At 39.7% G+C, this 144,179-nt stretch overlaps 2 protein-coding genes across 5 annotated transcripts; one reads left to right on the forward strand and one right to left on the reverse strand.

Moving 5' to 3' along the window:
- Positions 1-17,783: 17,783 nt before the first annotated feature.
- LOC143269240 (uncharacterized) lies at positions 17,784-102,252 on the reverse strand. 4 transcript variants are annotated; one of them, XM_076554304.1, is made up of 21 exons: positions 101,862-102,251; positions 99,685-99,799; positions 99,353-99,526; positions 95,173-95,279; positions 94,204-94,341; positions 92,158-92,216; positions 81,002-81,032; positions 78,830-78,902; positions 72,288-72,375; positions 70,247-70,329; positions 68,265-68,322; positions 66,191-66,219; positions 66,047-66,107; positions 62,929-62,957; positions 62,778-62,838; positions 58,221-58,317; positions 54,032-54,093; positions 49,160-49,342; positions 25,659-25,814; positions 18,986-19,036; positions 17,802-18,343 (listed from the first exon to the last, which is right to left on the reverse strand). In XM_076554304.1, the coding sequence occupies exons 1-16, from the start codon at positions 102,110-102,112 to the stop codon at positions 58,277-58,279; spliced, it is 1,398 nt and encodes a 465-aa protein (XP_076410419.1). In that variant the 5' UTR covers positions 102,113-102,251; the 3' UTR covers positions 17,802-18,343; positions 18,986-19,036; positions 25,659-25,814; positions 49,160-49,342; positions 54,032-54,093; positions 58,221-58,276. The 4 variants fall into 4 exon arrangements, with proteins under 4 accessions (XP_076410417.1, XP_076410419.1, XP_076410418.1 ...); XM_076554302.1 differs by lacking the exon at positions 54,032-54,093 and having other exon boundaries at positions 17,784-18,343; positions 18,986-19,088; XM_076554303.1 differs by lacking the exons at positions 17,802-18,343; positions 54,032-54,093.
- On the forward strand, positions 20,186-30,404 carry LOC143269274 (disks large homolog 5-like). The gene is made up of 4 exons (XM_076554387.1): positions 20,186-20,399; positions 22,391-22,553; positions 24,025-24,156; positions 25,226-30,404. Exons 2-4 carry the CDS (start codon positions 22,483-22,485, stop codon positions 25,416-25,418), a joined length of 396 nt encoding a protein of 131 aa, XP_076410502.1. The 5' UTR covers positions 20,186-20,399; positions 22,391-22,482; the 3' UTR covers positions 25,419-30,404.
- Positions 102,253-144,179: the final 41,927 nt, after the last annotated feature.

Raw genomic sequence — 144,179 nt, forward strand, 5'->3', positions numbered from 1 at the left:
CCAATGACAGAGAAATGGATGATATACATGAGCAAAGTGGACATGGGGTGGTAATGAAGGGCAAGGGTCGGGGGAAAGAGAGTGTAGGGGAGTGGGAGATACCAGCAGGATCAAGAACAGAGAGGCAGAACAAAGAAAGAGACCATGACAAATGAAGATCCAATGGGAATAGGAAGAAGCAAAGTGCTAGAATGATCCCCAGAAATCCATAAAGATACCTCCACAATAGACTACTGGCAATGGTCGAGAGAAAGCCCGAACTGACCTACTCTGGTGATCGGATGGCCAAACACCCTATCTGTCATGGTAGAACTCTCATCCATTGACTGATGAAGCAGATGCAGAGATCCACGGCCAAACCCCAGGTGGAGCTCTGGGAGTCCAATCAGCGAGAAAGAGGAGGGGTTGTATGAGCGAGAGATGTTAAGACCATGGTTGGAAAAAGCACAGGGACAAATAGCTAAACTAGGGGAAACACATGAACTATGAACCAATAGCTGAGGAGACCCCAACTGGATCAGGCCCTCTGGACAAGTGAGACAGTCAATTAGCTTGAACTGTTTGGGAGGCATCCAGGCGGTGGGACCTGGATCTGTCCTTAGTGCATGAGCTGGCTTTTTGTAGCCTGGGGCCTATGCTGGGACACTTTGCTCAGCCTGGGTAAAGGGAGGAGGGGAATGAACCTTTCTTGACTGAATCTACCAGGCTGAGCTGAATCCCCAGGGGAGTCCTTCCCCTGGAGGAGATGGGAATGGGGGGGTGAATTGGAGGGAGGGTGGGTCAGGGGGCAGGAGGGAGGACAGGGCAATCCATAGCTGATATGTAAAATTAAATTAAATTATAAAATAAAGAAGATAAAAGTTTGTATTAGATTTTTAATGCTATTGAGCTGCAAACTTTTAAATAATACAGTTTTAAAATTCTTTGAGAATTTCATCTATGCATACAGTGTATTTTGATATCACCCCACATTCCTCTCAAATGGTTCCTGATCCACTCTGCTACCCCAACATTACTAAATTCATGCCTTTTGTTTTCTTTTAAATCATCTACCTAGGGCAACACTGCATGCCCATATGCTCATGTGTTAGAGCCATCGCTGAGTTTGTTCAAACTACCTGGCACCAGCACCCTAAAGTAAACTGACTCTTCCTCCTCCAAAAGCCACCAACTGCCACCAGCCTCTCAGTTAGGGGTGGGGGCAGTGAGCCTCTTTCTCTTCCATACTAGAATGTTAATGGCTTGACCTTGGAGTTCATGAGTGCAGTAGTCCTGTCATGCCCAGAAGATACTATTTTATTTCAATTGTTGTAATATGCTACAAACATTTCAGAGATATCAAGTTTTATATAAAATATGATTATGTGTTGGGAGGAATTGTGAAGAAAATGTTAGTGTTCTTATTTGACTGATTATATTCCCATGTGAGTTATAATTAAATTAATCAAGGCAGTACTGTGCCATGAATCTGACTGTTGCTTTTTATACATGAAAATTACTGATGTAATTTGCTGCAGGCCACAGGGATATCATAAGAACTCAGCTGGTTATGGCAAAGTCACTACCTGGAGGAATCAGGGAATTCCTCCAGAGGAAGCCAAATCCCAAGGAGTTTTTGGTGTTAGTTGGCTTGTTATATATCAGCTGTATTCTGTTATGAAAATCATATGTGCCTTCATAGATTTCCCAATTAACTTTTCCCTAAGAAAGGCTAACAATATGGACTGATCACTCTCTGGACATACACATTCCAGGTATTTGGAGAACAGCCTCAGGAAAGGCTTTCTCTGAAATCAGATCTCTCCCCTAGCCACTTTCAAGGGCTAAAGGAGACATCACCCAGGTGGTCACCCAATTTCCAACAACCCACAGGTAAATTCCACAAGGAGACACCACCTAGGTCAGGTAGACGTTAAGTAATAGCTTTACACAATTTAGCTCAGACCCCTCCTTTCTTACAGCCTTACTAACTTTATAGACCTCTAACTACTTACCTAACCACTTCTAGGAATATTTAGATAACATTCTGCGCTAACAGCTATGCTCAGCCAGAACTCCAGTTCAAGCCTCCCTATAATTATCATCATTGGCAGCATCCAGCCAGGTCCATCCCCAGACGGAGGAAGTATCTTATCAGAGATACCTCTGTACTCTCAAAGAACAAACTTAAGCATCCAGGCTACCTGTTTGAGAAGGCCTGGTGGATGTGCTAATTAAGCTTAACTTCCTCCTTTCCCAAATCTTACCTCCAGTTCCAGATCTCTCTTTAACTATCACCATAGGCATCTACCTGTACACAGGTTGCCTAGAGACTGAGCACACTTTCCCCCACCCTGCAGAAAAACGGCAGACAGCTTGGACAGATAGGAGCCACAGGGAAAAAAGACAGTTTTATTTTCTCCCATTTACCTAGCAACTTATAGATTTTTAACATCTTTTACCAAACACATTTAAGATTATAGTTGTGCGCATAAGATCCCTCCTCTTAGATTTTACCAGCATTTAGCCTTTAGTTAATTCATTAGTCACTTCCCCTTTGGGTCACAAATGGTAATTAACAACTAGTGCCCCTCTTTGTAATTCTTATTTGATCCTGATAGCGGACAATCACTGCCTGAGGAAGTTCAGGCTGAGTGTCCTGGGTGGAGGGAAGGATTGTGATTTGGGGGAGATATATAATGGTAAAGCAGAGGACAGAGAAAAGAGAAAGGAGAATGGAAGAACTAGATGGGTAAGAACTTGAGAGGAACAAACTGAGATGGAAAAGAAGTAGATTGAAGGGCTACAAGAGAGTACTAGAGAAATGAGATGGAAGATGAGGAAGAACCAGATGGGGAAGAACAAGATGAGGTAGAAATAGAAGAGGAGAGAGGAGACGGGAGAGGAGATGATATGGGAAGGAACAAGATGGATGAGAGCCTAGAAGGGGCAGAACTAGATGAAGGAATTAAGATAGAACCTAGAGGGGATTGCAGACAAGTGTAGAGAGAAATCAGACTAACAATGACCTAAATATGAGAGCAGAATATAAGCTTATAACTGTCACAGAATAATAAAGTATATGGACTAAGGAGTTTCGTGTACATAGATTCATTTCTTCTCATCAAAGATTAATTATCAGCTGGTTGTAGATTCTTCCCCGACCCTGGGAGGGGACTATCGAGGGGCTGGACCCCCATAGTCCTCGATAGTAATTTCTTCTGTCTACATAATTTCTAAAACGCAGAGCCCAGAAGCCTGATGGTGACAAAAGACCACTGGAAACTGCACTGAGGCTATATTCATACTCTTGATATTTCAGATAACCATGATTTGCATTTGGTGCTTGAAAGCTGGTCTGCCTGCTATTTGGGACATGACTGTCAGTTTGCCTCAGTTCTTCTCTTGCACATTAACATAGAGAATTACAGTAGGTTTGGTGATGTAAACAGTGTGTTCACTCCAAGGCTGAATGCTGCCATCTACAGCTCAATGAATAAGGGTAGAATGGGAGCCCTGAGGTCATCCTCACCAGAAGAGCATTGTCCTTGTTGACAGCCTGAATTTAGAATTAAGTGGATAGTGTAGGCATCAAGATAATTGTGTCTATCAATATTCAGACCCTATTGGACTCCTGTCTGGATTGTTTTACTTATTTTCTTTCTCATGATTTTGTATGTCATATATATGTTTAACATATTTCCAACCAAAATCTGCTTCTCTATTTCTTTTTCCAGAAACATGGTCCATGATGTGCCATTTTTTCTTTCAAGATTTCAGAGACTTGAACTTAATATACTATATCATATCAAATGTGGACATGTTTTCTCAAAGAAGGATCCCATTGTACTATTTTTATACTCCGAGGATGATGTATAATACCAATCACCAAGCAATAGCAAATAAAGACTTTTCCCACACATTGTCAGACTTCTTCCTATATTTAATTTTCCTTATTCTGACTTTTCTTGATTAACATTCTTGAGTGACCCATCTTATCCTGACCTTTCAACTGCAGGCACTTCTACATTTCATTTCATCAACTTGCTGCATCTCCACTTTACTTAAAGGATTCCAGACTAGTCATTGAGTGGGGAGTCCTTGTGCTGCTGAGCTCAATGCTAGGAACCCCCCTACTAAGTGTGTTGTCTTTATAAATATAACATCCCCAAAAACAAACATGATCAGTCCATCACATTCTGTTTCACATCTTGAGATGGCATCAGACATTGGTAGTCTTAAATCCTCCATTTCCTTCTGACTTTTCTCTAAAATATGTCCTTAAAAATTTGGCAATGGGAAACACATGAACTATGAACAAATGGCTGAGGCACCCCCAACTGGATCAGGCCCTCTGAATGGGTGAGACAGTCGATGGCTTGATCTGTTTGGGAGGCATCCAGGCAGTGGGACCAGGTCCTGTGCTCATTGCATGACTTGGCTGTTTGAAACCTGGGGCTTATGCGTGGTCCCTTGGCTCGGCCTGGGAGGAGGGGACTAGACCTGCCACGACGGAGTCGACCAGGTTGATCTCAGTCCTTGGGGAGGCTTTGCCGTGGGGGAGGTGAGCATAGGGGGTAGCCTGGGGGGAAGGGGAGGAGGGCAGGAGGAGGGAGAACAAGGGAATCCATGGCTGATATGTAGAACTGAATTATATTGTAAAATAAAATAAAATAAAATTAAAAATAATTGGCAATGGGGATTTAGCTCAGTGGTAGAGTGCTTGCCTAGCAAGCACAAGGCTTTGGGTTTGGTCCTCATCTCTGAGAAAAAAGTAATCTAAATGTAATCTTCAGAGTATCTAGCCTGTTAATATTTCTGGACCAGAAACTCTTGCCTCTCCATTATAATAATCCATATCACCATTCTAGAACCCAATCTGTTTTTTCTCAACTTCTCTGTATCATCTGCTGCAACAAGGATTCCTTATTCCTTGTCTAGAGTTCTATACAAAACCTGGAGCATTCATTTAGAAAGATTCTTGGGGGCCTAGAATGCCTGGATAACTAGTATTTGTCCCACCTCACCTTGTAGATGTAACCAACTGTCTTATTAAATAAGAAACACAGAACCAATGTGAAGAAGAAAGCCAAGAGGCCAGAGCTAAGAGCTAAAACCTTACCCTTCCTCCTGCGGTGGTCCTACCTCTCTGAACCAGAGCTACTTCCTGTGTGTCTGTCTTTTTATAGTGTTTCTGTTCTGCCTTCTCATTGGTTGTAAGCCCAACCACATGACCACCTCGTCACGGCCTGTCTGTATAGACCTCCAGGTTTTCTATGATTGGTGTTGAGCTTAAAAGCATGTGTATCCAATACTGGCTGTATCACTGAACACACAGAGACTTACCTAGCTCTGCCTACCAAGCGCTGGGATCACAAGAATACTTCAGCACTGCCCTGCTTTACTATGGCTTGAAAATAGCTCTGACCCCCGGGCAACTTTATTTATTAACATACAAATAACATTTTAATACAAATAAAATATCACCATATTTCCCCCTATCTATTTTAGTAAAAAGAAAAAAGGAAAAAGCTTATAACTAACATAAGAAAAACGATATACAAAAGTACAATAACTATATACAATATATACAAATAATAAATACCTAAACAATGTCTAGTTCATTTGTATTTGACAAATTCAGAGAAAATAATTCCATTATCTAACCTATTGTATCTAATTCACTTTCTATTCTAATTAATCGTCAACTATAACTAACTAATCTTCAACTCCCTCAGAGACCCAAGAAGGAAATAATATTAGCTAACAAAAATAAAAACAGGAAGTATAAGCAAGCAACTTCCAAAAAATTGTGAGTTAACAGAAACAGCCAACTGCTTGGACAGTCATCTGAGGTTTCTCCACAGTGTTCGGGCATCATCTTCAGCCTATAGGCTTAGCTTATCTGACAGACTCATTTGTGAAGTAGGATGTACACAAGGTCAACAGTTCAACCTCACATTGGGTAAGAGCAGTCTATATACCAGAAACACCTGAATTCCACTAGTGTCATGTCATGATTCAGGATTTTAAATTCTGGATATTGTTGATGTTTTTTGAATTCAGCTGTCCATTCTTCTTGGCTATGTGTGTATGGGGCTTCATCTCAACATCGCCTTCTTCTCCACATCCCTCTATTAAATGCCAGTCTACTATTGAGAGGCGTGAGCTTAATTACTCTTCAAGAATAACTGTTTCAGCTGCTGTTCCATTCCACAACAGAAGCCATCGGCCCACTGCCAGTTCAGGTGCCTTCAAAGAAAAGGGCACTGTACCTTTTCCAGATTGTGAAGACCACTTTAGGGATGGTGCCATATTGTCCTGGCCTCAGAAGATGCCTTTTGATAAAGCCATAACCACACTTGTTTTGGCAAGAATCAGCAGTCCTTTGTTTCGTGTCCTGTCTGTCCTGTTTGTCAGCAGTTGATTTGAGGATACTTTGTTGTCCAGTGGCTAACTTTTGCCACAATGAAAGTTAACTCCAATTGCAGTTTTTTCAATGCCCATATTTTCTCTGAAGTAGATTGGTACTGCCAGGAGCCAACATGTCTCATAGTCATGACAAAAAAGAAAAAATTTCTAAGTTATTAAAATATTTTAAATGCCATATTCTGCAGATCTCGGAAGGGTTTAAAGATAACCTGTCTATCTAAAATATATCTTCTCAATCATGAAAACATAACTAATATGACTACAAGTTTATTATAATGTGTAACTACTAACTTTCATTTCTTTATATCCTAATAGTTGGTAATAACAACATTCAAGGATCAGAAAATTGCATTACAATGTTAAATAAATGGTATAAATACAATTAGAAATATACATATAGCATTTTCTAACAATATCAATTTCAATATATATATATAATTTATATACAATATAAAACAATACAACCCAATGTAAAATATTCACATTTTTCTTTCTTTTTTTTTAAACAAGAACCTTAAATCTAATCTCCTTTGCTTAGCCCTTTTCCTAACCTTTGACAACTACTTGTAAACATCCCCCCTAATCCATGAAAATTATCCCAGACCCAAAACCCATTAAAAGACCAAAAAAAAAAAAAAACACCTTCCCCACACCACCTCTTTGGGAATGTGGGCGTTGTATTCTTGAAATTGCTTCCTGCTGGGTATGGCCAGACTAACCATGAGCTACTTGCTTAAAGCCGGTGCTACAAACAACTCAGCCTGCCCTGCTGAACAGGGCCCCTGCCTGTGAAGCCAACACATGTGGTCAGAGCTTAAGGAAGCCAGAGCCAAGCCCTGACCTGGCTCAAGAGGGAACACATGGCTGGATTTAAGCTTTAGCCAGCTACGCTTTCTTGCTCTCTCTCTCTCTCTCTCTCTCTCTCTCTCTCTCTCTCTCTCTCTCCACACCTCAGACACTAGGTGGCTGTTTTGAAATTCACTCGGATTTCTACTATTGTACACAGATTTGTTAAGTCATAACATCAGATATTTTAAAGGAAACTATTTAAAAGAGAAATTTTTCCACATTGAAAAAAGGGGTTTTATGTGTACATTGGAAGAAAATTGGGTTTTGTTTGAAATTTTAGGCAGTCTGACAATGGAACAACTATATGAGAAGATCACTATTGTTGGAATTATGCAGTTTATCACTATGCTTATCCTCATTTTACCTTTTAAAAAGATAGTCAATTTAAGTGCCAGGATGACAAGCTTTAGAAAAATTTGTTAAACCTGTAAAAATTCAGACAGAAGAAATTAACAGTGAAGTTGGTTCAAGTTTGGATCATAAGGTTACAGAAAGAAAGCCTGTTTTCACACAGTCACCCTTAATTTATCCTGTAACCATACAGCAGTTGCCTGATCAAATGACTACACAAAATATTTGGGCTCCAATTGAAATGTTGGCTTTACGAAGGTTTAAGGAGGCAATAGTATCTTATGGCATGCATTCCCCATATGTAAAGCAAATGTTAAACTCTTGGTCAACATATGATAAGATTGTACCACAGAACTGGTGGGAGCTGGCACAAGCTGTTCTGGAACCCAGTCAGAGGTTACAGTGGCTAACGTGGTTCAAGGATGAAGATAAAAACATAGAAAAACAATGGAGGGTCAAAGGAATACAAGTTTGCCAGGATCAGCTTATTGGAGAAGGCTACAGTACCAACACAATGTTTATATGATGTCCAAACCCTAATTTTATATCAAATGGCAGCCTTGAATGCATGGAACAGAGTTGAGGAACCAGGAAAAAAACTGAGTAATTTACAAAGGTTATGCAAGGCCCAAAAGAATCTTTCACAGATTTTTTACAGAGACTGGCTTCAGCTGTAAAGAGAATGGTCTCGGATTCAGAAGCTAGTAAGATAGTAATTGAATCTCAGGCCTTTGAGAATGTGAATGCAGCATGCAAAAGAATAATCAGGCCGTTCAAGGCAAGAACTGCACCTTTGGAAGATTGGATTAGAGGCACAGTTAATGTTGAGGCTCATGAGCATGATGATATGTGGGTAGGAGAAGCAATTTCAAAAGGTTTGAGGAATGTTAGATGTTTTGGATGTGGAAAGCAAGGACATTTGAAAAGGGACTGTAAACAGGTCATTCCTAGAAACAATGTTTCTTCAAGGAACAATGGCAACAGAATGCCCATTCCTTCAGGAGTATGCAGAAGGTATAGTAAGGGAAAACACTGGACCAATGTAGATCAACAAAGGACAGACAGGGTAATCCTTTGCCTCAGTCTTTGGGAAACTCCCAGAGGGGCCTCAAGAAGGCCCCCATAGCAAATCCAGTTCAAACCTTTCCTGCAACTGTAGAGGAAACCCCTGCTCAGAGCAATTAAATAACCAAATGCCTATTGGAATAAATCATGCGGGTCAGAATGATGAAACAGAGAGAAGAGAAAATTCAGGAGAAAAACATAAGAAAATTATTTGGCAAACTTCTATTAATGAACAAAGACCAAAATTAACGATAAAAATAAATGGTGTTTTGTTGTCAGGTCTGGTAGACACAGGTGCGGACGTTACCATAATTGCACCAGAATTTTGTCATACAACTTGAGTACAGTTGAGGTAAACATTCAACTGTTAGGAATTGGGACATTATCTCAGGTGAAACAGAGTGTAAGATGGCTCAAATGTATAGGTCCAGAAGGACAGAGAGGAAAATTAAAACCATATGTGGCTAACATAGCTATGAACCTGTGGGGCCGAGACTTGTTCCAACAATGGAATACTCAGATTAACATCCCCCCAATCTCAGAAACAAATCATAAACTAGCCCATGTTTCTGAGAGAAATATTAGAAGATATTGCTCTAATGAGTGGTCACCAGCCATCCATATTATACAAGAACAGGGCACAACAGCTGATAATCTTCCAAAGACACCAAGAGCTCTACCTTTAAAATGGTTAATAGACAAGCCTGTATGGGTCCAGCAATGGCCTTTAACAACAGAGAAACTCCAGGCTTTAGAAGAGCTGGTAGAAGAACAGTTAAATGCTCAGCATATTGAAGAATCAACCAGCCCTTGGAATTCTCCTGTATTTGTTATTAAAAAGAAATCTGGTAAATGGAGAATGGTGAGAGACGTTAGAGCAATTAACAAACTAATTCAGCCTATGGGCTCTCTACAATCTGGGATGCCTTTGCCTACTCTGTTACCAAAAGGATTGCCTCTTATAGTTATTGATTTAAAAGACTGTTTCTTGAATAAGTATGGGGAGAGTGGACAGCCTTGCCTCGTTCCTGATTTTAGTGGAATTGCTTTGAGTTTCTCTCCATTTAATTTGATGTTGGCTGTTGGTTTGCTATATATTGCCTTTATTATGTTTAGGTAAGTTCCCTGTATTCCTGATCGCTCCAAGACTTTTATCATGAAGGGGTGTTGGATTTTGTCAAATGCCTTTTCTGCATCTAGTGAGATGATCATGTGGTTTTTTTCTTTGAGTTTGTTTATATGGTGTATTACATTGATGGACTTTCGCATGTTAAACCACCCTTGCATCCCTGGGATGAAGCCTACTTGATCATGGTGGACAATTGTTCTGATGTGTTCTTGGAGTCTGTTTGCCAGTATTTTATTGAGTATTTTTGCATCAATGTTCATGAGGGAGATCGGTCTGTAGTTCTCTTTCATTGTTGCATCCTTGTTTGGTTTAGGAATCAGGGTAATTGTAGCCTCATAGAAGGAGCTTGGTAATGTTCCTTCTGTTCTATTATGTGGAACAATTTAGAGAGTATTGGTATTAACTCTTCTTTGAAGATCTGGTAGAATTCTGTGCTGAAACCATCTGGACCTGGACTTTTTTTGGTTGGGAGACTTTTAATGACTGTTTCTATTTCCTTAGGGGTTATTGGACTATTTAAATAGTTTATCTGGTCTTGATTTAACTTAGGTATGTGGTACCTATCCAGAAAAATGTCCATTTCTTTTAGGTTTTCCAGTTTTGTGGAGTAGAGGTTTTTGAATTATGACCTTATAATTCTCTCGATTTCCTCAATGTCTGTTGTTATGTCCCCCATTTCATTTCTGATTTTGTTGATTTGGATTCTCTCTCTCTGTCTTTTGGTTAGTTTGGATAAGGGCTTGTCTATATTGTTGATTTTCTCAAAGAACCAACTCTTTGTTTCATTTATTTTTTGTATTATTCTCTTAGTTTCTAATTTATTAATTTCACCTCTCACTTTGATAATTTCCTGGCGTCTATTCTTCCTGGGAGACTTTGCTTCTTCTTGTTCTAGAGCTTTCAGATGTGCTGTTATGTCACAAAAGCAATTTACAGATTCAATGCAATCCCCATCAAAATACCAACACAATTCTTCACAGACCTGGAAAGAATAATACTCAACTTCATATGGAAAAACAAAAAACCCAGGATAGCTAAAAGAAACCTGTACAATAAAACAACTTCTGGAGGCATCACAATCCCTGACTTCAAGCTCTACTATAGAGCTACAGTAATAAAAACAGCTTGGTATTGGCATAAAAACCAACATGTGGACCAATGGAATCGAATTGAAGACCCTGACATTAACCCACACACCTATGGACATATAATTTTTGACAAAGAAGCCAAAAGTGTACAATGGAAAAAAGAAAGCATCTTCAACAAATGGTGCTGGCATAACTGGATATCAATGTGTAGAAGGCTGCAAATAGATCCATATCTGTCACCGTGCACAAAACTTAAGTCCAAGTGGATCAAAGACCTCAACATAAATCCAGCTACTCTGAACCTGCTAGAAGAGAAAGTAGGAAGTAGTCTTGAACGCATTGGCATAGGAGATCACTTCCTAAATATAACAGCAGTAGCGCAGACACTGAGAGAAACAATCAATCAATGGGACCTCTTGAAACTGAGAAGCTTTTGTAGAGCAAAGGATATGGTCAACAAGGCAAAGCAACAGCCTACAGAATGGTAAAAGATCTTCACCAACCCCACATGTGATAGAGGACTGATATCCAGAATATATAAGGAACTCAAGAAATTAGACATCAAAACAACCAACAGTCCAACTGAGAAATGGGCTTTAGAATTAAACAGAGAATTCTCAACAGAGGAAACCCAAATGGCTGAAAGACACTTAAGGAATTGCTCAACATCCCTAATCATCAGGGAAATGCAAATCAAAACAACTCTGAGATACCACCTTACGCCTGTCAGAGTGGCTAAGTTCAAAAACACTGAAGACACTTTATGCTGGAGATGATGTGGAACTAGGGGAACTCTCCTCCATTGCTGGTGGGAATGCAAGCTTGTACAACCACTTTGGAAATCAATATGGCACTTTCTTAGAAAATTGGGAATCAATCTCCCCCAAGATCCAGCTATACCACTCTTGGGCATATACCCAAGAAATGCTCAATCATACCACAAGAGCACTTGCTCAGCTATGTTCATATCAGCATTGCTTGTAATAGCCAAAACCTGGAAACAACCTAGATGCCCTTCAACTGAAGAATGTATAAATATATTGTGGCACATATACACAATGGAATACTACTCAGCAGAGAAAAACGTTATCATACGGTTTGCAGGCAAATGGATGGATCTAGAAAAAATCATCCTGAGTGAGGTAACCCAGACTCAGAAAGACAAATATGGTATGTACTCACTCATTGGAAGATGCTAGATGTGGAACAAGGATGACTGGACTGCTACTCACATCACCAGTGAGGCTACCTGGAAAACAGGACCCCAAAAAAAGACACGGAGAAATGGACGAGATCTACATGAACAGCCTGGTCATGAGTGGGAACAATGAAGGGCGAAGGTCGAGGGAAAGAGAGTGGGAGATCCCAGCTGGATCAAGAAAAGAGAGGGAGAACAAGGAATAGGAGACCAAGGTAAATGAAGACCATATGATAAGGGGAGGAAGCAGAGAGCTAGGGAGGCCCAGGGAGATCCACAAAGATACCCCCACAAAAGACTGCTGGCAATGGTCGAGAGACGGCAGGAACTGACCTACTCTGGTGATGCGATGGCCAGACACCCTGATAGTTGTGCCATAAACCCCATCCAAGGACTGAGGAATCTGGATGCAGACATCCACGGCTGGGCCCCTGGTGGAGCACTGGGAGTCTAATTAGTGAGAAAGAAGAGGGTTTATATGAGCGAGAATTGTTGAAGCCAAGGTTGAATAAAGCACAGGGACAAATAACCAAATGAATGGAAGCACAGGATCTGTGAACCAAAGGCTGAGGGGCCCCCAACTGGATCAGGCCCTCTGAATGGGTGAGACAGTCATTTGGCTTGATCAGTTTGGGAGGCAGCTGTGCGTTGGTGCCTGGTCCTGGGCTCGTTGCATGAGTTGGCAGTTTGAATCCTGGGACTTATGCAGGGACACTTGGCTCGGTCTGGGAGCGAGGGAATGGACATGCCTGGACTGAGTCTACCAGGTCGATCCCGGTCCTCGGGGGAGACCATGATCTGGAGGAGGTGGGAATGGGGTGTGGGCTGGGGGGAGGGGGAGGAGGGCGAGAAGGGGAGAACAGGGGAATCTGTGGCTATTAGGTTGAACTGAATGGTGTTGTAAAATAAAAAAAAATAAAAATAAAAATAAAAATAATTTTACAGACATTAAAAAAAGACTGTTTCTTTTTAATATCCTTACAAGAAAAAGACAGAGAAAGATTTGCTTTCACAGTGCCTACTTATAATAATTCTCAACCGGTTAAAAGATTTCAATGGAGGGTCCTCCCACAGGGAATGTTGAATAGCCCAACTCTGTGCCAATATTTTTGTACAACAGCCATTGTAAGTGATACGTAAAAAATTTCCTAAATCTATAATTTATCATTATATGGGTGATATTTTACTAGCTGACTCAAATGCAGTTACTTTAGAAAGAATGTTTGAAGAAGTAAAGAAAATTTTGCCTTGCTGGGGATTACAAATTGTTCCTGAAAAAATACAAAGAGGAGATTCTATTAATTATTTAGGATATAAAATAGAGCTACAAAAAATTAGACCCCAAAAGGTGCAAATTAGGAGAGATAGACTACAGACTCTTAATGAATTTCAAAGATTATTTGGAGATATTTCTTGTCTATGAACTATTGTTGGGGTAAAAAAATGATGAACTGAATAATTTGTTCAAAACCTTAGAAGGTGACAAGAATTTAAATAGTCCAAGAGAATTATCACCTGAAGCTGAGAAAGAATTGGCCTTGGTAGAAAAGAAAGTACATGAAGGGAACGTGGATCATATTGATCCAAAGCTGGATTGCATTTTGCTTATTTTACCTTCTAGGCACTCTCCTACTGGAATATTAATGCAGAGGGAAGATATTATATTGGAACGTATTTTTTTTACCAAATAAACCAAATAAAAAATTAAAAACTTATGTGGAAAAGTCTCTGACTTGATTTGGAAAAAAAAATTGAGACTTCGTCAATTAAAAGGAATAGACCCAGTAGAAATCGTTGTACCTTTAACTAAGGAGGACATTGAAAAATTATGGACAGAAAGTGAAACTTGGCAAAGAGCTTGCAGTAATTTTTTGGGAGAAATTAACAGCAAATATCCCAAAAGCAATAGAATTGATCTTATAAAGAGAGCTGATTGGATCTTGCCTCGAATTGTATGGCAAAAACCCATATCTGGAGTTCGTACATTTTATACAGATGCCAACAAAGAAGGAACGGCAGGTTACAAATCAGAAAATTTAAGTAAAGTGGTTCAAAGTCCATATAATTCAGTTCAAAAATCAGAATTGTATGCTATTCTGTAGGTATTAATGGATTTTTCAGAACCTCTCAACATAGTAACTGACTCTCAGTATGCTGAAAGAGTGGTATTACATATTGAGACTGCAGAATTTATCCCTGATGCTTCAGAATTAACTTCACTATGTACTCAATTACAAGATACAATGAGGAAAAGGAGTCATCCTTTATATATAACTCACATCCGATCCCATACTGGTCTGCCAGGCCCTCTAGCACAAGGCAATGATGAGATTGATAAATTATTGATAGAAAATGTGCTGGAGGCCTCAGAATTTCATAAAAAACATCATGTCAATAGTAAAGGTTTAAAAACGGATTTTTCTATAACCTGGCAACAAGCCAAAGGAATAGTAAAGAAATGTCCTACTTGTTCCTTCTGCAATCAAATGCCATTACCCGCAGGATGTAACCCAAAGGATACTCAGAGGAAAGAAATCTGGGAGATGGACATGTTTCACTTTGTAGAATTTGGAAAATTGAAATATGTACACCACACCATTGATACTTATTCAGGATTTCAACGGGCTACTGCTTTGAGTTCTGAAAAAGCTGATTCTGTAATCACTCATTTGCTAGAAGTTATGGCCATCATGGGTATACCTGCAGAAATCAAAACTGACAATGCTCCATCATATGTCTCTGTTAAAATGAAAGGTTTTTGCTTATTATAATATAAAGCATATTACAGGTATACCCCATAATCCTACAGGTCAAGCAGTTATAGAAAGATCAAACAGGACTATGAAGGATATGCTAAATAAACAGAAAGGGGTAACAAAAACCCCCAGAAATAGACTGCATAATGCTCTATTAACTTTGAGTTTTCTCAGTGCCAATGAGAAAGGAACAACAGCTGCAGAGAGACATTGGATAATAGAAACAACTACAGAATTATATCAGCCTATATACTTTAAGGATGTGCTGACCTCAAAATGGAAACCAGGGTATGTATTACGTTGGGGATGAGGTTTTGCTTTTGTTTCTACAGGAGAAGATAAGCTGTGGGTACTGTCAAAATTGATAAAGGTTCGATTTTAACAAGAGAGACCTCTTAGAGGAATGATAGTTCATCAACCAGCATGAACATCCAATTTAAACTAACTTGTACCAGTAACACATGCCTTTTCATTTAATCAGATAATAACTTGTCAAAAGGAAAATGGATAATGAAGGATAAAGTTACCGTTCCTGGAATTTGAGAATTAACCTAAAATTTTTCTTTCAGGATAAAGATAACTTCGCCCATACACAGCAGGAAGCAATTTTAAGACTACGACGCCCACATTCCCAAAGAGGTGGTGTGGGGTGGGTGGTTTTTTTGGTCCTTTTAATGGGTTTTGGGTCTGGGATAATTTTCATTGTTTAGGGGGGTTGGTTACAAGTTGTTGTCAAGGGTTAGGAAAAAGGCTAAGCAAAGGAGATTAGATTTAAGGTTCTTGTTTAAAAAGAAAACAAAAAGACAGTTACTAGTTTTAAATACTTTACATTAGATTGGACTGTTTTATATTGTATACAAATTTAAAATTGATATTGTTAGAAAATGCTATATTTATATTTCTAATTGTATTTATACCATTTATTTAACATTGTAATGCAATTTTCTTATTTTGAACGTTATTATTACCAAGTATTAGGATAAAAAGAAATGAAAGTTAGTAGCTAGACATTACAATAGAACTTGTAGTCATATTAGATATGTTTTAAAAATTGAGCAGATATATTTTAGACAAGTCATTTTCAAACCCTTCAGTGATCTACAGAATATGGCATTTAAAATGTTTGATAACTTAGAAATTTTTCTTTTTTGAGACATGTTGGCTCCTGTCAGTACCAATCTACTTCAGAGAAAATATGGGCATTGATGAAACTGTATATGCAGTTAATTTTCATTGTGGCAAAAGTTGGCCACTGGACAACAAAGTATCCTCGAATCAACAGGACAAAATGGACAGACAGAACATGAAACAAAGGACTACTGATTCTTGCTAAAACAAGTGTGGTTATGGCTTTATCAAAAGGCATCTTCTGAGGCCAGGACAATATGGCACCATCCTTGAAGTGATCTTCACAATCTGGAAAAAGTACAGTGCCCTTTTCTTTGAAGGCAGCTGAACAGGCAGTGGGCCGATGGCTTCTGTTGTGGAATGGAACAGCAGCTGAAACAGTTATTCTTGAAGAGTAATTAAGCTCATGCCTCTCAATAGTAGACTGGCATTTAATAGAGGGATGTGGAGAAGAAGGGGATGCTGAGATGAAGCCATATATACACAGCCAAGAAGAATGGACAGGTGAATTCAAAAAACATCAACAATATCCAGAATTTAAAATCCTGAATCATGACATGACACTAGTGGAATTCAGGTGTTTTTGGTACATGGACTGCTCTCACCCAATGTGAGGTTGAACTGTTGACCTTGTGTACATCCTACTTCACAAATGAGTCTGTCAGATAAGCTAATCCTATAGGCTGAAGATGATGCCCCAACACTGTGGAGAAACCTCAGGTGACCATTCAGGCAGCTGGCTGTTTCTGTCAAGTCACAATTTTTTTGGAAGTTGCTTGCATGCACTTCCTGTTTTTATTTTTGTTAGCTAATATTATTTCCTTCTTGGGTCTCTGAGGGAGTTGAAGATTAGTTAGTTATAGTTGAAGATTAGTTAGTTATAGTTGAAGATTAATTAGGATAGAAAGTGAATTAGATACATTTGGACTTACCAAAATAGGATAGAAAATGGAATTATTTTCTCTGATTTGTCGAATAAAAATGGACTAGATATTGTTTAGGTATTTATTACTTGTATATATTGTATATAGTTACTGTACTTTTGTATATAGTTTTTCTTTTGTTAGTTATAACCTTTTGCTTTTTTCTTTTTATTAAAATAGAAAAGGGGAAATATGGTGGTATTTTATTTGTACTGAAATGTGATTTTATTTGTATGTTAATAAATAAAGTTGCCCCAGGATCAGAGCTATTAGAGCCATAGCAAGATCGTGGCCGTGGTGGTGCACACCTTAAATCCCAGCGCTTGGTAGACAGAGCTAGGTAGATCTCTGGGTGTTCAGGGATACAGCCAGCATTGGAGACATACGCCTTTAAGACCTGGAGGACAGTACTTACAGTGATGAGGCAGTCATGCATTTGGGTTTACAATCAATGAGAAGGCAGAACAGAAAGACTATGTAAAGACATACACACAGGAAGTAGCTCTCTTTCAGAGAAGTAGAGCACCGCAGGAGGAAGGGTAAGATTTTAGGTCTGAGCTCTGACCTCTTCGCTTTATCTTTTATATTGGTTCTGTGTTTCTTATTTAATAAGACAGTTGGTTACATCTACACTGAAGAAATGAGACCCTCTGTCTCGTTCAGCTGCAAACAAGTCATGCAGATACATGCAGAATTCTAGTCTTCATGAGTCACCATTATAATGTAAGACTTTGTGATGCCACATATTAGAGTTATTCATATTACTATAAATAATCCCATACCTATACTCCTATATTAACTTCAATAAACTCATTAATTTGAGGGAATAGGAATTACACAGTCTTCCCTGGGAGGCACACAGATAAAGGGGAGCTGATAAGTAATACAAATGGCCAACTTCTGGCTTCCTTTTTATTTTCTGTACTGAGACAAAAGCTTAGTAGGCTGTATCTTCAACCAGCAGGCTGCCTCTTCCAGCTGTCTCGCTCAGGACAGATAGGTATGTTCATAGTCAGTCCTGAACATGGTCACCTGAAGCTGCAGGTGATCACCCAGACTGTCACCCACAGTCAGAGTACCTAGTTTGGTCCTGTGCTTGTTCCAGCCAGAGTCCAAGAGTTTCCAGCTTGGGTAAGCTATCTCTGTGGTTTTCCCCATCATGATCTTGACCTCACTCTGGTTGTTTCTGGATGTTTCAACATTTAGAAATAGAAAAAAGGAGCTTGGAATAGTGATGCATGCCTTGATCTCAACCAATTGGGAAATGAGGAGGAGAATTGAAGACTGACTGCAGGGCAAGTTCCAGGAGGGCCTGTGTCTCAAAAAAAGTCATGTTGACTGTGCCACTATTCTCATGGCTGCTGAGGCCAGATTTGGGGAGTCTGAAGCCAGGCTGTATCCTGTTCAGCTGTGAATAAGCTTGAGGAGGCTGTCTGTTGGGTCACCTGAACCATGTAAAAAGGAGAAGAAACCATCAGACCCCTGAGACATTTCCCTGCCTGTAGAAGACAGGAAAGTTGACATTCACAGAAGGGGAGTCTCAAGCCTGAACTTTGACAACCGTCTAGGCAAAGTCTTATCCCCCAGTTCATTTCCTGAACATGATCCAACTACCAAGAGTGGACTGAGATGAATATTTTAGAAGGCAGATACTGTCCCCTGTCAGCTTGATCTCAGGGCATTTGGAAGAACATGAACCCTCCTCTGGATGGGACATCAGTGAGATAAGAAGCAGGACCATGCAGAAGGGATTTCTGTCTTTGCTGGGTAAATAACAATATATCCTGGGCAGGGTATCTATTCATGGAAGTGTGATGTTCCACAACTGATTGTTAGAAAGACCAAGCTGTCTGAGGTCTCAACTATACAGCTGACTCCAGGCCTCTTTCCAATTACTGGAATTTGCAGGCAATCCTTTATACTTTTCCATCTAGATCTACTGCCTCATCTCTGGATTCGTGTGAGCAATCACATTCTCTGAGTATCTTCCCACTGTCTCTATACCACCTCTCTCCTCTGATTTCTTTACCCCCAATACTGTCATCTATGTTCTTAAAATAGTTTATACATCAGCTTAGGGGACATACCTTGCTCCCAAATTCCAGTATATCCACAACGTTTTTGGTCTTCACAAGATTCTATTTAGAAATAAAGTTGACAATCACATTTATTTGCTTAAAGCTTCAAAATCTGAAATGACACAGAACACCTAAAAGTTTCATCAGTCCTAGGTTGCAAGGATCATGCTTAGGTCCAGAGATTTGGTTGGAGAACATGCATTCCATGCTGACCATGTGACCTGGATTCTCTTTATAGCAATATCATGATAAGAAATATAATGTTTTGATATAACAAAGCTGTATGATGCAACAACTCTTGAGTCTCTCCCCTTGCCTGTCATGTCCTCCTAATGGATCTTGTACCCAAAGCTAGCAGTGCCACCTCTTTAAGAGCATGTGGATTGGAACAGGTGGCTCCAAAACTAGGCGTTTGGCTTTTGTTTACTGGTTGAAGCTCCATAGCAGTGATCTACATCATGTTCTACTCCATGATTGTATGCCTGGTTTGTGTGTATGTGTGAGTGTGTGTGTGTGTGTGTGTGTGTGTGTGTGTGTGTGTTTGTTTCATTCATGATGCCTCTCCATACCAATATTGAACTCTGACTTGCCACTACATTTTCCTCAGTCTATGTTTCAAGGATTGGGTCATCATACTCTTTCCATGAATTGTTTGCTTTCAATATCTGAGAGCTTACCTGGTCTTAGTGGCTCCAACCAGACCTGTCCAGAGCTAGGCACATCTTCACTAACAACCTCATAGCTTGAGTTAGCTCTACTGCCACTCTGGGGGAATCTTCATAACTAACTATGTGACTTTTCTTAGAGCCCACCAATGTCTACAACTCTGAGGATTTCCCTTGGGGATTGTTCACTTTAGAGGTCTCATCCCTACTACTCCCCATTGTCCTAACCTCATTTCTAAGCATTCTTTCTTTCTCAAATTATTGATTATGAATTTTAAGGAGGGGAAATTCCAACCCTGGATAGTGCATGCAAAGTGAGCTTTCAACTTCATTTAGATAAAGTTTCTAATGAAGCAGAGGCCTAGATTTCTGGCTTTGGAAGGAGGATTATTACAAATGGCTTCCATTGTGAACCCAGAGGCTCCTGAAAATGGCAACTTGGATTCAAGTCAGTTTTGGGTAAGGTATGTAGAAGGGATGAAATAGGTATACCAGTTGACATCAGCACATGGACATTCTACTGTATCCTGGAGAGCCCTGACATTCCATGTGATGTCACCAGTGTTGTGGCAACACCAACTGTCATTGGGGCATTTGTGCAGTGTCTCGTGTTTCACCTACAGACATGCTGCCTAGACTGAACAGGATTGTTGGGAGACAGGATGGAGAGCACAGGGAGACCAAAGGGAAGCAGAAGGAAGATGGCCTTCAGTTTCCATGTCACACATCAAGAAACAAATAGTTCTGGGGAAAGCGCAGTGAGTCCTGGGAAAGGGATGGGGAGCTTCCTGAAGGAGGAAGGCTTGAGCTGATCCTTCCAGGAGTGGGGCTAAGCAGGTGAAAATTTCTGAGAAGCAATGGGCCTATTTTAGTCCTCAGAGTTCTTCAAGAGCAGAACAAAGTTGAGGATTTTCAAGGTTAGTTTGGCAGAGAGCCAGGGATGGTCAAGGCTGCAGCTGTTCTGTTGAGGGCCCTCTGCTTTCACTCTGAGTGGGAAGGAAGCCCAGAGGGACTAAAGAGGTTTCAGTACCAGCCCAGCAACTCACCCACACTGGATGTCTTTTGGTGTGTGTCACTAATAACAGAGAGAGTAAAGTCCCCTGGCCAGAGCTAGAGGCTCTCACATTTTAAATAACAACCACTAGCAGGGCAGGAACCACCAAGTATTGCTGCATGTCAGTGACCCGTAAGGTTTCTGAGTTCCTTTCCTCTCACTAGCCAGTCATCTTCCTTCTACCTTGAGTGCAAAATGGGACATCACTCTTCCTGTAAGTATTTATTCTTCGTGTCAGAGGGCTCACCTGTGGATGCCCAGTCCTTAGGTATTTTCAGTCATACCTTTCAATAGTTGATAACACCTTTGCTAACATCATGATAGTTAGAATGTATTCTGCTGAAGCTTTTGGCAAAAGTTTCATCATTACCTATATGACTTATCATTTTTTCTGACAGGACCCACATAATCCTCCACCATCCTCATACATTGTAACTGCCTCATGGATCTTCTCTAATGCGTTTGTTCACCTTGTGGAACTGATCTTCCTTCCCCATTATCCTGAGCTAATTTCTTAGCATCCTTTATTTCTCATCTTATTAGTTAGCATTCTTCAGGATGAGAAGAGCCATTCCTGGGCAGTGTTTGGAAATTGAGTCATACCCTCCACACACGATGAACTATTGAATTAGAATAAACTAGATTCTAATGAATCAGTGAGATCTCTGGATTGGAATGATGAGGTACCGAAGGCCCTGCTCTGTCCCAGGGAAGGCTGCTGGAAAGGGCAGCTTGGCTTTTGGTGAATTGGAGAAGAGTTTGTTATCAGATAGGTGATGACATTAGCAGTGACCCTAACAGTCTCTTCTCTGGAAATTCTATTGCATCCTGGTGAGTCATTGGCATCTTTTGTGAAATCACCAGTGTTGTGGCAATGCTGACTGCCCTTGAGGCATTCATTAAGTACTTACAGGGTTCTCCAATTGACATGTTGGCAAAACTGAGCACACTGATTGGCATCGAAAGCCCTGGTTTTCTAAGCAGGAGTTGATGCCAGAATTGGTCCTTCTCTTAATGGGGTTCAGTAGCTGTGATCATCTGAAGCAATGGGCCTATGCAGCTTATCTGGGTTCCAAAAGAGCAGATCCAAAGTGGAGGATTTCTGAGGGCAGAGGGCCAGGAAATGTCAGGGATGCAGCTGCTGTGGTGGGACTTTTTCAGTTCATTATGATAGGCAAAGAATGCTAAAGGAGGCCCAGAAACAATAATGAGGTATCAGGGTAGGATGTTGCTGCACTTTATTTTCAGTGGATTTCTGTAGGTTTCATGGATATCTGATATAAATACCAGGAAGGGAAACTTTCCATCCATGTACTTAGGTCTGAGACATTCAGTTGCTTTAAGTCCTGCACACAGGTTATCAGGGAAGAGCTGCAAAGCACCAGGCAGTCCAGGACTTTCTTGCATCACATCAGGTATCGGCTGACAATTCCAAACCAACATGGCTAGCCTTACTTACGCCTTTCAGGGACAGTGGGGCTGCAGTAGGGCCTGAGGCATATATCTATCCTCAGAGATTGGAGACAGACACATCGCTTATGGACCCCAGTTTAAGGATATCTGTTCTGATATTTGAGGGCTTCACTGGGTGCCATGCATTTCCTCTCCCTTAGGCCTCCTCTTGGGACTCCACATGATCTCTCTTGGCCCTATGCCATTCATCTGTACAAATTCACTGTGTTTATGTACCTACAGGGACTACTAGGAAGGCATCATCCACACCCTTCTTCCTCACTGCGCAGGAGCAGCAGCTGAACCAGGTGGATAAACTGACCCTTCAGCTACAGATGATGACCAATGAGAGGAATGAACTGCTGGAACTCCTGGCCCTTTATAACAACAATGAGTTGAACAACAGGTATTCATCATGCCCTTTTCTCTGGTGACTGTCTTGACCCTACTGTGTCCTGAGTGCATTTGAGAGGCAGAACTGAAGCCTGTAGGAGTGAGATAGGACATAGGCTGTTCTGATTCCTCCAAATGAAAACCAGAGCCTGTGGCCTGAATCACAATCTACAGAGTAGGGCATTAGGGAGTAAGATCACAACATGCATTTCAAGAGGCCTTGACAGACATTGGCTTTTAGGAGATGCTCAGTGCTCTGAATTGATATTTAGTTTTGCTTTTTGCTATGGGAGCAGCTTGAAGAGCCTGGTGGGCCTACTCAGTCCTTGTGTGTGTGTGACCAGAAGGCCTGGAATTCATCTCTGCTCCTCTCAGCTTGTTCCTTACACTATGAGACAATGCCACCTACCTGCATTTCTCTGACATCCTAACTGTGTGTGGGTTCATGTGTGTGAAGTGCTCTCTAAGGGGTCCAAATGTTGCAAACATGGCAGTGGCAGGTCTTGCCCTTTTCACTTCCCTCTCCCTTGATAAGCCATTATATTACATTCCTAAATTTAGTCCCCAAAGTCCATTCCCTTTAGGGGACACTGACTCATTCTTGAAACTAAGCACCAAAGTCCAATAATCAAAATTTATTACTTGGCTACACTGAGATCCAATCAAATCTCAACAACTCACCCTAGCACAGATTAACCTTTTCTACCTAAAAACCCACTGCTGTGCTGCTTGCTGTCTGCCTTTTCGTGATCCAGAGACAGGCTCCCAACGCCATGCTTACCCTGCTGGGGTAATAAATCTCCTTGTGCTGAGGATTGTGTGTCTGAGTGTGTTGTGTACTGTCTAAGAGGCTCCCTTACAGTGTGTGTGTGTGTGTGTGTGTGTGTGTGTGTGTGTGTGTGTGTCCTTTCAGATCCTGAGAGTCAGAGATTGATAGTAGGTCTGAATATTCACATGTCTCAAAGATTTCTGGTGATGTAAGTGCTGAGGCCAGGGAGCCCCACATTGAACATCACTGCTCTCAGCCTTTGTGCTCATCCTGGTCCCTCATTGGAATCCCCTTGGGTGTTTATAAAGCCATCTGAATGTAGTGCCTCCCCCATGGCAATACAGATCATGAGTTCTGGGTATCCTTGTAAGGAGAAAGAATCTCTGTTCTCAAGACAGTGGGAATGTCGTTGCAGATTTCAGATACACCCCCATCTGTAGCACAAACTTCTCAGACCTTCTTAGCCAAATAGTCTGCTCCTAGAGGTCTACTGAGGGAGCTCATGTAGCCCTGTCTCCTTCCCTATTGACACCCAACCTTTCCTGGCCCTGGGACAGTAAGGCATAGTCTAATACACATCAGGAGGTCCAGTATATAGAATTCAGGGTGTGACATCCAGTGGACTAGGGTAGTATAAAACAGAACCTTAATGCATGTGGTCCCTGCCGCCTGTTTTCATGGGGTTCTTTGCTCCTGGGGCCATGCCCTACCACAGGCTGAAATCTGAGCTGGAGATGCTGAAAACACAGCATAAGAAGGAGATATCAGATGTAAAGAAATTCCCCAAGGAGATTTATGAGGCTTCGTACAAGTGCAAGGAGCTGAGTGAGCAGACCAACTCCTACCGGTGAGTGCCTAATTTAGATGGGACCCCTGAAATTGTTAAGGACTGCTTCTGGTAGTCTGAAGTTTTTCTAGACCTGCCTGACCCAGCTGTCAGGAGGAATCTGTCCCACCTACCTCCTGAAGCCAAATGGTCCCAAAGACATACACAGAGGCTTATAGTACTTATAAACTATATGGCCAATGGCTTAAGTTTCTGGCTAGCTAGCTCTATCATCTTAAATTAACCCACTTCTATTAATGTATGTTTGCCACATGGCTGCTGCATAGCCAGGCTGCTGGCATGTTGCTCCTTGGGTGGCAGCTGGCACCTCCTCTATCTCTGACTTTCTTCTCTGTCTCTCCTGGATTTTTCTGCCTGTCTCCGTACTGCCTTGCCATAGGCCAAAGCAGCTTACTTATTAACCAATGGGAGCAACACATATTCACAGCATACAGAAGACATCCCACAGCATCTTCTTCCCTTCTTCACCTTTGAACAAAGTTGGGCTGTGGTTCTAGACTGTTTACCTCTTAGCGGGAGCCTGCCTTATTGCTCTTAGACTTGTGCCTCCTAAACTGAGTTCTCCTAAGAGTAAAGAGTCTGAGAGCCCCTCCCAACATTTTCCTGTCAACTTCTGGAGCTTCTAGAGAGAAAACATGGTTTGCACCATGAATGTTTTCTGTGGCTCTGGCAGGAGCTTACAGAGCTGGTTTCTATGGGAAACATGGATGGAATGTATTCCCATTGGGTCCTCTGTCGCCCTTAGGGCATGGTTTTCCTCTACCTGCTCATGTTTCCCCAATATGGTGAACAGTTAAGCACTAGGGTGTGTGTGGAGGAAGTGGGGGATCCAGTTTTCATAGGTACATGGATGCCTTTTGCTGGCAGAGTATTCAGAAGTAGTTTGAATCTTTCTGTAATTTGCCTATTCTCTGGCTTTGGCCTGCACCTGAGTGATGCTGCCATGGCTAATGCCGGTTCCTGCCCAGGGTTTATGGGGATGGGGACATGGGACCTTGGAGGAAGGATGGTATTAGGAGGCAGGAGGGGCAGATGGAGGTAGAGCTCATCATTTTTGGTGACATTTCAGCACCCTCTACAGTCAGCTCCTGAGAGAATGGACTCAGCTCAAGGAAAAAGTGAGCATGTTGAAAAAGAACAACAGAAAGCTGCATGGGGAGCAGATTTCACTACAAGAGTCCTGCAAGGAGGCCAGGAGGCTCTGTGAGGAGGCCCATGAGAATATCTATGACCTCTGCACAAAGCAGCAGCAGGTAGGTTGAAGCAGCAGGGCCAAGATGCCCACCTGTCTAACCATACACACACATACACACACCCATGTAACCCTCTACTCACTTATCCAAGTGACCCATCCCATCCAATAGTTCATTTCTGTGATCATTCACAAGTCTTTTTGAGGAGTTAGCCTCTTGGAAGGCTCTGCATGACTCCCAAGGAAACCCTGTTGCTCTGCTAGAAGCTGCAGTCCATTGAGGGAGATGGGTCAATCACATGTCACTCACCTATGTGTCAGTATGGTGGGAACGGTGTTATGATGGGAGTCCCTTAGGGAGTAGCACAGCAATCCAAGTGAGTGAGGTCAAGGGTCTGGGTCTCATTTGCTTGGCAGGGGTCATATGAGATCAGAGGCAGGAACAGCATGGAAGGAGGAACGTCCCCTACAAAAATCAAGCAATGGATCTATTTTAAATTTAATAAGTAAAATTCTTTTCTTTCACGGCATAGAAGTAACTTCCCAGGAAATGTCTGGTTTGTCTTACTGGCCTCACACATGGAACCTGACATTTTGATGCTCACTCTATCATATTTATAGCTGTGTCTTAGGAAAGACTCCTCCTAATAGTTGTATAGAATATTGCATTTCAGGAAAGTGCTATGGGTGACCTAAGTAGCCTCCTACTGACTTAACTGGGGCGGTTTTCACATCATATGCACTATAATCCAGTCAAAAGTTGTTGGGTAATGACAATGCTGATTTCCATTCTCAAGTGCAATCAATGTCTTTTGTGTCAGAATCTGGGCAGGTTTAGTGAGGAGACTATGATGGGTCAACTTGGATCTATCAGGAGGCTTCATGTCCAGCCCTCTTCCATGAGCACTTGGTCTTGTGTGGTCAAACTCAGTTGTGCAGCGGTTGTTATTTCTCTGTACAATCAGTGAGTCTGCTATAAAAACTTCCCTAGTAGGGGAAACAAGTTCAGGCCAGGGCAGAAAAGCCTGGCTGTGTCTAAGAAGCTTGTAGACAACAGGGAGGACCCACTACCTCTCCCTGTAGTACAAAAGGAGTTGCAACATTCCAGCCTCCTCCCTTCCCATTCTGGGTTCAAGAGAGGTGTGTGTGTGTGTGTGTGTGTGTGTGTGTGTGTGTGTGTGTGTGTGTTTTCTTATGTGTAATTTTGTGGGTATGAAAATATGTGTTTGAGCCTCTATGTGTATGTTCACTCACTCACGGAACAATGGAACATCTTTAAGAATGGTGGAGACAGATTTGAATGAGAAAGTACTGTGCCTAATCTGGTTAGTACCACTTTGCATCAGTCAAAGAACAGATGGTGTTGTCCATTATTCTGCATGTCTACACAGCTAACTGCAACAAAACACAGAAAACTGATGAAGGCTAAAACTTTTCAGGTATTTTTAGGTTTTTCAGGAAGAGGCAGAATTATTTATCTGCAAAGAAATCCTCTCGAGAAAAACAATAGGGTCCATAAAGGTGAGAAAGAAGCTACTGAGAAGAGGAAAGGCTGCCTGAGGGTTTGTATCCTTCTCTGCTCTGGGCGAATGGTGGCTGACCACTGATGACTTCCCTGCATCCTGTTTTGTTCCTCTCCTCATTGTCTGCTGCCATTTTCCTTTCACCTTTGCCTCACTTGGTTTCAGCTAACCTTGTCCTTGGAACTTGGCCTGGATTTTATTCTCTGAGGAATTCTGAACTGCAGAGGTGCTTGTGGCTGCATCTCAGCCCAGCAAAACTCGCACAGCTATGCTGAGGTGTGAGAAGAGGCTGTCTCAGTGCACCCCTTAGGCTCATCACACTCTAAAGCACCCACTCAATGTTGTCTCTGCAGCACTCAGAAACTGCTTTTACTCCAAACTTCTTCATACTGAGTTAAAATCGGCCTGATGGAAGGTTGGAAGAAATGAGAAATATCAGATATTGGTAAGAGTATAAGATGTTGTAGGCCTGTGAGAAGCTCTTTAAAATTATTCAGAATGTTGAATGCAGACTCCAAGTGGACCATTGATTCCAGAGTGGAAAGTAGGTGTCCACAGAGAAGAGATGACAACAGGGTTACAGGAGGACTCATCAAAATACTCCCAACTAGAAACTACTCAGATGCCCATCCTTGATGAGTGCAAACATACAATGTGGTCCATGGAATATAGTTAAACATGGAATAATACATGCAATCCTTTCGCTGAGTTAGTCAACCTTCTGTTACTCAAAGAAATCCCTGACACAGTCATCTTACTTGGAGGAAAGGTTAATATAGACTCCTGAGTTTAGAGATTTTCTAGTTTCTGAGCATGTTGCTTTGGGCCTAAATTGAGGCAACCTGTGCTTTAGAGAGCTTCTTTAGGAGGAAGCTGCCCTCCCTGGAGGCACTGGGAAGCGTTGAGTGAGAGCGAGGGGCTGGCCCATTGCCATCCAGTGGTCCTGTGCTGGGGAACTAAGCCTTCAATTCACAGACTGGAGAACTTGCTAGGAGAGCTTGGGTTACTGGTAAATGATCCCTGGGGTTCACCTGTCTGTGTACAGGTTTACAAGGCAAGCATTACATTGACTGATCTGCACACTGAATTCTTCTCCCAGATCACCAGGCATGCATGTGTTATACAGACACACAGGCAGGCAACACCTGCACATATAAAGTAAAAATAAAATGAAAAATTATCTAAACAAAGTAAAAGTACACAATCTTCTCCACATCACTGTGTTCAGAGCATCTTGCGTTTTCCTTTCTCTCTACTGGAATATGGGTAGAGAGGCTGTGGGTTAATGAGAGGTCACTTTATTCTTCATAGTATCCCAGGTGATCTCATATTACATCAGTGTTATCTGGTAAAGCAAACATGGAGACAATGTAGTGTGCTTGTATGTGTGCATCCATGTACATGTGTGTGTTCAACTGTGTGTGTGTGTGTGTGTGTGTGTGTGTGTGTGTGTGTGTGTGTGCATGCTTCTATATGTACAGGGGTGCAGACAATCCTCTCCTAAAAACACAATGTTCTAATGAACAGGAACATCAAAGACTTGAGGAAGATCTTCAGTCCCTGATGAAGCAGAAGGAGCTGCTCACCAGGCAAAGGGACTTGGCAGCAAAGCTGCAGCATCACTTCACTGTGTCCCAGATGAGTAGGAGCCCAGGATTCCAGAAGCAGGTGGATCAAGTGGGTCCACTGTACCTGGATCTGTGTCCTCTTTGAGTTTCTGTTCAATTGGCAAAGCTTCCAGCCACAGCCAGGAAGAGAACACCTCAGAGTGTCATTGCTGTCTCAGTCAACAGGAACTTCCGGCTAGGAAGCAATATGCTTCCTCCTTGGTCTTATGGGGATTGTGTCCCCTTCTTCCCGTCTGAGAACTCTAGTATGCTCCGAGTATCTCAAATCTAACATTAGATCTCCCAAATATTCCCATGGCATCCAGAAACCTAGAAGGGGAATCATCAATCATGAAGGAAAGTGTGTCCTCCTGCAACTTTATTTTCCATCAGGAACATCACATTTAGAGATAAGTGTCTACCCTTTGGCAGATTTGAATACAGCACACTTCTGCTGATTGCAAGCTCTCTGCAGTGTTTATCAGTTTCTCATGAGAAGATTTACTCTGGTCATGAGTAGGAGTTGACAAGCTAATCCCATGCAGGGGTATGGGCTGTAGGATTAATCAGAGCCTTCTCTGCATTGCTGTGTAGGCTCCACTAGAGGGCAGGCATAGAATTTTCCAGGAGGTTCTCATTCACCTGCTATCTAATCAAGGCCAGCAACATTTGTCCTGACCTATCCCTCAGACCTTCTCATACTGATATTTCTCCAAAATAATGTCTTTGAACAGTTGGAGAAATATGCTGTTTCTTCTAAACCAGCACAGTGTGTATTTTCCAGTTCAACTTCTAGCAGTTTTTGAAAGTTGAGTTGACCCTTTTCCCTTGGGGAAGCAGGGAATGAGCTCAGCTGAGAGGTAATGCTCGATTGTCTAACTGAGTAGATCTGGTGGGGGCTCAAAAGCTGACATGGCAGGTCCTCACCAGGCTTGTGTCCCAGCTGCCTTTCTTCCCTAGGTTTGAAAACCTCCAGCAGGAACTGGAGCAGACCACAGCCCAGGATGAGAGCCTCCTGCAGATGGAGCTGCTGAAGCAGAAACACTATGTCTCAGGCAAGTCAGCCAACATTGAGCCCCATCCCCAGCAGCCAGGGTGTTCATGGGGTGTGTTTCCTTCCTTAACTTTTGTTTACTAGGGATGAATAGGCCCTGATTTTCTTGCCATGTGCACAGCAAAACTGTTTCTGAATCATATTTTCTTTTCTGATTTTCCCTGACAGTACCTGTTAAGGAGACTGGGAAGGCTGGAAGAAGCCAAAGACACCTTGAAGGCATGACATTCTACACTCCAGGTTCAAGGCCTCCTCAGAAAATGCCACCTCTTTTCAGCTTTGAACTCACTCGTGAGGCAAATATCAACCTACCATGAGGCGGTCCAGCCATAATCGGATCCACATCTGTTGGCTCACTATCCCCAGATAAAAGTTTGTGTAAAAACAAGTCTAATATACAGAGAACACAACACAAATTACTAAGAACCCTGACTCCATATGTGATGGAAATCTGACAAGGAATACTGTGTTAATGTCACACCGCCATCCAGACAGACCACACCAAAAGCATAAGATTCTCTCTGGTACAATCTTCAAGCTGATGCCATGTCATGGGCAAGTGTTGCTGAAGATAATTCACTACAGAGAATATGCCAGTTCCTCACCTCTTTTGCTCTTCCATAATGAAATTCCAAAGGAAACTGAAATTTCCTGGTTTTTTTTTTGGTTTATATCTTAGGATATTTATGCTTTGGTTTTTGGTTTTCTTCATTTTTGTTTAAGGTTGTGTTAATTTTTGTTATACTTTTATTCTTGTCATTGGTTTAATAGTTTGCTAAGGCTATATACTATGTATAATGACTCCTGTTTTGAAAACTCTCATTGAGTAAAATGAATGTATTTTATGAATAAAATAAATTTCAAACTTTTCACTCTAAGACTCTTCTATAGTCAGATGAGGTTTCACACGCCTGCAAACCCAGAAATCACAGGCTTGGATGTATCTCAGTAAGTTCCAGGAAACTTGGGCTGCACACAGATTTCCCAGCCATGGGCCTCAGGGCTACACAGGGGGATGGCGACTTGGATGTTGGTGTATAGCCTACCTCATGGATACCCACTGCATAATAGAAAAATTAGACATATTGTATCCTTGAGGTCATATATTTAGCTATTAGTAAAATGTTGTACACTGTACACACATGTTCACGGAACTTCATGTAGACCAAATTAAAGGGAAACACAAGTATATTGTTCCAGGCCTCTCAGGAAATGAGAACGCTCATTAAACTTGTATAAAGGAAATCAGGAAGTAAAAAGAAATCTTCCTCTGGTTTTCTTGAAATATATCATAAGTGATAAGTGAACAGCAGCGCTGATTTCCTGCAAGACAATTTAGGATATTTTGTGGCGCTTTTGTTTATACTTATGGGTGTTTTGCCACCACATACATGCAATTCCCACAAAGGCCAGGTGAGGGCAGATTCCACCTGCATTTTAAGTTAAAAAGGTTTGTTAGCTGTCTGTCCTGTGATTCTTCTGAGACAGGAATAAATGTTCTTAATGGATGAGCCATCTCCACAGTCCTGTAATAGACCCTTGTCCTTCCAGCCCTGTGTGCTGTATTCGGTGGATTGGATCACTCCCAACCAAAGACTGAAGTTTATTGAAAACTGTAGGGACAGGCATGCTAATTGTCTTAGGCTGCCACACATCCATTCAGGGCTCTCATAGGTTCAGGATCCTGCCCCAGTCACTGACTGTCAGATTGGAACAGATTTGCTAGATCTCTTCTAGGCTGACAACACCTATTAAGCCCGTCTGATGTAATAAAAATTGAGAAGACCCTCCTGGGGGTGGAGGTAGGATGAGGAATCCCTCTTGATGGTCTTGATAAGCAATGTTGGGAGGAACCTCATGACTAGGTGGAGTGGATGGAGTCTGCATCAGGGGCCACATGTCTCTGGTGCAGAGTGATTCTGTGCAAAACTAAAAAAGGAGAGAAGTGGTTGAAGTTGCTCTTTTACCACAGCAGATCTCAGATTCTATTGAGAAAGTTCTTCCAGAGACTGATTTACTCTGGTGAAGCTCCTCTGGAATAGATCTGAATCCTGAGACTGACAGTGAGGCAGAGATTTAATGTGTAAAGAAAGTTATCCCCTGGGTCTCCAGACTGGAGCTCTCACATCAAGGGTAAAAAGAACCTACTGTCCTCTGATCTTCCTGTGTGTGGGGGAGGGGGTGCCAGGTCTTAACCACTGAAGCTAAGATATCTGGTTTTTAATTCCTCACTTAAGCTAGAATCTCTCCATCTCATATAATTACTCATTTAATTAGATTACTGTGTGTTCCGTTTGAGAAATTTCAGACTTGTGTTATTTTACTTTCTTGCCCAGAAGGTATAGAAACCTATTAGGCCAGCATGAAATCATCACCTAAAACACAGGTTAAGGGAATGTGACCATGTGGATTTATAACTGAGATAAGGCCGTTGTGAGACCCAAACTACTCTAAAAGTTCTCTACCTGGCTGGTTCATTGGTCATGGTTCCATTGGGATAACAACTTATTGAATAAATTTCTATATATACAGAGGCTATTTTTTAGAATGACTTAGAGGCTGTGCTCCAGTTATTTGAACATTGGCTGGCTATGATGACAAAGTCCAAGAATCCAGCAGTTTCTCAGTCCACTACACTTGATGTCTCTCCCATCAGTAGTATAGTCTGGAATCCCAAAGAAGTTGGCTCCAATGCCAGTGACGGAATGAACTTGCTAGCAAGGTGAGACCAAGCAGCTAAAGAGCAAAAACTCCCTTCTTCCATTTCTTTATATGGGCTTCCAGCACAAGGCCTGGCTGATTACAGGTGGGGTTTTTGGGCTTTAAAACATCTGAGGTAAAGATGTTTCTTTCTCCATCAATATCTAGATTAAGGGAATGTCTTCCTTATGAAAAGATCTGATTACATGTATATCTTCTGTCTTCAAATTAAGCAAGAATACCTCAAACGTGTGCCCCTTCATATTTGGGTTTTGCTTAATTGCAGATGTAGTAAATTTCACAACCAAAAGGAGCCATCACAACTTCACCCCATGTCAACTTGACACACAATTATATCTTTTTATGTCATGATTAATTTCCAAATGGAAAATAACCAGGTCATAATAATGCCTAAACATGATATCATTATTCCAAGTACAAGGCAAATACATTATGTAATAGACCAGCTCAAAATTATGCCTAGCATGATTTAACTATCGCTGTACAACTGCAAGCACATTATAAAGTTAGAGTAAGTGGCAATGTCCCTTGAGGGACAATTTTTAGTATCTCAAATTTGAATATGATAAACATCAATATTCTTCCTTCTTTTGTAATGAATGTTTTTATTTATTTAGTTTTGTTTTTACATCCTAACCAAAATTTCACCTCCATCCTCTCCTCTCAACCCTCCACCCACCTCCACTCTTCCCGATCCACACCCATTCCTCCTTCTCTTTCTTCTCTTCAGACATGGGCAGGACTCCTGTGAATATCTGTCTGCCATGTTATATCAAGTTGTGATGGGACTAGGCATGACCTCTTCTATTAAGGCTGGATGTAGCAATTCAGTAGGAGAAATGGGGTCCAAAAGCAGGAATTAGAGACAAGCCTTGCTCTCACTGTTAGGAGTCTCACCAGAAGACCAAGTTATACACCTGTAAAATATCTGCAGAGTGCCTAGGTCAGTCCCATGCAAGCTACCTGGTTGGTGGTTCACTATGAGCCTAGGTTAGTTAGTTCTGTGGGATGCTTCTGGGGCTCCTGACACCACTATCAAATACAAAAATTTAATTGTTTATTCACTAATTTACATGCATTGGTATTTTTCCTTCATGTATGTGTGAGGGTGTCGATTCCTCTAGAACTGGAGTTACAAACATTTGTGAGCTGCATAGATTTTTTTCATTATTTTAAAAATTAATTATTTCATATGACGGGTGTATAGAAATCTACCGATCAAATTTAAAATAGTAAAATATATCCATTTACTTATTTTGAGAGGGGGAAATACATACATACATATGACAGAGAATGAACATACACAACACATCATGCCATTTTGACATTCTGTTCACATGGAGGTCAATGAACAAATTAGGAGAAGTAAGCTCTTTCCTTCCACCCAACTAGGCATCTCAGTGGCCCTTCCCTGGTACTTTCCATGATCAATTCATGGATTTCTGCCTTAGAGGGTTTTCTTGTGGTTCTAAAAATTAGAAAATATTATTATTAAAGTGCATTGTGAAAAATTTGAGGTGAATTTTGTTTCAAATGAATGACATTCTTAATAAAAGCTCACTGTAGTGGGAAGAATTCTTGATGGGGTTAGGGTTGCTGTGTGTCTAGCTTGAAGAAACTGCTGATTCAGAGTAATTCATGGGAAAAGCCAAAGTGAAGTTACTCTGCCATGCAGGTGAATGAGTTCACTGGAAATAACCAGTGAAAAAGCACCAAGGAAGGTTCCAGGGTGAGTCATTGAAATGCCATGTTCCTTCTTGGCATTGTGCCTTTGAGAGTCTATCCTATGTGCCCTGTGAACTTCCCTGGTCTAAGGCTATTGGTCATTTGTGCTCTGAGACTACTGTGGACAGTTCAGGTTTCAGCATTTAACCAGTTTCCGCAATCATCACATACTTCTCTCAATACAACATTCCTACATGGATCAAAATTTGCAAGGCACTTCAGAACTTAAATAGTCTTTGTGGTTACTGCATGTTTTAGAATACTAATGTCTCAAAGACTTAGTGAAAAACATTCCACTTAGATGAAGTACCTTGTACATTTCAATCTCTAGATACATTTAAAACAAGAATCACTGAAAAGTTGATGCAAAATGACATGCACAGAACATGATATACTGAGATGCATCTTTAAATTTATATAAATGTTATACTTCAGTATCAAATATGAGCACAGTCATTAATTATACCCAGACTTTTGCTTTATTTCATACTTGTTGGTATTCAGAATATGCTATATCAAAACATGGGGTTTGACATAGGAAGTTCTTTGAGTGGATGAATGAATGTGAGGAAGGACTCATATCTTCCCCTGAAACTGCTCATAAAACCTAGAAAGGACTTCCTGACAATTTCCTGAAGCCGGTCAGAAGCACCACATGTCTCTCCATGGAGGAAAGGTGCAGCTTCACATCTGAAGACTGATGAAGGCACACAGAGAGGACATGATCCAAAAGCCCTCACTATTTGCCATTCATCTGCTTGACTCCTATTGCTTTCATTTTGACACGCGTTTCATTACATTCCACTTTCCAATAACTCTAGAATAAACTCTCAGGTCTACTACATGCTCTAAGAGGCACAGTGCTGGCCTTGAGAAATGGTGAATGCCCATGGCTCAATGTCATGCCACATGGGTGAAATGACTGGGACCACCAGGAGTTGAGTATCAGGAAAGGCCTCCGAGGTGAGAAGGGTAAGGGTATTGGGAAACATGGGAGATACATAAAGGCATCATTTTTGTGGTATGGAAGGAACTCTAGTGAACATGAAGGCTGTAGCCCACTCCAAGGACCATAATAAAATCTACAGTAAGGGCCCATAATTTTGGGGCCATGGGCACCTCTGTTCCTACACATTGAAGAATTTGGGGACAGAAGCCTAATATGAGACCAGATGAGTGTTTGGAAGACTCCCTTTCTTTGGTAGCCTTGTTCAGGTCTCTAGCTGGACTGATGCCCGTTCACCATCTCCATGTTCTCCATGGGTCATTCTGACCTGTGCCTGGGATGGCACCCCACACTAAACTAAGGAGTGTTCTGGGGTAGGTGGGTGTCACTTGGGACAGTTTTTGGCAGGAGTTTGTGAAGCTTGTGGTGACTGCCATTTGAATGAGGCATGGGGACTCTTGGAGATGGATTAATCCTGTTTGCTTGCTCTTCCTGTTGAGACTTTAGGCACAAGTGAGATGTTGGTGTAGAAGGCTTTGTTCTTGTCTTTCACACTTGGAAGCCTGACTAGGGGTGGCATAGACCAGAGAATGAGACCTGTTCAAAGACAGTGCTTTGCTCACTCAATTGCTGGGCATCAATACTATGTGCTTTTATATTTAATTAATTTGATAATGATTAAGTGAAGTCAAAATGTTGCTATTAATGTACATTTAAAGTACCTGACTCTTTAAGTTGTAAATTAGAATATTCACTTTATATTATGTGAAAATATGCACATTTAAAGATTACTTCTTAAGCACAGGATATTCTATGTAATGACAATTAATTCTGGATAAAAGCAATCTTAAAAAAAGTTATTATATGTCTAAGCAATTTTTGGGTTTTTTTCTACCTTAGGAAGACTAATCACTTGTCACTTACTGATATGTTAGCATGGAAGGAGCGGTGTTATGATGGGAGCCACATAGGGAGTAGCACAGAGATCTGATTGACTGAGTTCAAGAATCAGGATCTCATTTGCTTGCAGAGGTCATATGAGATCAGAGGCAGAAACAGTATTGAAGGAGGAACGTCCCCTACAAACGCCAAATGACTGGGTCTTGTGGACATCTTTTTGGGTGTCATATGGCATTTTACCCTCTTGTTCCCAGACTGCCATGGCGTTCTCTTTACCTGGTTAACCTCTTGGTTCACAATGTCAGAAACTAAGTAACAGCTTGTCAATACTGTTTCCTGTGACTGGCATTGGCCAGTTCTCCCATCCTGGATCTTACACTCAGAAGCTCACTGGATGACCAGGGATGTGGCCAGGGCTTATGACAGGCAGGGGTGAGGGTGGCAGATTTGAGATTTTAAGAGAATAATTTCTCCAACTACACCAACATAGCCTGCAGAAGCACAGCATGTTTCCCCAGGCATGTTTAGTCTCAAAATGATGGAAAGCAGAACTGTGGGTCTCACTTGAAACAGCTAGTGTGAGGAGTCTAAATTCAACTGGTAATGCCATCCTCGTTCAGTTGATGTCCTCCTCATTGCATTCTGTTCTCTTATGATTTGAGGTGTGTGTGTGTGTGTGTGTGTGTGTGTGTGTGTGTGTGTGTGGTGTATGCATGCGTGAGGGTGCACACATTTGTTTGTTTGTTGGAAGGCCACATCAAGTGACCTCTGTTGCTTTCTCCCTTATTCCCTTTAGCCCAGGTCTCTCACTGAACCTGAAATTTTCTCTTCTGGCTAAGCTGGACAGCCACAGATCTTTGGATCTTTCAACTCCTCACAGTAGAGCTTCCTGTCTTTTTCTGTCTCATCTCATTACTAAATGATACATTTGGTCAGAAAAAGAACTGACTTACTGGTTTCTCTTAATTTTTACACACTTTTATTACTTTGGAATTAATTCATTTTGTAATAAATAGCAAAAATCAAACAATGGAGCTATTTTAAAAATCAACATCGACTTTTCTTTCACAGCATAGAGGTAACATCCCAGGATATTTCTAGTTTGTCTTACTGGCTACACAATACGGAACCTGACATTTTGATGCTCACTCTATCATGCATATGACTGTGTCTTAAGACAGATTCCTCCTCATAGTTGTATAAAGTGCGCATTTCAGAAAAGTGCTGTAGGTGACCTAAGTAGCCTCCTAGTGACTTCCTTGGGGCTGTTTTCATATAATATGCACTGTAATCTGGTCAAAAGTTATTGGGTAATGACAATGGGTGACTTCCATTCTCTGGTCTATCACTGTCTTCTGTGGAAAAGTCTGGGCAGGTTTAGTGAGGAGTCTATGATGGGTCAACTTGGATCTGTCGGGAGGCTTCATGTCCAGCCCTCTTCCATGGGCACTTGGTCTTGTGTAGTCAAACTCAGTTGTGCAGAGATTGTTACTTTTCTGTACAATCAGTGAGTCTGGTGATAAAAACTTTCCTAGGAGGGGAAATAATTTCAGGCCAGGGCAGAAGAGCCTGGATGGGTCTGAGTCTTTTAGATAGCGGGGAGGACCCACTACCTCACCCTAGAGTAGAAAAGGTGCTACAACATTCTAGTCTTCTGCCTTGCTCTCCTGGGTACAAGAAAGGTGTGTGTGTGTGTGTGTGTGTGTGTGTGTGTGTGTGTGTGTGTGTGTCTGTGTGTGTGTATCTGTGTGTGTCTGTGTGTGTGTGTGTTGTATGTGTGTGTCTGTGAGTTGTCTTTAAGTGCATCTTTGTGTGTATGGGAATATGTGTTTGAGCCTCTATGTGTATCTTCACTCACTCACGGAGCAATGGAACATTTTTAAGAATGATGGAGACAGACTTCAATGAGAAAGTACTATGCCTAACCTGGTTAGTACCACTTTGCATCAGTCAAAGAACTGATGGAGCTGCCCATAATTCTGCATGTCCATAAAGCTAACAACAACAAAAGACAGAAAATTGATGCAAGGTAAAAGTTTTTCAGGTATTTGTAGAGGCAGAATTATTTATCTGCAAAGAAATCCTTGGGAGAAAAACAAAGTAGTGGGGTCAATGAAGGTGAGAAAGAGGCTACTGAGAGGCAGGAAAGGTGCCTGAGAGTTTGTGTCCTCTGTTCTGGGTGAATGGTGGCTGACTACTGATGACTTCCCTGCATCCTGTTTTGTTTTTCTCCTCATTGTCTGCTGCCATTTTCCTTGCACCTTTCCCTAACCTTGGTTCAGCTAACATTGTCCTTGGAGCTTGGCCTAGATTTTATTCTCTGAGAAATTCTGAACTGCAGAGGGTCTTGTGGCTGCATCTCAGCCCAGCAGAAGTCCCACAGCTATGCTGAGGTGTGAGAAGAGGCTGTCTCAGTGCACCCCTTAGGCTCATCACACTCTAAAGCACCCACTCCATGTTGTGTCTGCAGCACTCAAAAACTGCTTTTATTTTGAACTTCTTCATACTGAGTTAAAATTCATCCTGATGGAGGTTTCGCAGAAATGAGAATTCTCAGATATTGATAGTAGTGTAAAATGGTGCAGCCCTGTGAGAAGCTATGTACAATTATTCAGAAAGTTGAACTGCAGACTCTAGGTGGACTATTGATTCTAGAATGTAAAGTAGGTATCCTAGAGAATAGGGGACAATAGGGGTACAGCAGGACTCATCACAGCACTCCCAACTAGAAACTATTCAGATGCCCATCACTGATGAGTGAAAACATGCAATCTGGTACACGGAATATTGTGAACCTTGAAATAATACATGCAATCATTTGGCTGAGTTAGTCAACCTTCTGTTACTCAAAGAAATCCCTGACACAATCATGTTACTTGGAGGAAAGGTTAATATAAACTCCTGATTTTAGAAGTTTTCTAGTTTTCTGAGCTCATTGCTTTGGGCCTAAGGGAACCTGTGGTTTAGAGAGCTTCTTTGGGAGAAAGATGCCCTTGAGGAAGCATTGTGTGAGAGCAAGTGGCTGGTCCACTGCCATCCAGTGGTCTTGTGCTGGGGAACTAACCCTTCAGTGCACAGACTGGGAACTTGCTAGGAGAGCTTGGATTACCGGTCAAAAAACCCTGGGGTTCACCTGTCTGTGTTCAGGTTTATAAAGTAAGTACTACACTGACTGATCTGTCCACTGAGTTCTTCTCCCAGGTCACCAGGCATGCATGTGTTATACAGACACACAGGCAGACAGAACACCTGCACATATAAAGTAAAATGAAATGAAAAAATATCAAAACAGAGTAAAAGTACACAATCTTCTCCCCATCTCTGTGTTCAGAGCATCCTCTGTTTTCCTGCCTCTGGGATGGAGGATGGGTAGAGAGGGTGTGGGTTAATGAAAGGTAACTTTCTTCTCCATGCTATCACAGGTGATCTCTTCTTACAATAGTGTTATCTGGGAAACTAATCATGGATGCAATGTAGTGTGCTTGTATGTGTGCATCCATTCACATGTTCAAGAGTGTATACGTGCATGCATGCATGTGTGCGTGCGTGTGTGTGTATGTGTGTGTGTGTGCGTGCTTGCACGTGTGTGTATTTAAATGGAGCACACAATCCTCTCCTAAAAACACAATCTTCTAATGAACAGGAACATCAAAGACTTGAGGAAGATCTTCAGCACCTGTTGAAGCAGGAGCTGCTCACCCGGCAAAGGGACTTGGCAGCAAAGCTGCAGCATCACTTCACTGTGTCCCAGATGAGGTAGGAGCCCAGGATTCCAGAAGCAGATGGATACAAGTGGGTCCGCTGTACCTGGATTTCTGTCCTCCTTGAGTTTGTATTCAATTGGCAAAGCTCCCAGCCACAGCCAGGGAAAGAACATCTCAGAGTGTCATTGCTGACTCAGTCAATAGGAACTTCTGTCCAGGAAGCAATATGCTTTCTCCTTGGTCTTATGGAGATTGTGTCCTCTTCTTCCCTTCTGAGACCTCTAATATGCACTGAGTATCTCATCTCTTAGATTAGATCTCCCCACAAATATGCCCGTATTAGCCAGGAACCTAGAGGGGATAATCAATCATGAGGAAAGTGTGTCGTTCTGCAACTTTTTTTTCCATCAGGAATAAGACGTTTAGAGATAAGTGTCTACCCTTTGGCAGATTTGTATCCAGCAGTCTCCTGCTGATTGCAGGCTCTCTGCACTATTTATCAGTTTCTCATGAGAAGATTTACTCTGGTCATAAACAGAGTAGGAGTTGACAAGTTAAGCCCATGCAGGGTTCTGAGCTGTAGGAATAAGCAAGGCCTTCTCTGCATTGCTGTGTAGGCTCCACTAGAGGGCAGGCATAGAGTTTTCCAGGAGGTTCACATTCACCTGGTATCTAATCAAGGCCAGGTACATCTTCCCTGACCTGTGCCTCAGACCTTTGTCATAATGATATTTCTCCAAAATGATATCTTTGGACTGTTGGAGAAATGTGCTGTTTTTTCTAATCCAGCACAGTGTGTATTTTCCAGTTCAAGTCTACTAGTTTTTAAAAGATGAGAAAAAAAATCCTGCCCAGTAGCTCTCTGACCATTTTCCCTTCGGGAAGCAGGGAATGAGCTCAGCTGAGAGGTAATGCTCGATTGTCTAGCTGAGTAGATCTGGTGGGGTCTCAAAAGCTGACATGGCACGTCTTCACCAGGCTTGTGCCCCAGCTGTCTTCCTCCCCTAGGTTTGAAAACCTCCAGCAGAAACTAGAGCCGACCACAGCCCAGGATGAGAGCCTCCTGCAGATGGAGCTGCTGAAGCAGAAACACTATGTCTCAGGCAAGTAAGCCACCATTGAGCCCCATCCCCAGCAGCCAGGGTGTTCATGGGGTGTGTTTCCTTCCTTAACTTTTGTTTACTAGGGATGAACAGGCCCTGATCTTTCATGCCAGTGGCACAGCAAAACTGTTTCTAAATCATATTTTCTTTACTGATTTTTCCCTGACAGCACCTGATAAGAAAACTGAGAAGGCTGGAAGAAGCCAGAGACACCTTAAGGCATGATATTCTACACTTCAGGTTCAAGGCCTCCTCAGAAAATGCTACCTCTTTTCAGCTTTGAACTCAACAGTGAGGCAAACATCAACCTACCATCAGGCGATCCAGCCACAATATCATCTACATCTTTTGGCTCACTATCCCCAGAGAAAAGTTTGTGTCAGAAATGAGTCTAAGATACAGAGAACACACAACAAATTACTAAAAGCCCTGACTCCATATGTGATGGGAAATCTGACAAGGAAGGCTGTGTTTATGTCACACTGCCATCCAGACAGACCACACCAAAAGCACAAGAGTCTCTCTACTGCAGCGCTGAAGCTGACGCCATGTCACAGGCAAGTGTAGCTGAAGATAATTCACTACAGAGAATAAGCCAGTTCCTCACCTCATTTGTGCTTTCATAGTGAAATTACAAAGAAAACTGTAATTTCCTTAATATTTTTGTTTTATATCTTGGGATATTTATGCATTGGTTTTTGGTTTTCTTCATTTTCATTTAAGATTTTGTTAATTTTTGTTATTACTCTTATTTTTGTCATTGTTTTAATAGTTTGCTAAGGCTATACACCGTATATAATGATACTGTTTTGAAGGCCTCATTGAGTGAAATGAATGTATTTTATGAATAAAATACAATTTCAAACTTTTTATTCTGAGACTCTTCTTTAGTCAGGTGAGGTTTCACACTCCTGTAAACCTAAAACTCACAGGCTTGGATGTATCTCAGTAAGATCCAGGAAGCTCGGGCTGCACAAGGATTTTCCATTCATGGCTCTCAGGGCTACACAGGGGGGTGGCACCTTGGATATGGATGGCATAGCCCACTCCATGGATACCAACTACATAAGAAAAGAACTAGACATATTCTATCTTTGAGGTCATATATTTAGCTACCAGTAAAATGTGGTACACTGTACACACATGTTCACAAAATCATCATTTAGTCGAAATTAAGGGAAACAAAAATATATTGCTCCAGGCCTCTCAGGAAAAAAATGTTCATTAAAATTGTATAAAAGAAATCAGGAAATGAAAAGTAATATGCCTCTGGTTTTCTTGAAATATATCATGACTGATAACAGATCAGTAGAGATAATTTCCTGCAAGACATGTTGGGATATTTTGTGGTGTTTTCTTTATACTTAGGGGTGTTTTACTACCACATACATGCAATTCCCACAGAGGCCAGGTGAGGGCAGAGTCCCCGTAGAATTTAAGTTAAAAGGTTTTTAAGCTGTCCTGTGGGTCTTCTGAGACAGCAATAAATGCTCTTAATGGATGAGCCATCTCCCCAGTCCCTGCATTGACTCTTGTCCTCCTAGCCATGTGTGCTTTATTATGTGGATTGGATCACTCCCAACCAAAGACTGAAGTTTACTGAAAACTGTAGGGACAGGCATGCTAATTGTCTTAGACTGCCACACATCCATTCAGGGCTCTCATAGGTTCAGGATCCTGCCCAAGTCTCACTGACTGTGAGAATGGAACAGATTTGGTAGATCTCTTCTAGGTTGACAACACCTATTAAGCCTGTCTGATGAAATGCAGAATTGAGAAAACCCTCCTGGGGGTGGAGGTAGGATGAGGAATCCCTCTTGATGGTCCAGAAAAGCAATGATGGGAGGGAACCTCATGACTAGAGGGAGTGGATAGAGTTTGCGTCAGGGCCACATGTCTCTGGTGCAGAGTGATTCTGGGCAAAACTAAAAAAGGAGAGAAGTGGTTGAAGCTGCTCTTTTACTACAGCAGATCACGATTATATCGAGAAAATTCTTCAAGATGACTGATTTACTCTTGTGAAGCTACTCTGGGATAGATCTGACTTCTGAGACTAGAGTGAGGGAGAGATTTAATGTGTAAAGGAAGTAATTCCGTATGCCTGCAAGCTAGAACTATCATAATCAAGAGCAAAAAGTACCTACTGTCTACTGATCTTAATGTGTGCAGGTGTGTGTGTGTGTGTGTGTGTGTGTGTGTTGCCATGTCTTGGCCCACTTAAGCTTGGCCCACTTAAGCTCGAATCTCTCCATCTCATATAATTACTCATTTAATTAGATTAGTGTGTGTTCCATTGGAGAAATTTCAGACTTGTGTTATTTTACTTTCTTGCCCAGTGATTCTATACAATTCATAACTGACATAATGCTGCTGTGAGGACCAAACTACTCTAAAAGTTTTATCCCTGTCTGGTGTATTGGTCAGGGTTCTATGGGGTAACAACTTATAGAATGCATTTCTATATATACAAAAGCCTATTTTTAGAATGACTTAGAGGCTGTGGTCCAGCTAATTGAACATTGGCTGGCTATGATGGCAAAGTCCAAGAATCCAGTAGTTGCTCAGTCCACAATGCTTGATATCTCAGCCCATCAGTAGCATAGTCTGGAATCCCAAAGAAGTTGGCTCCAATGCCAGTGAAGGAATGGACTTGCTAGCAAGGTGAGACCAAGCACCTAAAGAGCAAAAGCTCCCTTCCTCCATTTCTGTATATGGGCTACCAGCACAAGGCCTGGCTAAGGTTACAGATGAGGTTTTGGCTCAAAACATCTGAGTAAAAGTTGTTACTTTCCTCATTAACATCCAGATTAATGTCTTCCAACCACAAAGAGCAGGATTCTGTGTGGATCTTCTGTCTTCAAATTAAGCAAATATACTCACAGGTGTGCCCCTCCATATTGAGGTCTTAGTTAATCCAGATGTAATAAAATTGACATCTAAAAATAGCTATCACAACTTCACCCCATGTCAATTTGGCACACAATTGTATCTTTTTATATCATGATTAATTTCTAAATGTAAAACAATAACCAGGTCCTAATAATGCCTAAACATGATATAATTATTCCAAGTACAAAGCAAACACATTACGTATTAGACCAGCTCAAAATTATGCCTAGCATTATTTAACTATCCCTGTACAACTACAAACACAATAAAAAGTTAGAATAAGTGGTAATGTCACTTGAGGGACATTTTTTAGTATCCCAAATTTAAATATGATAAACATCAATATTCTCCCTTCTTTTAGAATGAATGATTTTATTTATTTATTTTTGTTTTTACATCCTAACCAAAATTTCACCTCCATCCTCTCTTCTCAACCCTCCACCCACCTCCACTCTTCCTGATCCACATCCATTCCTCCTTCTCTTTCTTCTGTTCAGAAATGTGCAGGCCTCCTATGGATATCTGCCTGCCATGTCATATCAAGTTGTGGTAGGACTAGGCATGACTTCTTCTATTAAGGCTGGATATAGCAATTCAGAAGGAGGATGGGTCCCAAAAGCAGTCAATAGAGACAAGCCCTGCTCCCACTGTTAGGAGTCTCACAAGAAGACCAAGTTATACAACTGAAAAATATCTGCAGAGTGCCTAGGTCAGTCCCATGATGCTCCCTGGTTGGTGGTTCAGGCTCTGAGTCACTATGAACCTAGGTTATTTAGTTCTGTGGCATGCTAGTGGGGCTCCTGAACCCACTAGCTCTTACAAAAATTTAATTTTTTATTCACTAATTTAAATGCACTGGTGTTTTGGTTTCAAGTATGTCTGTGTGAGGGTGTCAAATCCTCTGGAACTGGAGTTACAAACAGTTGTGAGCTGCATTGATTTTTTTCATTATTTTAAAAATTATTTCATATGAATAGTGTATGGAAATCTGATCAGAATTTAAAATAACATGTATCTATTTACTTATTTACAATAAGGGAAACACTTATATACATACATATGATAGAGAGAGAATGAACACACAACACACACCATGCCATTTTGACATTCTGTTCATATGGAGGTCAATGAACAAATTAGGAGGAGTAAGCTCTTTCCTTCCACCCAACTAGGCATCTCAGTGGCCCTTCCCTGGTACTTTTCATGATCAACTTGTGGCTTTCTGCCTTAGAGGATTTTCTTGTGGTTCTGAAACTTAGAGAATATTTTAATATTAATGGGCATTGGGAAAATTTGTGCAGAATTTTGTTTCAAATGAATGATACTCTTAATAAAAGCTCATGCTACGGGTAAGAATTCTTGATGTGAAGAGAGTTGCTGTGTGTCTAGCTTGAAGAAACTGCTGATTCAGAGTAATTCATGGGAAAAGGCAAAAGTGACATTACTCTGCCATGCAGGTAAGGGAGTTCACTGGAAATAACCAGTGAAAAATCACCAAGGAAGGTTCCAGGGTGAGTCATTGAAATGCCATGATCATTCCTGGCATTTTGCCTTTGAGAGTCTGTCCTATGTGCCCCATGCACTTCTCAGGTCTAAGGCTATTAGTCATTAGTGCTCTGCAGGCTCCTGTGGACAGTTCAGGTTTCAGCATTTAACCAGTTACAGCAATCATCACATATTTCTCCCAATATAACATTCTTACAAGGATCAAAATTTCTAAGATACTTCAGAACTTAAATAGCCTTTGTGGTTGCTGCATGTTTTAGAATACTAATGTCTCAAAGACTTAGTGAAAAACATTCCACTTAAATGGAGTACCTTGTACATTTCAATCTCTAGATACCTTTAAAACAAGAATCACTGAAAAGTTGATGCAAAATGACATGCACAGAATGTGATATACTGAGATGCATCTTTAAATTTATATATATGTTACACTTCAGTATCAAATATGAGCACAGTCATTAATTATACCCAGACTTTTTCTTTATTTCATACTTGTTGGCATTCAGAATATGCTATATCAAAACATGGGGCTTGGCATAGGAAGTTCTTTGAGTGGATGAATGAATGTGAGGAAGGACTCATATCTTCCCCTGAAACTGCTCATAAAACCTAGAAAGGTCTTCCTGACAATTTCGTGAAGCAGGTCAGAAGCACCACATGTCTCTCCATGGAGGAAAGGTGCAGCATCACATCTGAAGACTGATGAAGGCACACAGAGAGGACATGACCCAAAATCCCTCACTATTTGCCATTCATCTGATTGACTCCTATTGCTTTCATTTTGACACACGTTTCATTACATTCCACTTTCCATCAACTCTAGAATAAACTCTCTGGTCTACTACATGCTCTAAGAGGCACAGTGCTGGCCCTGAGACATTGTGCACATTGTGGCCCTGAGTCCACGGCTCAATGTCATGCGGCATGGGTGAAATGACTGGGCCCACCAGGAGTTGAGTATCAGGAAAGGCCTCCAAGGTGAGAAGGGTACGGGTATTGGGAAACATGGGAGATACATAAAGGCTTCATTCTGTGGTATGGAAGGAACTCTGGTGAACATGAAGGCTGTAGGCCACTCCAAGGATCAGAACCATAAAAATATCTACAGTAAGGGCCGATAATTCTGGGGCCATGGGCACCTCTGTCCCTACACGTTGGAGAATTTGGGGACAGAAGCCTAATATGAGACCAGATGAGTGTTTGGAAGACTCCCTTTCTTTGGTAGCCTTGTTCATGTCTCTAGCTGCCTGCAGGGTTAGTAATTCCTCTTGAGATGATCTCCACAGCAGGACTGATGCCCTTTCACCATCTCCATGTTCTCCATGGGTCATTCTGACCTGTGCCTGGGATGTTACCCCACACTAAACTAAGGAGTGTTCTGGGGCTGCTGGGTGTCACTTAGGACAGTTTTTGGCAGGAGTTTGTGAAGCTTGTGGTGACTGCCATTTGAATGAGGCATGGGGACTCTTGGGGATGGATTAATTCTGTTTGCTTGCTCTTCCTGTTGAGACTTTAGGCACAAGTGAGATGTTGGTGTCAAAGGATTTGCTCTTGTCTTTCACACTTGGAAGCCTGACTAGAGGTGGCATAGACCAGAGAATGAGACCTGTTCAAAGACAGTGCTTTGCTTACTCAATGGCTGGGCATCAGTACTATGTGCTTTTATATTTAATTAATTTGATAATGATTAAGTGAAGTCAAAATGTTGCTATTAATGTACATTTAAAGTACCTGACTCTTTCAATTGTAAATTAGAATATTTACTTAATATTATGTGAAAATATGCACATTTAAAGATTACTTCTTAAGCACAGGATATTCTATGTAATGAACATTCTGGATGAAAGCAATCTTGAAGAAATTATCACATGTCTAAGCAATTTTTGGGTTTTTTTTCTACCTTAGGAAGACTTGTGCTGTGAAAGTTTGCACTAGGTAAGTGAATATGCTTTTCTTTTGGTAATCTCTGTTTTGTTGTGGAGTCCCTAACAAGGAACTAAGATGGGTAGAAACAAATGATAAGACTCTCCTCTTTTTTAAAAAAGTACTCTCCTCTCAAAAACATCTTCTATTAGCCCCACCATAATGTGTTTTATTATGCCTTCTCAGTATATCTTGGAGGTTTGTTAATTTGAAAGTAAGAAGCCCCCATAATCTCATAGGGATTGGCACTATTAGGGGGTGTGGCTTTGTTGGAGGGAGTGTGGCCTTGTTGGAGGATTATGTTACAGTGGGGGAGGGTTGAGATCTCTTATGCTCATGCCATGTCTAGTGTCTCAGAGCACATTTGCTGCCTGTGGATCAAGATGTAGCTTCATCTCCACATTTTTCTCCTTCTCCAGCACCATATCTGCCTGCATGCCTCCTTGTCCTGCCATGATCATAATGAACTAAACCTCCTAAACTGTAAGCCACCTGATTAAATGTTTTCCTTTGTAATTGTTGCTATGGTCATGGTGTCCCTTCACAGCAATGAAACCCTAACTAAGACAGTAGGTATCCAACATAATCACAGAAAACAATGGACTCAGGAAAGAATTCTACTTCTGGACGACCCTTTGAGCATGGACTTTGGTATAAACCAGCTCTGATGCAAAATACCTTGTAAGGGTTTGTACATTTAGGTGTATTTGTTACAAATGCTTTTAGACCTGTATCATCTTTATAGACACCACCGTAGAGCAAGCCAAGGACAATCATTTCCCCATGCTAAGTAGAAATCTGGGACAGCCATGTGTCATGCAGTGGGTAAGAGCTGATCTGTTGTTCTACACTGAGTAGCAGCGTGCAATCAGAAATACCTTTCTCTTGTGCTCTGCCTTTTTGCCTCCTATTACTTCAGACATGACCTTTCACCCATTGAACTAGAACTTTCCCAACACATGCAGTCAGCTCACCCAAGCCATCTCCTTCCCATGCTACTCACCCTAGTTACCTCTGTGTCTTCAAAGCCTAGTGTAATAAATGTTTCCTAAGTCTACACAGAAACATAAACTAGTCCATGCAGGAATTAACAACTCAACTTCTAGGTAACTAAAAGATGTTTTAGATAGAGACAGTGGTGGCCACTATCATCACGGAGAATGATACCTCAGGATTTATATATATATTGAAGACTACATTATTCAGGGGAGAAAAAATTTAAAATTTAAAAAAATAAGTATTGAAATGATATACAGTTATAGAAAAAAGTGTTGATGGAAGTTTTGATATTCATTTCTAGATACTGAAAGCAAAGATTATTTCTCATGTTTCTTTTTTTTGAAAGTTACATTTTACATATTTTCTGGTAAGGCAAAACAGTGTCTCTGTTGTGAATTAAAAAGTTATGCCTTTCAAACAAACATAACAGGTACTCAGAGTTGAAGGTAGAAAAGAGCTAACACAGCAAGGTGGCCACTCAGAAAGTTCTGCTGCCTCCTTGGCTGGTGTCTGGGAGTTGAGAGTTCAGTTTATCTTTATATTTATATGCACATGTATATGCAATTAGATATGGTTGTACATATTATGTATACCATATAGATACTTATAAAAATATGCACATAACTATACCCATAGTTCTGTATCCAACATGCATACCATACACATGCGTACCAATACCACAAGGATTGTTTGTTTCTTTTTATTTTTGTCATGCCAAATTATTGTACATCTAATTAATTTAATGAATATTTCTATGTGTCTGCGTATGGGTGTGTGTGGGTGCATGTGGGTGTGCATGCAAAGTTGTAGACAAATACATGTTTCTAAATGTATGAATGTGGGCACATATATCTGAGTATAGTGTGTGAAAAATCATGTGTGTATTGTGGCACAACACTGATGGTGCCCTGATCCTTTATGATGGGCTAGTGGCACTATTACTTTTGGGTGGGGCATGCTTGATCATGCTGCATTCTGTGCATGGAATTTCCATGCTTCTAGAATACTGATGTTGTCTAAGATGTTGCTAACAATGTGTACATGTTTCAGGATCTTTCTTAGATGGATATCTACAATCTATGTCACATGTTAAGCCCTTCAGATAACATTTGACACCAAGCATATGTATGTTTTCTGATTCTCTTTCCTCTTCTACTGCACTTTCAGATTATAGTAAATCATCACCATCAAGTAAAACTAAAAACACTTACTGGCTATCCAGAACTTGGTGAAGACCAGGAAATTGTGGGTTCCCAGGATACAATGATGTCGACTGGAAGACTTCCAGGTGGGGCATTCCTACTGTAACTGTTACCACAGGCATCCAGGCTGAGACAGCAAAGAGGCATCTCTGCTGGGTAACCGTGTAAGTTCTCTTCTTCCGGATTCACCTGCTGCAGACAGGAAAAGCATTTCAAGCTCTGTGATTAGATAGCTGGTTTTATTGAGGCCACCCTCCCTAAATCCTTTTTGGCTTTGAGGATAGCATAATGCTTACATAACTGCATCTAGAGATAACAGGAAGAGATTTTCTTTTATAACTGAGATTTTATTGGTTGAGGACCAGTAGAAAAACATGTTAATTCAATTTTGTTTTCTTTCTTTTTGCATGCCACAGTTCTTAAGTGTAGGTTTCCATCCTCATAAGATAGAATGGAACACTGTGATGCTTTGACTAATTCTTCAGATCTCTAAGATGTTTCCTTCCCACTACCCTTAAATGTCATATTAGGGCAAGAAAAAAGCATCCATGGTAATAAATAAATAAATAAATGAATGAATAATTAAAAGGGAAACCCAACATTAAGGAGACTGAGTTAGAAGTATTGCAGAAAATCTGAGACCAGCCTTGAGAGATAAACTGTCAGGGAAGGAGAGAGGCGTGAAGGCAAAGGACAATGGGAGATTGGGAAGGGGTTTTCTCAAAGTGAGATATGTCCATTGTTTTCTACTACTAATCTCCACTAGCATTTGTTAGAAAGGGTGACAACAGCTGAGGCAGAGTCAGCACCTGTCCCAGGACTCCACTTTCCAAAATGGGACAGAATGAACTGCTGTTACACTGCTACCCAGTGAGTGACAGCCTCAGAAGTTATCAACTACCATGAGGAGAGGAGGTAGGGACAGCCTCATGGCTTTCTGCTTTCTGGTCAATCCCACTTCAAGTCATGTTTAATGTTGGTGAAGGGACAGGCTGGAGGGCAAATTTCAAACAGCTCTGTTCCCCAAGCCCCAGGTACTGCAGATGGCACAATACCAGCCTCATGATCAGAGAATCTTGATGATAGAATGAGCATCAGAAATGATAGACCAGTATTTGAACTGTGTACATATGGCCTGAGTCTGCCCCATCCCCACTGACCTTCCTCTTCTCAGCAGTGAACTCCTGTAGTAGGAGAGGATGATTGGATAGAAAGCTGTCCCCAAGCAATGACGATACCTGTAGCCTTCGGGCACCTTCCCTAATTACCACTCCAAAAACATCTACACAGCTTGACCACCTTTGTGCTCCCCTGAGCAGAGTGAGGCCTGGCCTCTGTGACTTTCCATAAGGAATCATTGTCATGGTTACATGTGTGCCCTTGACAGGTTGGCAGCTCACTCTATTAAAGTGGCCTGTGATTCACAACAATAATAATGTGAGCAGGAATCAATTTCTGGTAAGTCAGTGCAGACATTCTTTGTGGGAAGACCTGATCGAACCTCATTGAGTGGACAAGACAAGGAGCTTTCTTGAAAGGGATCACTAAGGCATGGTTCATTGTTCCAGGGGTTTTCAAGGCAGAAAACAAATGACATTTTGAGAAGTGTTTCCATAGCAAGGACCAAAGGAGCACCCTCATGGTGCATGCCATGAATGACATACAGGAGGGGACACCATGCCCACACTGCATAAGAGGCCCCATGAATATCTGCACAACCCTCATGTGCCTAACAAGGCAGCCTCTAAATCAATGGAGGACCATCCTCTGCTGTTATATTAACTGCCTGTGATATGCCTTCATGGGAACAGATCACAGAATGAAGGAAAGGCAGCAGGGACCTTGTTGGGACTCTGGTTTGTTATCTTTACTGAGAAGCAGCAATTTTCCACATGAGCTCCGGGTGCCTCTTTACCATGACCACAGTCACCAATGCAGCAGCAAATACTCTCCCAAGCACCACTGTCTCCCCCCTACTTCACCTTTCTGTTTGTGTAATATGTAGTTTATTTCATCTGGAGTCTGTGCTGTGTGTGTTGGTGTCTCTGCCAACTTCCCTTGGAAAGTGTCAATGTTCCTCAGAATATACATGAGATATAAGAGAAGGGCTGTAGATACAGTCCTCTACCAATATCCACATGTTATTTTTTTTTTCAGAAAGGCTGAGCATAATCCAAGGCTAATTACAAATTACAAAGTAGCTTCAGGCAAACCTGGACTCAAATGTATCCACTGCTTCAATCCTAAAGAGAAACGGGTACTAGAGAGTTCCAGAATATCAATGTAAGCAGGCTTAACTCTAACACAAAAACTGCCTGGATATCACCATACCCTGAAAATAGCCCAGGCTAACATGGTCCCTGAAAAAGCCCATGCTTAGTACTTAAAGTGAAAGTAGACCAGGATTAACCATTAAACCAAGATGTCAAGCAAAAGTATTCCAAGGCCTGAGGATGAACCTGATGAAGACCAGGAATAAAGCCTAAATTAACAATGGCTTTCCCTTATCGAGAAAGGCCAGAGACCAACCCTAAGAATAAAATTTCCAAACCCTGACCTAAAAGAGGCCTGCACCAAAACCTGAAGCTGAATAAGCTCTGACCCAGAGGAAAAACAGAGGTATCCCTGGGCCAGTCCATTAAATGGAAGAGCCAAGGCCAAAGGAGAAGGAAAAGTAACACAATGAAATGCAACAAAAAGAAAAGAAAAGAATGGCCATGCTTAACCTTGACCCTGAAGAAGGCTGGCCCCAACCAAAAGGGAAATTAGTACTACCCTATCCCTCAGAGGAAAAAGACCTGGCTCGAAGAAAGAAAAGGAGAATATCCATGCCTCAAATTTACCTGGACTAAAGCCAGGGCCCTCACCAAGATGAGTTGTCCTCAGCATAACTCTGACCCTGAAGACTGAGCCAAATGAAGAAAGGTCATGGGCCCAGACCAATCCCTCACATGAGAGGCCAGGACAAAGCAAGAAAAGGGAACACAGGGGCCTAACACTAACCCTGACAAAAGCCTGAGATAAAACAAGGAGAGAAGAATACCTGGGACATTCTCTTAAATGAAAGAGGCCAAGAAAAAAAAAACTGTCTGTCTATAATCCTTACCCTGATAAAGTATGGGCCTAATCAAGAAGAGATGCGGGACACTTCATAACCTTAAGGCTGAAAAAGACCAGGCCAAAACCAAGAAAATTAGTGGGCTTGATTCCAGTCCTCACTATGAATATATCTGGGCCCTAATAAAGAAGAGAAGTGGGACTGGGCCATCCCCTTAAAGAAAGAACACCCAGAGAAAACCAGGAAAACATCTATGCCCAGGCCTAATCCTTATTCTGAAAACACCAAGCACCAAATGAAGGAGGTCTGAGGCAAATATTGACTGGGAAGAATTCAGAACTCATACAAAGCTCATAGAACAAACCAGGCAAAATCAAATGTTACAAGCCAACCACAGACCTTGATGAAGAGAAACCACAAACCCTAAAATCAAGGGAGCTCCTGACAACCCAATGTGAGATATGTGGCCAGACTTAATGTTGACCCTAGGAAGTCCAGTTTGAAGAGATAATTTAAATGAAGCCTGCTCCAACCGCAATGAACTCTTCCTAGACCAAACACTGATCAAGTAGCCAAGGACCAAGACCTGTGTGAAAGAAGTCCAGGCAATCCAAGAAGAGAAACATGCCTGACCATAAACTGCTGTCAGTGGAGACCTGCAGCCTACTGAGCAAGAATTAAACTCAGAAGCCCTGAACTTTAGGATGTGTGGGCAGAATATTTTCTTCTTCATCCAACACTCTAATCAAAAGGGATCCAGAAATACCATGTTCTCAATGGAGCCAATGGCTCCCTTACAGATGAAAGCAAATGGACATCATTAACATATTTGGTAGTTAGAGGGAACTCTGATCCCAGACCTTGATATTTTATAGTCAATCAAGGCCTCAAAAGAGACACACGGAAGAATGTTTGTTGAAAATCTTAGACACTCAAACTTCAGATCCAGATATAAGTTGATATCCTGAGTGCCAACTGTGTGGAACACATACATTTCATTTACAAGACATACCATCCTCAATACATGCACACCAGGATGTGCTACTCACCATATGATCCAAGCTCCCATCTGGGTAACCAATGAATATGGACATAGCATAATACAAATGGTGTTATACTGCACGCTGTTGTAGCCTGATAAAATTCCAAATCTTGATTCCAACTGATATTTTTAGGAACAAAGAAGTCTCAAAAGTAACACCCCTTCATGATAAAGGTCTTGGAGAGATCAGGAATACAAGGAACATACCTAAAACTAATAACGGCAGTTTACAACAAGCCAACAGCCAACATATAATTAAATGAAGAGAAACTCTAAGCAATTCCACTAAAATCAAGAACAAGGCAAGGCTGTCCACTCTCCCCATATCTATTCAATATGTACTCAAAGTCCTAGCTAGAGCAATAAGACAACAAAAGGAGAGCAAGGGGATACAAATTGGAAAGGAAGAAGTCAAACTTTTTCTATTGCCAGATGATATGATAGTCTACATAAGTGACCCCCAAAACTCTAACAGGAATGCCTGCAGCTGATAAACCCCTTCAGTAATGCAGCAGGATACAAGATTAACTAAAAAAAAAAACAGTAGCTCTCCTATATACAAGTGATAAATGGGCTGAAAAGAAATCAGAAAAACATCACCTTTACAATAGCCACAAATAATATAAAACACCTTGGGGTAACTCTAGCTAAGCAAGTAAAAGATCTGTATGATAAGAATTTTAAGTATCTGTAGAAAGAAAATGAAGAAGTTATCACAAAATGGACAAATCTCCCATGCTCATAGATAGGTAATATTAACATAGTAAAATGGCAATCTTACCGAAAGCATTCGACAGATTCAATGCGTTCCCAATCAAAATCCCAACACAATTCTTCACAGACCTGGAAAGAACAATACTCAACTTCATATAGAAAAACAAAAAACCCAGAATAGCTTAAACAATCCTGTACAATAAAGCAACCACTGGAGACAACACCATCCCTGACCTCAAGTTTTGCTATAGAGCTACAGTAATAAAAACAACTTAGTATTGGCATAAAACTGACATGTGGACCAATCAATTGAATTGAAGATCCTGACATTAATCTGCATACCTATGAACACCTGATTTTTGACAAAAAAGCCAAACCTACACAATGGAAAAAAAGAAATCGTGCTGGTATAACTGGATGTCAACATGCAGAAGGCTGCAAATAGATCCATATCTGTCACCGTGCACAAAACTCAAGTCCAAGTGCATCAAAGACCTCAACATAAATCCAGTTACATTGAACCTGATAGAAGAGAAAGTAGAAGTAGTCTAGAATGCACTGGCACAGGTGACCACTTCCTAAATCTAACACCAGTAGCATAGACACTGAGAGCAACAATTAATAAATGGGACCTTTCGAAACTGAGATGCTTCTGTAAGGCAAAGGACACAGTAAATAAGACAAAATGAGAGCCTACAGAATGGGAAAAGATCTTCACCAACCCCACATCTGACAGAGGGATGATCTAAAAAATATGTAAAGAACTCAGGAAATGAGATATCAAAATACTGAACAATCAAATTAAAAATGGGGTGCAGATCTAAACAGAATTCTCAACAGAAGAATCTCAAATGACCAAAAGACAGTTAAGGAAATGTTCAACATCCTTAGTCATCAGGAAAATACAAATCAAAATGACCCTGAGATATCATCTTTTACCTGTCAGAATGGCTAAGTTAAAAACACTGATAAAAGCTTATGTTGGAGAGAATGCAGAGCAATGGGAACACTCTTCGACTGTTGGTGGGATGCAAACTTGTACAGCCACTTTGGAAATCAGTATGGAGGTTTCTCATGAAATTTGGAATCAATCTACCTCAAGAACCAGCTATACCACTCTTGGGCATACACCCAAGGAATATTCAGTCATACTACGAGGATACATGCTCAACTACATTCATAGCAGCATTATTTGTAATAGCAAGAACCTGGAAACAACCTTGAAGACCCTCAACTGAAGAGAAAATGTGGTACATATACATAATGGAATAATATGCAGCAGTAACAGACAATGACATCATGAAATTTTCAGGCAAATGGATAAAACTAGAAAATGTTATCCTGAGTGAGGTAACCCAGACTCAGAAGGACAAACATGATATGTACTCACTCATAAGTGGATACTAGATGTAAAGCAAAGGATAACCAGACTACAACTCACAGCTCCAGAGAAGCTAGGTAACAATGTGGACCCTAAGAAGGACACATGGATCACCCCGGGAGGGAAAATAGATGAGATCTCCATGAGGAAACTGGGGAGGAGGGGGGTGATGGAGGGTAGGGGGTTGGGGATGAGACAATAAGGGAACAGGATGGTCTATCTGGAACAGGGACATAGTGAAAGAGCAATGAGATACCATGATAGAGGGAGAAATCATGGGGATAGGGTGTAACTGGGTGCTAGGGAAGTTCCCAGGACTCCATCAGGATGACCTAAGCTTAGATGACTAGCAATAGTGGAGAGAGTGTCTGAACTGTCTTAGTCCAGTAATCAGATTGGTGAATACCCTGTCATCATAGAGAAATTAATCCAGTAAGTGATGGAAGTAGATCCAGAGATCCACAGCCGAACACCAGGCCAAACTCTGGGAGTCTAGTCAAAGAGAGAGAAGAGGATTCTATGAGCAAAGAGGCATCAAGATCATGATGGGGAAACCTACAGAGACAACCAAATCAAACTAGAAGGAACTCATGAACTTTAGACCAACAGCTATGGAGCCTCTGTGGGACTGGACTAGGCACTCTGCATAATCAAGACAGTTGTTTAGCTTGATCTGCTTAAGGAGTCCCCTGGCAGTAGTATCAGGATCCATCCCTGGTGCATGGGCTGGTTTTTGGAGCTCACTACCTATGGTGGTACACCTTGCACAGCCTGGATGCAGAGGGAGGGTCTTGGACCTGCCTCTACTGAATGGACCAGTCTCTGCTGACTCCCCATGAGAGGCCTTACCTTGTTGGAGGAGGGAGTACGGGGTGGGTTGAAGGGGGAAATGCTGGAAAAGCAGGAGGAGGGAAGAGAGGGGTATCTGTGCTTGTTATATAAAATGAAAAAAATTCTTAATGAAAAAAAGAAAGAAAAATATATGTATGCGAGAAGCAGTACATTATAGCCAATTCACTGGGCATGATGGAGCTGTGCTTAAAGAAGAGATGAAAATTAAACAGTTGCTTCATCAGGGACTTCAGGACTGGTTTGTGGCTCCCCAGCATTTGCAGAGCCCAATGGAAGAAAGTGATCTTGTGGAAACAATTAACAGTTTAAGGAAAGGGTGAAGTGTTGTATAACAATTTTCCTTATTATGATATGATATTCTTTTCTGTTATTTTTGAGATTATAATCACAGTATTTTCTCTTCTCACTTATCCTTCTAAATCTTCCCTATACTCTTCCTTGCTCTCTTTCTAATTTATGACCTGCCTTTTCATTAATTGCTGTTATAAGCTTATACATATATACATATATGTGTATATGTGTGTAGTTATATATTCCTAAATGTAAACCAATCATTCTGTATAGCTAGAATATATGTTGTCAGGATTGATCATTTGATATTGAGTATCCAACTAGTGTGCTCTTCCTTGGGTAGGGCTATTTCCTTAAGTCTCAGAAAGTTCTATGGAGGTTCATAATACTCTGGGAAAGCTGAAACTTACAGGATTAACAAGATCCTTCTATTCCCAAGGTTAAATAGGTGGTAACTAAGGACAACTGAAGAAATGAGACCCTCTGTCTCATTCAGCTGCAAACAAGTCATGCAGACACATTCAGAATTCTAGTCTTCATGAGTCACCCATTTTAAAGTGAGACATTGTGATGCCTCACATTACAGATATTCATGTTCTTATAATTAATTCCATACTTATTCTCCTGTATTAATCTCAATAAACTCATTAATTTGAGGGAAAATGGATTACACAGTCTTCCCTGAGAGGCAGATACATAAAGAGGAACTGATAAGTAATACAAATGGCCAACTTCTGGCTTCCTTTTTATTTTCTGTACTGAGACAAAGGCTTAGTAGGCTTTGTCTTCCACCAAAGGCTGTCTCTTCCAGCTGTCTGGTTCAGGACAGATAGGTATGCTCACAGTCAGTCTTGAACATAGTCACTTGAAGCTGCAGGGTGATCACCCAGAGTCAGATATTGGGGTAAAAGCTGAAAAATCAGAGATGCAGAGTAGGAAGCCAATTATTCTATCTATCTATCTATCTATCATCTATCTATCTATCTATCTATCTATCTATCTATCTATCTATCTATCTATCTATCTATCTATCTATCTCCCTTCCTTCCTTCCTTCCTTCCTTCCTTCCTTCCTTCCTTCCTTCTCCCTTCCTTCCTTCCTCCTTCCTTCCTTCTTTCTTTCTTTCCTTGGTTTTTCGAGATAGTGTTTCTGTGTGTAGCTTTGCGCCTTTCCTGGAACTCACTTTGGAGACCAGGCTGGCCTCGAACTCACAGAGATCCGCCTGCCTCTGCCTCCCGAGTGCTCAGGCTGGCCTTGAACTCACAGACATCTGTCTGCCTCTGCCTCCTGGGTTCTGGGATTAAAGATGTGCACCACCACCGCCCAGCTCATTCTATTTATTTTATGTACATTGGTGTTTTGCCTGTGTGTGTCTGTGCAAAGGTCCCCTGGAACTAGAGCTACAGACAGTTGGGAGCTGCCATGTGGGTGCTGGGAATTGAACCTGAGTCCTCTAGAAGAGCAGTCACTGTTCTTCACACCTGAGTCATCTCTCCAGCCCCAGCCAATACTTCTTAACCCTATGAAATACTCCACCAAAAGAGAGTAAGTACCTCTCTCACCCCACCTTATCACACTCTCTATTTGCCCAGTGATTTTCTCATATTCTGTAGGCCACCACTTAAATTATATTTGCTTATGCTGAAATAAAAAGTCATATTTCATAAGATCCTATTTGTTGAATTTGGTCTCATTTACTATTGGATGAGAGTCCTACTCAGAAATCGCTTACCTGTTCTTGGAAGTGGGAGTATTATCGCTACTGTGACCTTTGACAATTTCAGGGTATCAGGTCTCATTTTGACATCTATGATGCATTTGGTGCAGAGCTTGCATATGGTAAAAGATAAAGAACAGAGTTTCATTTTCTTGCATGCTGAAAACAATTTTTCATAATGACCGTATCTGAGACAGTATCTCAAATGCCAACATATATGTGAGATACAAATATGTGTGCAAAGTTATACTAGGTACTCACAAGTGCATTCTGCTTACCAAGTGGACCACTTTGAGGGAACCAGCCATGCAGTAATATGAGGTCAAGCTCTAACCACTCAGAGTAAGGAAGGCATGGCAATCACTTGCATTAAAATAAATTTGCAGCAGGACATATGGCCTGGCTCAAACACTACAGATTATGTGGTCATTTTCTTGGGTCCCCAGACCCATTCTCACACTAGTAAAATATAAAAAATATAAACACAGAAGAGGACAAATGATCCTGTGGTGATGAATAATATTTAGATTGCCCCATAATTCCAGCTCTAAGTGTCTTTTTAATGATTACAATTTTCACCAAATCTAATTGTTTAATGCTGCACAGGAAGTGTAAAAAAAAAAAGAGCATATATGCTGTGTTTATTGTAAAATAAACATCCTGGGTACTGTGGATGCTATAATGATAGTTATGAATGAAAATTTAACATAGACATACCAGCTGTGTCACTTCTGGGTGTGCCTACTTCTAAAAGTGAACTCACTATACTGAATCATGTATATGTGTGTATGTGAGTTTGTGTGTAATTTTTATCATTGTGCTACCTACAACACAGATGATTTATGGAATGAGCTTAGAAGACCACCAATATACTAATGGATAAAGAAAGCATGATATACACAAGTAATGCAAGATAATTCAATAAAGAAAAACTATAGAAAAAATTAATCACATAATCCTCAAGAAAATTACTATAACTATTTATCATCAAACTTAAGAAATAGACAATTATCCAAATACAAATATCCCATATCTTCTCTCATAAATGGAATCTAGAAAAAATATCAAAGTAGGAGGAAAATTTTTGAGGAAGCGTGAGGGCACATATTTTAGATGGAGGGAGTATAACAGGTAGTGAGGGGATGTATATGAACAAATTAGTGACTTTGTATAATTAATATGTACAGAATAATAAGATTAATTTCAAAAGTAACAAAACAGAAAAAGAATTACTTATATGCATAAGGGCTTATAGATTTTAATAAAACTAAACAAAATGACTACATTTTTACTATCTTCTAAACTTCTCTTAAAATGTTTGAATGATGGGGCTAGAGTTGGCCTCACAGAAAAACACACACTGTACTCTTTCAAAGAACCTGAGTTCAGTTTCCATCACCCATCGCAGTGATTCATAATCAAACACCAATATCTCTAGTTCCAGGAAATCTGGAGCCTCTCCTTATCTCTGTGGGAACTGCTCTCCTGTGCACATACCTCCTCCTATAAACACATATGTGGAATTTTAAAAGTATTCTCTCCAAATTTCCTATTGAGTTTTCTGGAACCAGAGAGGCAGAGAGGGTTGCATGGATGCTGTACATGATGTCAGTTCATTCTCACACTCTCAGTTGTAAGAATAAAGGAGTGTAATTAATAAATTATAAGTACTATAAGGTCATTCTGGAACCCAGAATCCTAAAAGATTTACAGTAGTATATAAAATAATTGGACCACGTAAGAAATCTGAGTTGTATAAAATTGATGCAAATAAATCTGCATAAAATTTAAACATTATAAGAGCTTTCTTAGCATTTCATTAGTTTTAGTCACTGAAAGTTACAGTGTGCCTAAATTCCATCACCACATTGTCATACGTCATGTATATTTAATTAAGAAGGATTACAAAAGCTTTGAAGTTCACCATAACAAAAGACAGAATAATCTGTTTTGGCATGAATAATCTGTAAACTACAAACTATTACTTGGTCTGGCTGACACAACACATAATAGATGAGCTCCAGAGGTCTGGCAGCTTGTGACATAAGTCACCAAGGAAGGAGCTCTGAGTCTAGTAGCCCATGGGCCTCCAGTGCCTAAAAAAAGCTATTCATTTTTTTTAAAAGATGTCTAAATAACAAGCTAGGTGAGGGGATAAATAGAATAAAAACCCAAAAGCAGACACAGAAAGACATTCTGGACAGAACCTGTGAAGTTAAAACTATCAAGACAGAAGACTCAAACTAACCATGTAATTGCATTAAACATAAAGGTCTAGATGAGAGAGAAATTGCCAGACTAGATAAACAACCACAAAATATTTCACTCTATGATGAATAGAAAACAAATGTATGGGCAGAGTATCAGAGTAAGGAGTCAGGAAAAGGTAGAGTTCTTTAAAATGTCCTAGTACCCATGTTACCACCAAAGTAAACTGCTGGACAATAAGTTTTACTAGGGAAAGTATCTATTATGAATAACACAAATATTATAATATATATATGTGTTTGTTGGAAAGGGATCAATTTACCAGGCAGACAGAACACTCCACTTGAAAAGTATTTAACTACGAATCCTCCAACCTGGATGAGAAAGTGGATGGAAACTAACAAATCCACAATTAAAGTTGGAGATGGGAGTCGACAGAACAAAAGGAGGGAAAGTCCAACAGCTTCAATTGCAAATGTTCGTGGTGTAATGAGATGTTGGTCAGGTTCAAGGCCCCTGGCTTCAGTACACCATCAATGCTAGACCTGCATGAGATACAGCAGCTCCTAATGCCACTAAGATGATGGAGAGATGATGGAGAGGTGGGAAAGTTGGGGGTTGGGGGAGTGAAGTGCTTTACTTTTTCTTCTTTTTAATTATTGTTTATATTGTCTCATTTATATTCCCCTTTTCTTTCCTTTGTGGGGGGACTCTAAAAGAATGAGAGGCAGATATGGAACCTCATGACTAGGTGGAGTGGATGGAGCCTGTCTGGTGCAGGGGCCACAAGGGGGCAGGGTCAAGATTATGATAGGGAAATCTACAGAGACAACTAATCCATGTTTGTAGGAACTCAGGAACTTTAGACCAACAGCTGTGGAACCAGCATGGGACTGGACTAGGCCCTCTGCATATGGGAGACAGTTGTGTAGCTTGGTCTGTTTGAAGGCCCCCCAGTAGTGGGATCAGGATCTATACCTGGTGCATGTGCTGGCAATCTGGAGCCCATTACCTATAGTGGGATGCCTTGCTCAGCCTTGCTGCAGTGTGGAGGTGCTTGATCCTGCCTAACTGAATGTACCAGGATTTACTGACTCCCCATAGGAGACCTAACACTTTTGGAGGAGAGGTTGGGGGTATGCTGGAGGGGAGTGGGAAGAGGGATGAGAGGGGGATTTGTGCTTGGTATGTAAAATAAAATTTTAAATAAAAAGAACAAAATAATGAAAGACTTAACATTGAATAGAGATAAAAGGATACTTAATATGAAAAGAGGATGGAGAAATCACTATCTTAGAGTTCATGTTTTGTTACAGAGTTAGACTAATAAAACAGCATGATTCTAGCATCACAATAGACATGTTATCAATGAAATCAAATTGAACACCAAATGGAGGTCCACACACATGATTTTTCATATAGAAACCAGAAATACACACTGGGTAAAAAACATCTTCCAACATGATAGTGAACTAATCTTGATTGCTGCATGGAGAAAACTGCACATAGATCTGTATTTACTACCATAAATAAAAACATAATTCCAAATGAATCAAGGATCTCTAAATAAGACCAGAGACACTGAATGTAACAGTAGAGAAAGTGTGTGATAGGCTTGAACTCATTGGTACAGGAAAAGACTTTCTGAATAGGACACCTGTAGCACAGGCACTAAGATCCACATTTAATAAATGGGACCACATGAAGCTAAAAGCTTCTTTATGGCAAGATATGTATATCAGTGTTGGGCTTTTAAATAATCACTCCACCATATGATAGTGTTATTGAAATAAATTATAGATATGAATTCTAAATATATTTCCTATTTCTTGTTACTAAGTTACAGTAGTGTACTACAGATGAAGGTAAGATATACATTATAAGTTCTAGAACAAAACAAAACTTGATTTTCTTTTCTGAAGATGTGGTATATTGCTGGCTGTCCAGTCCAGAACAGAATCTCTGAGGTAACATATGTTTTTGCTTTGTCCTTTCTGGTAGCTTTGAGTATGACAGGTGTTCATTCTGAGACCCAGGTATCAAGAAATCATAGTCAAACATTGGAGAAATCTCATTAGTCTCACGATTGACTTCTATAAGTAACTAATAAACAGAGAGTTTGCACACTGGAAAGGATAAGGCCTTAGATCATAAGTATTAAACATTAAAGTTGAGCTTATTTTGCAAATGTTTTATATTTCCAATGTAATATATTTTCCAGCATGTATGCCACTATCAGATGGCACTGCGTATGTCAAATTCTATCATCACCATCATCAAGATATAATTGGCATCGGGAAGACTGTGTGCTTTTGAAATTTATTGAAATACCTTGATCAGGAGAATGTGACTTACGAAATTTACCTGCTTGAGATTGCTGTGTTTCAGACTTGGGTTTGGAAATTCGATGAGAATAATCCCTCTGCTGAATGGATTTTGAAATGAGATATTTAATCAATATTTTGGACTTCAATCAAGATGTAATTATTCAATATTAATATTAAAAAACATTTACCTCTGGGTGTGGACATTTTTCAGCCCAAACTGAAAGAGAAAGAATGTAGAGTCATTCTCATGCACAATGAGATCACCAAAACTACCTTTATGTAGGCTTCAGATGGCAGTGAGATTTCATTCCCTTCTTTCATAATAAACTCCTATTATTTTACTGCTTAGGACAAAAACTGACACAAATATACTGAAACTTAGCAAAGCAACTTAAAGATTCAGTGCAAGAGCCATCAAAATTCCAATATAATTTGTCAGAAAAATTGAAAACAAAACAAAACAAAACAAAAACCAACCACAACAGCATCAAAACACCTTTCAGGTTCATGTGGAAATTCAAAAATAAAAATAAAAAGAATAAAAATAAAACAAACAAAAGAATGGACAGACTCCACCAGCTCAGATTGGACCAAGAGGTGAGTCACTGTTCTCCTAGGCACAGTTACAGGCCAGCAGGCAATACTCCTGCAGGCAGGTCTGATTACCACCACCCCATCAGATCCTTTAATCACAAGTCCTACTACTCTGGCCCTCTAAATCTACCCACTGCACCAAGACTGCAGCTGCCCCGTGAGACACAGACTCTGCTAGGTCCAATTGAACCAAGAGGTGAGTCACCATTCTTCCAGCAGGTCACCCCAGCCTCCAGGCCTTAGGCCCAGGGGCACAACCCATGCCCCCATTCCCTCTCCATTGCAGCCCCAATTGCAGACCAGTTGGAGAGTTTCCTGCAGGCAACTGACAACCTGACAACCTCCACTTCACATATGACCCTGTTATCTACAAGTCCCACTTGCTCCCCCAAATCCACCCATCCCCCAAGACCATAGCTGTTCCCTGAGACACAGACTTAGCTGGCTCCCCCTGGACCAAGAGGTAACTCACCATATTCCCAGCTGGTCACCCTGCTTCAGAGGCACAACCCAAGCCCCCTTCCCCCACCCATTGCAGCCCCAGCTGCCAGCCAGCAGGCAGGACTCCTGTGGTGAGGTAACCCAGGCTCAGAAAGACAAACATGATATTTAATCACTCATCAGTGGATACCAGATGTAAAGAGAAAAATAATCAGACTACAACCCACAGCTCCAAAGAAGCTAGGAAACAAGGAGCCTAAGAGGGACACATGGATTGCCATGGGAAGGAGAAACAGAGGAGATCTCCATGAGTAGTGGGGATGGGGGGCAATAAAGGGCATGGGATGGAGGATGAGAATATGAGGAGATAATAGGATGGTTGAGCTGGGGGAGGGACAGAGTGGGAGAGCAATGAAAGAGATATCTTGTTAGAGGGAGACGTTATGAGGTAAGAGAGAAACCTGTTGCTAGGGAAATTTGCAGGAATACACAAGGATGACCCCAGATTAGAAGACTGGCAATAGTGAAGAGGGTGCCTGAACTGGCCTACCCTGGTATTCAGATTGGTGAATTCCCTAACTGTCATCATAGAGCCTTCATCCAGTAACTGATGGAAGCAGATGCAGAGATCCACAACCAAGCACCAGGCTGAGCTTGGGGAGTCCAGTTGAAGAGAGGGAAGGGGATTATATGAGCAAGGGGGCAGGGTCAAGATTATGATAGGGAAATCTACAGAGACAACTAATCCATGTTTGTAGGAACTCAGGAACTTTAGACCAACAGCTGTGGAACCAGCATGGGACTGGACTAGGCCCTCTGCATATGGGAGACAGTTGTGTAGCTTGGTCTGTTTGAAGGCCCCCCAGTAGTGGGATCAGGATCTATACCTGGTGCATGTGCTGGCAATCTGGAGCCCATTACCTATAGTGGGATGCCTTGCTCAGCCTTGCTGCAGTGTGGAGGTGCTTGATCCTGCCTAACTGAATGTACCAGGATTTACTGACTCCCCATAGGAGACCTAACACTTTTGGAGGAGAGGTTGGGGGTATGCTGGAGGGGAGTGGGAAGAGGGATGAGAGGGGGATTTGTGCTTGGTATGTAAAATAAAATTTTAAATAAAAAGAACAAAATAATGAAAGACTTAACATTGAATAGAGATAAAAGGATACTTAATATGAAAAGAGGATGGAGAAATCACTATCTTAGAGTTCATGTTTTGTTACAGAGTTAGACTAATAAAACAGCATGATTCTAGCATCACAATAGACATGTTATCAATGAAATCAAATTGAACACCAAATGGAGGTCCACACACATGATTTTTCATATAGAAACCAGAAATACACACTGGGTAAAAAACATCTTCCAACATGATAGTGAACTAATCTTGATTGCTGCATGGAGAAAACTGCACATAGATCTGTATTTACTACCATAAATAAAAACTTAATTCCAAATGAATCAAGGATCTCTAAATAAGACCAGAGACACTGAATGTAACAGTAGAGAAAGTGTGTGATAGGCTTGAACTCATTGGTACAGGAAAAGACTTTTTGAATAGGACACCTGTAGCACAGGCACTAAGACCCACACTTAATAAATGGGACCACATGAAGCTGAAAGTTTCCTATGGCAAGATATCTATGTAAGTTTTGGGATTGTCAATGACTGCTCCACTATATGATAGTGTATGCTGTGCTATTGAAATAGATTGTAAGTAAGAATTCTAAATGCATTTCCTATTCCTTGTAATTAAATTACAGTGCACTATGAGTGAAGTGAAGCAGTGCACTATGAATTATAGAGCAACACAAAAATTGATTTTCTTTTCTGAAGATATTGTACATTGCTGTTTGTCCAGTCCAGATCAGAATCTCTGAGCTCAAATAAGTTTCTACCTTGTCCTTACAGATAGCTATGTGTGTAGGTGCACATTCTGAGATCCATCAAGAAATTATGGTCACACATTGGGGAAGTATCATTAGTCTCATGATTGACTTCTATAAGTCACTAATAAACAGAGATTGCACACTGGAAATGATAAGGCAGTCGAACATGAGTATTAGACATTGAAGCTGAGCTGACATTTCTAAATGTTTTATATTGTCAATGTAATAATTTTGAAGCATGTATGCCACTAGTGAGTTGGCATTGCTTATGACAAAACCTTCCAACATTATAGTCGAGGTATAATTGGCATCGGGAAGACTGTGTGCATTTGAAATGTATTAGAATAAATTGATCAGAAGAAAGTGACTTAACAAAATTTACCTGTTTGAGATTGCTGTGTTTCAGGCATGGGTCTGGAGGCTAGATGACAATAATCCCTCAGCTATTTTGAAAAGAGATATTTAATCAATATTTTGGATTTCAACAATATATAATTATTCAATATAAATATTAAAAGTCACTTACCTCTGGATGTGGACATTTTTCAGCCCAAACTGAAAGAAAAAGAAAGTACAGTCAATCTTATGCACAATGAGAATTCCAAACCTACCTTTATGAAGGCTTCAGAGGGCAATGAGTTCTATTCCCTTCTTTCAAAATAAACATCTATTATTTTACTGGTTAGGAAAGCAGCTGACAAATATACTGAAATATATCAAAAGAAATCTATAGATTCAATTTAATTCCATCAAAATTCAGAGAAATTTTAAAAATAACCACAATAGCATCAAAAAGCCTTTCATGTTCATATGGAAATACAAAAAAGTCTTGGATATATTTAAGAAGATTCTCAATACTAAAATAGGCTGGAGAAATCACTATTTCAGATGGTATGTTTTGTTACAGAGCTAGAGTAATAAAAATATCATGGTTCTATCATCAAAATAGACATGTTGATCAATGAAATCAAATTAATGTCAAAACACCTATGAATACCTGATTTTTCACAAAGAAAGTAGAAATACACACTGGATAAAAATAGCCTCCATACATGGAAATTACCAAACTTCATGGATACATGAAGAAGAATACACATAGGAGTATTTATTACCCTGAACAAAACTTAACTCCAAATGGATCATGAATCTCTAAATAAGACTAGATACCCTGAATATGACAGAAGAAAAATTTTTAACAGGCTTGAACTCACTGGCATAGGAAACAGAACACCTGTAGCACAGCACTAAGACCCAAATTTAGTAAATGGGACCACATGAAACTGAAAGCTTCTTTATGGCAAAGGACACCATCATCAGGCTACATAATAGGAAAAGAACTTAATCATTTAAACCTCTAACGTACAGTTAGTATCTAAAATAAATAAAGAAGAAAAAATTGGACTCCCAGGAAACAAATAACCCAATGACAATGGTGTTTGGGAATACAAAGACAATTTTTAAAGATAAAACACAAACTACTGACAAACTTTTAAAGAAATGCTCATCATTTTTATTTATCAGAAGAATGCAAACCAAAAGTACTTTGAGATTTCATTTTACTCCTGTCTAAAGGGCGAAGTTCAATTAAGCAAATGACAACTCATGCTTGTGAGGATATGACGAAAATGGAACACTTGCTCATTACTGATGAGAATGTAAACTTTTACAGCCATTATGGAAATGACTCTGGCATTTTCTCAGGAAGCTGGCTACTAATTCTTCTCTAAATTCACCTATACACCTATCTGGCATATACTCAAAGGACTCTATATCCTACTACATAAATATCTGCTCATACATGCTCATTATTGGCTATTTACAATAGCCAGATTCAGGAACAGTCTAGATGTCCTTTAACTGACAAATATATAATGAAAATGTGGTGAACTTACACGATGGGGTGTTTTGCTTCTATCAAAAAAGGAAATTTACATATAAATGTATGAAGCTAGAAAAAATCACCACGAATGAGGAGACCCAGATCCAAAAGTCAAATACTGTATAATTTCCCTTATATGTGAGTGTTAGCATTTAAGTCTTCAACATGTGTGCTAAAATCCATATAACCACAGAGACTCTGCATCAAGTAAGGGATTGCTTGTGAGGATCATTCAAGTAAAGGGAAATAGAATATATAATTGTAGAGAGACAGTGGGGGGAAGGGCGATGCAAGTGAGAGGTTAGGGTAGGAATATGGGGATGACCAATTTACTAACATCCACGTGAAAAACCGTATGGAAACATACTACTGTAGAAGATTTCTAAATACATAAGCATATAAAATAAATACAAATGGAGTCTCCAAATAAGAGAGGAGATAAACCCCCAATTAGACATCTTTTGCTAAACATGAAACCTTTAGTTATACCTTGTTGAGTCAATGGACAAATGGGGCACCTTAGGTATCTCAGGTAGAAGAAAACTCAGAGATCTTTCTGGGACTATCTCAATTTTACACATCGCTCATGCTTATTAACATATGGGACTTATTACCACTTTTGTTGTCTTTTATTTAAGTGTAAATTTATTCAGTGATTTCTTTCGGTAGCATAACATACCAGCATTTGTCTTACATAAAGTCTTTTCATGATGACTCTTACCTTCAATTATTTCATTTTCTTCTGGACCATTTCCTATGCTGGATGACTGGGCAGCTTTCTGCAGTGGATTAGGATAAAACACACTCTGTCACATGATATTAGTAGTGTAATTCCAAAAGGTCTTATTTTCTATTTCTGAACATATCATGATATTTGACTTTAAGGAAATTGTTCATGAGAATATATGCAGTATATATCAAAAACCATGGTATTTGAATGGAGAATCTTATATACACAGTCAAGTTTAAGCCTTTCATTTCCCAATTATATACAAGAAATATAGAGTAGAGGAAAAACATCCACAGACATAGTAATGCCTGATGTGCATGTATCAATAAAAGTAATCATTTTATATTATAATGCATGAAACTAATTTGTTCTTATTAGTAAAGTTGGAGGATGTTAATGAGACAAATGTTCACATCTTTAGTAGGGCCATTCCTCTAGGACACGATTAACATTAATTATGAGGTGTTGTACAATGACATTATTTGTGTGGTTAGGCTTGATAGGAGGTATGTATTATGTTAAAAACATTGATATTGTATCATGCTGATTGTGTAGTGAAGAAGGCAGAATGGGCTCAATTTCGGTAAAAGTGAACAAACAAAACTGACATATTTTGTTAATTTCTTATACATGGTAATTCTGGATCAAAATGATTAGCAGACAAGTTTTTATTTCCTATGTTACCTTTAGACAATAACATTAGACCATTATGCAGTTTTTTAATATTTTACAAATGTTTCTCAATGAACAGAAATCTTCCCCAAACACCATTTCACAGTTTTTGCATGTTTAACAGAATAAACAAATCTTGCTTTCTCGTTCTTCAAGAATTTTAAAAGTTATGAGAATATGTTGTCCACTATTCTATATGTACAGTAATGCCATCCTATTTGACAGTTACTGAGTGGACACTCCCTCATCTTCTAAAACATGTTTGGCTTCATACTTTGATCTCTGATGACAAAATACCATTCTCACTCCTACCCTGTATTAACGACAATTTTGCCTAAATATCTCTCTCTACCATATGTTTTCTTTATGACAAAATGCACCTATCTGAACTAAAACAGTTGCTTTTTACTTGCTTGGTGTTCTATTACTATGGCATAGGCTTCCCTCTGAAATCTCAGTTCTTGATTTCTCAACATAGAGGAGATATTGACTATACAGATTTATGTGGGTTTAAAACATGAAAAATGTCTTCAGAACATACTCATACTTCAGTAAGTACCTAACATTGTATTATGTCTCTGAACAGATTGTGTGAAAGAGAAAGTATAGTGTCTTGAATCTATTTGAATTCTCTACATTAACTCAATTCCATATATATATATATATATATATATATATATATATATATATATATATATATATCATATTGGACAATAATGTGGAAATAATTAATTTCCTTCATTGAATTGAGCAAAATAATTGAGTTTTTCCTTCACAATTAGGTCTCTTTTATGGAATCAAAAATTCTTTCTGTTGGAAGATTAGTTGATTATATATCCATATGATCTTCTCAAATGAGGACCTTGAAATAACCCAATGACCATAAGGAAAAAATTTCTCCTTGACATAATTGAGTATAATCATCACATAACAAATTTAGTTTTTGCAGGAAGAATCAACTTTATTAAATAAGTCCATCTCTAAAGTCATAATTTTATATCGTCCACTATTTTAAATAGAGAGTCTATGGCTCTCCAGCCATGTAAAGAGCTTAACATAAAGCACAAGTAATAATCATATAATTATTTACTAAATTACATATAAAAGACAATGATTAGCTGTGTGACTGGATTCTAAGAATACCCTGTGTTTTATAATAGGTAAAAGACTTTCATTTCAATGTTAAATCATCATTGATGGACTGAATATAGTAGCCTGAAGTGTAGTTTCTTTTGGCCTATGGTAAGATCATCAAACCACACAGTATTAAGTGAGAAATTTAATTTTAAACAGTTACATACCAATTTTTGATAGTCTTCATTCTTATTACAAACATTTTCATTTTCCAGTTTTAAATCCGGTATTGTTTCTAATTCTAGTTCTTCTGACATATCCACATATTTTATTTAAAAAATAAATATAACAATTAGATACATAATTTTCTATGACAATAGATTGAAATACATTCACAATTAGAATTTAGAAAAAAATTTACTCTTATCAAATATTTCAATTAAATGTACTTTATAGATGAATATTCACATGCTTAGATAAATGCCCAAGTTGTAGAAATACCTGTATATCACTTGTATAGAAACTGCATGTTGCCAGCTTCAAGACATCCAAATACTTGACTAATTCACACACCTCTCATAAATGACCAAGCTCTCTAAAATCTACACTTTCAGATGTCATCGATGTTTCAGAACATTTATCATGTGCTTATACCCACAAGCACATTCAAAAAATGTACAAATTAAGGAAATTGGAAAAGGATTATGAAATAATTTTTTTTTTTTGGTTTTTCAAGACAGGGTTTCTCTGTGTAGCTTTGTGTCTTTCCTGGAACTCACTTGGTAGCCCAGGCTGGCCTCGAACTCACAGAGATCTGCCTGGCTCTGCCTCCCGAGTGCTGGGATTAAAGGCGTGCGCCACCAGTGCCCGGTTGAAATAATTGTTTTTTATTGAAACTAGCAAAATGGTTTTAGTTGTAAGGCCCTATTGCTCAAGACTCCACACTTTAGACACAGAATTTGGAGTAATTTAACTGGACCTGACATAGAAACCTGCTCTCATACTATGAGAACATGCTTTGCAAAGTGCCAAGGGAGATAAGCAATCAGTAATCCCACCAGCAGAAAATGGTACACCACCAAGATGTTGAAAAGCCTGGCAAGATAACGCTCATGGTAGGATAGCGATACTTTTATTTTTGGGGTAACCAACAGCTGTCCTATTGGTCTGGAGACCCACTCAATGAGAAATTCATTCCAAGTACTGGGAAACTAATCAACTATCCATGGATGGAGAAATTATAAACACTAGGAGTCATCAATTACTCCCATTTTCTCATAACAGTATACTTACTATGTTCTAAATATTGTTTTTTATAGTCACAGTTATACCCACAGAAGAATGTAGCTGACATTTTTCCTCAAAGAATTTACTTTTCACAGTACATAAAAGTATTACAGTATATACAATTAATCAAAATCCAAGGAGTGACCATAATATGCCCCAACTCCACTTATAAAGTCCTAAATCTAAGGATCAGAAAAAAATAGCAAGAATTGGGAAGATAGATTGTAAAATCAAAGTACCAGCACTCTTGAAGCTACACAGCATCTTCTATGCATGACTTAGATATTGCTACCATGAAATTTCAAAGGTATGATATCTGAAAAAACACCTGTATAAGGACAACACCAGATGAAATTCTACTGTGGGTGAAGTGAATCTCACAATGCACAACCCCTAGATGAAGATCTGTAGGCAATCAGTGGCTGATAAACAAAGATAAATCAGGTGATTTTCCAGAGATGAGCTCATCCTAGTAGGATAATAGGTTGTGCAATTCCAGTGATCAGTCCTAAACACATGTACATATAAGCAACACACTAAACAAATACATACAAGCATGCATACACTTATACACACACAGAAACACAAACACACATGCACACACACACATGCACATACGTGCATAAACACACACAAATATAGTGTGTCTTTACTAATAGTATAGAAGAGAAGTCACACACAGAGTTACTAAGGACTTGAGCACAGGGAATGTTGTAGAAATAGCCAGAAACCTGAAAAAGATGTAAATATAGTACACAAGCATGAAATTATCAAAAGTTAAATAAAATAAAAGGCAACTCTTTTACTGACGTTCTTATTTCAACCTTTGGATGAAAATTTTTCTTGTCTACCATTACATTTTTACTTTTGTTTGATTTAACATATATTACGTGGGTTATTTTATTTGGCTAAGGTATTTGTTGTCATGTTTTAAGCAAACCTCTCTGCCAAGTGCTCTTACAAGTTAAGCATGTGCATTACCTTCTTGTTCTTCTACATGTTCATATTGTTTGGAAGCTATTGGTAAGTCATCCACACCACTTTTCAGACTATTCTCAGGAATATCTTGCTAAAATAATGAAAAATAATAATGAGAATATAGTTGAATTTCCTATTTTGAATTCAACTAAACTTAAAAATAGGATAGCATATTTTCATAGATAACATTTTGCATGCTCTTGAGATCAACCTATCTTTTCACCTCATACAGTCACATATGCTAAAATCAAGCTTTGAAGCAGAAATAGAAAAAGATCATCTGCAGAATTCAATAAGGAACTAAACTCATAATATGAAACTTATATTCCTCACTGAAAATTAAACAGTTAAAGAATACATTTAAGTACTAACTATTAATGTGCTTGCCATACCAAAGTATTTGATTTAAAAATCAATTCCTTGAGAAAATCAATTTAATATTATAGTAAGGCCCTTAGATTAGTATGAAAATACAGACTATGCCATGTGGAGAAGAACTGAAATATTTTAGAATCAGTTTTGCTTATGAAAAGAAGGATGTACAAAAATAGTTTTGTTAAAATCTTAGATATAGAGAAAATAGTTTCATAAAATTAAAAAGCAGTTAGTGATTCTTTTCTCTTTATACAATGCATGGAATTATTCAATGAAATCTCAAACTCTTTCACAGTAAAAAACAGGTATCGTTAGAGCATAACAAGCATTAACATGAAGGGAAGCATCAGAACATTCATTCGATGTCTGGAATGTTCCTGGTGCTTATTTATACTTGAAATAGTAGAGATGTCCTTATGCAATTACACACTCAGCATTGTTAGTCATTTAGTTGTAAGATAGGTAAGAAAATTTAAGGTTCACATAGATTCACTATTCTCTAAATGGCATAACACTAATAGTTATCACCTCATATTTAAGTCATATGAACTGGTAGTTTTAATTCAGAAAGATTCTGTGATGAAACATCAATGTCATTATGCCAGTTAAGGATTTTTAAGTCTTCAAATACTGTTGAAATATATGTTAGTCTGGTCCCAACATTCATAAAACACACAAAGAAAGGAATAAAAAAGCCTAATTGACTGTATGCTGAAATCCACATTTGAAGAATTTATGTATAGCTTATCACAATAAGACTCAAAGGACTGGGTGTGTGGTTGAGTGGTAGAGAATTTGCCTTGCATTCATTAATTTCACAGTTGATGTAATAAATGAAAAAACAAAAAGGAAAACTAAAAAACACCAATCACAAGTGATCTTGGACACCCAGAAACAGGAAGCCTAACCTCAGAGTGATTCTGGAGATTTAAATGAGCAATGAAACTACTGTATAGACATCCTTTAAAATTTGAAGTGTTACATATGATGCAAAGAATTTCAGTTTAATTTTCAAGATTTTGAGTGCAAAAATAAGATGAAATTGAAATTTGGCCTTTAGCATTTGTTATCAAAGACCTTATTCTAGAACTTGGTATAATTAGGGGGAAACATGTATACCTCAATTATATGAAGAGTATTTTCTTCCATTTTTGATTTAAAAATTTGCATGTACAATATATTTTGAACATAATTTCCCAACCAAAATACTCCCAGATTATTCCTCATCTACCTACCCCCCCAAGTTTGTAATCTTTCTCTCTTAAATCTATCCCCAAATTGAAAATACAAACTTACAACCAATAAGACAAAAATGCCACAAGAGAACACATCAGCCCCCAACAATACCACAAACACAAAATTGAACACTGTTTCCTTTGTGTTGATCAACTTCCCCTGGTCATAGTGTCTGCTCAGGAGTGCCTTTGATATACCCAGTAATGCTTCAATTAGAACACTGATTTTTCTTTGCCAACAGCTATCAATTACAAATGGTGTCCTGGTTATGGATGGCAGCCTGTGTCTTCTGCCTCTTAGTGCTGGCAACCTGTCTTGTTGGAACTTGTGCAAATCATCTGTGTACTGGCATAGTCTCTGAGTTCATATGTGCATTGATCTTGGTCCTGCTGTGTCTGGAAGACAAAGTTTCCTTGACCTTATCCATAAGCACTGGCTCTTATAATCATTCTACTTTTTCTACATAAACACTGAGCCTTGTTGGAGGAGGTTTGATGAAGACATCCAATTTATGACTAGGTGGTCCAAAGTCTCTCACTCTGCATTTTGACCAGTTGATCTCTGTGCTGATTCCCATCTACTGCAAGAGAAAACTTCTGTAAGGAGGATTGGGAAAGGTATAGTGACATGTCTCTAGGACTAATTTTCTTGCTCATTTTCATTCAGAAGAAGAGTAGCATTGGGTTTGTCCATGGCCCATACCCTATATTGTCACATGTTATTGGCCCCTTTGGCAGTGTCAGGTTTGTATTCCATCTTATTCAGTCTTTAAGTCCAATGAAAAAGTCATTTGTTACTCCCATAATGTTTGTGCTACTATGGGACCAGCATATGTTTCATACAGGTCACTGTTGTAGGTCACAGGGTTGTAGATGGTGATATTGATGGTTACATTTCTCCTCTGGGAGCATGAGGTGTATCTTCTAGTACCATGAACATTAGTTAGAAGGTGTAAGGATTCTATTTGGGCACAAATGCAACTACTCTATATTTGGTGATTTAATATGTGGTTCCTTCACCAATAGGGTCTTCCTATTTAGTTGTGGAGTGAGACTAAAGACCTTAGCCATAGCCTGTTATGTTTGGATAATTCTATGTGCCTATAGCATCATCAACAAATGGTTCTGGTCAAACTGGATGGCCACATGCAGAAGAACTATGTAGATCCATATCTATCAACCTGCATACATCTCAACTACAAATGGATCAAAAACTTCAACATAAGACCATAAACTCTGATTAAGATAGAAGAAAATGTCTGGAAAAGGCTTCAATTCCTTGTTATACTCAATGACTGACTTTCTGAACCAGATACCAATAACATGGGCATTAGAACTGAAACTAGCAAGTGTAACTTCATGAAGATGAAAAGCTTCTCCTTAGAAAAGAACAGCATCATGGAAAAAATTATGGCATGGAAAATAAATAAACCATTGTCAATTATACATCTGATAGGGGATTAGCATCTAAACTACAAAGAACTAATAAACTGAATATCAAGAAAACAAATAACATGTTCTAAAAAATGGGGTATACAACTAAGCAGAGATACACAAATGCCTGAGAAACACTTCAATAAATGTTCAACATCCTTAGTCATCAATGTAAATGTAAATCAATGCCCCTCTGAGATTTCATTTTACCTAAGTCAAAATGGCCAAGATCAATAAAACAAATGACAGCTCAGCTTGGGAGTATGCAAGGAAAGGGAAACACTTGTTCCTTCCTGAAGAAAATGCAAACTTATTCTTGGATATGAAGAGCCTTCAAACATTCTTTTTCTACCTCATTATATATTGGCAGCCTGAGACAGAACTCATTAGGAACATCCTTGAACTCTTGGAAAGTTCAACCTGCCTCTGTCATCTGAATTTTAGGATAAAGACTGTGCCATGATGAATGGATCCAATATTTTATGAGAATGAATAATGCAAAGCTATTATTATACTAATTTTGAGAGAAAGATTTTGTATTTCTACATTTTAATCACTTTAAATAATACTTTTTTTCTAGATAAAGTACCAAAATTCTGTGGGGTGGTCTTTCTGTATGCTGTGAATATATGTTGCTCCCATGGGTTAATAAATAATGCTGCATTAATAAATATGGCAGGGCAGGATGGAGCCAGGCAGGAAAACCAAGAGAGATAGAGGAAGAAGAAGGGTAGAGTCAGGGAAGATGCTGCAAGCTGTCAGGGGGAGCATGATGTAATAAAATACAGGTAAAGCCACGAGGCATATAGACTAATAGAAATGGGTTAATTTAAGATATAATAGCTAGCTAGCAATAAGCCTGAGCCATATATCAAACAGTTTATAATTAATGTAAACCTCTGTGTGTTTATTTGGGACCAAGTGGCTGCAGGACACAGGAAAACTTCCATCTACACCAGACTTGAAAAAAATGTTTTCAAAAGTTAGTGTTATGAGTAAAAGTGGTTTTTTTTTGTATTTTTATTATTAAGAAATTTTCTATTCATGTTACATAATAACCATAGATTCCCCTATCCTCCCTCCTTGTACCCCCAGCCTTCATCCCCAACCCACCCCCCATTCTCACCTCCTCCAAGGCAAGGTCTCCCATGGGGTCTCAGCAGAGCCTGGTACATTTGGTTGAGGCAGGCTCAAGCCCCTCCCTCATGCACCAAGGCTGCTCAGGGTGTCCCACAATAGGCATTGGGCTCCAAAAAACACACTCACACACCAGGGACAGATACAGTTTCAATGCCTGGGGGTCCCCTAACCGGTTCAAGGCAAACAACTGTCTCGCCTATCCAGAGGGCCTAGTCCAGTCCCATGGAGTCTCAACAACTATTGGTCCACACTTCACTTCATGTATTTCCACTAGATTGGCTGGCTCTCTCTGTACATTTTCCCATCATGATCTCAATGTCCCTTGCTCATAGAATTCCTCCTCTCTCTTATCAATTGAACTGCTGGAGCTTGGCCTGGTGCTCAGCCATGGATCTCTGCATCTGCTTCCATCAGTTACTGGATGAAGGCTCTATGATGACAGTTACAGTATTCACTAATCTGATTACCAGAGTAGGCCAGATCAGGCACACTCTCGACTATTGCTAGTAGTCTAAGGTGGGATCATCCTTTTGGATTCCTGGGAACTTCCCTAGCACTCTGTTTCTCCCTGTTCCCATGATGTCTTCATTCATCATGGTATCTCTTTCCTTGCTATCCCACTCTGTCCCTGTTCCAGCTCAAACTTCCCATTGCCTTGTGTTCTCATCCCCCATTCCTTGTCCTCCATGACTCCCCCTCACCCTCAGTTTGCTCATGTTGATCTCATCTATTCTCCTTCACTGTTTGTTCTATGAGTCCCTCTTAGGGTCTTCCTTGTTAGCCAGCTTCTCTAGAGTTGTGGGTTGTAGTCTGGTTATTCTTTGCTTTACATCTAGTATCCATGTATGAGTGAGTACATACCATATTTTTCCTCCTGAGTCTGGGTTTTCATTCATTTGCCTGCACATTTTATAATATCATTATTTTTTACTGCTGACTAGTACTCCATTGTGTGTATGTGCCACATTTTCTTTATCCATTCTTCATCTGAGGGGCACCTAGATTGTTTCCAGTTTCTGGCTATTACGAATAATGATGCCATGAACATAGTTGAGCTTGTGTACTTGTGGTATGATAAGCATTCCTTGGGTATCTACCCAAGAGTGGTATAGCTGGGTATTGAGGAAGATTGACTCCCAATTTTCTGAGAAACCGCCATACTGATTTCCAAAGTTGCTGTACCAGTTTGCACTCCCACCAACAGTGGAGGAAGGAGTGTTCCCCTTGCTCCACATCCTCTCCAACATAAGCTGTCTTCAGTGTTTTTGATCATAGCCATTCTGACAGGTGTAAGATGGTATCTCAGAGTCATTTTGATTTGCATTTCCCTGATGGCTAAGGATGTTGAGTAATTCCTTAGATGTCCTTTGGCCATTTGAGATTCTTCTTTTGAGAATTCTCTGTTTAGCCCTGTAGCCCATTTTTAATTGGATTGTTTGGAATTTTGATGTCTAGCTTATTGAATTCTTTTATATATTTTGGAGATCAGCCCTCTGTCAGATGTCAGGTGGGGTTGGTAAAGATCTTTTCCCATTCTGTAGGCTGTTGTTTTGTCTTATTGGCTGTGTCCTTTCCCCTACAAAAGCTTCTCAGTTTCAGGAAGTCCCAATTATTAATTGTTTCTCTCAGTGTCTGTGCTATTGGTGTTATATTTAGTAAGTGGTCTCCTGTGCCAATGCATTCTAGGCTACTTCCTACTTTTTCTTCTCAAGATCAGTGTAACTGGATTTATGTTGAGGTCTTGGATCCACTTGGACTTGAGTTCAGTGCATGGCGACAGATACGGATCTATATGCAATCTTCTGCATGTTGACATCCAGTTAACATGTAGTTGACAGCCAGTTAACAGTTTTTAAAAGTTAGTATCATGAGTAAAAGATTTTTTAAAAGGTACATTAAAAACTAATGATAATTTCTGAGCCCTTCAATACATGGGTTGGAAATGTAAGCTATTGATAAGATACCTTAAGTAACATAATGAATAGGTTAGTCTACATATTTAGAGAAGCCTGAAAATTATGTAAGTCATGCTATAAAAATAAAAATAAAACAACTAATGTTTATTTGTCCAAATATTCCCAAATTTCAAATTCCCTCCAATGTGGTAAAACTATACAAACTAATTTTTCTGTGATTATTTATTTCTTATCTCATTTTTGGCTTTCAGAACCTTAAAATAGTTATTATGTTTTGGTATTTTTCACCATCAATATAGTAATATTTTCATAATTTTATAAAAAAAAATCTAGCCAATTTTTCATCTAAAGTGATGACATTTTGACAACTGCTATATTATACCATTTTAAACTCCACAAAGAAGAAATTCAGCACAAGAATTTACCTCAAGAAGGCATTGATTACCTGAGTTTTCAAATTAGCTGTGTCCTCCATTCTTGCACACACAGACGTCAGTGACTTGGATTCAAAGTGATATCTTTGAAGCAAAACACACAACAAATAAGTGAGTAGTGGACAAAAGCATTTGTCCTGAATGTTTAGTTATTTGAATAGCAAATGGTGTTTCTATTGTTATTAGACAACTGTTTTATAAAATTTGTTCAGCTGTTAATTTCTGTCTCCACTTCTCCTAATCTCTGCACTTGTCAAGAAAGAGTTACACATAGTTCCACATCAAATAGTGTCAGTCAATGTATTTGTGGAACCTGAAAATCATTTGTTTTGAAAACTGTCCTGATGATTGAACGCAAATTACAATTAATTGCTCACATACTCTTTAACCATTAATTTAAATAAAGGTAATAGCCCCAAATAAAGCAAAGCAATAGTGACCTCGTTCTACTCTATTAATAAAGCACAAAACTGTATAACTACTAAATGGCAACCTTCATTCTTGAGCATGGAAAATACCCATTGAAAGGAAACCCAGGAAGGTGCAGATTCCTGAAAGTACAGGCTCAAAGAACCTGAAAGACAGCTAGTTCCCTGGTTCAGGCATATAAGCTAAATGGAGGGTCAGCAACACACATCCCAAGCCTAGGCATGTTATAAAATTCTATGATTATGTTCTGCAATTCCAATCTGAAAAGGACAGGAATTTGGCAAAGGTAACAGGAAAAGAAGCAGTGGCAGTGGATCATAGATATTTTTCATTCAGATTTCATTTCAGCCCTTGGTGCTGAACATTCTCTAGCCCACCCTCTGTGATACCACATTCCCTGTTTTCTATAAAGACTTCAGGTTTCTCAAGAAAGTTTCAACAGAAGAATTTATTTGTCATTTCTATCAATTAAGCACAAAAGGTAATATAGTTTCCAAATTACATTCAACCCTATCCATTCCCAGATGATTTTCACCATCCTGTGTCTATGTAATTAACTTTATTGTCTTTAAAAATCTAATCACGAGGCCAAACTCTTAGTCCTATTGACCTCCATGATTTTACTTTCAAAATTGCCCTTCCCCTGTTAAAGTCATTCAAATCATCCACCACTATGCTACTTTTAATGCCATTCTTGGAACACTTGACTCATTCCCATATTTTCCTATAGGAATTCTCAATCAAATACTGGTCAGTAATGACTGGTCTTTTAGTGAAGGAACTAAAAGACCTAAATTGGGCCATTTGTATTTCCACCTCCGTAGAATACTGTGTTTTAGTTTTGGCTTCTCCCTCAGAGCAACTGTTTATGTATAATGTTGGATCTAGTTTTCTGTGCTCAGGATACTTTTATTAGTTTTCAAAATCCCTTAAAAACTACAAATTTTTCATATCTGAAATTTTCTAATAAAACAAGAAGGAGTACCTGGCAGTCAAAAATTCTAAACTATAGGTCAAGAAACATGAGGAAAAATAAATGTACAGTAAAAATTTCAAAATGCTTAGTGTCATGGGGGAAACAAAGACTTGATAAAACGAGGAAAAAAAAACCCTCTTGTGCCCAGGCAGTCTAGTAGTTTGAAGAGAAAACAAAACTGAGTATAAGTTCATAATGTCCCTTAAATAGATGCTCAATTGTAACAGCATAACATGGTGTATGTGCACATGGACTACCATTCCAATAATGTAATTCCAAGCCTTCTGTCATCTTGCTCATTTCAAACCTATGGCACTACAGACACAATTAAGAGAGGTTCCCCCTCCAATCTTGATAGCAATGTAGTATCTAAGAACAACTTTCAAAAAGAAAAACTATGGAGTTATAGATAGGTTTCTCAGGAAAACTCTAATCCAGAGTTGACACATAAGGAAAACTGGCTTTCTACATGAGATCATCTCAATGTAGTCACAGGAACAAGAGAATGAAGAGGCTGACAGTTCAGTCAAGAGCTGGCAACTTGTTACCTATGGGATTATAGAATTAATCAAACTCTCTGCATGACCTTTGCTAAAGTAGTAAGACACTTAGTCACAAGGACATAAAAGCTTTAAAACATATGATTATATTAATGCATCATGGACACTAAATAAATCAGATGGAATCAGTGAAGAACACAATATTCAATAAACATTAGTTCTTTTCCCTGGTTCTAATTATAAGTTAACATTCATATTCAAAGACCTTAAAATCTTACCCTGATGAAACGACATCTTCAGGCTCATTTCCTATAATTGAATGAATAGTAAACATATTTCAGTCGATTATATTAGTCTATAAAATATCATAGGGTAAATCTTCTAGAGTAAAAAATCTTCTAGGATAAATAATAACTATGGTACTGGAATATAAGAAATGCATCAGGAAATCACCTTCTTTGGATTTATTGAATAAAACAATGAAAGAAATTATCAGCATTTGATACCTCAAAGTAGGTGACCATGTATACTCACAACAATTCCAACTTACGGCAAATAGTGCCATTGCCAGAATCAGTGCCTATCATAAATAAATAGCAAAGAGAGTAGTTTTCTGGAAGAATGGTACCAGGATCAATTTCAAGAGAGTATAAATATTTTGTTATAACACAACAAATATTCCCCAGATACACGGCTGCAATCCTTCAGGTAAGAATGAAACAACCTATCAGAGAGAACCTGAAGCAATGATCATTGTACTTATCAATCTCCCCTAAAATTATGGAAACCTATCAGGACAACGTTTCTCATAAAGACTTGCAAGGAATTAGAAAAGAGAGGTAAGGTGAAATCAATGCTGCCCACCCTCCCGATCTCCTCTGTGGTTAGGTTCTGATGAGCTCTTTTAGATCTGGCTATAATTCTCATTCTTACCTATGATGCAATAAGGTAGAAACTCAATTGCTATTGTCACCTTTGGACATAACTACTGGTAAGATCCCCTTCTTAAGAACATATCTATTCTGCACATGGCTATTATACAGAAGATTAAAAGTATGCACTAGCAAGGCTAGGTCAAAGAAAGTTGCTTTGGAAATTTGTTTACTATAAAACTATAAATCCATATGTAGGTATCTACATATATATCACTTAATAACTCACTTAAGGTCTTTCTACTGGGATAGAAACCTAGTCCCCTATGGTGGTATTTTATTTGTGCTGAAGTGTGATTTTATTTGTATGTTAATAAAGTTGCCTGGAGATCAGAAGTAAAACCGAGCCATTAAGCAGACGTCAGGCGGTGGTGGCACGTACCCTTAATCCAATCCCATGCAGGCAGAGTCTCTGTGTGGTCAAGGACACAGCCAAGCAGTGGTGACCTGAACCTTTAATCCCAGTACCAACCATAGAGACCTGGAGGTCTGTATAGACAGGCAGTGACAGGGAAGTCATGTGGTTGGGTTTAGAGCCAATGAGAAGGCAGAACAGAAAGACAATAAAAAGATAAGTCACAGATGAAGAAGGTCTCTCTCATTAGAGAAGAGACAGTGGCCAGGTATTAAGATAAGGCTGTCTTGGCTTTTCACTAGTGCTCTGATATCTTGGACTTTTAACTCTGTATTTGGCTCTGTGTTTTTTATTTACTAAGACCATTTAGAATTTTGTCTACAGTTCCCCTTTTATATAAAATAAGAAAGACAACACATGGTGAGATCCTATTGACATTACCCTTGAGAAAGTATCTTCCCAGGGAAAATGAAGACTAGAAATGTGCCCAAGGGGCAGAGCACCTGTCTTGCAAAATAGGGTAAAAGATAAAATGGGGTTGTGGATGGATAGTCAAGTATTATCTGGTGTATGAGTGGCTTCATATTTACTGATAAACACTACAGATATTAACCACCCACAATAAAAACAGAATTTAAATCTGGAATTAGTAGACTAGTTTCTTCTTTTTTTCCCCGAAAGAAGAGGGTCATTATTTGCTTCATCTATAGTATTCACATTCTAAAGGTTACTGCATATGGGAAAAAATCATGTGAAAGACTTGACTACAGTTTGACCTCTGGAGATTGCCTTTTGGCACTCAAGAGTCTATTTGGCAACACAAAGCAGGAAGACAAAAATAAAAATAAAAATAGGGTCATTGGAGTAGCAAATACATAGAGCACCTCCTTCTTAAAGTATGAAACCTTGAGTTCAACACCTCACAGATAAGAATATTAATTTCTAATTATACATTTAGGAAACAAACCATTGCCATACAGTAGAGCCAGAAGTAATCACCATGTATGTAAACATTTCAGTAACACTATATGATGTATTTGTTTAAATGGAAGAATTTGAATACAAAATTACAATTATTTTAGATTTTGTGCCACCTTTATTGAATAAGTCCCTTTTTTTCCCGTAACCCCCCAAAAACTGCCATCAGTAAACTCACACTTGTTCCAGATCCAAGCTGACAACCCTCTTTGTTTGTGAGTCACCATTGTTGGGCAAGCCTCTCTTTCCATTTCCCATCCTATTATCCCCTACTACTTTCTCCAAACCCACATGCCTTGCTTTAGAAATGCAGCAGGCATGGCCTCCATGTTTCCTAGCTACCTTTGCTAGCTAGGTGGCTACTTCATTTTCTCTGGAAGCCAACAAGCCTATTCCAGGCCCAAAGCTGTGAACCCTCTGTTGCAGGAATCCTAAATGTTATTTTAATTTAAAAAAAAAAACAGAGCCAGATATTGGGGAAAATGCTGAAAGATCAAAAAGACAAAGTATCAAGTCATAGCCAAGTCTAACCTCGCCAACTCCAGGAATCCTCTGACTGAATGCCTCTGAGTCCTCAGCTAAAAGCTCTCCAGCTGAAAAGCCTCTAGACAAAAGGGGTTCCAGCCAAAAAGCCTTTAGTTCCTGTCTCCTCGTGCCTTATATACCTTTCTCTACCCAGCCATCACATCCTTCCTAGTGTTGGGATTAAAGGCATGTGACTTCCCAGTAATGGGATTAAGGGTGGGTGCCACCACTGCTTGGCTCTGTTTCTCTCCTAGAATGATTCAATCTTATGTAATCCAAGGTGGATATAACTCACAGAGATCCAAATGGGTCTCTGCCTCCCAAGTGCTAGGATTAAAGATGTGTGCCACCACTGCCTGGCCTCTATATTTAATCAAGTGGCTTGTTTTGTCCTCTTATCTTCAAGCAAATTTTATTAGAGTATACAATATATCACAACCTTTTCTGGGTAAGTCACTTCTTCCCTGTTCTGGCCCCACATTTTTTGCCTGTGGCTGTCACCATACACAGAAGACTAGGTCCAGATCAATGGCTGCAATAGATATAATACTGAAAATTTCAGCATCCCAATTAGAAAGTTCAGAGAAAAACCTTACCAATATAACAAATCAAACAAAAAATAGAATATGAGAATGTAAAGAAAAAGTAGAAAATCTAGAATTAATTAGCAAATAATATAAAAAAGAAAAAAAGCCATGCTACAAGACCATATAGTGGTATTTTATTTGTACTGAAATGTGATTTTCATTGTATGTTAATAAATAAAGTTGCCCAGGGGTCAGAGCTATTAGAGCCAGAGCAAGAGCATAGTGGTGGTGGTGGTGCATGCCTTTAATCCCAGCACTTGGTAGAAGAGATAGGTAGATCTCTGTGTGTTCAGGGATACAGCCAGCATTGGAGACATACGCCTTTAAGACCTGGAGGGTGGTACTTGCAGGCAGTGATGAGGCAGTCATGTGTTTGGGTTTACAACCAATGAGAAGGCAGAACAGAAAGTCTATTTAAAGAAAGACACACAGGAAGTAGCTTTTTTTCCGGGAAGCTAGGAACACTGCAGGAGGTAAGATTTTTAGCTCTGAGCTCTGACCTCTTGGCTTTCTCTTTTACATTGGTTCTGTGTTTTTTACTTTAATAAGACGATTGGTTATATCTACATCTGGCGCCCAACGTGACAAGAATCCATTAAAAACCTCTTGGGGTTGGCTCCCTAGTTCGAGTGGTCGGCCCTACTCCCTAGCCTTGGCCCAGGTCTGCTTGGCCTCAGGACGAACTAACCTTGAGCTGCTTGCTTAAAGCCGGTGCTACAAACAACTCAGGCCTGCCCTGCTGAACAGGGCCCCTGCCTGTAAAGCCAACTCACCTGGTGGGAGCTTAAGGAAGCCAGAGCCAAGCCTTGACTCGACTCAAGAGGGAACACGTGGCTGGATTTAAGCTTTAGCCGGCTATGCTTTCACTTTCTCTCTCTGTCTCTCTCTGTCTCTGTCTCTGTCTCTCTCTCTCTGTCTCTCTCTCTCTCTCTCTCTTCACACCTAGGACACTAGGTGGCTATTTTGAAATTTCCTCAGATTTCTACTGTTCTACGCAGATTTGGTAAGTAACAACATATCAGATATTTTAAAGGAAACTATTTAAAAGAGAAATTTTTTCCACATTAAAAAAATGGGTTTTATGTGTACATTGGAAGAAAATTGAGTTTTGTTTGAAATTTTAGGTAGTCTGACAATGGAACAACTCTATGAGAAGATTAGTATTTGTGGAATTATGCAGTTTATCACTATGCTTATCCTCATTTTACAATTTAAAAAGATAGTCAATTTAAGTGCCAGGATGACAGCTTTAGAAAAACTTGTTAAACCTGTAAAAATTCAGACAGAAGAAATTAACAGTGAAGTTGTTTCATGTTTGGATCATAAGGTTACAGAAAGAAAGCCTGTTTTCACACAGTCACCCTTAATTTATCCTGTAACTGTACAGCAGGTGCCTGATCAAATGACTACACAAAATATTTGGGCTCCAATTGAAATTTTGGATTTAAAAAGGTTTAAGGAGGCAATAGTATCTAATGGCATGTATTCCCCATATGTAAAGCAAATGTTAAACTCTTGGTCAACATATAATAGGATTTTACCACAGGACTGGTGGGAGCTGGCACAAGCTGTTCTTGAACCCAGCCAGAGGCTGCAATTTTTAACTTGGTTTATGGATGAAGCTAAAAACATAGAAAAACAATGGAGGGATAAAGGAATACAAGTTTGCCAAGATCAGCTTATTGGAGAAGGCCAATATGCTTCAGTACAAACACAATGTTTATATGATTGATGTCCAAACCCTAATTTTATGTCGAACAGCAGCCTTGAATGCATGGACAGAGGAACCAGGAAAAAAAAACCTGAATCATTTACAAAGGTTATGCAAGGCCCAAAAGAATCTTTCACAGATTTTTTTACAAAGACTGGCTTCAGCAGTAAAGAGAATGGTCTCGGATTTAGAAGCTAGTAAGATAATAATTGAATTTTGGCCTTTGAGAATGCGAATGCAGCATGCAAAAGAATAATCAGGCTGTTAAAGGCAAGATCTGCACCTTTGGAAGATTGGATTAGAGACATACTTAATGTTGAGGCTCATGAGCATGATGATATGTGGGTAGGAGAAGCAATTTCAAAAGGTTTGAGGAGTGTTAGATGTTTTGGATGTGGAAAGCAAGGACATTTGAAAAGGGACTGTAAACAGGTCATTCCTAGAAGCAGAAGGTGTGATAAGGGAAAACACTGGACCAATGAATATAGATCAACAAAGGACAGACAGGGTAATCCTTTGCCTCAATTTTTGGGAAAATCCCGGAGGGGCCTCATGCAGGCCCCCATAGGAAATCCAGTTCAAACCTTTCTTGCAGCTGTAGAGGAAACCCCTGCTCAGAGTGATTAAATAACCAAGTGCCTACTGGAATAAATCATGCTGGTCAGGATGATGAAACAGAGAGAATAGAAAATTCAGGAGAAAACAAAGAAAATTTTTTTGGTAAACTTCTATTAAGGAACAGAAACCAAAATTAACGATAAAAATAAATGGTCATATAGAGTACTAACTAATTCTAGAAAAAAGGCTTCAATTAGTTGTATATATATGTCTTTGTGTTCGAGTCTCTTATCAGTTTTCTGCAAGAAATCACGGCCTAACATCAACTGAAGTCTCCAGAAAGAAGATGGGCCTCCACAACAACAACAATTCCACGTGGACAATAATAATATCACTAAGCTAACAAACATCATCTACAGATCAACTTTGAACTACAAGGTGCTCAGAGCAATTTTGAGATGACTAGCTGAGATGATCCAGTCTGAAAGACTACTTGAATAAGGACTTGAGATAAACCCTGAACTTTGGCATTATACACAGACTGGATAATGAAGGATATAGTTACCTTTCCTAGAATTTGACAATTAACCTAAATTTTTTCTTTCAGGATAAAGATAACTTCACTGATACCCAGCAGGAAGCAATTTTGAGAATACAATGCCCACATTCCCAAAGAGGTGGTGTGGGGCAGGTGGTTTTTTGGTTCTTTTAATGGGTTTTGGGTCTGGGATAATTTCCACTGTTTAGGGGGGTTGGTTACAAGTTGTTGTCAAGGGTTAGGAAAAAGGCTAAGCAAAGGAGATTAGATTTAAGGTTCTTGTTTAAAAAAAGAAAGAAAAGAAAAGAAAAAGACATTTACTAGTTTTAAATACTTTACATTATTACCAACTATTAGGATATAAAGAAATGAAAGTTAGTAGTTAGACATTACAATAGAACTTGTAGTCATATTAGATATGTTTTAAAAATTGAACAGATATATTTTAGACAGGTCATCTTCAAACCCTTCAGAGATCTACAGAATATGGCATTTAAAATGTTTTAATAACTTAGAAATTTTTCTTTTTTGAGACATGTCGGCTCCTGGCAGTACCAATCTACTTCAGAGAAAATATGGGCATTGAAGAAACTGCATATGGAGCTAACTTTCATTGTGGCAAAAGTTAGCCACTGGACAATAAAGTATCCTTGAATCAACAGGACAAAATGGACAGACAGGACACGAAACAAAGGACTACTCATTGTTGCCAAAACAAGTGTGGTTATGGCTTTATCAAAAGGCATCTTCTGAGGCCAGGACAATATGGGCACCATCCCTGAAGTGGCCTTCACAATCCGGAAAAGGTACAGTGCCCTTTTCTTCAAAGGCAGCTGAACAGGCAGTGGGCCGATGGCTTCTGTTGTGCAATGGAACAGCAGAGGAAAGCTCATGCCTCTCAATAGTAGACTGGCATTTAATAGAGGGATGTGGAGAAGAAGGGGATGCTGAGATGAAGCCATATATACACAGCCAAGAAGAATGGTCAGCTGAATTCAAAAACTGTCAACAATTTCCAGAATTTAAAATCCTGAATCATGACATGACACTAGTAGAATTCAGGTGTTTCTGGTACATGGACTGCTCTCACCCAATGTGAGGTTGAACTGTTGACCCTGTGTACATCCTACCTCACAAATGAGTCTGTCAGATACACTAAGCCTATAGGCTGAAGATGATGCCCCAACACTGCGGAGAAACCTCAGGTGACTGTCCAGGCAGCTCGCTGTTTCTGTCAACTCACAAAATTTTTGGAAGTTGCTTGCGTGCACTTCCTGTTTTTATTTTTGTTAGCTAATATTATTTCCTTCTTGGGTCTCTGAGGGAGTTGAAGTTTAGTTAGTTATAGTTGAAGATTAATTAGGATAGAAAGTGAATTAGATACATTTTGGACTTACCAAAATAGGATAGATAAGGGAATTATTTTCTCTGATTTGACAAATACAAATGGACTAGACATTGTTTAGGTATTTGTTACTTGTATATATTGTATATAGTTATTGTACTTTTGTATATTGTTTTTTTTTCTTTTGTTAGTTATAACCTTTTGCCTTTTTTTCTTTTTATTAAAATAGAAAAGGGGAAATATGGTGGTATTTTATTTATACTGAAATGTGATTTTTATTGTATGTTAATAAATAAAGTTGCCCAGGGGTCAGAGCTATTAGAGCCATAGAAGAGCATGGTGGTGGTGGCGCACACCTTTAATCCCAGCACTTGGTAGAATAGATAGGTAGATCTCTGTGTGTTCAGGGATACAGCCAGCATTGAAGACCTTTAAGACCTGGAGGGCGGTACTTACAGGCAGTGATGAGGCAGTCATGTGTTTGGGTTTACAACCAATGAGAAGACAGAACAGAAAGTCTATTTAAAGACAGACACACAGGAAGTAGCTTTTGTTCCAGGAAGCTAGGAGCACTGCAGGAGGTAAGATTGTAGCTCTGAGCTCTGTCCTCTCGGCTTTCTCTTTTACATTGGTTCTGTGTTTTTTATTTTAATAAGACTATTGGTTACATCTACTACAAGACCAGGCAAGAAATTTGAGATACCATCAAAAGCTCAGATCTTTGAATTCTATTGGGATACATGAGGAAACAGTATTCTCAATCAATAGCATAGACAAGATTAATAGAAAGATCACAGAGGAATTCTTCATCCAAGTAAGGAAAGATATACACACACTGATACAAGAATCAAACAAAACCCCAACCAGACAAGATCAGAAAAAGAAAACTCCAAAGCATATGATAGTAGCACCACCAAATATACAGGACTAAGAAAAATATTGAAAGCTTAAGAAAAAAAAAGTATACAAGTCATTTGGAAATGAACATGCCCAGGGCAACAGCTGGATTATCAAATAAAACTCTGAAAAGCAGAAGAGCCTGAAGCAATGAACTTCAAATACTAAAAGGCCATGCATGTCAACCAGGACTCATGGACCCAGTGAATCTGTCTGCCATAGCTGAAGCAGAAACACTTCCATGATACAAGCAGCCTGAAACAGTCATAGCAAATAACAAAGTCTAAACAGACTGCTAAATGTAATACTTCTAACTGAACAGAGGAGTAAGTGTGAGAGGAGTCTTTTAGAAAGAAAACAAGCAAAACTAGAATTAAAGGAAATACAAAGGGCATCTAACAACACAAAACAACAGGAAAATAAAACACTGCAATCTAGGTACAACTTTCAACAACGAATCCAGATATCAATGGCCTCAACACTCCAGTCAAAAGACAAAGGCTACCTAAACAAATTAAGAAACAAAATCCAACTATCTATTGTCTATGAAAAATCCCATCTTAGTTTAAAAGTCAAGCACCATCTTACAATGAATGGATGCAAAATGTATTCTAAGCAAACAGTGTCAGGAAGCAAGCAGGTATCACCATCCTAATATCTTAAAATTCATTTTCAAACTAAAATGAAGCAGAAGAGACAAAGATATGTACTTCATACTAATTAAAGTTTCAACAAATACAAAATAGAATACTTACACACACACACACAGAGAGAGAGAGAGAGAGAGAGAGAGAGAGAGAGAGAGAGAGAGAGAGAGAGAGAAGGAAAGAGAGAGTCATATCTTCAGCTGCACCCAACTTCACAAGAAACCTAATGGAACAAAAGGCACAGATCAACACAGACCCAATAACATTACGTGATTGCAAACACCGAGTTTTCCAATTGATTGGTCATCCGGCCCAAATACATACATACAATCTCAGAATTAAATGACATCTTCATTCAATTGACCTAACCAATAATTAAATATTCCACCTCAACACCAAAGAATACATATTCCACTCAGCAGCACAAAGAGGCTCCTCTTAAATAGAGCATATGCCTAGAGACAAAGGAAACTTTAAGAAATACAGAAAATTGAAATAATGCCATGTACAGTATGTAACCATTGAGTCATAAAAGTTAAAATTGACAGGAAAATAAACTCCAGTATGCATATAATCAAATAAATAACCTAATGATCCAAGTTAAGAATTTGAAAAAAAAAAGAACAAACCAAACCCCCAAACAGTAGATAGTAAGAAATAATAAAAAGTAAATGAATTAAATAGAAACAAAGAAAACTGTACAAAGAATTAATGAATCTAATTGCTATTTTTCTGAGAAGATAAAGATGACCCACTGACCCCTTTATCAAGAAGATTCTCTTGAGTCCCACACCAGAATGTACAAGTAGACACGAAGCAGAGATCAACAGAGTCTAGGGATCCCAGTCCCAGTTGATACATCAACTTTACAACTCCAGCATCTATAGCTCAAGGAACATCACAGAAGAGGCAGGTGGAAAGACTGCAAACATCAGGAAGTCTGCTGTGAAACAGTCTCTCATGGAAATGGCTACATTAACAAGATCTGAACAGAGACAATATCAATAGACATGCTAAGGAAGAAGTGGGGAGGAATCTCTGAGGGTCATGCTCCTGGACAAGGAACTGCAGGAAACTAATGACTGCTGAGATAGGAATAATGAGTCTCTCTCAGACAGGAATGCCTAATTGCTTGACCAATGAAACTGTAGTCAACACTGAAACCATGTAACTACAAACAAGACAACTGAACTCAGTAGGTTGTAGTTATCCATTTGTGCCTCTGTGTGTGAATGTGTGCATTGAAGAGTAATTATAAGGGAAGAAGAGACTATCGATTTGAGACCTGCTGGGACATGGAAGAAGCAGGAGCATGGGGAGAGTGCTGGAGGGAAGAAAGGGAAGTGGTAAAGGGATCCAATTGTACTTTAGTTAAAATCTATAGAAAAGAAAACATTCCTTTAATAACATACACAAGAAAGGAAATCATAAAAGAATTGAATATTGTGTCATGTTTACCCATACAAATCATGTTTTCTATGATATATATAACAAAGTAATTATGTTCACTTACTGCAATGCATTCATTTAATGTGTTTTTTATAATGTGTGTGGGTAGCTAAGAAGACAACTTAGAAGTTAATAGCATGCTTTACTCTTCAAGAGGACCTGTGTTCTGTTCTCAGAACCTATGTGGTATTTTACAATCACCTGTAACTTCAGTTACAAAGAATACAACACCATCTTCTCTCTCCCACAAGCACCAGACATGAACATGGTGCACATGCCTGGTGTACATGCAGGCAAACACTCACACATGAAATAAACAAATAAAATGAATTACAATACAGTGTAGTGGAACTATTAATGAACTAGACACTATGTCAACATTTTTAGGAAAAAAATGTATGAAGTAAACTAAAATGTGCTGTGAGCTGGGGAGAAGCTGGCATGTCACCCCAGTATGGTAATTTGAAAAATATTTTTACATGCAAGTATGTAATTCCGGTGCAAAACTGAGAAACTTTTTAACAAAGCAGTTTCATACAACTAATTTCTTAAACAATTCAGCTGTCAATAGACACTTGATTTTTAAAACTGCCTTGGAGGAGCTGGAAAGAGGAATGGAAAGGGGGAAAGGATATTAATTGTATCATAATTTAAATGCATTTTAAAAATAAAAACTGCTCTTTGTGGGTGAAGGGTAAGAGGAACACTCATCCACTCACCCAAAGGTAAGGGCAGTACAAACTTATAACCACTATGGAAATCTGTTTGGCCATTATTCAAGAAGCTGGTTATGGATCTACCTCAAGATCCAGCTACCCAAATAATATCTAATTACAGAGAATTGAAAAAATTCTAAATGCAACATTTTTAATCTAAAGAAGGGCTACAGAGAAGAAACTTTAAAAGACTTACGTGTGACGGAATTTTGTTGTCTCAAGAGGAGTAAGTCATGCTGAATAATCACCGTTTTTCTGCCAAGTATGGAAATGGTGGTAGACAATGTTATTATTTTAATATGGATGGAAAACCATTTATCAATATATTAAATATTTAAGATATTTCAAATACAATATAAGATTCCATCAGGTCATCTGGATATACCCTTCAAATTTATTAGTTCTAAAAGGTTTTACAAAGTGTCTCATTTTAGAAGGAAAGAACAGAGTGAAATGGTGTAGATTTACTACGATTCAAACCATCTGGATTATCTTGACAGGATGGAAAGTGCCCTAATATAGGAAGGAGTCCTAAGTATTCTTGCTCTGGGAAAGTGTTTCCTTAGGCTCCAGCTTAAGTTTCCAAAACTCAGGATTTCCCTACTTTAGTTTAACAGTTTGCTATGAACATTTCACCACCTAAAAACAGGCATGGAAATAGTAAAGCAGTATCTAACTTGCTTCTCAGTCTTGAACTGATTAGAATCCTAAATGAAAGCACACTGTAATTCATGAATGGACCTATTATCAAATGCTACAGAATTCAGAATTTGATATTACTGAAATAAAGAGTAAGCCCATGGTGAGAGTAAGCCCATGGTAAGAACACTAATGAATTCCAAGACATAGGTTGCTCTATTGCTGGTCTTCCTTTAGCCAAGAAGGGAACAATGATCAGAGTTTTGTCATAATGATCCTGAATCGCCATGCTTATCATCAACCTACATGGAAGACAAAAATCGTTTTTTATAAATGCTATAAGTATACTCATGGGTTGTGATGGGGCTTAAATACTGAATACAGTTAATATAATTTAGATTCACAAAATTGTATTCATTGTCTTCCTTTTGAGGCAGAGTTGTGAAATATCCTGAAATCTTGAGGTAAAGATTCAAGTATCTTGAAAAATGTTCCTTTACACAGAAAAAGCACTTAGTAGGCCAATCACTTTCTGTCAACTTCCCTGGGAAAGGCGCTAGAGATCTGTCACAAACACAGATTGTGCTACAGAGGATGATATAAAGGAACCCTTGCCTACAGATTACTATGAAAGAAAGAAAGCATCTCTGGCCTCTTTCTGCAAGTGCTTGGATTCATGTGATAATTTAGTATATCCGCAAACCCATCTGATGGCTAAAAAGAGAGACTCCTCCAAAGTATCATGCCATGATGGTCTTCTAGGATACTGGAATGCTTTGAATAAGTGATAAGGTTCAGATGCCTAGCAACAGCTTTGGAGAAATCTTAAGAGTTTTAGCTGCCAGAGAACACTATGTTATATTAGGAGAAAATTTGAATTTTCAAGCACATAGTTGAATTTTCAACTACCCTTTTCTCATGGCTCCATAACTATTATGATAAAGATACAGATCAGTAGGTACAACCTGATAATCAAGTTTATTTAACACTGGACTAAAAGACAGGTGTAATCACATTAAATCCCCATGAATAAATGCTTCCTAAGTTTTCCTCATGTATGCCATATCTATCTGATATATGTAGGAATTTTTACTTTCTTGGACTGAGGGAGCATGTTAGATTGTTGAGCATTCAGGTAATAAGTTGGATGAAATATTTGGAAGATAAGTATCAAGATTTTCTGTCAAACTACAAATGTTTAGATTCAAAGAAGTAACTCAAAAACTAAAATTCTGTGCCATGCATTGCTTTATTTTTGGAACGACCAGAGCATGCTGGGATCTTGAAAGATAAAGATATTAAGGCTTCCAAAGGAGAGTTTAGCCATGAAGTTGAGTGGTAAAATAAATGCCTCATACATTCAAGTCCCTGAGTGTGATTCTCAGAATCATCACAGATCAGTCTTGAGATTAAGACTCTTGTACACCCGTTGTTATTCTGACCAATCTATCCCTTTGCTTATCTCATGGCAAGTGGAGTTGACTAAAATGCTTCCATTCCAAAAGCATTTAAATAATGAAGTCACGCTTGGTTAAAATACAACATTGGTAAATATTTCATGTCTGAATTTAGTTTCAAATAGCGTTTTAACTTCTGTACTTACGTTTTGCGTTTCCTCATAATGGCATAATAAAGAGCAGTCCATCCAAATGTGTCCTTTAAGTGGTGATCAACACCTTTATTCAATAAAATTTCAACAATATTTTCATAATCCCATTTGACTGCATACATGAGTGTTGTTCTAGAATGACAGAGGCAATTCGATTACTAAAATGGTGAACTGTATACATTTTACCATATAAGTATAAAGCCTTTGTGTGTAGAATTGACCATTAACTAAGTAGCCTTAAGCATCCTGAAAGCAGAGTTCAGATTCCTAAAATATGTCCAAGGCTAAAACTAGAAAACTTCTTAGCCCACTATGATACTTTATAGAGTAAAATTTGTATTTTAAATTGTTTATGGTGAATAACTGTTTGGAGAAAAGTGACCAGAAGTACAGAAAGCTTTATATGAAAAAGAATGCCATTTCCTTTCTATTCTATTGTAATATAATTCACTGTTAAATACGGAACTGCAATTTGCATAAAATAATAGTAATAATGTTATCAAATAATTTTAATGTTAAAATGAATGTTTTCAATTGCTGATACTAATATCATGCCATATATGTAAGTTTACAACTACCATTCATATATCATCCTTCTCTGCACACCACCAAAAGTATTTGAAGATTAAAGGTTGTTCACAAGGTTGTGTGATTGCAAACTTGAAAACTTTGGAACTGACACTGTAAATATAAAAACTAATAAAAATGCTATCAACTCATATAAGATCATATGGCAGTCAAAATAAAAATCAAAATAACAACCTCTCATTATCAAAGGGAATATGAACCTGACTATCATTCTTTGGCATAACCATTTCATGTAATTGATATTTTTTAGATATGTAACTGATGTTTTATTGACTTTTTCTAATCTATTCCAATAACACATTTGAAATGAATGATTTTTACTATTCTAGACTATGTTCAACACAAGCAGTGTTTTAAAAATGCAAAGTGTAGTACCTTTGATATTTATCACATACGTGAAGATTCGCACCGTTTGTGATTAGGTATGCTGCCATGCAGTATTTCCTTTCTCGGAGGGCTAGCAGCAGAGGGGTCAACCCATCCTGTAATGATATCAATTAATCATTCACAATACTGCATATTTCACAACTGAACTGAAAATCATGTATGTAGCCCTGTGATCATAATGTTTACCATAGACTTGACCACAGTAGTCTTTTCCTTATTAGCCTAATGCACCTTCTAACGATCCTCAAGATTGCAATATTCTAACCACGGCTACAGTCATCACAAAGTCCTCTAGTCCATTACAGAACTCATGTGACACCCATGGACCTATGGTTCCTGTCACAGAAGTTGTGATAGTACTTTGAAGCCATGGCCCTCTCCCCTCAGAGTTTATCTAAAGAGACACCCAGTAGCAAAGGTGTTAGATCCTAAGTTGCATGGATGAGCAAAATTGTCTTTTCTATGTCAAAAATTCTCCTGTATTTCAAAAGACAGTTATGTGGCAGATGTACCATTTCCCAACAGAAAAATTCAATTAAGCATGATGACAAAACTATGGAATTGTCCAGTATTTAAAACCTGATTTCTGAAGTACTGTTTGGCAAATCTTCTGTGGGGCAAACATGAGCGACAGCAAAAGTTGTTTCTCAGGCACAATTCTCTGAGTATTGTAATGATGTGGTATTTGCTGAGGACACAGAGGAAGCTCTGCTTGATTCTCCATTCAGGAAGGGCCAGGGGTAACAATGTCTGCCTCTTGCTCTGAACAGGTCACCAAAGAAATGACCTCAAAATGAGTACAATCTCAAAGAATCTTTTTTCATTCTTCGAACTCACAAAGATCTGCCTGCCTCTGCCTCCCGAGTGCTCGAATTAAAGGCGTGCGCCAACACTGCCCAACTCAAAGAATCTTTTATTGCTTACCTTGAAATGTATTCTGTCCTGTTACAAGTTGAAAACTGTTTTAGTGTTTAGAAAATCCAGTACATTTTTAAAATGTTTTTTATTTATATTATTTTTAGACAATTTCCTACATGATATCTGTATTTACGTAGTTTCTACACCCTCACTCCTCCAACTCCCCCTAACTCCCTCTGAAATTCAGGACATGTTTTTTATTACTATCACACACACATGTGTATTTTGTACAACTTACTGGTTCCATGTAATGTGAACAGACTCTCTGTGTGCCTCTTTTTTATGTCTCTGCCTCTCCTTTTCTTTTTCCCTCCCCCTCTGTCTCCCTCTCTTCCTGTATGTGTGTTGGTTTGTGTGTGTGTTCATGTGTGTGTATGTGCATGTGTGTAAATGTGTGTGTTTAAGGATGGCCACTGTGGCTGGATAAACTATTGAGGAGTTTAGAGTGTATCGCTGGAGAAAATTGAAATCTACTCTCAGCAGTTATGGATAATGGGCAACTCTTTATTTACGAGTGTAGTTTTGAAGTTTCCCCTATCAAGTGTTTGCATGTCAACTGGTGTTTTCCTTGTGCAGGTCTTATTTAGGCAACCATATTATTGAGATTTCATAGATGAATTATCCCTTCTGTATCTAGAAGACACTTTTCTGCAACAGTCATCCTGGTCACTGGAACTCAGAGGTTTTTTTTGTTTTGTTTTTTTGTTTGTTTGTTTGATTGTTTGGGCTTTTTTTCTTTAGAACTTTCTTTCTCAGTGTCACCTAAAACTTAAGTGTGGGTGTTGTATTGTAGATGTAGGATTGTGGTAGGCACCCATGCTCCTTTGGTTTTTGCATTTTCACTAGTTGTGGATCTCTGTTATACTCTGTATTTGCTGCATTTTAATCATCATTGCATCTAAGTCCAATTTACTGAGTGACTGTACTGTGCTATAGCTATACAGATCTGTGTAATTGAAGTTTTAGAGATGGGCAAGGCATTGCTTTCTTTCTGATTTATATTTTGCTTAGAAAACAATCTAAGCAGGAATCAAAATAGAGCAATAATTTAAAAGTATTTTAAACATTAGGTGATTCAGAAATGAAGGCACAACTGTAATCCCATCAAGAGAGTGCAGGGTATTGCAGGAGGATCATGACTTCTAGGAAAGTCTGGGCTACATAGTGAAACCCTATCTAAAAAATTAATATTGGAAGTCTATGCTGATTTTAGGATTATCAATATCTGTGAGATTAAGAAGATGTATTGTAATTGACAGGAGTGAAAAAGCCTTGCCCAACTCCACAGCTAACAAAAGACACAGTGCCAGGTAGGTAAAAATTCCCTAGGCTTTTTGGGAGTTCCAGAGATTTCCCAAACAATATGAGCTACTACCCCTGCTCTTGGTTGCCTCCAGTCACTTAAGTGTAAGATCTTGTTACAAAAGACACCAAATCCTTTGGAGGGAAGACTGGCAGGAATAAAGCTGGAACTAACCCAGTGATTCCTACCCAAGTACTAGCTTCCTTAGAATCTGTGGTGCTCTGCAAACTGCCAAAGGAGAAAAGGAATCTTCAGACATCTTAAATTTATATCAAAGCACTAAGAAATAAGGCTAGTAGAATGAAATACCTGTATTGGCAAAGCAGGTGAAATGGGGGAATACAGCTCTGGTTTGTTAGCAAATAAAACACACTTGGAGTTTGGATCGTGGAAGTACCTCCTGCAGGGAACCATTCCATCATAGGGGCTCAAAAGCAAAATGATTTGATTTGTTATAGTCAGGATGAAGCATAGTTTTTAAAATTCTCCTAGAGATTGAGCATGCACTGCGTTCCTGGAGAAAACGGAGGTATGAATGGACTGCGCTGTTCCATAGCCATTTGGTTTGTTTACTAAAATTTTAACCTCTGCTGCATGCGTACTAATGGATGTGTGGAAATCAAGTGCTTGTAGTGCAATGTACCATGCTTCAGTTGCAAATATTCAGTCTGTGATAGCAGTTTGAAGGTTAAGTATCACCCACAGCCTGAAGTGATTTATATCCCAGCACAGCTTGTCAATATTTTGGGTAGGTGTTGAAACTTTTGGAATTGGATATTTGATGGGTGTGATATTGGTATGTAGGCAGTTTTGGGGTACACCTATTCTGAGTTTTTCAAGGGGCCACTGATTCTGTTTCTGTGGAGATAAGAGGAGAAAGGAAGGATCACAAGTTCCTGATACCACGGACCAAGCTATCTCCAGCTGCCTATAGGAAGTTATCTTGATGGCTAACCAATGAAGAGAACCCAGCCCCTGGTGGGCGGCACCACAGCCTTGTTTCAGAACATGGCTGTGTAAGACTTTACAGAGATAGCTGCATAGTAAGCAAACAGGCACTCTGGACTCATTCATTTCTCCCTCTCTTGAGGATAGATGATATGTCAACAGCTTTCTCAAGATCCTGATTCTGTGCTTTCCCCAGTAATATATAGTAACTTGGAAATGTAAGTCAAATAATCCTTTTAGTCCATTATCTATTTTTATAAATATTTTCTATGGCTCCATAAAAGTAAGCTAAATTCTCTAATACTGATTTCAATAAATTAACATTTACTTCTCCCCATTTGGAAATAATTTTGAGAGCTATATTCAATGCAATTTAATCATATTCACCCCTTCCCTTTCACTACTTTCCAAATGCACCCCTCTTCTGTACCCATCCATCTTTCTAACCTTATTGATATAAACCCCCTCTCAAGTCTCTGGGGTCACTGTAGAAGATCAGGGTAAAGCTTGTAAGAGCCAGGTCCACTGGATGATCAAAAGCAAAGAGTGTCTCATGGGCACACCAGCGTAGATGTTCATATGACATCACAGTCACCGTGAAAACATGCAGAAGACCCTTGGAAGCTCAAGTGACACAAAATCTCATTATGCAAGTAGGAATTTAGCATGAAGGTCTGCTCTGAGCTGAGGACTTCTCTATAGTTACAGCTGCTAGGACTGGATAGACATTTTCATTTAAAGGTGTGGCCTGGGTGGACTGATCATGCTCCAGTGGATGGTCATATACCCAAGAGTATGTGGGCAGCACAAATTGGACTCAATGGGGGTAAAAAACAATAACAACATATCAATACTTAGATGGATACCGATCAAGTTATTTCAAAGGGCCGGTCAAGTAATACTTAAACTTCTAAACATGAAAAATTTGGACCAAGATATGACAACTGTTAAAGCATATAGTTTTCAAATACTTGGGAATTCAATTTAGAAAATCTTTACCTTTGTAGTATCTTCAATGTTTCCCCCAAATTCAAGAAGACTGCTGGCAATATCTGGCCTGTCTACATACACTGCATGGTGGATCGCTGCTTCTCCATTGCAGTCTTTAATATTGGGATCTGCTCCATGATGAAGTAGGACAGACACGATCTCTATCTCCCAGCTCTGTATAGCCTGTGGATATTGTTACCAGGAAAACACTGTTAATTTAAAGAATACACGAGAAACTTCCCCCAGCTTTCACCATGATTTATATTTAAGTGACTTTAATTTTACTTTCGTTCTAAACACTTAGATCAACTTAATTACTGAAATTGAAGTCTTTGAAATACCTTCATTAGTGGTGTGGACTTTTGATTGTCAAGGGCATTTATCTTACAGTCCTTAAATAACAGTAAATGAACCATATCGATATGACCATAGAAACACGCAAAGTGGAGCGCAGTTCTGTGGGAATGAGAGACATTTTGAAGGAAAACTGTAAGGCACTATTATCAACATACACAATCACTCTGGCATTTATAAATATTATATAACATTTAAGTCCATAGACCTCTAAAAATATTTAACTTCAAAATTTATTTTTATTTGCTCTTATAATTTACTGTATTTAAAAATTTACTACAACTATCATTTATGGCAATGTGAATAATACACACACCTGCTGCAGCCTAGAGAAGTGCTCTATTAGTGAACTACGTAGTAAAGAGCAGCCTATTTGAACAAAAAAAACATGACTATTGGGTGAACTCATTTTCAGTTTGAATCCTACTCTAGACATTGCCATCAACCAACTACTTCTCAGCCTTCCTGTGTTGTGAATTCTTGTCCAGAAAATGAGTGTTAAAAGGAATACTTCTATCAAATTAGGAGGACTCAATTAGATTTTTTGCAACTATTCAGAAAATATTCTTCAACAACAACTGAACAATCTTTTAGGTATTTAAGTTATGAACGTTAACACTATAATAAACATATTTCAAGTCAATATTAGTTCCATTATCTCTATTTTGTAAATATATTAAGGAGTATAAACTTTAGAGTCTAAGGATATCTCTTCAAAACTTGAGACAAGTTCTACTATAAACTTATGCTTCTGCTGCCTCAGGCTTCAAAGAGCTTGGATTGTAGATATGACACACCACTGAGCTTGAGATTTGGTTTTTTGCACATTTTAACTCAGCTAAAATTGAAATGTCATTTACAATTCATAATGTACAACAGTGACTGCCAAAACTTAAAGGCAATTCTTAATACATAAGATAGCATGTCATTTGTGCCATGCATGATGTCTCTACTAAGTGAAATGTGATATATAATATGATATACATACATACATATATATATATATATATATATATATATATATATATATATATATACATATCCAAGTATATAAAACATTTCTAGACTTTTACTGGATTTTTTAAAGAAAGTAATGAAATGTACTATTGATAAAAACTGAACAGTATCAACAGCAAAATCTAAATGCACAGCAAACTTGGCTTTGATTTTTAAGAAACTTTAATTCAAAGGAACTAAGTATGGAATTTCAATTCAAATACATAAGAATGGCCATTTTTGACAATAGTTAAATTCACAGCATACATACGAATTAGATACGTGCTAAGCCTAACATCAGTGTCTAATATCAGTTTCACCAGGGAGATTTAGTACACTGTGGGCCACCTCAAACAAACCCAAAATTGGGAAAGCAAGATAGTTTGTTGATTTGTAAATCATGAAATTCACAGCAAGTTCCATTTACCTCTATCAGAAGTAAGTAAAGATATCAGAAGTAACTTTCAGAGAACTTGGAGTTTGTCAGCACATTGTGTTATTAAAATGGTGGCTGATCAAGGCCACACTGAATAAACTTTCAGAAACACATGAAGTAATGAGTGAAGAAACGTAAGAGAAATTTAAGGAGATGGGAGAGTGATATCCCCAGGAAACTAGTGAAAAACAAGAAAATGAAAGAGGAACACAGCAGGAAGAGGAACACACAACCATCTATCAAATTTTGATTATTTCTATTATTTTCAGTGAGGAATATAAATGTTAGTACACACAGATAAAAGATTCATAGTGAATGTTTTTGGGTGATTTTAGGTGGGAGGAAAACATTGAGGAACACTACTTGATCTCTGTAGTTTCTACAGTTTACACAACATTGTGTTTAATAGGTACATTGAAATTAAATCCCATTTCTTTATAGTTTGTTAGATTATTCCATTGTGTATTCGATGCTCCATAAGAAAATGCTCCATAGGGGGATTGCGGGGTGACAGTAAACCTGCTGGAGCTTTGGTCTATGGTTCTCCTGCTCCAGAAGAAGATCTGGACACTGGACCTCTGTGTGATCACGGGTACCAAGGAGACTGTAGTCCAGAAAGCACAGCTGGTCTCTCCTCACCCCTGTTGCCCTCAACAGAGCTAGTCAAGGTAGGCTTCTCCCATCACCCGATTTCCTCAAGGCCCCTCATCATTAGCTTCCAAGTGTTCTTACCGTTTCCCTTCATCCTCATCATTCACATGAAAATTCTTCTTCTTGAGGAGACGCCGCACCGTTTTGAGCTTTCCCATGCATACAGCTTCATGAAATTCATTTTCAGGGTCATAAGGCTGGCAGTACCTGTCTTCAGTTCCACAGTAAAAGCAGGACAAGTATCTCGTTGTCCTGCTTGGGCCATCACAAAACCCCAAGGGAGTTTTCGGCTCCTTCTTAAAGCATAAGAGCTTCCTCAGGATGGACAACATAGCTGTGACCACCTTTCTATCAACTCAACACTAAGTAATTTTAGGAAATGATGGACTTTTAACCACTGACCGTCTAACAACCAGAGCCTGACTCTGTGACTCCCACAAGTGCGAGGCTATGGTTTGACCAGTCAAACCGAAGCATCCAGTTATAGAACAGTCGTTGCTAAGCAACACTGGTAAACAAAAGCATGCTCGTTCTTCCTCAGGCATAACTGACAGTTTCATGGAGCAAATAGTGCTCACTGCGCATGTGCAATGTAAGCGTGGTGGTCTCCTGGGCTTTAGTTTGTGTATATCCTGCAAGATCTCGATCTCTTTATTTCTTTATTCCCCAAAACAATCTTGATTGGTACTTACTTTCTTTGGGGGTGTAATTACTCATTATGATATCTTTTTTTGGTTTTGTTCTTATTTTACTGAGTGTTGGTTTTTTATTTCCTTTTTCACTAAGAGGTCAAGGATGGGCATGTCTTTGTAAGGAAATTTCTCTCTTGAAGCTTCTCCCTGATATTTTTGGTTCAGTGTTCTTTGAATTTTCAATGTAGTGAAAAGCTGTAAAATTACTATTATTGTGAGCTCAGGAGTGATGGTACACACCTTAATCCCAGCCTTTGGCAGGAGGCAGAGACATATGGATTTCTGTGAGTTCTAGGTCAGCCTGGTCTAATGAGCCAGAGCTGCATAGTGAGAACCTCCTTAAGAAAATGAAATGAAAAGATGTTTTTAGTTTTACATGATTTCAATACTAAGAGGAGAAGTTTTTATCTGGTCATGTCTGTTGTGATTCTAAATTTATTCTGTGCACCTGGGTGTATTTATTTCTCTTGATATGAGGAAATTTCTGCTGTTGTTTCATAGAGCATATTTTCTATCCCTGAAAATCTCCACACACTATCTGTAGTGTTAGATACTTATATTTGCTGTCTGAGCTACTTTTGAACGAGAATGTCCCACACAGGTTCAGCTATTTGAACACTTGGTCCCAGAGGGTGGTGCTAATTGGGGAGGATGTGGAACATCTGGGAGATGGAGCCTTGATAGATGACATCTGTCTCTGGAGACAGGCCTTGAATGGTCATAGTCTCTGCCCATTGTGTTTGCTCTCTGCTTCCTGAGTGTGGTTGAGATGGAACCTCTAAGCTTCCTTTTCCTGCCCCCAGGTTGGCCATTTGTGCTAAGTCTCCCCACCATGATAGACTCCTATGCTTTTGGAACTTAAAGCCTAAATACACTCTTCATTCTGTAAGATGCTTCTGGTCATGATGTTTTATCATAGAAACAGAAAATTAACAAACGCAATCTCTGAACAGTAGCATCTCAGGGATCATAAAAGATGTGCTCATTACTTTTAATTTATTAATATCTAAATATAATAATACACATACCTTTATATCTCTAATGTTTTTGTACTGGATTTTCACTCTAATGCTGATTCTTTTGAAAGAATTTCTATGCTTTGTGTATAGAGACATATTTCCATTAAAAAAAAACCTGCAAAAGTGAAATTCCCAATAGCCAGTGACTCCAATGAGTACATGAGCAACACAAATTCTACTTGGTGTATTTGGAGCAGGTACACAGGTGTTGGGTGGTGGACCTGGGAGAAATGGGAAGCTAATGTGATTGTTACACACTTTTTGCAATTCCCAACAAGCAATACAAATATTATGTTGGAAAAATTACTGTGATAGTTTTCACATTCTTTCTCCTGAATTTCACATCCAAGTTGTGTATTAATTTTCTTATACATTCAGTTGTTTTATTTGTATCCTCACTGTAATTATAGATGTTTCATTTCTAATTATTTTAAATTTTATTTATATAGTAGTTATTCTTCCCACAACTCCATAGAAGCTAGGAAACAAGGAGGATTCTAAGAGGGATACATCGATCACCTTGAGAAGGGGTAATAAATGAGTTCTCCATGTGTAAACTGGTGATGGTGGGCAATATGGGGAGGGGATGGGAGATGAAAACATGTGGGAACAGGATAGTCAAGGGGGGGATGGATGGAGTGGGAGAGCAATGAAAGAGATATTTTGATAGAGAGAGAAATTATGGGATTAAGGAGAAACCTGGTGCTAAGGAAATTCCCAGGAATCCACAAAGACAACCCCAGATTAGACTACCAGAAATAGTCAAGAGGATGCCTGAACTACCCTACCTGGGTAATCAGATTAGTGAATAGCATAACTGTCATCATTATGATGGAAGCAGATGCAGAGATCCATAGCCAAGCACCAGGCCAAACTCAGGGAGTCCAATCCAAGAGAGGGAGGAGGGATTCTATGAGCAAGAGGGTCAAGATCATGATGGGGAAATATACAGAGACTACTGAACCAAGCTCATAGGAACTCACAAACTTTAGACAGCTGTGGAACCCACATGGGACTGGACTAGGCCCTCTGCACACCAGAGACAGTTGTGTAGCTGGGTCTACTTGAAGGGACCCTAGCAATGGGATCAGGATCTATCCCTGGTACATGAGCTGGCTTTCTGAAGCCTATTACCAATGGTGGGACACCATGCTCAGCCATGATGCAAGGGGGAGGGCCTTGGTCCTGCCTCAACTGAATGTAGCAGGCTCTGCTGATTCCCCATGGGAGGCCTTTCGCTTTCAGAGGAGGGGATGGGGGTTGGGTCAGGGGGAGGAAGGCTGTGGGGGAGTGGAAGGAGGGATGAGAGGAGGATCTGTCACTGGTGTGTAAAATGAATAAAAAATTCTTAAATTAAAAAAATTAAATTTCTCAAATTGCTCAACATCCTTAGCCATCGGGTAAATGCAAATCAAACTGATTCTGAGATAGCATCTTACACCTGTTAGAATGGCTAAGATCAAAAACACTGAAGACAGCGTATGTTTGAGAGAATGTAGAGCAAGGTGAACACTCCTCCACTGCTGGTAGGAGTGCAAACTTATACAGCCACTTTGGAAATCAATATGATGGTGTTTCAGAAAATTGGGAGTCAATTTTCCTCAAGACCCAGCTCTACCACTCTATGGCATATACTCACGGAATGTTCAATCACACCACAAGACACATGCTCAACTATGTTCATAGCATCATTATTCGTAATAGGCAGAACCTGGAAACAACCTAGATGCCCCTCAACAGAAAAATGGATTAAGAAAATGTGGTACATATACACAATGGAGTACTACTCAGCAGTGAAAAACAATGACATCATGAAATTTTCAGACAAATGGATAGAACTAGAAAATATCATCCTGAGTGAGGTAACCCAGACTCAGAAGGACAAACATGGTATACACTCACTCAAACATGGTATGTACTTGCCCAGACTACAACCCACAGCTCCAGAGAAGCTAGCTAACAAGGAGTACCCAAAGAGGGACACATGGATTGCCCTGGGAAGGGGAAATAGATGATCTCCATGAGTAAACTGGGGATGAGGGGTGGGCAATGGAGGTTAGGGGATAGGGGATGGTTGAGAACATAAGGGAACTGGAATGGATGGAGTGGGAAAGCAGTGAAAGAGATACCATGATAAAGGGAGATATCATGGGTATAGAGAGAAAACTAGTGCTAGAGAAGTTGCCAGGAGTCCCCAAGGATGACCCCAGCTTAGACTACTACCAATAGTGGAGAGGGTGCCTGAACTGGCTTACCCTGGTAATCAGATCGGTGAATACCCTAACTGTCATCATAGAGCCTTTCTCCAGTAATTGATGGAAGCAGATGCAAAGATCCACAACCATGCATCAGGCCAAGCTCCAGGAGTCCAGTCAAAGAGAGAGAAGAGGGATTGTATGAGCAAGGGGCATCAAGATCATGATTGGGAAACCTGCAGAGATGACCAAACCAAACTAGTGGGAACTCATGCAATTTGGATCAATAGCTGTGGAGCCTGCATGGGACTGGACTAGGCCCTCTGCATCGTGAGACAGTTGTGTAGCTTCATCTGCTTAAGGGGCCCCCTGGCAGTAGGATCAGAATCCATCCCTGGTGCATGAGAAGGCTTTTTGGAGAGCACTACCTATGATGGGACACCTTGCATAGCCTTGGTTCAGGGGGTGGGGCTTGGACCTGCCTGTACTAAATGTACCTCCCCATGGGAGCCCTTACCTTCTTGTAGGAGGGAATGAAGGGTGGGTTGGGAAGGGGAAGCTGGAGGGGCAGAGGGAGGGAAGAAGGGATCTTTGATTGGTATGTAAAATGAATAAAAAACTCTAAAGAAAAAAATAAAATAAAATACAAATATATGAAAAATAAATTTCTCTGTCTCTGTCTCTCTGTGTTTTTCTATGTTATGTGTGTGAAGGTGCTTGAGGTGGCTAGAATAAAGTGTTGTATTCCCTGTAGTTGAAGTAACAGGCAGTTGTGCCCACTTGAACTGCATTCTAAGAACTAAACTTGAGTTCTAATGCAGAGTAAGAAACACTTTAAGCACTACAGAATATCTCCAGTTCTGGTTTTTTAATTCCATATTATATTTTGATTAACATATAAATATATCACTTTACCTTTTTCTTTCCCTCCTTGATCTCTTCCAATGTTTTCACCTTCCAAATTATTCTGTTTTTCCATTACCTCTTAAACTGATAGCCTCTTTTTAAAATTATTACTGTTTTATATACAGAGAGAGAGAGAGAGAGAGAGAGAGAGAGAGAGAGAGAATATAACGTGCTGAGTCCACTTCATGTTGCTTTTGTGTATATGTACCACATTTTCATTATCCATCTATCAGTTGAACTACATTAAGATTTTTTTCATTTCCTAGCTATTGTTAAAAGAGCAAGAATGGACATGATTGAAAAGGCATGGATGAGCAGAGGGTATGTACATGAAGGTCATGGGAAACTCACTGAGCAAGAGCCTTAGGTTCCTTCCTAAGTTGGAGGTCTGGCTATTTAGAGTGTGTGATTAAATACTGTTGCATGACCACTAGGGGACTTATCCCTGGAAAAGACTAATTTTCCCTCTTTCAGTAGTTGTTAGCTGTCTATTGTTCCTTTTATAAATTACTTTTTTAATGTTTAAAATGTTTATTTTTTTAGATCCATATTTTTTAACAATTACAAGATTACTGGTTTTCAAAATTTCATGCAAGATATTTTGATCAAGCTTTCCCTTGCCCCAACTCATGCCAGATCCTCCCTTCCACATTATGAACCTAAGCTTTTGTCTTCTCTTTTCTTTTTCTTTTGCAATAATACCACAAAAACGAATATAAAAACAAAAATGAGAAAACACAAATTCCCCCTGACACATACACAAAAAAACCTGGAATTCATTTTTGTTGGCCAACTACTCTTGGCCATGGGATTTTGTACACACAGAGTCACTCCATTATAGAAAACAGGTTTTCCCTTATCTTGTAGGTATACATTTCAGATACCTTCTTTGTTAGGGATAGGAACCCTATTTCATTTTTCACCCTCCTCAATGCTGGAACTCCATGTAGTTGAACCTGTGCAAGTTTTTTGTGTTCTGCCACAGTCTTTATGAATTCACTTGTGCATCAGATCCATTGTGTCTAGAAGATATCATGTCCATGGTGTTTTTTTTTTTCATTTCATGACAGAAACTTACGTTAAAATTTTGTCATGAATGAATATATTCTTTTTATGTACCAAGATTCTGTATTCTCATTTTAGGATATATAACACATGAGCATGATCTAGGTAGATTTTCACCCTGAAGAAATAGTTACCGAATTGGATAATGCAGTTACATGATAGAGAAGAAAACAAAACACTGTTGTTTTCCAAAACAAAAGTTTATGAATGGTGCATTCTTTACAATTAATGAAGAAGCTGTGTGAAAAGTATACACTATCACATTTTTAAATCTTATAGCACTATGGACAAGAAGAATGTTAGAATTTTTTGAAATTGGTTACATAAAAGGTTGGAAGACACCACGTTCATCCAATATTTGATAATTGAAATGTAGTCTATGAGGCATGATTAACACAAAATGAGTAGTTTCTATTTATGTAGCTGGATAAGAATGTGGCTAATTTCTCCAATCCACAATGAAAGTTTTGTCGATTGCTGTGGAATGGTCTTTCCGAACCCTGCGAATAGGTGTTGCTCTTATGGGATGATGAATGAAGCTCTTTGGCCTATATGGCAAGGCAGCTTAGAGCCAGGTGAAAAATCCAAGGAGAGATACGGGGAGAAGAAAGATTGAGTTAGGGATGACAATGCATGCCTCTAGAGGAGCAAGATGTAATAGAACACAGGTAAAGCCACGAAACACATGGCAATACATAAATTAATAGAAATGGGCTAATCTAAGAGGTAAGAGCTAGCTAGCAATAAGCCTGAGCCATACACGAAACAGTTTGTAATTGATAATAAACCTCCATCTCATTATTTGGGAATAGGCAGGTGGGAGAGATTCATGTGTCTATAGTCAATATTTCTTCTATATAACACAGGTCCCATTTTATAAGCCCACATTTCCTCCAGCTCATTATAGGAATGTAAGTGTTATGGAAAATATCTTTGGCATTACTCCTATTACAATATACAGAAGGAAGAAAATAAGAACTGTCCATTTAATTTGAAAAATTATATTTGAGGATATTTCATCTGGAATAAAGAAATCTATCTTTCAAGAACATACTCTCCTTACATGATTATCAATCAAATGCATTGCTCTGGAAGAATAGAGATGATTACTAAACAGAAGGTGTAAAGATGTGGCATTCTTTCAGGCCATGAGAGAACTCCTATGATGAATACCTCATAAGGATTCTATTTCAGAGGAAGACATTTTCTCTGGTCATTATAGGTCTATATCATTTTATTATAAATACCTTATTAGAGAACTTGTGAAATACAGTTCTAACCAGGGTGCATGAGAATGTACATTCTGTCCCATTCCTTTAGACAAGCATTTATATAATGCATCACTAACCTAGGAGAAATGGCTTCCTCTTATGAGTGCATGGACCCTGTAGCTTTTTAGACTATTTGGATTAGTGGGAAGAAGAATATGTTTCTCAAATCCAGTAACAGAGAGTAAAGGAATTAGAGTAGAACTTTTTATATCATACAAGAAATTTTATGATTTGCCCTGAGGAAGATGGGAATGGGGGGTGGGTTGGGGGGAAGGTGGGGTTTGGGGGTGCGGGAGGGGAAAGGACAAGGAAATCCGTGACTGATGTGTAAAATTAAATTATTAAATAAAAGAAAACAAAAAAAACATAAAAAAAGAAATTTTGTGATTAATCTTTCACCTAGAAAAATAAAAATCCATCTTAAATGCACATATAATGGATAGCTCTTTATAGGTCTGTACACACTGGTATAAGGTTCTAGTTAGAGTATTCATAAATTACATCTGTATTTACATATTTACAAAACTCAGGCTGAAATATCTACACCACAACTCTTACATCTCCAGGTCAAGGAACATCACTGAAAAAGAGGTGGAAAGATAAGAGTTGGAGTATTAATATATCTGTTAAAAGATTGTGTCTTCCAGCTATGGCAGGGAAGCTATACCTATGAAATCTCAATAATATGGCTGCTTAAATGAGATCTGAAAAATGAAACCATCAGTTGAAATGCTAATTTGGATAAGGAAAATCTCATGAGAGCTCATCACTAGATGGTCTGTAAGAAATATTTATGACCTCTGACAGAGAAAGAATTAGTCTTTTCCAGAGATGTGTACCAGGACAGATTATCCAGTCCCATGTATTTAGACCTAAAACATATACATATAAGAAATACTGAATGTACAGAACAAGTATATATTTTCAAGTCTAAGTTGATCTCTTCAAAACTTGAGACTTGTTCTGCTGTAAATGTATGCTCCTGAGACCTCAGCCTCCAGGTAGCCTGGATTGTAAATATGGCACAGCACTGAGTTTGAGATTTGATTTTTCTTACATTTTAATTAAGCTAAAGATAAATGTCATTTATAATTCATAATGTACAACAATGATTGGCAACACTTAAAACCAATTCTTAATACATATCATTGTGCCATGCATGATATACCTACTGAGTGAAATGTGGTATGTAATGTGCTATACACACATCATTATTAGTCTTTATACTGTTTTTAACATAGTTATGAAGTATACTATTGATAAAAACTGAAATGTGTCAAGAGCAAAATCTAAATGCACAGCAAAATTGGCTTTGATTTTTAAGGAACTTTAATTCAAAGGAAGTCAGTATGGAACTTCAATTCAAATACATAAGAATGGCCATTTTTGACAATAGTTATATTCACAGCATACATATGAATTAGATGCATGCTATGCCTAACATCAGTATCTAATATCAATTTCCTGAGGGGGATTTAGGGCATTTTGGGTCACCTCAATTAAACCCAAAATTGGGAAAGCAAGTTAGTTTGTTGATTTGTAAATTATAAAATTCACAGCAAGCTTCAATCACCTCTATCAAAAGTAAGTTAAGATGTCAGAAGTAACTTTCAGAGAACTTGGAGTTTGTCAGCACATTGTGTTATTAAGATGGTGGCTGATCAAGGCCGCACTGAATAAACTTTCAGAAATATACGAAGTAATGAGTAAAGAAACCCAAGAGTAATTTACGGAGATGGGAGAGTGATATCCCCAGGAAACTAGTGAGAAACAACAAGAAAATGAAAGAGCACAGGAAGAGGAACACACAACCATCTATCAAACTTTGACTATTTCTATTATTTTCAGTGAGGAATATAAATGTTAGTGCACACAAATAAAAGATTTATATTGAATGTTTTTGAGTGATTTTTGGTGGGAGGAAAACATTATGAGGAACACTACTTGACCTCTGTAGTTTCTACAGTTTATACAACTATGGTGATGTTTTTATTTGTACTGAAATATGATTTTAATTGTATGTTAATAAATAAAGTTGCCCTGGGGTCAGAGCTATTAGAGCCATAGCAAGAGCATGGTGGTTAGAAGAGCTAGGTAGATTACTGTGTGTTCAGGGATACAGTCAGTATTGGAGACATATGCCTTAAGACTCGGAGGGCAGTACTTACAGGCAGTGATGAGGCAGTCATGTGGTTGGGTTTACATCCAATGAGAAGGCAGAACAGAAAGAATATTTAAAGATAGACAAACAGGAAGAAGCTCTCTCTCGGGGAAGCTAGGAGTACTGCATGCAGGAGTTAAGATTTTAGGTCTGAGCTCTGACCTCTCGGCTTTCTCTTTTACATTGGCTCTGTGTTTCTTATTTTAATAAGACGATTGGTTACATCTACATCTGGCGCCCAACGTGACAAGAATCCATTAAAAACTGCTTGGGGTTGGCTCCCTAGTCCAAGCAGCCAGCTCCCTAGCCCCCGCCCAGGTCTGCTTGGCCTCAGGCCGGACTAACTGGGAACTGCTTGCTTATAGCCAGTGCTACAAACAACTCAGGCCTGCCCTGCTAAACAGGGCCCCTGCCTGTAAAGCCAAGCATTGACTCTGCTCAACAGGGAACAAGTGGCTGGATTTAAGCTTTAGCCGGCTACGCCTTTGCTTTCACTTTCGCTTTCTCTCTCTCTCTCTCTCTCTCTCTCTCTCTCTCTCTCTCTCTCTCTCTCTGGATTCACACCTAGGACACTAGGTGGCTGTTTTGAAATTCGCTCGGATTTCTACTGTTCTACGCAGATTTGGTAAGTCATAAAGGAAACTATTTAAAAAACAAAGTTTTTCCACATTTAAAAAAATGGGTTTTATGTGTACATTGGAAGAAAATTGGGTTTTGTTTGAAATTTTAGGCAGTCTGACAATGGAACAACTATATGAGAAGATTAGTATTATTGGAATTATGCAGTTTATCACTATGCTTATCCTCATTTTACTATTTAAAAAGATAGTCGATTTAAGTGACAGGATGACAGCTTTAGAAAAACTTGTTAAACCTGTAAAAATTCAGACAGAAGAAATTAACAGTGAAGTTCTTTCAAGTTTGGATCATAAGGTTGATCCAAAGAAAGCCTGTTTTCACACAATCACCGTTAATTTATCCTGTAACCGTACAGCAGTTGCCTGATCAAATGATTACACAAAATATTTGGGCTCCAATTGAACTGTTGGATTTTAAAAGGTTTAAGGAGGCAATAGTATCTTATGGCATGCATTCCCAATATGTAAAGCAAATGTTAAACTCTTGGTCAATATATAATAGGATTGTACCACAGGACTGGCAGGAGCTGGCACAAGCTGTTCTGGAACCCAGTCAGAGACTTCAATTTCTAACATGGTTAAAGGATGAAGCTAAAAACATAGAAAAACAATGGAGGGATAAAGGAATACAAGTTTGTCAGGATCAGCTTATTGGAAAAGGCCAATATGCTTCAGTACAAACACAATGTTTATATGATGTCCAAACCCTAATTTTATGTCCAACGGCAGCCTTGAATGCATGGGACCGAGTTGAAGAACCAGGAAAAAAAACCTGAATCATTTACAAAGGATATGCAAGGCCCAAAAGAATCTTTCACAGATTTTTTACAAAGACTGCTTCAGCAGTAGAGAGAATGGTCGCAGAATCAGAAGCTAGTAAGGCAATAATTGAAGCTTTGGCATTTGAGAATGTAAATGCAGCATGCAAAAGAATAATCAGGCCATTAAAGGCAAGATCTGCTCCTTTGGAAGATTGGATTAGAGACACGGTTAATGTTGAGGTTCATGACCATGATGATATGTGGGTAGGAGAAGCAATTTCAAAAGGTTTGAGGAGTGTTAAATGTTTTGGATGTGGAAAGCAAGGTCATTTGAAAAGGGACTGTAAACAGGTCATTCCTAGACACATTGATTCTTCAAGGAACAATGGCAACAGAATGCCTCTTCCTTCTAGAGTATGCAGAAGGTGTGGTAAGGGAAAACACTGGACCAACAAATGTAGATCAACACAGGACAGACAGGGTAATCCTTTGCCTCAGTTTTCGGGAAACTCCCGGAGGGGCCTCATGCAGGCCCCCATAGCAAATCCAATTCAAATCTTTCCTGCAGCCATAGAGGAAACCCCTGCTCATAGCAATTAAACAACCAAATGCCTATTGGAATAAATCATGCTGGTCAGGATGATGAAACAGAGAGAATAGAAAATTCAGGAGAAAACATAAACAAAATGTTTGGGCAAACATCTATTAATGAACAGACACCAAAATTAACGATAAAAATAAATGGTGTTTTGTTGTCTGGTCTGGTAGACACAAGTGCGGACGTTACCATAATTACACCAGAATTTTGGCATCCAGCTTGGCCTCTTCAGGAGGTAAACGTTCAACTGTTAGGAATTGGGACATTATCTCAGGTGAAACAGAGTGCAAGATGGCTGGAATGTATAGGTCCAGAAGGACAGAGAGGAAAATTAAAACCATATATGGCTAACATAGCTATGAACCTGTGGGGTCAAGACTTGTTGCAACAATGGAATACTCAGATTAACATCCCTCCAATCTCAGAAACAAATAATAAACTAGCACATGTTTCTGAGAGAAATGTTAGAAGGCATTATTTTGAGTGGTCACAGCCATCCATATTATACAAGAACAGGGCACAACAATTGATAATCTTCCAAAGATACCAACAGCTCTACCTTTAAAATGGTTAACAGACAAGCCTGTATGGGTTCAGCAATGGCCTTTAACAGCAGAGAAACTCCAGGCTTTAGAAGAGCTGGTAGGAGAACAGTTAAATGCTCAGCATATGGAAGAATCAACCAGCCCTTGGAATTCTCCTGTATTTGTTATTAAAAAGAAACCTGGTAAATGGAGAATGGTAACAGACCTTAGAGCAATTAACAAAGTAATTCATTCAGCCAAAGGGCTCCCTACCATCTGGAATTCCTTTACCTACCAAATTCCTATCTTACCAAAAGGATGGCCTCTCATAGTTATTGATTTAAAAGACTGTTTCTTTTCAATACCCTTTCAATAAAAAGACAGAGAAAGGAGCCTGCCCCGACTTCCCTTCTGGACCAGAGGTGAGTGCCTGGGTCCAACCCGGACCCCATCCCTGGGCACCAGCTACCCCGGGAGGACCTGCCCAACTTGGCACCAGGTTCTGGCCACCGGGCAGCTCCCCTTCTAGCCCCACCGGGAGGGATCCCCTTTTCCAAGCCCCCGGCAGCCCCTGCAGTCTCCGCGCCCTGCCCCCATGCCCATCTGCCCAAGACCCCAGCCACTTCCTGAGACTTAGAGACCGGCCCCCAGCTCCCAGCCTGCCCCCAACGACTTCCCTTCTGGACCAGAGGTGAGTGCCTGGGTCCAGCCCGGACCCCATCCCCGGGCACCAGCCACTCCGGGAGGACCTGCCCAACTTGGCACCAGGTTCTGGCCACCAGGCAGCTCCCCTTCTAGCCCCACCGGGAGGGATCCCCTTTTCCGCCCCCCCCCCGGAAGCCCCTGCAATCTCCGCGCCCTGTTCCCACGCCTATCTGCCCAAGACCCCAGCCACTTCCTGAGACTTAGAGACCGGCCCCCAGCTCCCAGCCTGTCCCCGACTGACATTCTGGACCAGAGCCTGCCCCTGACTTCCCTTCTGGACCAAAGAGTTGGACAAGAAAACTCCCTTTCGGACAAGAGAGAGAGTCTTCCTGAATCTGTCAGCTCTTTGTGAAACAAGTACACTGATAAGACCAAGAAGGAACCACAAGGAGATGGGCAGACGTCAAGGCAGAAGTACATACAGCAAAATGAAGAGCAATACAGCATCACCAGAACCTAGCTCGCCTCCAACATCTAGACCTGAATACCAAAAATTGGAAGAGGCAGAAGAAAGTAGCCTTATGAGTAACTTCATGAAGAAGGTAGAGGCTTGGGTAGAGGAAAAGACAAGAAAATTGGAAGAACGCTGTAAACAACTAGAGGAAAGGGCAAACAAATTAGAAGAAAACAATAAAGCCCTCCAAGAAAACAATAAAGTCCTGGAAGAAAACATTAAAGTCCTGGAAGAAAACAATAAAGCACTGAAAGAAAATCATGAAAAAGCAATGAAACAAACAAAGGAAACAGTCCAAGAACTGAAAAGGGAAATTGAAAAAATAAAAAAGACACAAACAGAGGGAATGCTGGAAATAGAAAACCTGAGTAAAAGATCAGGAACTTCGGATGCAAGTATAACCAACAGAATGCAAGAGATGGAAGAGAGGATTTCTGGCATTGAAGATACAGTAGAAGAAATAGTTCCATCAGTCGAAGGAAACACTAAAGCCAACAAAGTCATGAACCAAAATGTCCAAGAAATCTGGGACACCATAAAAAGACCAAACCTACGAATTATAGGGATAGAAGAAGGTGAAGAATACCAACTCAAAGGCACAGAAAATATATTCAACAAAATTATAGAAGAAAACTTTCCCAACTTAAAGAAGGAAAGGCCTATGAAGATACAAGAAGCCTATAGAACACCAAACAGACTAGACCCCCAAAAAAAGTCCCCTCGACACATAATAATTAAACAACTAAATGTACAGAATAAAGAAAGAATATTAAGAGCAGCCAAGGAAAAAGGCCAAGTGACCTATAAAGGTAAACCCATCAGAATAACACCCGATTTCTCAATGGAGACTTTGAAAGCCAGAAGGACCTGGACAGATGTAATGCAGACACTAAGAGACCATGGATGTCAGCCCAGACTAATATACCCAGCAAAACTATCAATCATCATAGACGGAAGGAACAAGACATTCGAAGACAAAGCCAGATTTAAAAAATACCTATCCACAAACCCAGCCCTACAGAAAGCACTAGAAGGAAAATTCCACCCGAAGGAAGTCAGATACACACTCGAAAACACAGGCAATAGATAAAGCCACAACAGTAAACCCCAAAGAAGGGAAGTACACACACACTACCACCAAAAATAACAGGGATGAAGAATCACTGGTCATTAATATCCTTTAATATCAACGGACTTAATTCACCTATAAAAAGACATAGACTTACAGAATGGATACGAAAGCAGAACCCAACTTTCTGCTGCATACAAGAAACACATCTCAAATTCAAAGACAGACACTACCTAAGAATAAAAGGCTGGGAAAAGACTTTCCAATCAAATGGTCTTAAGAAACAAGCAGGGGTAGCCATCCTGATATCCAACAAAATAGACTTCAAACTAAAATCAATCAAAAGAGATCAAGAAGGACATTACATACTCATCACAGGAAAGATCCACCAAGATGAAGTTTCAATTCTGAACATTTATGCCCCAAACACAAGGGCACCCACATATGTAAAAGAAACATTACTAAAGCTTAAACCACATATAAAACCCCACACATTAATAGTGGGAGATCTCAACACCCCAACACCACTGGACAGATCTCCCAAATCGAAACTTAACAGAGAAATAAAGGACTTATCTGATGTCATGACCCAATTGGACCTAATAGATATCTACAGAACATTCCATCCTAACAAGAAAGAATATACATTCTTCTCAGCACCCCATGGAACTTTCTCTAAAATCGACCACATACTTGGCCACAAAGCAAATCTCAACAGATACAAAACAATCAGAATAACCTCCTGTGTTCTATCAGACCACCATGGTTTAAAGTTAGATTTCAACAACAACAAAAACTACAGAAAACCTACAATCTCATGGAAACTGAATAATGCTCAACTGAATCACCAATGGGTTAAGGAAGAAATAAAGAAAGAAATTAAAGACTTCCCAGAGATCAATGAAAATGAAGACACCACATACCCAAACTTATGGGACACTATGAAAGCAGTGCTAAGAGGGAAATTCATAGCACTAAATGCCCACATAAAGAAGTTGGAGAAATCTCACACTAGTGACTTAACAGCACACCTAAAAGCTCTAGAACAAGAAGAAGCAAAGTCTCCCAGGAAGAATAGACGCCAGGAAATTATCAAAGTGAGAGGTGAAATTAATAAATTAGAAACTAAGAGAATAATACAAAAAATTAATGAAACAAAGAGGTGGTTCTTTGAGAAAATCAACAAGATAGACAAGCCCTTATCCAAACTAACCAAAAGACAGAGAGAGAGAATCCAAATCAACAAAATCAGAAATGAAAAGGGGGACATAACAACAGACATTGAGGAAATCCAGAGAATTATAAGGTCATATTTCAAAAACCTCTACTCCACAAAACTGGAAAACCTAAAAGAAATGGACATTTTTCTGGATAGATACCACATACCTAAGTTTAATCAAGACCAGATAAACTATTTAAATAGTCCAATAACCCCTAAGGAAATAGAAACAGTCATTAAAGGTCTCCCAACCAAAAAAAGCCCAGGACCAGATGGTTTCAGCGCAGAATTCTACCAGATCTTCAAAGAAGAGTTAATACCAATACTCTCTAAATTGTTCCACATAATAGAAACAGAAGGAACATTACCAAACTCCTTCTATGAGGCTACAATTACCCTGATTCCTAAACCAAACAAGGATGCAACAAAGAAAGAGAACTACAGACCGATCTCCCTCATGAACATTGATGCAAAAATACTCAATAAAATACTGGCAAACAGACTCCAAGAACACATCAGAACAATTATCCACCATGATCAAGTAGGCTTCATCCCAGGGATGCAAGGGTGGTTCAACATATGAAAGTCCATCAATGTAATACACCATATAAACAAACTCAAAGAAAAAAACCACATGATCATCTCACTAGATGCAGAAAAGGCATTTGACAAAATCCAACACCCCTTCATGATAAAAGTCTTGGAGCGATCAGGAATACAGGGAACATACCTAAACATAATAAAGGCAATATATAGCAAACCAACAGCCAACATCAAATTAAATGGAGAGAAACTCAAAGCAATTCCACTAAAATCAGGAACGAGACAAGGCTGTCCACTCTCCCCATACTTATTCAATATAGTACTTGAAGTTCTAGCCAGAGCAATAAGACAACATAAGGAGATTAAGGGGATTCAAATTGGAAAGGAAGAAGTCAAGCTTTCCCTATTTGCAGACGACATGATAGTATACTTGAGTGACCCCAAAGATTCCACCCAGGAATTGATAAAGCTTATAAACACCTTCAGCAACATAGCAGGATACAAGATCAACTCAAAAAAATCAGTAGCCCTCCTATATACAATGGACAAAGAAGCTGAGAAGGCAATTAGAGATACATCACCCTTTACAATAGCCAAAAATGACATAAAATACCTTGGGGTAACACTAACCAAGCAAGTGAAGGACCTATATGACAAGAACTTTAAGTCCCTGAAAAAAGAAATTGAAGAAGATTTCAGAAAATGGAAAGATCTCCCATGCTCATTGATAGGCAGGGTTAACATAGTAAAAATGGCAATCTTACCAAAAGCAATTTACAGATTCAATGCAATCCCCATCAAAATACCAACACAATTCTTCACAGATCTGGAAAGAACAATACTCAACTTCATATGGAAAAACAAAAAACCCAGGATAGCTAAAAGAAACCTGTACAATAAAACAACTTCTGGAGGCATCACAATCCCCGACTTCAAGCTCTACTATAGAGCTACAGTAATAAAAACAGCCTGGTATTGGCATAAAAACCGACATGTGGACCAATGGAATCGAATTGAAGACCCTGACATTAACCCACACACCTATGGACATATAATTTTTGACAAAGAAGCCAAAAGTGTACAATGGAAAAAAGAAAGCATCTTCAACAAATGGTGCTGGCATAACTGGATATCAGCGTGTAGAAGGCTGCAAATAGATCCATATCTGTCACCGTGCACAAAACTTAAGTCCAAGTGGATCAAAGACCTCAACATAAATCCAGCTACTCTGAACCTGCTAGAAGAAAAAGTAGGAAATAGTCTTGAACGCCTTGGCATAGGAGATCACTTCCTAAATATAACACCAGTAGCGCAGACACTGAGACAAACAATCAATCAATGGGACCTCTTGAAACTGAGAAGCTTTTGTAGAGCAAAGGATACGGTCAACAAGGCAAAGCGACAGCCTACAGAATGGGAAAAGATCTTCACCAACCCCACATCTGACAGAGGACTGATATCCAGAATATATAAGGAACTCAAGAAATTAGACATCAAAAGGACCAAGAGTCCAATTGAGAAATGGGCTTTAGAACTAAACAGAGAATTCTCAACAGAGGAATCCCAAATGGCTGAAAGACATTTAAGGAATTGCTCAACTTTCCTAATCATCAGGGAAATGCAAATCAAGACAACTCTGAGATGCCACCTTACACCTGTCAGAGTGGCTAAGATCAAAAACACTGAAGACACTTTATGCTGGAGAGGATGTGGAACTAGGGGAACTCTCCTCCACTGCTGGTGGGAATGCAAGCTTGTACAACCACTTTGGAAATCAATATGGCGCTTTCTTAGAAAATTGGGAATCAATCTCCCCCAAGATCCAGCTATACCACTCCTGGGCATATACCCAAGAAATGCTCAATCATACCACAAGAGCACTTGCTCAGCTATGTTCATATCAGCATTGTTTGTAATAGCCAAAACCTGGAAACAAACTAGATGCCCTTCAACTGAAGAATGGATAAATAAATTGTGGCACATATACACAATGGAATACTACTCAGCAGAGAAAAACAACGACATCACACGGTTTGCAGGCAAATGGATGGATCTAGAAAAAATCATCCTGAGTGAGGTAACCCAGACTCAGAAAGACAAATATGGTATGTACTCACTCATAGGAAGATGCTAGATATGGAACAAGGATGACTAGACTGCTACTCACATCACCAGTGAGGCTACCTGGAAAACGGGACCCCAAAAAAAGACACGGAGAAATGGACAAGATCTACATGAATAGCCTGGTCATGAGTGGGAACAATGAAGGGCGACAGTCGAGGGAAAGAGTGGGAGATCCTAGCTGGATCAAGAAAAGAGAGGGAGAACAAGGAATAGGAGACCATGGTAAATGAAGACCACATGAGAAGGTGAGAAGGGGAGGAAGCAGAGAGCTAGGGAGGCCCACAGAGATCCACAAAGATACCCCCTCAAAAGACTGCTGGCAATGGTCGCGAGACGGCAGGAACTGACCTACTCTGGTGATGGGATGGCCAGACACCCAGATAGTGGTGCCATAAACCCCATCCAAGGACTGAGGAATCTGAAGGCAGACATCCACGGCTGGGCCCCTGGTGGAGCACTGGGAGTCTAATTAGTGAGTAAGAAGAGGGTTTATATGAGCGAGAATTGTTGAAGCCAAGGTTGGATAAAGCACCGGGACAAATAACCAAATGAATGGAAGAACAGGATCTATGAACCAAAGGCTGAGGGGCCCCCAACTGGATCAGGCCCCCTGAACGGGTGAGACAGTCATTTGGCTTGATCTGTTTGGGAGGCAGCTGTGCATTGGTGCCAGGTCCTTGGCTCGTTGCATGAGTTGGCTGTTTGAATCCTGGGACTTATGCAGGGACACTTGGCTCGGTCTGGGAGGGGGGAATGGACGGGCCTGGACTGAGTCTACCAGGTCAAACCCGGTCCTCGGGGGAGACCTTGATCTGGAGGAGGTGGGAATGGGGGGTGGGCTGGGGGGAGGGGTGGGCGAGAGGGGGAGAACAGGGGATTCTGTGGCTATTATGTTGAACTGAATGGTGTTGTAAAATAATAATAATAATAATAATAATAATAATAATAATAATAATAATAATAAAAACCAAAAAAAATGAAAAAAAATAAGAATAATTTTTTTGTTGAAAATAAAAAAAAAAAGAAAGTAAGGAAGAACTGTACATTCAATTTGAGAAAATTATATTTGAATATTGCTTATCCAGAACAAAGAGATCTTTTTTCAAGCACATATTACCCATACATGATTATCAACCAAGTTCCTTTCTGCAAGAAGACTTAGAGATAATTACTTAACAGAAGTTGTAAGGATTTGTCATTCTTTCAGTACATGAGAGAAAGTCTATAATGAATAATTCAGCAGTATTCTATTTTATAAGTAGTTATTTCTATTGCTCATTATAGCTCTATGTGTATTTTATTAAAAAATACTTTAGTTTAGAATTTATAAAATGCAGTTATTATACAGGTCGGTAAGAATGTGCATGGTGCCCCATTCCATTAGACAACAATTCGTATTATGCATTACTAACCTAGGAGAAACAGATTCCCCTTATGTGCATACATTCTCTATATCTACTTGTGAAGACTTGATTTGGTGGAAAGGAGAATATGTTTTTCAAGTCCAATAACATAGATGAAACAAATTAGAAACTTTCTATTTTGTGGGAGAAACTTTATGATGAATATTTCACCTAGAGAAAGAAAGGTGTACTTAATGTATAATAAATAGCTCCTTATAGGTCGGTACACACTGATGTATAAGGAGATAGAGTATTCATAAATTGCTGCCTCATTTACATGTTTACTAAACCCCACCTGAAACATCTACAACACAACTCCTACACCTGCATTTCAGTGAACATAGCTGGAAAAGAGGTGGAAAGATAAGGGTTGCAGTATCCAGAAATCTGCTAAAAGATTATGTCTTCCAGCTATGACAGGGAAGCTATGTCCATGAAGTCTTAGCACTATGGCTTCTTAAACAAGACCTGAGCAATGAAACATCATTGATGTGCTATTTTGGTTGAGGAAAATCTCATGCAGAATCATCGCTACATGTTGTATAAGAAATGTTTCATGACTAATGAGAAAAAATTAGTTTTTCCAGAGATATGCACCCTGATAGTTTATACAATACCATGTATTTAGACCTAAAACATGTACATATAAGTAAAATATAAGGGACACAGTGTTGGTTAAGTGACGACGCTCATGCGAGACTGACGAAGAAGAGTGCTGGATGTATCAGTGGTAGAAGAGTACGAGCCATATTACCTTTCTAGAGCTTTATTGGGGGAGAGAGGGTGTGTGTGTGTGTGTGTGTGTGTGTGTGTGTGAGAGAGAGAGAGAGAGAGAGAGAGAGAGAGAGAGAGAGAGAGAGAGAGAGAGAGAGAGACCACACGGAGGGGGAATATGGAAGGAGAGAGTGCAGAAAGAGAGGGCACAGAGGGAATGCCCACTTTTTAGGCTGGGATGTCATTGTCACAGGTTGGTGATGAAATTAAGTATATAATCCTTACACACAGCAAGTTGCATCTATATATTTTCCATATATATGTAAGAATAGTTAAATCAAATGTAATCAAAACATTTAAAATATAGTATAATGAAAAAATATTAAAAGCTGCAAGGGAAAAAACAAGTATCATATAAAGGAAGACCCATTAGAATATAAACCTGGCTTCTTAATGGAAACTCTTAAGTCAGAAGAGCTGAGTACAAGTGCTACAGAGTATAAGAGACCACAGATGCCAGCCCAGACTACTATATCCACAAAAGCTTTAGTCATTAGCTTCTGCTCTGAGTTCATGCCCTGATTTCCAAGAAAACGGACTACACTACATAGGATGAAATAAACACTTTGTCCTCTGTGGAGTAAAGTGCTCTACCAACTGGGAAGGCATCCGACGTACTCCTTGGTAGACTTGACATGGTGAGGAGAGTCTGAGAAAATAAATACTTCTAAACCACAGTAGAACCAGATGTGATTATCAGGAAAGGGAACAGAATATTCAAGAACTGTGGGCAACTGAACAGTGTGCAGTTTTCATGTAATCCGAATATCAGAAGAGAAAAAAGAACCCAAAAGAAAGGAAGTATTTAAAGCTGGTTTGCTTCAGGCAACAAACCATCAATCCCAGAAGTTGGGAGAGTGGGTGACAACTGGAGACTTAAAAGGAAATCCTGGGCATATAGTAAGGAAAAAAATCATATTCTAGAAATTAAAATATAAAAGAGGAAACATCCAGCAATAACCCTGAGGAAACAAGAATGCCTCACATACGAAAGAACAAGGAAAAGAATTTTCTCCAAAATCTCCTTATAAACACAGAAGAAAGACAGGAAGGAGGGTATACAACGTGAGCCAATTCGCCAGCCAGACTGTCCCTCCTAATGAGGTAGGGCTTTCTCAGACCCCAAACAAGCAAATGAAAACAACAACAACGAAAACAAACCCTGAAAGTTTGTTTCCAGTAGCCTGCCACGTAAGAAGTGTTCATCAAATTGTTTAGAGAGCCATCCCTAGTTGTGGAGTTCTCAGCAGGTGATGGCTGCCCAGGGAGGGAGAGTCATTTCTCCACCAGTTCTCTTGCCCAGTGGATAGCCCGATGACCATGCCCATATGTCAGCACTGAGTGGTCCTTGCAGGCTGTCTTAGTTAAGGTTTCTATTGCCGTGGAGAGACACCATGACCACAGAAGGCAACTCTTTAATTGAGGCTGGCTTACAGTTCAGAGGTTCAGTCCATTGCCATCATGGCCAGAAGCATGGTGGTGTGCAGGCAGACATGGTGCTGGAGAAGGAGCCAAGAGTTCTATATCTGGATTGGCAAGCAGCAGGAAGAGAGAGTGAGCCACTTGACATGGATTGAGCTTCTGAAACCTCAAAGTCCATCCTCAGTGACACACTTCCTCCAACAAGGCCACATCTACTCCAAGATCATACCTCCTAATAGTGCTACTCACTATGGACCTATGGGGGTCATTTTATGTAAGCCACCACAGAGGCTGCTACTAAAATAAATATAAAAAGTGGTCAGGCAGTTTAGAAGGAGACAGGTTGGTGGGTCCAAGAGAGGGCTAGGAATTAGGGAAGAAATGAAGGGAGTAACATTAAGATATATTATGTATGTGTATGAAGCGTTCCAAGATTACATTGAAAACTTTATTTAAAAATTTGTTAGGAAAAAACAAAAAGGATGTAGGTCAGAAATGCAGATTGTCATGCTGCAAAGATGGCTTCAAGGTTAGGGGCACCAGCTGTCCTTGGTGAGGACTAGAGTTTAAATCCAAACACCCACATGGTGGCTCACAACCACTTTGACCCCAGCTCCAGTGGATCTGATGTTCTCTTCTGGCCTCCTCAACGCTGTACACATGTGCACCTACACAGGACAGAAATGTAGATTGCATGAAGGTAAAATAAGTACTTGTTTTTATTCTTAGCTATGATATATGTTTATGCACAATAATAAAAGGAATGACATTTTTATCTATGTAAGTATGCATGCACATATGCTTAGGTCTGTACTTAAAATTGATCAAGGAAATGGCTGCATCATAATACAAAAGGACTAGGAAGATTTTTATATGAAAAAATTATGCTCTCAAGAAAACATCCTGGTGCTATTTGAAAGTAGATTTGCATTATTTATAGTAAATACTGTAAACTCTAGAATAAAACATGGAACACATGCAAGGAGAGAAGATGGAAACATGTACGTACTCAGTTGAAATGCTAAGAGACACAGAAAATTTAAGACTAAGTAGGAACAGCAAACAGGGACAGCCAGACAACAGCACAAAAACACAGCGGGTCCTGTTTGTCAAACTTTGTTACCATTGTTGTTTGGTCTCTTTTCTTGATATGTTAAAGGTTCATTTTTATATTGTATATGTTTGCGCATTTGCCTGCATGTCTGTATGTGCACCATGTGCATGCCCAGTGCCCAAAGAAGCCAGGAGTGGGCATTGATTCTCAAGGAACTAGAGTTAGAGAAGGTTGTAAGCCTCCATGTGGCTGCTGGGAACTGAAGCCTGGTCCCCTGCAAGAGCAACCGGTGCTCTTAACCATGGAGCCATGTCTCCAACCCTCTTGGTTTTGTTTTTGTTGTTGTTGTTGTTGTTTTGTTTTGTAGACAGGCTTTCTCTAGGTAGCCCTGCCTGGCCTGGAACTCTCCTTGTAGACCAGGCTGGCTTTGAACTCTGAGAGCTCTGCCTGTCTCTGCTTCCTGAGTGCTGGGGTTAAAGGTGTAGCCAGCAGGTGTAGATGTAACCAACTGTCTTATTAAATAAGAAACACAGAACCAATGTAAAAGAGAAAGCCGAGAGGTCAGAGCTCAGAGATAAAATCTTACCCTTCCTCCTGCGGTGCACCTAACTCCCCGAAAGAGAGCCACTTCCTGTGTGTATGTCTTTAAATAGTCTTTCTGTTCTGCCTTCTCATTGGTTGTAAACCCAAATGCATGACTGCCTCATCACTGCCTGTAAGTACTGTCCTCCAGGTCTTAAAGGCGTATGTCTCCAACACTGGCTGTATCCCTGAACACACAGAGATGTACCTAGCTCTTCTTCCAAGTGCTGGGATTAAAGGCGTGTGCTGCCGCCGCAGCCGTCACCACCATGCTCTTGCTATGGCTCTAATAGCTCTGACCTCCGGGCAACTTTATTTCTTAACATACAATGAAAATCACATTCCAGTACAAATAAAATACCACCATATTTCCCCTTTTCTATTTTAATAAAAAGAAAAAAGGAAAAGGTTATAACAGACAAAAGAAAAACTATATACAAAAGTACAATAACTGTATACAATATATACAAGTAACAAATACCTAAACGATGTCTAGTTCATTTGTATTTGACAAATCAGAGAAAATAATTCCCTTATCTATCCTATTTTGGTAAGTTAAAAATGTATCTAATTCACTTTCTATCCTAATTAATCTTCAAATATAACTAATTAATCTTCACCTATAACTAACTAATCAACTCCCTCAGAGACCCAAGAAGGAAATAATATTAGCTAACAAAAATAAAAACAGGAAGTGCATGCAAGCAACTTCTAAAAAATTTGTAAGTTGACAGAAACAGCCAGCTGCCTGGACAGTCACCTGAGGTTTCTCCACAGTGTTGGGGCATCATCTTCAGCCTATAGGCTTAGCATATCTGACAGACTCATTTGTGAAGTAGGATGTACACAAGGTCAAAAGTTCAACCTCACATTGAGTGAGAGCAGTCCATGTACCAGAAATACCTGAATTCCACTAGTGTCATGTCATGATTCAGGATTTTAAATTCTGGAAATTGTTGATGGTTTTTGAATTCAGCTGTCCATTCTTCTTGGCTGTGTATATATGGCTTCATCTCAGCATCACCTTCTTCTCCACATCCCTCTATTAAATGCCAGTCTACTATTGAGAGGCATGAGCTTTCAGCTGCTGTTCCATTGCACACCAGAAGCCATTGGCCCACTGCCTGTTCAGCTGCCTTTGAAGAAAAAGGCACTGTACCTTTTCCGGACTGTGAAGGCTACTTCAGGGATAGTGCCATATTGTCCTGGCCTCAGAAGATTCCTTTTGATAAAGCCATAAGCACACTTGTTTTGGAAACAATCAGTAGTCATTTCTTTCATGTCCTGTCTGTCAATTTTGTCCTGTTGATTCGAGGATATTTTGTTGTCCAGTAGCTAACTTTTGCCACAATGAATGTTAACTCCATATGCAGTTTCTTCAATGCCCATATTTTCTCTGAAGTAGATTGGTATTGCCAGGAGCCAACATGTCTCAAAAAAGAAAAATTTCTAAGTTATTAAAACATTTTAAATGCCATATTCTGTAGATCTCTGAAGGGTTTGAAGATGACCTGTCTAAAATATATCTGCTCAATTTTTAAAACATATTTAATATGACTACAAGTTCTATTGTAATGTCTAATTGCTAACTTTCTTTATATCCTAATAGTTGGTAATAATAACATTCAAAGATCAGAAAATTGCATTACATTGTTAAATGAATGGTATAAATACAATTAGAAATATAAATATAGCATTTTATAAAAATATCAGAATCAAATATGTATATAATATAAAACAATCCAATCCAATGTAAAGTATTTAAAACTAGTAATTGTCTTTTTCTTTTCTTTTCTTTTTTTTTGTTAAACAAGAACCTTAAATCTAATCTCCTTTGCTTAGCCTTTTTCCTAACCCTTGACAACAACTTATAACCAATCCCCCTAAACAATGAAATTATCCCAGACCCAAAACCCATTAAAAGGACCAAAAAACCACCTGCCCCATAACACCTCTTTGGGAATGTGGGCATTGTATTCTCAAAATTGCTTCCTGCTGCGTATGGGTGAAGTTATCTTTATCCTGAAAGAAAAATTTTAGGTTAATTGTCAAATTCTAGGAAAGGTAACTATATCCTTCATCAGCCAGTCCTTGTATAATGTCAAAGTTCAAGGTTTATCTCAAGTCCTTATTCAAGTAGTCTTTGAGACTGGATCATCTAAGCTAGTCATCTCAAAATTGCTCTGAGCACCTTGTAGTTCAAAGCTGATCTGTGGATGATGTTTGTCAGCTTAATGATATTATTATTGTCCACGTGGAATTGTTGTTGTTGTGGAGCCCCATCTTCCTCCTGGAGACTTCATTTGATGTTAGGCCTGGCCATGATTTCCTGCAGAAAACTGATGAGACTCGAACACAAAGACATATATATGCAGCTAATTGAAGCCTTTTTTCTAGAATTAGTTAGTATTCTATATGTCCATATCTTAACAAAGTTATATATATATATACATATATATAAATTATATATAATATAAATTAATATATATTATATATATAATATAAAAATTAATCTTGTAAATTTTGATATAAAATTAATATTTTATGAAAAGTTTAAAGAATCAGAATAGATTCAAAGAGTTGAGATTAGTAATAGAATAGTCCCTTAATTAATTTGGCTTTTGTCCTGTCCCATAGCAGAAGATGGCTCTTTTATTCTGGCATGATACAGGGAGTTTACATTTTCCTTTTAACAACATGCTTGAGTTTAAAGAAGGAGAGAGCCATTCTCCAAATCCAAAGTCAGCTTTAAATTTTATTTGAACTGGGACTATTAGAAGACCAATAGTGTTAAATCTTTAGAGAAAAGCAGAAACAAACATGTAGGAAGACATAAAATTTTTTAGATAATATATATACATACGCCATTTCACTCTGTTTCCTGGGATAGATGATTTGTCCCAGTTTTCTTAAGTTGTCTCATTTGTCCAGTGTACTTCAGATTCCTTAACCTTCATTCTCCTAAAAGACAAAAACAAAAACCTTTCCCCAAGACTAATTTTGGAGATGTTCCTTTTTGGCAAGTTATTATCTGATTAAATGAAAAGGCACGTGTTACTGGTACAAGTTAGTTTAAATTGAATGTTCATGCTGGTTGATGAACTATCACCTCCTCTAATTAAGAGGTTTCTCTTGTTCAAATCGAACCTTTATCAATTTTGATGGTACCCACAGCTCATCTTCTCCTGTAGAAACAAAAGCAAAACCTCGTCCCAATGTAATACATACCCTGGTTTCCATTCAGTGGTCAGCACATCCTTAAAGTATATAGGCTGATTTAATTCTGTAGATTTTTCTATTATCCAATGTCTCTCTGCAGCCGTTGTTCCTTTCTCATTGGCATTGAGAAAATTCAAAGTTAATAGAGCATTATGCAGTCTATTTCTGGGGGTTTTGTTACCCCTTTCTGTTTATTTAACATATCCTTTAGAGTACTGTTTGATCTTTCTATAACTGCTTGACCTGTAGGATGATGTGGTATACCTGTAATATGCTTTATATTATAATAAGCAAAAAAAAAAAACTGTTTCATTTTAACAGTGACATATGATGGAGCATTGTCAGTTTTGATTTGTGCAGGTATACCCATGATGGCCATAACTTCTAGCAAATGAGTGAATACAGAATCAGCTTTTTCAGAACTCAAAGCAATTGCCCATTGAAATCCTGAATAAGTATGGATGGTGTGGTGTACATATTTCAATTTTCCAAATTCTGCAAAGTGAAACATGTCCATCTGCAAGATTTCACTCCTCTGAGTACCTTTTGGGTTACATACTGCTGGTAATGATGTTTGATTGTAGAAGGAACAAGTAGGACATTTCTTTACTATTTCTTTGGCTTGTTGCCAGGTTATAGAAAAATCCTTTTTTAAACCTTTACTATTGACATGATGTTTTTTTTTAATGAAATTCTGAGGCATCCAGCACATTTCCTATCAATAATTTATCAATCTCATCATTGCCTTGTGCTAGAGGGCCTGGCAGACCAGTATGGGATCGGATGTGAGTTATATATAAAGGATGATTCCTTTTCCTGATTGTATCTTGTAATTGAATAAATAGTGAAGTTAATTCTGAAGCATCAGGGATAAATCCTGCAGTCTCAATATTAATATTCCAGTAGGAGAATGCCTAGAAGGTAAAATAACCAAAATGCAATCCAGCTTTGGATCAATGCGATCCACGTACACTTCATGTACTTTCTTTTCTACCAAGGCCAATTCTTTCTCAGCTTCAGGTGATAATTCTCTTGGACTATTTAAGTCCTTGTCACCTTCTAAGGTTTTGAACAAATTAGTCAGTTCATCGTTTTTTACCCCAACAATAGTTCATAGATGAGAAATATCTCCAAATAATCTTTGAAAGTCATTAAGAGTCTGTAGTCTATCTCTCCTAATTTGCACCTTTTGGGGTCTAATTTTTTGTAGCTCTATTTTATATTCTAAATAATTAATAGAATCTCCTCTTTGTATCTTTTCAGGAGCAATTTGTAATCCCCAGCAAGGCAAAATTTTCTTTACTTCGTCAAACATTCTTTCTAAAGTATCTGCATTTGAGTCAGCTAGTAAAATATCAATATAATGATAAATTATAGATTTAGAAATTTTTTTACGTATCACTTCCAATGGCTGTTGTACAAAATATTGGCACAGATTTGGGCTATTCAACATTCCCTGTGGGAGGACCCTCCATTCAAATCTTTTAACTGGTTGAGAATTATTATAAGTAGGTACTGTGAAAGCAAATCTTTCTCTGTCTTTTTATTGAAAGGGTATTGAAAAGAAACAGTCTTTTAAATCAATAACTATGAGAGGCCATCCTTTTGGTAACAGAGTAGGCAAAGGCATGCCAGATTGTAAAAGAGAAATCCCAGAGGTCAGAGCTCAGATCTAAAATCTTACCCTTCCTCCTGCTGTGCTCCTAGCTTCCCCGAGAGAGAGCTACTTCCTATGTGTATGTCTTTAAATAGTCTTTCTGTTCTGCTTTCTCATTGGTTGTAAACCTAAACACATGACTGCCTCGTCACTGCCTGTAAGTACAGCCCTCCAGGTCTTGAAGGCATATGTCTCTAATGCTGGCTATATTCCTGAACACACAGAGATCTACCTAGCTCTTCTACCAAGTGCTGGGATTAAAGGCGTGTGCCACCACCACCATGCTCTTGCTATGGCTCTAATAGCTCTGACCACTGGGCAACTTTATTTATTAACATACAATGAAAATCACATTTCAGTACAAATATAATACCTCCATAACCAGGCTTGCTGTTTGCTGGTCTTTCACTGAGAATATTTGCATCTGAATCCATTGGGGACATGACCCTGTAGTTTTCATACTTTGTGTCCTTGTCTGGACTTGGCCGGGGTAATATGGGTTTCATAGAACGTTTTTCATAAATTTTCTTCACTCTTAGTTCTGTGGTGCAGCCTTAGAAAAACTGTCATTAGCTCTTTAAGAGTTTGATATCAACACCTGTGAAGTCGTCTGGACTGCACCTTTTCTAGGGAGACTCTTCACTATTTCTTCAATCTGTTTATCCATTACTGATCTATTTATGTCCTGATAATTCAATTTTGGTAGGCCATACACATTCTAAAATTCTTTCCTTTTTATTTCAGACTTTCTAATTTGTGTGTGTGTGTGCACATATGCAGATGTGTGTGGGCGAACATTTGCAGTGTTCATGTGTGGTGTGTATGTGCAGAGGAAGTCAGAGACCAGGCTTGGTGTCATTCCTTAGGTAATATCCACCTTTGAAATAATTAGTTTTGAACACAATGTTCACTGGCCTGGGCCTCCCCAAGGGGCTGGGCTGTACGGTCAATGAGCCCCAGGAATCTGTTTGATTCCACATCCCTACAGCTAGACTGTGAATGAACACCACCATGGCCTGTCTAAGGATTGAACTCAGATCAGTGTGGCAAGTACTTCACACACCGATCTGTCTTCCTAAGCCGGTTCCCCTCATTTGTTATCATATAATTGCTGTAATGACAACCATAACATTTGTGGTTCTGTGACAGTGTCTCCATTCCCGTCTTTAGTTGTATTGGTTTGCATTTTTCATTTCAGTCTTTATTGGTCTACTAAAAGTGTGTCCCTTTTCTTTATCTTTTTGAAAAGCCGACTTTATTTTCTTATTCTTTTCACACACATCGAAGGCTCTGCTCACTCTGTCCCCTGTTTGATCTGTCCTATCTCTTCCCGCCTGCTGATTTTGGATTCGGTTCTTGCTTTTCCGAATTCCTTGAAATGCACCAGCAAACCACTCACTGGGTCCGTTTTTGTTTCTACTTCTTCACTGTAGACACAGGCGCTGGTCCCTCGGCACCGCTGCTTCTGCACCTACACCTTTGGTATGCTTTGCTTCCCTTTTCCTCTTGGTGTTCTGAGAACATTCAAAATCTCCCCTGACTTCACAGTGTGTAGTCTCGGGCCCAATGTTGTGTGATTCATAAAATACCTTTCATTGTTGACTTCTCATTCTATTTTATTACGATCAGAAAAGATACAGGGCATGATTTCAAGTTTCAAAGTTTATTAAGATTTGTGGGCGGGGCTGGAGAGATGGCTCAGAGGTTAAGAGCACTGGCTGCTCTTCCAGAGGTCCTGAGTTTAATTCCCAGCAACCACATGGTGGCTCACAGCCATCTACAATGAGATCTGGTGCCCCCTTCTGGCCTGCAGGCATACATGCAGTCAGAACATTGTATACATAATAAATAAATAAATCTTTAAAAAAAAAAAAAGATTTGTGGGCTAACATATGACTCTCTCTAGAGATGTCTCTCAGCTGGCACACAGATTGTCCTGTAGATGTCTGACAAGCCTGTGGTAATTTGAGGTTGATATTTCCTTATTACTCTTCACTTGGATGACCTGTCTATTGGTGAAAATGGGTAATGAACAGCACACCATGATGATGTCCAAGTCCACTCCTCCCTTTAGCCTAATGGTGTTGGTCCTGTAAAACTCCTATAGCAGTGTGAGACACAGATACTCTCATTCATATCTTCGTGGTTAACTGATGCCTTGGCCTCTAGAGGAAAGCTCTCTTTTTCTTGCAGTTTTTGTCTTCCATTTGTCCTTGTGACCATAGCAGTTCCTGGTTACCTTGGGGTTCCTGTCAATCAGAACCTGATATCCACTCTTTGTTTCCAGCCTGTGTGCATTTTTATTGGTGAGGCAGGCAGTGTATTATTAGGCCATGCTTAGTAACTCATCAACATAATCTATATTGTTTAATTGGAGAATTTATTCCATTTATTGCTGTGGGAGGGACTCTAGGCCTATAGGCCGAAAATGGATGCCCCAACATTGCAGAGGAACTTTGGGTGACTGTCCAGGCAACCAGATACCTCTTGTTATTTCCAGAATTTTGGGAGTTGCTTATAATGTACTTCCTGTTTACTCAGGTAATCTTATATCCTTCTGGGGTCTTGGATGGAGCTGAAGACTAGATAGTTATAACTATACTTTTTCTTAGTTATGGTAAAAGGTAAATTAGATATGAAATTTCAGACTCACAAATATAGAATAGATGATAAAATATTTTATTTAATTTTGCCAAATAAAAATAGACTAGATATTGTAACTGTAATTCTTGCTTGATAACTATTTTGTTACATATTATTTTACTATATTAAAATGAAAACCTTCCTTTTTGATCAGACAGAAAAGGTAAAGCACTGTGGGATGTCTTTCTGTTTACTGTGAATATGTGTTGCTCCCATTGGCTAATAAATAAAGCTATATTGGCCTTTGCTATCTTTTGTATTCCTTTACATTTAATGGCTTACTGTATTTTAGTTACTGTTGTATTGATGCACCGGAAGTAGTAGGGAGGGACATCAAGTGGCATGGCTTTTTTTGTCTGGTGGAGTGGAAGGATCCTCTTTGGGAGACCCTAGCAAGGAGAGAAGGTTAGCTATTTGCTACTCAGCCTCTCTAAGCTTGCAGGTTTTCACCCCAGTCTTTGAATCTCAAGTCTTATTTATAAATAGAACAATATTTAGCTGAAGCTACCTTTAGCAGCGGTACAGGGCCAGTGCCTGTGGAAACAGAATTCCTACCAGGCTGTTGCCTGAGCCACCGGGTTGCTGCCAGACAAGCAGGTCGGTAACTGTGGAGTCATAATTACTGGCTAAAATAGCATTGGATTAAGGTGCAGCCACTATGCCGAAGTTAAAACAACACCCAAACCTCTGCCTACTCTCTTGGAGGCACAGCTGCCCACAGACATGCGTGTACAGGCAGATGTGAGCTCAGATGTACCTCAGGAGTCCAGGCAACACAGCAGCGTCACTACCCATTGCCACAGGAATGTTTTTTGTGGCACCTCAGGCTCACACCAGCCAAGAGCGAAACCAACAAGAGCGGCTAGTAGCTTCACATGCTCACTGGACTTCCACGTTTTCTTTTCTGTTTCTTCTCCATTGCTTATTATTATTTTTCCATGATGGTTAGTTCGTTTCAATGCTTGCAAATGAACCTTAAGAACAACCTGTGACATGTCTAATCTTTCACAGCAAATATTCCCTTTCTCAGTCATGCTTACAAATTCTAAGTAAAATTAGTATTTAGGATGCATAGATTGGAGAACTCCAGTTTCTGAGTAGAGACACAGAGGATTCACAGGGTGTCATCTCATTCTCTGTGTTGAGAAAAGGGGTGTGGGAAAACAGAAAACATTAGCATATTCTCTTTTACCCAACAGAAAAATGAGATTTTTAGCAGGAATAGTAATCACCTGAAGGTAGACACCACCTGAAGGTGGTGATGCATGATGCTTGACCTAAACTACAGCAAAGCTGTAAAGCTGCTAGATTAGAGTAATAGCTGGCAAGAGTCCAGTTTCTAGCTTGAACACCCCAAAGGCCCTTGTGTTGAAAGCCTGGTCCCCAGCCTCAGATGCTGGTATGGGGTCCTGGAGCCTTTGGTAGGTGGGGCTGAGTGTCTGGGGAGATGTCCAGTGGCTCGAAGTGCTCTGCAGGTATGGATACTCAATTTTAAAGTCTCAGGACCCATGTAAAAAGTCAGACATGACTGCATGTACCTGTAACCCCAGCCTTGGAGGGTGGAACCAGGTGGATCCTGAATGATTCCTGGCCTGTGACTGTAGCCCTAGACTACAAAAGTCAGCAACAGTGAGACACCCTATTTGAAAACAATTAAGCAGAGAAAGATAAAGGAAGACAGTCATTGTTCTGCTTTGGCCTCGGCGTGTGAGTGCATGAGCAAGTACACACCCATGTGTGTCAGGTAACACACATAGACACACAGACACACAGACACACAGACACACACACACACACACACACACACACACACACACACACACTTTGGAAAAATATAATGACTTAACCAAAAACAAAACCTGTGCAAAATGACATCAACCACACAAGCAAAAGAAACAGAATTCCAACAAAGTCATGTTCTAATTGCCTTACAGAGAGAGCTAAGAAAATATGCTGCTCCAACGTCCTTTTCAGAAGATATTAGTCTACCTTAGAATTCCCTCAAACTGTCAAATTATAATGTAAAGATTTAAAAATTAAGCCAATGGGGCTGGAGAGGTGACTAAGTGGTTAAGAGTACTTTTGCCTTTGCAAAGTGTCTGGGTTCCATTCCCAGAACCCACGTGGTGGCTCACAACCACATGAAACTCCTGTTCCAGGAGGCAGGGTGTTACAGGCACAGCACACACATGTGGCACACAGACAGACAAGCAGACAAAAGACCCACACGCATGAAATAAAATAAATAAGTCTTTAAAAAGTCAAAACTAGGACTTTCACACACACAAAAAAAATCTAGAAAATATTTAAATAGGAGGAAATAAATAAAATGTTAAAATATGTTTTAAGGACACTTGAGGAACTAGGTAGTATATGTACTGTTTTAACTAAAATTGTTAAATGAGCTTATTAGGCTAGAAGTAAACCAGATTAATGGGCCACAGGACATAAAGCCATCACCCGTGGAGTTATTTTGTCAAATGTTGTCCCTGTCGGAGTGTGAGCCATGAGCAAACACAGCAGGCAACTTCCCCAGGAGAAATAAGTGACCTCCGGTTTGTCTGCCAGGCAGCTTTCCGCCGCGCTATGCCTCCTTGTTGTTCCCAGGCATCTGATAGTTTTCTCCAATTCAGGTTTGTCATTAACGGCCATTGGTATCATTTATTTGAAAAAAAAAAAAATTCAGTCATGCAACAGGGAGTTTTACTATGTCTGCCTTAAATTAGAATATTTCTCAATACATTTCTTTTTGCATTCCTTAAAGGATTGTATTTTCACTAATATTGGGTCACTCTTCAATACTTTATATTACACACTAATTACATAAAAGAGTTGGGGACAAAGTTAATTTTAATTGAAGCCATCATGTGGTTCAGACTTTTTCTATGCAGAGGGCATGGCATGTCCTATTCAGATGACAAAAGATGTATTACTACTTTGGGATGATCCCAAATTAATACTGGTTATTATTTTAAATCTTGCTTGCAGTTCATATTAAGGTAATAATTAAACTTTAATTAAACTATAATTAAATTGATTCTATTAGTTAGAATCTAATTAGGTTTAATGCATGCATATATATGTATACTTTCTTTGTAATAGGTAATGAAAGAACCCAGAAGGAAATTATACAAAGTTTATAGACACAAAATCTAAGGATCTGGAGAGACGCCTTGATTTGTCGCTGTCCCAAAGGACCTGTGTTTGGTTTCCAGCACCTGTGTCAGGCTGCTCACAACACCTGTCACTGCAGCTCCAAGGGATCCCATGACTCCTCTGGACTCTGCAGACACCCATACACATATCACACACACACACACACACACACACACACACACACACACACATCAAATAAAATGAAATAATTATTACAAAATAATTTAAAAACTTAAGCATTTATCTTGATAACAAGACAGCATATGACAGTCACACAGGTTAACATATGGGCTGCCAGAATTCTTATCATGTAATTGTACATGTCTGCATGCTGACACACACACACACACACACACACACACACACACACACACACACACACACCTGTCCATGTTATTCCTGTAAATAGTGAGAGCCTTTGCTGTGCCACCCTCATTTCACTGAAAATGTAATGAATTCAAAACATCTGTAGCAGAGACAGCATGTTGGCAAACATTGATTGCTGCAGAGTGCATGCGGGTGTCCCACACTGTCATTTAAGAAAAAGACGGAAGGCCCCGGGAGGCTTTGTCGGCAATGAGCACCGTGACATGTTTCACAAATCAGCTACATTATTTTGTCAAGAGCATTATTCAGGAACAATGGTATCAGGAGACGATCTCTTGCCTCTTTCTCTGAAGATGATAGATTCTGAGAGCCAAGGAGGACTCTGGAGGCGAGCTAATCTTTATCTCATTTGCAGAAGCAACTGTTTCCTCGCCTTAAACTTGTATGTCAAGAAACGTCTTTTGAAATAAATAATTTTCCTTTTTTATCTCGAGGATGATTTCTATATTTTCATTACCATTCTTTATTCTTAGTATTCCTTTTCTAACAATGTGTATTTATTTTCTTTTTCTTTTTTTTTTTTTTAAAGATTTATTTATTATGTATACAGTGTTCTGCCTGCATGTATACCTGCAGGCCAGAAGAGGGCTCCAGATCTCATTACAGATGGTTGTGAGCCACCATGTGGTTGCTAGGAATTGAACTCAGGACCTCTGGAAGAGTAGTCAGTGCTCTTAACCTCTGAGCCATCTCTCCAGCCCCGTGTATTTATTTTCATTCTGTGTGTATGAACGTTTGCCTGCATGTCTGTCTGTGTACTGTGTGTAACGCCCAAAGGGGCAGATGAGGGACGTGGATCCCCAAGGCCAGGCATTACAATGTTTGTGAGGCACCATGTGGCAACTGGGAACCAAACCTGGGTCCTCCACAAGAGAAAACAAAATGTTCCTAACTGTTGGAATTCCTGGCCACTGGCCACTCCCCCAGCTACATGACAGAGCATGAACTGGCAAAACTATTAGTCACTGCAGGGTCTTAGATTAGTCATCCCAGGGTCTTACATCCTGTGTAATTTGCACACATGATCACGCAATCTATGCGCATGCGAGACGTATCTCCGTAAGCTCGCATGTACATGTGCAGGGGAATCCATAAAAAGCAAGCAGGTCACAGACTCCACTCCCCTTCTTCTTCCTCCTTCTCCTTCTTCCCCTCTCTCTCTGCACAGCCATTTCCATAGGCCTAAGGCACATTCCCCTCTGCTCCTTCCCCTAATGAACCTTCATAGTGGGTTTTGTTGTACCTCGTGGCTTTTCTCACACGGTAACAGCGCTGCTTAATGAATAACATTACGCTGCCGCTTAAAGTCAACACTAACTACTGAGCCATCTCTCAAGTCCCCTCATATTCCTTTTAAGAGAATTTAATAAGCTGAAAGGTAATGTGCATGGTAATGATTCTTTGCCCTCGCTCGACTCCTTCCCTCCCTTCCTTTCCTTACTAGCACTTACTCCTAGGTCGGCCCTCCCATGTGTCCTTCCTGAGTAGCTTCAGCTCAGACTGGAAATTCTACTGTAGCTGCCCTGGCTGAGAGGGATTCAGTGAGAAAACTTGAGAGGAGTCGCCCCCCCAACTCCCGCCCCAAGCTCTCATACCATTGAACCAAGACTCCCCAGTGAACTGGGAGAAGGAAAAGGCTGATGCCAGTCAGAAGAGCTTGTCTTCCGGGAAGATTTCACACAGTCTTTACACCTTGTCAGACCCCCTTGCAAGAGAGACTGAGGCTCAGACAGGCATGATGGACAGGACCGCACTTTGACCAGGACTACTCAGCTGTGCACTGCTCCTGACCACTGTTTAGACCTAAGCCTCAAGCCGGTACCCATGATGACAGACTGTGGGGTCACTGGACTCTTTATTCCTCTTCTGGATGGGGCCATATCTCTTCTCCTTTCGTTTGCACTTGTGTCTTTAAATTAGGTTTCAGAGACGGATGTCCACATTTAGAAGTTGGGGTGTCAAAGCTCAGACTTGAGCCTTAAAATCTCTAGTAAGACAGCAGCCATCCTGTCCTAGGGAGGAGAAAGTGAGGCAGGCGCTTATCTGTCTCAGCAGCACCCACGGAGTAGGAAAGCCTGGAAACGTGTTTGATGGCTAGTGAGCTGCTTTCTTGCAGCCCAGGTCAGAGGCAAGAGGTGATACAAGTCAGATTAAAACAATAGGTTTCCAGGCCGCCATGAGCTCTCCTAAGCAGTGCTGAGACTTCGCCTTGAAGCTGCAGAGAGCTCATTAGGCCTCAGAGTCCCTTCTGGGAATCTGGTTTCCAGCAATTCCTTTTGAAGGCAGCCTTGCTTTATACAGCAATTAATTCTGTGGACAAATCCTCTGCTAAGTTATCCTTGGATACTATTTACAAACTATGGTGATTGTTCTCCCATAACTAATTCTTTGTTATTTGTTTGGCTTTTGTGCTGTTGTTTTTTTCCACGTAGGAGGTCCAGCTTCCCATTGTTAAAGTCAGGGACCAGAGGGGTGGGATTAAGTGCACTCCCTTCCTGCTGGTAGGCTAGCTGGGAGAGATGACAAGGGATTCTGACTGACTGAAATGACTGCTGCCAGCCTTGCCATTTCAATAGCCATCTTTAAGAATGCCATATGTCTCCTTCCGAAGAGGGACCTCAAATAATGTTCTCACAATGGCGATGATTTGGTGCGTAGCCATGAGTCCTCAAAAACTGTTGCCTGGTTATGGAAATAAATTGGGCTGGCCTCTTTCCCAGAGAACATCTCTCAGTTAAGGTGCAGAAGTGCTAGGAATGCGGCACACCCTTCCACGCCCGCTGCGTGGTGGTTTATATTTGTCTCTCTACTGCATTTGCTCAGCCCTTTGAGAGAGGAATCTAGAACTTACCACCACCACCACCACCACCCACCACCCACCTCCCCATCCCCCCCCCACAGTGGCAGTGAATTAGGTCTTTCTCTTCACTCCTTTTGTCCTTTCATCCTCCAGGGTTGGAGGAGGGAGGGGGAGCATCAGAAAGCCACTGAAAATCCATTTGTCCACTCAACACGGCCTCGAAAAGGAAAGAGATCAAGGCTAAGGGGCGATGGTGCTAATGTTCCCTCACTGCCTGTTTGAGGCCCCATATATCTAGTAAATATTGCATGGCTTCTGTGGATGCCAAGGGCTTCCCCAACCCTGAGGAAAAGCTCAACCCAGGCTCTGAGTCAAACCCACATAGGGAAGGGAAGAGGAGTCAGGGGCCATCCTCTTGGCTCACACAGCCAGGACAGGAGATAAGGGTCACTGGGCTTTGGGCTCCTGCTTCCCTCATGGGAAGCCATGCTGCAGTTGTCAATGCCCTGCATGGGGATCAGCGTACTAGGGAATCTTGCTTGGGCTTCAGCAAGAAAAAATGTATGATAGGGAACTCAGGAGCTCAGTGTTTGCCTGAAACTGTAGTATAGCAAGTGTTTTAGGGGGTCCTGAAGTAGAGGGGGAACTTAAAATCATCACCCTGAAAGCCAGACAGAATGTGGGTCTCCACCCACAGGATCATCTGAATGCTGTCCATAATGAAGAGTGTGGGGTGGGTGGGTGTAGAAATCCCCTGTCACTCTGCTGCTTAGCTGAACATCAGAAGTTGGGTTTGCAGGTACATCCACCCTGCATACATTTCCATATGACTCCACCAGGGCAAATTTTATTTTCTTCTTCCATCAGAGAATGGCAGTCAGTGGAGAGGGACCTCCAGTTGACTGTCAGCTGTGGGAGAGAGTGGCCTGGCTTAGCTCACCTGCAGAGGCCTGTCATCCAGGACAAGGGGCTCCATTAAAAAGGAGTTTGCAAGATACACCTGTGTGTTTCCTCCACTAAAACGAAAGAAGGAAAATGGCATGAATTCAATTGGGAACATAAATCAAATTGTAAACATCGATCTTCACACCTCTACTTTGATTTTTTAAAATTACCTTTGAACTGCCGTAATCAGAAACTTTCATTCTAAAATTACATTTCAAAATTTTAAGGAAAGTTGGCTCAGTGGTTTAAAGCAATGGCTATTCTTCCAGAGGTCCTGGGTTCAATTCCCAGTGCCAATAAGGCACACAAATAACTGTAACTTCAGTCCTGGGGTCTCTGATGCCTTCTTCTGGCCTCAGTGGATACACTGCTGGCACAAGGTGCATAGACATATGGGCAGGCAACACACTCATATGCATAAAATAAACAAATTAGAAAAAAAACATTAAGAACAAATATTCCCCACTTTGCTTTGAGATCTAATAGAGATCAATTGTCAATTGTACACATAGATGATGCTAGAAAAGCATTTGGCAATGCCTGAATGGATCAATCACAGCCTCTGATGTTAATCATGGGAAGTGCCTTCTAAAAACATAATACCCTTTGGTTCCAATTTATTCCACCAAGTCTTGAAGCTGTCCAATGTTATGCCATAAATTTTTATGGATTGAAACTTCATTCACATGAAGAAAGCAGGAGGTTCTTAAGATTCAGGAAGCAAAAATTCCCAAATCTCAGGAAGTTCCCTAAACTAATAAGACTCACAAGGTTCCTGGCCAAGGTTATAGGAACAATAGCTGTTAAAGAGAGTTGGCTTTTTGACTCATGGAGCTGCATGCAATTTGTGCAGAGAACTCTGGGGATGCTTCCATGAGTTCAAGTGTTCTGGTGTGGGCTTTTCAGTGATAGCTGCCTTTGAGTTGTCCATGCTCCTGTGAACCACCCCTACATGTGCTCTTGGGGATGGCACTCCAATAAATCCACCAGTATGCCCAGTTGACCCTTACTGGAGCTCCGACTTAGGTCTGCTCTTGACGCTCTATCTGAGTTAGTAGGGGAAGTCTCATGACAACCATATTTCAGCTCCCTAAAGAGTGTGGAAGTGACAAATGATGAAACAGTGCTATAGAATTAGGAAGGCAAGGTTTCTCATAGTGTCTCCATCGTTACCGTTTACATGGTGAGTTTTTCAGGACTGGAATTTGCCTTTGCTCTGATCATATCCCTTTTAATAATTTGTAAGCACTTACTAGATTTTTCTCATTGCTTCACATTTATCTTTATAAAACTTTAAGAGACATGGAAATTAAGATTCCCAGGGTTTAAAAAATGTAAAATGCTAAAAGTCATTTAGCAAAGACCCTGGCATACAGACTCAAGACTCACCCACCTTAGCTTGGCATTCTCCCTCAAACTATGAAGTTTACCATGTAAAGCATAGGCTGTTGAACATTCTTCTTATAATTACAAGAAGAAAATAATGAAAAAGAAAATGAAAAGGAAGAAAAGAAAAGTAATACACACAAAAACAAAAAACAAAAACAAAAGCAAAAACTCTAGCTTCCTACTAAATATGACAAATGTTTTAAGAACTCTGTAAGTTTCCAATAAACTGAAAGTTTTTAACTATTACATAAATTATCAAACCTTGTGTGTTAACTATTATACAAACTACTACACCTAGCTTACCAGAAAAGCCTGAGAACAGCTTCATCTTCTGTTCACGAGACTCTGGTAAGGAAGTCGTAGGGATTCGGAGAGCAATGGTTTTTGTGGCTTTGAGTCACGGTTGGTATTAATAGTGCATGTGGTCATCCAGCATAAACAATGTGAGTTCTGCTGCTGGCCAGCCCCAGGGTGCACGGAGCAGCCTCACAGAAGACGTGTGCTCAGAAGCACCCATGCAGAGTTAATGATCTCTCCCCGAAAGGCTTGATGGTTCCTGAACAGAGAGACTTAACTTCATGTCACACTCAGCATGTCTGGTCCTATGAGCCCTTCTGACCTGCCTGGGCCCTGACTTCAGACACCTCTGGGGTCCTAAAGAAAAGAGATGGGAGACATAGGTGAATGGCGCTGTAGTTAAAAAACCGAGGGGTGTGAATGGAGATAAGAAGGATAGTACTCTTTTCACGTCTGTTGACCATAACAGGTACTGGTGACTGACTGCCTGATCACTGACACCAGGGAAGAAGGGTGCCTGGTTATTTCAGTGCCTGAATTGACTCCGATATTAAAGTTGATGTATCACATGCTTTCCTTGTTCCAGTGAAACACAGGGCAGCCAGATACCACAGAGTTCTTAGCCAGGATCTGATTGACAGAGGGCCTGCTGTGCACAGATTCCAGCGGCCACTTCCCCCGTGTAAGAGAGTAATTGAAGCCGGCAACCTCGGCACTTGGTGCGAGCTTCCAGGTGAGGCCTGTGAAAGTACCAACCACCCTTTCTAAAACTGGAAGTCTGAACTAATACCACACCTAGAGCTGGTGGAGGGTTCTGGTGTCACCCTTGAAGGTCTAAGATGCAGGGGTGGTGGATGCTGATGCACCGTTGTTTAATTTACACCAGTGACCCTGAATGCCAAGAGGATGCCTGGAGAAGGCTGTCAGTTGCTGCGGGCAAAACTGGGTGATCAGGCCCAATAAATATCTCTGCAGGGAGAAGGTGGACGCACCCCAGAGATGTGGTGGAGGGTCTCTGACCATGGATTCTCTCTCTCTCTCTCTCTCTCTCTCTCTCTCTCTCTCTCTCTCTCTCTCTCTCTCTCTCTCTCTCTTTGGTTTTTCAAGACAGGGTTTCTCTGTGTAGCTTTGCACCTTTCCTGGATCTCGCTCTGTAGACCAGGCTGGCCTCAAACTCACAAAGATCTGCCTGCCTCTGCCTCCTGAGTGGTGGGATTAAAGGCATGCACCACCACTGCTCAGCTGGATTCTTTCTTCTCTATATTATTCAGTGTACAATAGCAGAAACAATTTACCACCACTCCTGCCTCAAAAGAGAGAAAGGTAGAAATTCTCTTCTGCATCGGGCCACCTCCTGACAAAATGCACCCAGAGGGAAAGAGATCTCCAGGCTTCCCAAGAGAATCACAAGGGTCAACATCAGAGGTGTTACTGGGTACGTAGGGCCTGATGAAGAAGCAGCTGGAACAGGGCCAGCAATGGTAAGTCACACGTCCTGCAGAGGGCAGAGCCTTCTGTAGATGCTGGGGCCCATTAAGGGCCTGGAGCTCATCAGGTTTCCTTCCTTCCTTCCTTCCTTCCTTCCTTCCTTCCTTCCTTCCTTCCTTCCTTTCTTTTTTTCTTTCTTTCTTTTTTCCTTTCTTTCTTTCTCTTTTTTAATTACACTTATTTATGGTGTGTGTGTACACTTATTTATGGTGTGTGTGTGCACTCTTCTTTCACTGTGTTGACTTCAGGGATGGAACTCAGGGGGTCAGACTTCATGGACATTGCTTCTCCTGGCTGAGGCATCTTCCTGGCCCTATGCTAGTCCTTCCAAAGCAAAAGGAAATTGTTATCCTGTACTCCCCACCAGGTAGAGGCAGGTGTTCTGGTTGATTTTCAGGATAACAGTAGTAGGCTCTGATAGAGCCGTGGGTGTGGGCTGCCTTCCTGAGGTGTGAAGTGTTGTGTTGGTCCTGTGGTCTGACTCTGTGATGTTGAGGACATCATCACCTGGAAAAGATTCACATACAGAGTTTGTGACCACCCCCATCAGAATCAGAGCAGCCACTATTACTGTAGGAGGCTGAGATGACATGTGTGGAGGCTCGGGCTTTGATTTTTGCTATCTGCTCTTTCCTTGAGATGATCGCACTATGTAGCCCAGGCTTGAACTTGCAGCGGTGTCCCATCTTCATTTTAAGAGGTCGGGGACTACAGGACAGAGTTACCACACACAGCTTAGAAACCTCTCCAAAGCTCCTGGCCGCTCCCGGGCCTTGGAGTAAATGGGCTGATTGCGAATCTGAAGCTGGGTTTGGTGTGTTGAGCAAGTTCGCCTAGTGGATTGCTCCAAACCGCGCTGTTCTGTGGAAGGCAAAGTAGAAGCTCCGGCATTGAGCAAGCCCAGGGCAGCTGCCTGAGTGGGGTCTAGCTCACTCCACCAGTGCCGGACGCGCCACCTGCTTGTGGCCACATAACGGGCCCCCCCACCATGAGCAGAAACACAATCTTCTGTCGTGGAGAAGCCATGGATATGACCCAAAGCAGATGCCGCAGCACCGAGGGGGTATCTGAAAAGACTGTGGTGACAGGAATCTGAGATTCAGGAGGCAACTTGGGCAGAGAAGACAGAATCAGCAGGAGGCTCCTCGAAGATGGCCAAGGTGAATAGCTATTGCTTAGGTTATAGATCAGCTAAAGATGGTATCCAAAAGTACATGCATCTGGGTCTTGTTGACAAAG

The sequence above is a fragment of the Peromyscus maniculatus genome, chromosome 18, assembly GCF_049852395.1.
Source record: "Peromyscus maniculatus bairdii isolate BWxNUB_F1_BW_parent chromosome 18, HU_Pman_BW_mat_3.1, whole genome shotgun sequence".
Taxonomy (NCBI): domain Eukaryota; kingdom Metazoa; phylum Chordata; class Mammalia; order Rodentia; family Cricetidae; genus Peromyscus; species Peromyscus maniculatus.

Coding starts and splice junctions, on each gene's coding strand:
- LOC143269240 (XM_076554301.1), bottom strand. CDS start 102,112: ATGTTGTCCATCCTGAGGAAGCTCTTATGCTTTAAGAAGGAGCCGAAA. Junction 95,280..99,352: donor ACATTGAAGATACTACAAAG/GTAAAGATTTTC, acceptor ATATCATTACAG/GATGGGTTGACCCCTCTGCT. Junction 66,220..68,264: donor AGAAAATGAAATAATTGAAG/GTAAGAGTCATC, acceptor TTTTTCTTTCAG/TTTGGGCTGAAAAATGTCCA.
- LOC143269274 (XM_076554387.1), top strand. CDS start 22,483: ATGATGACCAATGAGAGGAATGAACTGCTGGAACTCCTGGCCCTTTAT. Junction 22,554..24,024: donor AACAATGAGTTGAACAACAG/GTATTCATCATG, acceptor GCCCTACCACAG/GCTGAAATCTGAGCTGGAGA. Junction 24,157..25,225: donor GAGCAGACCAACTCCTACCG/GTGAGTGCCTAA, acceptor GTGACATTTCAG/CACCCTCTACAGTCAGCTCC.